Below are 144179 nucleotides of genomic sequence, written 5' to 3'. Positions count from 1 at the left end.
AATTACTTTATTATAGTGGCGGCAGTGTAGGGGGGGCAGGATAGGGGTTAATATGTATAATGTAGGTGGCGGTGGGCTCCGGGAGCGGCGGTTTAGGGGTTAAAAAATGTTATTAGTTGCGGCGGGGTCCGGGAGTGGCAGGATACGGGTTAATAACTTTATTTAGGTGGCGGCGGTATAGGGGCGGAAGATTAGGGGTTAATATGTATAATGTAGGTGGCGGCGGGGTCCGGGAGCGGCGGTTTAGGGGTTAATATATTTATTATAGTTGCGTCGGGGTCCAGGAGCGGCAGTTTAGGGGTTAATAACTTTATTTAGGTGCGGGGGGCTCCGTGAGTGGCGGTATAGGGGTTAAAACATTATAGTATAGTGTGGGTGCTTAGTGACAGGCTAGGCTAGTAAGAAAGCTGCAAATAAGCCGATGAGCAGCGAGATCGATGACTGTCAGTTAACAACAGTCCGCTGCTCATCGCACCATACTTGGTGCGCGGCATTTTGACAGCTTTCTTGATAAATTTGGCGAACGTATTCAGGTCTGCAGCGGCGATGTTAGGCGAGCGTAATGGGGCCGTCGAATGCAGGTAAGTAGACAGCTTGATAACTAGAGGCCAGTAGATGCAATGTCCTGTGCCTCTCTTGGCTAGAATGTATAACAGCTTTTAAAATGAATCTGATTCCTAAACTGACTTACTTTTTTAGTTTCTTACCAATGCCTATTTCAAAAACACTTCTAGCATGGTTCCAACAAGTATGCAATAAGATTACTTGGAAAAACAGCATACCTAGGGCAGTGATTAAGATATTACAGTTACCAGTTCCTAGTGGAGTGGCGGCAGCACTAAATCTTTTTCTATCACCTACAAAGATATTTTGAGACCACCTATATTCCTAAAGATGGCATATACGAACTCTTGAGAACAGGCACTAAATGTTACAGCTGAGATGAAAGGTTGGTCGCAAGCTGTTATGTACACTCGAATGACTCTCATTGTGCTACCCTGTATTAGCTATACCTAAAGATTGTTACTCAGTGGTAATAATTTTGCGTCTACCTATTTGTTGTGGTGAAACTAGTTATAGCTAAGGAAAGGAAAAAGTTGGATACACCCAGGTGTGAGAACATGAGAGGCAAAATTAACTTCTTAGAATCAATAGAGGCATATATCTCCCTAGTTCAACACAAAATCAACCTCCACTGTATAGTCTGGGATATATAGAGACAAGCCAAGGGGGGTCTCTGTGGGTGAGCTCTGTATGCTAATACGCTTCTGAAAAATAAATCCAAGATGGAATATCTATGAAATATCCATAATGCGGCAACACTACTTACTTGCCCTGTGTGCGATGGGATTTCTTTAATCTTTTTAATTTCTTTAACTTATTTCTTTGAATGTATATATATATATATATATATATATATATATATATACACAGTATATATCTATATCTATCTATAGCAGCAAAGTTCAGTACCTGCACTCTCACCAACCATCCACAACTGCCAGGGTGCTCTTAAGGGTATGTAACAGGCAAATGACTTCAAGCACTCTCTGGACTTTTGACATCAATAACAAAGATTTATTATAGTAACGTTTCGGGACCAAAACTGTCCTTTCTTCTGACAAACAAACATTGCAAAAATCAAACTTAAATAGGCCCACTAAACCCTCCCCTGTGTTGCCACCAATCACAAGTGGCCGTGTGCAAAATTCAGACCAAACCAAAACAATAAGGAATGGATAAATAATACAAAATTCAGCAAATTGATAGTGTAATAATAAATATATAACGTGTATCTGTATTATATGATCAAATGAGCACTGATCACGCAAATCATATTGCCGAATAAACATTATTATGGGTTATAAAATATCTCTGAGATTCACACCTCCAAAAAAACGTATAATGGATTCTACCGGAATGAAAAACGCCCCTAACTGCTGATAGGTTCTCCTACTATAACCACACAACACACTCAGGCGTGTACAAACCTATAATCAACACACATCATCTGCCAATCGTATTCCTAGTACTCCTCTAATTATATGTTGTCATCACCTTCATTAAAGAGATTACTTACCATAATTGACCATAACACAACCATAGGCTCAGATAGTAACAATATGTTTATACCGGTAAATAAACTAAAACCCCACCTCTCATATTCCATTAGGTCGAGCGTGGGGACGCCTCTCCCTTTATTTACATACCGTTGTGCTAGACAAACCCGTATCAAAAGTCACTAAATACACACCCTATGAGGTAGAACACTAAGTGTCTAGCAATAAGTACCAACTCCTCCGTGAACCGCATGTCTGTATCTTCAGACAGTGTTCCGATCGCCACAAGCTGCAGATAAACCCAGAGAGCCATCTACACGTCATACTCGTCAAACTCGATCTTGATTGGTGTTTACACCACACACCTCCACAAGCGCTCACATCATACTCGATCACGATTGGTGTTTAAGCGATACATCGCCACAGTATGCATAATAAGCAGGATTATCCAGTACTGTTGATATGCCAAACTGGGAGTAGTGTCATCCCTGTCAAACACACCCCCGTGTTAGAGAAATCCTAATACCCAATATTAAAAAAAAAAAGATTAAGCCATATTTCCATTCCATACTATTTAATATTAGTCTATCAGGGTACTGATTGTGATTATTTTGCTTGATCTTTTCTACTAGCGATTTGTGATATTGTTTGGATGTTCAGGGCCTGTAGCGCACCTAAAGGATGACATTACCTATATGAGACAGGGTTGATCTACACTATGAAACAGTATTCCATGTCAGTATGATTTGTGATATTGTTTGGATGTTCAGGGCCTGTAGCGCACCTAAAGGATGACATTACCTATATGAGACAGGGTTGATCTACACTATGAAAACAGTAATTACATGTCAGTATGATAGCCTAGGGATTTGTATGTTACTTATCGGGATGAGTTCTCTATTATACTGAATATTAAGATAGATCTATATATGTCTACCGGTGTAGGTTATACATAAACACATTATTTATCTGTGCAGGGACAATTAGATGTGATGATTACTGCATGTTTTGAAGGTGGTATTTTACCACAACATTAGCCTGTGAAGATCAGGCAGTGAGTGTGGGAGATCTCCGAATTTTTGTGATGGAAGCAGGGGTTGATTGTGCTCTGTGCACTATTTTGTCATGTTCGGGCATCATATGGTAGCAGTTGCGGTATTGAACAGTTTTTTTAATATTGGGTATTAGGATTTCTCTAACACGGGGTGTGTTTGACAGGGATGACACTACTCCCAGTTTGGCCTATCAACAGTACTGGATAATCCTGCTTCTTATGCATACTGTGGAGGTGTATCGCTTAAACACCAATCGTGATCGAGTTATGAATGTGAGCGCTTGTGGAGGTGTGTGGTGTAAACACCAATCAAGATCGAGTTTGACGAGTATGACGTGTAGGTGGCTCTCTGGGTTTATCTGCAGCTTGTGGCAATCGGAACACTGTCTGAAGATACAGACATGCGGTTCACGGAGGAGTTGGTACTTATTGATAGACACTTACGGCTAGATTTAGAGTTTTGTCGGTAACGACCCGCGTATCTAATGCTGGCTTTTTTCTGGCCGCACCTTTAAAATAACTCTGGTATTGAGAGTCGACAGAATGGCTGCGTTAGGCTCCAAAAAAGGAGCGTAGAGCATATTTAACGCCACTGCAACTCTCGATACCAGAGTTGCTTACGGACGCGGCCAGCCTCAAAAACGTGCTCGTGCACGATTCCCCCATAGGAAACAATGGGACTGTTTGAGCTGAAAAAAAACCTAACACCTGCAAAAAAGCTGCGTTCAGCTCCTAACGCAGCCCCATTGTTTGCTATGGGAAAACACTTCCTACGTCTGCACCTAACACTCTAACATGTACCCCGAGTCTAAACACCCCTAGCCTTACACTTATTAACCCCTAATCTGCCGCCCCCACTATCGCTGACACCTGCATATTATTATTAACCCCTAATCTGCCGCTCCGTAAACCGTCGCTACTTACATTATCCCTATGTACCCCTAATCTGCTTCCCCTAACACCGCCGACCCCTATATTATATTTATTAACCCTAATCTGCCCCCCACAATGTCGCCTCCACCTGCCTACACTTATTAACCCCTAATCTGCCGAGCCGGAACGCACCGCTATTATTATAAAGTTATTACACCCCTAATCCGCCTCACTAACCCTATAATAAATAGTATTAACCCCTAATCTGCCCTCCCTAACATCGCCCGACACCTAACTTCAATTAGTAACCCCTAATCTGCTGACTGGAGCTCACCGCTATTCTAATAAATGTATTACCCCTAAAGCTAAGTCTAACACTAACACCCCCCTAAATTAAATATAATTTTAATCTAACGACATTAATGAAACTCTTCTTAAATAAATTATTCCTATTTAAAGCTAAATACTTACCTGTAAAATAAATCCTAATATAGATACAATATAAATTATAATGATATTATAGCTATTTTAGGATTAATATTTATTTTACAGGTAACTTTGTATTTATTTTAACCAGGTACAATAGCTATTAAATAGTTAAGAACTATTTAATAGCTAAAATAGTTAAAATAATTACAAATTTACCTGTAAAATAATCCTAACCTAAGTTACAATTAAACCTAACACTACACTATCAATAAATAAATTAAATTAAATACCTATAATTATCTACAATTAACCTAACACTACACTATCAATAAATAAATTAAATACAATTCCTACAAATAAATACAATGGAAATAAACTAACTAAAGTACAAAAAATAAAAAAGAACTAAGTTACAAAAAATAAAAAAATATTTACAAACATTAGAAATATATTACAACAATTTTAAACTAATTACACCCTACTCTAAGCCCCCCTAATAAAATAACAAAGCCCCCCCAAAATAAAAAAATGCCCTACCCTATTCTAAATTACTAAAGTTCAAAGCTCTTTTACACTTACCAGCCCTGAACAGGGCCCTTTGCGGGGCATGCCCCAAGAAGTTCAGCTCTTTTGCCTGTTAAAAAAAAACATACAATACCCCCCCCCCCAACATTACAACCCACCACCCACATACCCCTAATCTAACCCCAAACCCCCCTTAAATAAACCTAACACTAAGCCCTGAAGATCTCCCTACCTTGAGTCGTCTTCACCCAGCCGAGCCAAATTCTTCATCCAAGCGGAGCACGAAGAGGTCCTCCATCCGGTAGAAGTCTTCATCCAAGCGGGGCAGAAGAGGTCTTCCATCCGATTGAGGTCTTCATCCAAGAGGCATCTTCTATCGTCATCCATCCGGAGCGGAGCGGCAGCATCCTGAAGACCTCCGACGCGGAACATCCATCCTGGCCGACGACTGAACGACGAATGACGGTTCCTTAAATGACGTCATCCAAGATGGCGTCCCTCGAATTCCGATTGGCTGATAGGATTCTATCAGCCAATCGGAATTAAGGTAGGACTATTCTGATTGGCTGATGGAATCAGCCAATCAGAATCAAGTTCAATCCGATTGGCTGATCCAATCAGCCAATCAGATTGAGCTTGTATTCTATTGGCTGTTCCGCAGCAGATTAGGGGTACATAAGTATAACGTAGGTGGCGGTCGGCCAGATTAGGGTTTAAAAATTTTATTCGAGTGTCAGTGATGTGGGGGGGCCTCGGTTTAGGGGTACATAGGTAGTTTATGGGGTGTTAGTGTACTTTAGAGCACAGTAGTTAAGAGCTTTATGAACCGGCGTTAGCCAGAAAGCTCTTAACTACTGACTTTTTTCTGCGGCTGGAGTTTTGTCGTTAGATTTCTAACGCTCACTTCAGACACGACTCTAAATACCGGAGTTAGGAGATCCCATTGAAAAGATAGGATACGCAATTGACGTAAGGGGATCTGCGGTATGAAAAGTCGCGGGCCTGAAAAGTGAGCGTTAGACCCTTTTTTGACTGACTCCAATACCGGCGGTAGCCTAAAATCAGCGTTAGGAGCCTCTAACGCTGGTTTTCACGGCTACCGCCAAACTCCAAATCTAGGCCTATGTGTTCTACCTCATAGGGTGTGTATTTAGTTACTTTTGATACGGGTTTGTCTAGCCCAACGGTATGTAAATAAGGGGAGAGGCGTCCCCACACTCGGACCTATTGGGAATATGAGAGGTGGGGTTTAGTTTGTTTACCGGTATAAACATATTGTGGCGATCTGAGCCTATGGTTGTGTTATGGTCAATTACGGTAAGTAATCTTGTTAATGAAGGTGATTACAACATATAATTAGAGGAGTACTAGGAATACGATTGGCAGATGATGTGTGTTGATTATAGGTTTGTACACGCCTGAGTGTGTTGTGTGGTTATAGTAGGAGAACCTATCAGCAGTTAGGGGCGTTTTTCATTTCGGTAGAATCCATTATACGTTTTTTTGGAGGTGTGAATCTCAGAGGTATTTTATAACCCATAATAATTTTATATTCGGCAATATGATTTGCGTGATCAGTGCTCATTTGATCATATAATACAGATACACGTTTATATATTTATTATTACACTATCAATTTGCTGAATTTTGTATTATTTATCCATTCCTTATTGTTTTGGTTTGGTCTGAATTTTGCACATGGCCACTTGTGATTGGTGGCAACACAGGGGAGGGTTTAGTGGGCCTAAAGTAATTTGCCTATATCTATCTATCTATCTATCTATCTATATATTTATATATATATATATATATATATATATATATATATATATATATACTATATATATACACACAGTATCTCACAAAAGTGAGTACACCTCTCACATTTTTGTAAATATTTTATTATATCTTTTTATGTGACAACACTGAAGAAAATGACACTTTGCTACAATGTAAGTAGTGAGTGTACAGCCTGTATAACAGTGTAAATTTGCTGTACCCTCAAAATAACTCAACACACAGCCATAAATGTCTAAACCTGTTGGCACCAAAAGTGAGTACACCCCTAAGTGGAAATGTCCAAATTGCGCCCAAAGTGTCAATATTTTGTGTGGCCACCATATTTTCTCAGCACTGCCTTAACCCTATTGGGCATGGAGTTCACCAGAGCTTCACAGGTTGCCACTGGAGTCCTCTTCACTCCTCCCATGACAACATCACGGAGCTGGTGGATGTTGGAGAACCTTGTGCTATTCCACTGTCGTTTAAGGATGCCCCACAGATGCTCAATAGGGTTTAGGTCTGGAGAAATGCTTGGCCAGTCCATCACCTTTACCCTCAGCTTCTTTAGCAAGGCTGTGGTCGTCTTGGAGGTGTGTTTGGGGTCGTTATCATGTTGGAAAACTCTCCGTGCAGCCCAGTCTCTGAAGGGAGGGGATCATGCTCTGCTTCAGCATGCCACAGTGCATGTTGGCATTCATGGTTCCCTCAATGAACTGTAGCTCCCCAGTAATGGCAGCACTCATGCAGGCCCAGACCATGACACTCCCACCACCATGCTTGACTGTAGGCAAGACACACTTGTCTTTGTTCTCTTCACCTGGTTGCCGCCAACACACCCCTTGACACCATCTGAATCAAATAAGTGTACTCTGGTCTCATCGGACCTTTATCATCGGATCCTTTAGAGAGTTCCTTTGCCATGAGGTGCCATGTTGAACTTCCAGTGACCAGTATGAGAAAGTGTGAGAGCGATAAAACCAAATTTAACATGCCCTGCACCCCATTCACACTGAGACCTTGTAACACTCAAATGAGTCACATGACAACGGGGAGGGAAAATGGCTAATTGGGCCCAATTGGACATTTCCACTTAGGGGTGTACTCACTTTTGTTGCAAAGGTTTAGACATTAATGACTGTGTGTTGAGTTATTTTAAGGGGACAGCAAATGTACACTGCTATACAGGCTGTACACTCACTACTTTACATTGTAGCAAAGGGTCATTTCTTCAGTGTTTTCACATGAAAAGATATAATAAAATATTTTAACAAAATGTGAGGGTGTACTCATCTTTTATGAGATACTGTATATATATATAGTATATATATATATATATATATATATATATATATATATATATATATATACACACACACAAACGTATATATATATATATATATTTATTTTTTATTTTTATTTTATTTTTATTATTTTTTTAGACTTTGGATTTTTAAGACTTGGTGATGATATTTTATTTTGGGAGTAAAATGGTGTTTACTAAAGTATCATGGAAAAACAAACAACAAATTTAGCATAGCTATCACATGTCAAATGCCATCGGGATATTAGAGTATGTAAGTACAAATACTTGTATAGAATACTGGGATAGTTATGGTAAATCAAATGTCATCCAAATGGAATCTTTCAAAAATGTGTGTAACCATAGAAAATAGGATATCTAATGTGACAGACGGTATACCGCCTTTATCTTGGAACAGCTTTATCTATCCCAATTGTAGAGCTGAATATCAATGATTATAATGTAATCACCAGTATGAGTCCCAACTATGTGAAAGAGTAGTCAGTACTTTTTTGATCCTGTTTGCGATTTGAGCTGTCCGCCTTTAAGGCAAAGTCTGCCCTTATAGTCACTTGTATCATTTTCAATAACGTATGCATAACTCTGCATAATGACACAAACAGAAACACAACCTTTGTAAGTGTTCAGGTAAGAAAAGTATCTCATGATCTTCGGCCCTGGCCTAAAGTGTTAATTTACTTTCAATTATTTTTATGCTTATCATAAATAAACCATGAAGACATGATTGAAAAATATTGGCAATATGTGCTTGTATGCATTAGGGTTCACTAATTCTTACATTATAATGAGGGTAGGGGCAAATTTGTTTCTCTCATTTCCATACAGTATCACTGAAGAAAATCAGAGCAGTTTTAAACTATTCTTATGCCTCATTATAAAAAAGACATTCTTGTGCATTGGAGAGGCTTGTTATCTATATCATTATTAACTTCCATAGTTTGCGTTTGATTCAAGATGTCTCATTTAACAAAAAGATATGAACTGACAGTAATTGTTCGAACCGAGAAACATTAATGGAATTCGACTAATCGCTTATATCTCACAGATTACTCACTCTAATGTTATTTGACTATTCCTCTTAAGGGTGAGTATTATATCATTTGCAAAGGAAAGACATACATGAGTTTTATAGATTTATAATGTGACACTAACTGTCTAGTCAACAATAAAGTAAATGATAAAAGGTTATGAATGGTAAAAAGTTATCAAAATGTAGGTTTATTAGTAATGTACAAGTTACCACCCTATGATTACATAATCTGCAAAACAAAAATAAATGTGAAAAGGTTGTGTGTAATTGACATTTTTATATTGATGTAGGTTTGTGGATGTAAACTAAGCTCCAACTAAAAGAACAATTCAACAATTCTATAAAAAAAAAAAACTCCTCTCATCTGAAACAACAGAAAAAAGACCAGGGAAACAGTTTACTAGTGATATACGTTTAGAGATCTGTTAGCACATGGTATGTTGTAACCAAGCAAACAGGTGTAAATAACCAGCAAAATAAACATATCAGTAATATTGGTACACACCACAAATCCTTTTTTCTCTTAGTAGAAGTGACCTGTACTTGGTACACTCAAATATAGCCAAACAGCTTCTGAACAGTCCCAGTGTCATGAATGTTATAAAAAAAACATAAAATGGTCCTAATTTTACTATTTGGTCAACTTTATGATCCCTTTGTAACATCTATGTTACTGTACTGCAATATTGTAATAACAAAGGCTAAACTATTGTATTAATTGAGATGTTTGCTACCCATAGTGTATTTTGAGATTTGGGAACTTTGTATAGACGGTTGTTCATCTCTCTACACCATACTATGGGTAATTTGTACCATCTGTTGTTCCTGATTCTTTGTTTTTTAACTAACAAAAAAGAATTTTGAAAAAAATAAATGGTGCTAATTTGTATACTCCAAATGAACAAGTCCTAATCGCCATATTCCAAATGAACAAGCCTTAAGAATGTTAAAGCCAAAGAAAACAGAATTTATGTTTACCTGATAAATTACTTTCTCCAACGGTGTGTCGGTCACGGCGTCATCCTACTTGTGGGATATTCTCTTCCCAACAGGAAATGGCAAAGAGCCCAGCAAAGCTGGTCACATGATCCCTCCTAGGCTCGCCTACCCCAGTCATTCGACCGACGTAAAGGAGGAATATTTGCATAGGAGAAACCATATGAATACCGTGGTGACTGTAAGTTAAAGAAAATAAATTATCAGACCTGATTAAAACACCAGGGCGGGCCGTGGAGCCGGACAACACCGTTGGAGAAAGTAATTTATCAGGGTAAACATAAATTCTGTTTTCCTCCAACATAGGTGTGTCCGGTCCACGGCGTCATCCTTACTTGTGGGAACCAATACCAAAGCTTTAGGACACGGAATGAAGGAGGGAGCAAATCTAGGTCACCTAAATGGAACGGCACCCACGGTTTGCAAAACCTTTCTCCCAAAAATAGGCCTCAGAAGAAGCAAAAGTATCAACTTGTAAAATTCGGTAAAAGTTGTGCAGTGAAGACCAAGTCGCTGCCCCTACATATCTGATCAACAGAAGCCTCGTTCATGAAGGCCCATGTTGGAAGCCACAGCCCTAGTGGAATGAGCTGTGATTCTTTCAGGAGGCTGCCGTCCGGCAGTCTCATAAGCCAATCTGATGATGCTTTTAATCCAAAAAGAGAGAGAGGTAAGAAGTTGCTTTTTGACCTCTCCTTTTACCAGAATAAACAACAAACAAGGAAGATGTTTGTCTAAAATCCTTTGTAGCATCTAAATAGAATTTTAGAGCGCGAACAACATCCAAATTGTGCAACAAACGTTCCTTCTTTGAAACTGGATTCGGTGAATCTGAAATTTCTCCCTCAGACAAAACCTCCCTGGCCCCCTCAGACTGGTGTAGGGGCATATCAGAACCATTATCATCAGCGTCCTCATGCTCTTCAGTATCTAAAACAGAGCAGTCGCGCTTACGCTGATAAGTGGGCATTTTGGCTAAAATGTTTTTGATAGAATTATCCATTACAGCCGTTAATTGTTGCATAGTAAGGAGTATTGGCGCGCTAGATGTACTAGGGGCCTCCTGAGTGGGCAAGACTGGTGTAGACGAAGGAGGGAATGATGCAGTACCATGCTTACCTCCCCTCACTTGAGGAATCCATCTTGGGCATCATTTTCAGTGTCACATAAATCACATCTATTTAAATGAGAAGGAACCTTGGCTTCCCCACATTCAGAACACAGTCTATCTGGTAGTTCAGACATGTTAAACAGGCATAAACTTGATAACAAAATACAAAAAACGTTTTAAAATAAAACCGTTACTGTCACTTTAAATTTTAAACTGAACACACTTTATTACTGCAATTGCGAAAAAATATGAAGGAATTGTTCAAAATTCACCAAAATTTCACCACAGTGTCTTAAAGCCTTAAAAGTATTGCACACCAAATTTGGAAGCTTTAACCCTTAAAATAACGGAACCGGAGCCGTTTTTATCTTTCACCCCTTTACAGTCCCTGGTATCTGCTTTGCTGAGACCCAACCAAGCCCAAAGGGGAATACGATACCAAATGACGCCTTCAGAAAGTCTTTTTTATGTATCAGAGCTCCTCACACATGCGACTGCATGTCATGCTTCTCAAAAACAAGTGCGCAATACCGGCGCGAAAATGAGGCTCTGCCTATGATTAGGGAAAGCCCCTAGAGAATAAGGTGTCTAAAACAGTGCCTGCCGATATTATTTTACAAAAATACCCATATTAAATGATTCCTCAAGGCTAAATATGTTATATATGAATCGATTTAGCCCAGAAAATGTCTACAGTCTTAACAAGCCCTTGTGAAGCCCTTATTTACTCTGTAATAAAAAAGGGCTTACCGGATCCCATAGGGAAAATGACAGCTTCCAGCATTACATCGTCTTGTTAGAATGTGTCATACCTCAAGCAGCAAAAGTCTGCTCACTGTTCCCCCAACTGAAGTTAATTCCTCCTCAACAGTCCTGTGTGGAACAGCCATCGATTTTAGTAACGGTTGCTAAAATCATTTTCCTCTTACAAACAGAAATCTTCATCTCTTTTCTGTTTCAGAGTAAATAGTACATACCAGCACTATTTTAAAATAACAAACTCTTGATTGAATAATAAAAACTACAGTTAAACACTAAAAAACTCTAAGCCATCTCCGTGGAGATGTTGCCTGTACAACGGCAAAGAGAATGACTGGGGTAGGCGGGAGCCTAGGAGGGATCATGTGACCAGCTTTGCTGGGCTCTTTGCCATTTCCTGTTGGGAAGAGAATATCCCACAAGTAAGGATGACGCCGTGGACCGGGACACACCTATGTTGGAGAAATAGATCATAATGAAAGACTTCATAGGTCAAACATCCAGGCTATTATTAAAGGGACCAAACCACAAAATATATACCATGTACCTCCCTCTAATCATGGGTGATGCATTATGGAACTAGTTTACATTACAGGTATCTGAAGGACAGCTGCCGCACATGTGCAAATTGGTCAGCACTGGAAAGTAGTGAAAGCTAGATTTCAACATGGCAGCACCCATGCCTTTTTTTGTCTTTCTTTATTTATATACTATGACAAAGTACAATTCTGAAGTAGTTAAAGCAATAACACAAGTGGTAACAGCAAAGAAATGACAAATAGTAAATAATAACCTGTATAGACTTTCACAATTGTCTTATATACGTTACATAATCAGCTATACAACATATTTCTCTATAATGTCTCAAATTAAACCCTGTAAATAAGGGGAGAAATCTAGAAAGGTATATATAGACTAAACATATCTTATATTTTCATAATAAATTTCCTTTACGCCTTATAACCACTTAAATACTTGTATGGTAATTTTCAACACAGAATAAAATAAAAACTAGAATTGAGCGAACGAAAAAAAAACACCCCCTCCTCGCGTCCATCCATCCCCCCTTACTTATCACGCAGGATATTCATTATTTGCTATAGCCATTTCAAGGTAAATAGTACCCCTAAAGGGTGCAATTAATTGTATCTGAATTTCCTCAAGGAAATTTAGGATTATATTTTTCCATTTATAGAAAAAACGTTTATCTTGGGTTTCAGAGCTTACTGTGGTGTCAAGTTGTTCCAGTATAATTTGATTTTTAAGTTTCTGTATAAATTCTCTCAAACTGGGGGTTTTACTGGATTTCCAATACCTTAAAATCAGAAGTCTGCCTGTTATAATTATAATATTTAATTGCCGAGTATTTTTAAAGACATTTTCTTTTTGGCCAACAAAAAAAAAACATGTTTATCGGTTATTTGGATATTACTCTGATTGATTTTATTTACCCAGTTATTTATCTTCTGCCAAATCTTTTTAATTTTAACAAATTCCAGAAACAATGATATAAGTCCGCTTTTAAAGTCTTGCATCTTGGACAGCATACCCCTGTTTTAACCCATCTGGCCTTCACCTCTGGTGTAATATAAGATTTATTTATTAATTTAGTATGGGTTTCTCTCCATGAAGAGGAAATTGACGCTGCATCTAAAAGTTTAAAGCTTTCTTAAATTCTTTCTGGGGGGATCTGCCAAATATCAGTTAGACTTTGTAAGTTACTTTGACCACAGGAGGTTATAATTATCTTATATATAACTGAAATAGTATGTTTACCCCGCATTGAAAGCTTCAAAGCGGGTTCCAAAGTATGCCATGTTTTCTCCCCAACATTGTTATTCACAAAATCCTGAACATAATGACAGGCCTGTAAGAAAGCAAAAAAAAATCTCTATTCGGTATGTCGAATTCTTGTTTAAGTTTAATGAAGGCTTTACATGTCCTTAAAGGGACAGTCAAGTAAAAAAAAACTTTCATGATTTAAATAGGGCATGCAAAATTTAAACAACTTTCCAATTTACTTTTATTACCAATTTTGCTTTGTTCTCTTGGTATTCTTAGTTGAAAGCTAAACCTAGGAGGTTCATGTGCTAATTTCTTAGACCTTGGAGGGCCGCCTCTAATCTGAAAGCATTTTGGACAGTTTTTTACCACTAGAGGGCGTTAGTTCATGTTTTTCACATAGATAACATTGAGCTCAGGCACGTGAAGCTCCTAGGAGTCAGCACCTGATTGGCTAAAACTGCAAGCCTGTCAAAAAAACTGAAATAAAGGGGCAATTTGCAGAGTTGCCTAATTTTAGTGGGACATTTATCCGGGGCGGGTATTGAGGAGAGCAGCAAGAGAATAAGGTTGTGTTAAAATTTCCTCCAACTGAGACACTGCATAATAATCCGCTCCCACTAGCCAATCCATTGCAATCTTTCCAATACATACTAAATTATATATTTCAATATCTGGCATTGTGAGTCCCCCTTCAGTTCTGAAAAGAGAGTTTTTTAAATGCAAGAGCTTTCCGTTTCCCTCCCCACAGGAATTATAATGATGCCTGTTTAAACGCAATTAGATAATTTTAAAAAAAAATCATAATTAGGAGATTTTTGCATAAATAAAGCAGTTTAGGAATTAACAGCATTTTATTAGAATTATTTTACCCCGACAGTGATAACTTAAATGTTGCCCATTTTTCCATATCATGCTTTATTTTTAGAAAAATTGGAGGGTAGTTAAAGTCATACCACTCATTAATTTTTTTGGATAGTTTGATTCCTAAATATGTGAATGATTCCTTAGCGTCTTTAAAAGGCATAGTTTGAGAATAATCTCTATTTTGGTTTACCAATAAATTTCTGTTTTCAGTGTATTAACTTTATAACCTGAAAAGGCACCAAAATCCTGTAAAATTTGGGTGAATATTGGTATGTTTTTTTTGGTGTTTATTGTTAAAACTAAAAGATCATTGGCGTATAGTAATGTCGTCATCTTTCTTTTACCTATTTTAATCCCTTCTAGATCTTTCCTTAATTGTATAGCTAGAGGCTCAAGGGCCAAATTAAATAAGTAGAGGGAAAGTGGGCACCCCTGCCTTGATCCCTTTTGAAATTAGAAGTAATCTGAGGGGGGTGTCATTAATAATAATAGAGGCCGATGATGAGTTGTAAATTAAACGAGTAAGCTGCAGAAAAGGTCCTTCAACACCATACTTCTTTAAAGTTTTAAACAAATGATCCCAAGTAATGGAGTCAAAGGCCTCCTCTGCATCTATTGAGATTATCGCTGCATCTAAACCTGATGTATAAATTCTTTTTTTCCCTTTCTTTTCTAGTTGAACTTGAAAGATATTCAATAATAATTGAAGTTTACGGAGATTACGGGAGGGAATTTCTCCAGGGCATAAAGCGTTAGTTCATGTTTTTCACATAGATAACATTGAGCTCAGGCACGTGAAGCTCCTAGGAGTCAGCACTGATTGGCTAAAACTGCAACCCTGTCAAAAAACTGAAATAAAGGGGCAATTTGCAGAGGCTTAGATACAAGGTAATCACAGAGGTAAAAAGTATATTATTATAACTGTGTTGGTTATGCAAAACTGGGGAATGGGTAATAAAGAGATTATCTACATTTTTAAACAACAAAAATTCTGGAGTTTACTGTCCCTTTAAGTCTTTGTCTATAAATTGGTAAACAAACTTTATTCCTTTCAGTGCCCAATTTTTTAACATTTTAGAGTCTAATGCTGGTATAAAGTTGGGGTTGCCAGTAATAGGCAAATATTTAGGGAATGAAGGATTAATATGTAGGATTTTAAGTATTTTCCGCCATGCCACTATCACGTTTTGTATAACCATAAGTTGCCTAATTTTAGTGGGACATTTATCCGGGGCGGTATTGAGGAAAGCAGCAAGAGAATAAGGTTGTGTTAAAATTTCCTCCAACTGAGACACTGCATAATAATCCGCTCCCACTAGCCAATCCATTGCAATCTTTCCAATACATACTAAATTATATATTTCAATATCTGGCATTGTGAGTCCCCCTTCAGTTCTGAAAAGAGAGTTTTTTAAATGCAAGAGCCTTCCGTTTCCCTCCCCACAGGAATTATAATGATGCCTGTTTAAACGCAATTAGATCATTTTTAAAAAAAAATCATAATTAGGAGATTTTGCATAAAATAAAGCAGTTTAGGAATTAACAGCATTTTTATTAGAATTATTTTACCCGACATGCTTTATTTTTAGAAAAATTGGAGGGTAGTTAAAGTCATACCACTCATTAATTTTTTTGGATAATTTGATTCCTAAATATGTGAATGATTCCTTAGCGTCTTTAAAAGGCATAGTTTGAGAATAATCTCTATTTTGGTTTACCAATAAATTTCTGTTTTCAGTTTATTAACTTTATAACCTGAAAAGGCACCAAAATCCTGGAATCCCTGAATATCCCTTGACATGTATATATTTTTTTTTAGTCGACAACCCAAAATATTGATCTAGGCCCATTTTGGTTTATTTCATGCCACCATTTCCCCGCTAAATGCGATCAAATAAAAAAAAATTGTTCACTTTTTCACAAACTTTAGGTTTCTCACTGAAATTATTTACAAACTTGTGCAATTATGGCACAAATGGTTGTAAATGCTTCTCTGGGATTCCCTTTGTTTAGAAATAGCAGACATATATGGCTTTGGCATTGCTTTTTGGTAATTAGAAGGCCGCTAAATGCCGCTGCGCACCATTTCACCGCCAAATTCGATCAAATAAAAAAAAACGTTCACTTGTTTACTAACTTTGGGTTTCTCGCTGAAATTATTTACAAACAGCTTGTGCAATTATGGCACAAATGGTTGTAAATGCTTCTCTGGGATCCCCTTTGTTCAGAAATAGCAGACATATATGGCTTTGGCATTGCTTTTTGGTAATTAGTAGGCAGCTAAATGCTGCTGTGCACCACACTTGTATTATGCCCAGCAGTGATGGGGAGCTTGAAGGGTTAATTTTAGCTTTAGTGTAGAGATCAGCCTCCCACCTGACACATCCCACCCCCTGATCCCTGCCAGTACTAAAATAAAAGTTTTTTATTATTATTTTTTTAATATCTGTTCAGCTGTGATGGACCCCCCTTAGGCCCCAACCTCCCTGTTTCCCCCCAAAACAGCTCTCTAACCCTCCCCCCGCTACCTATTTGCTGACATCTTGGGTACTGGCAGCTGTCTGCAAGTACCCAGTTTGCTTCCCTAACATCTTTCTGTAGTGTAGTTGCCCCCCTCAATACCCCCTCCCTCTCCCCCTCCCAGATAAATTGATAATTATTTCCCCCCCCCCCTCCCTCTACCTCCTTCCCATTCAATTACATTGGTGGCAGTGGTTGCTGCACGCGCACACACACATGCATGTGCGCGCCCCCTGCAGCCCCCCCCGCATGCTCCCGGCCTGCACATTGTACATACAGGAACAGGATGCCGGGTAGCGATGGGCCGCCCACCCACCTCCCTACAGCTGCTCCCACCCACCAACAATCGGCACCATCGCTACCGGTGCAGAGAGGGCCACAGAGTGGCTCTCTCTGCATCGGTCTTGGGAAAAACGTATTACAGTGATGCCTAAATATCGAGGCATCACGGCAATACCTTGAAAGTGGCTGGAAGCGATCAGGATCGCTTCCAGCTGCTTTAAAACCCTAGCGAAGTACAGGGTACGTCGCTGGTCTTTAAAGACCAGTTTGTGTGTGAGATACCCTGTACGACGTGTGTCGTTAAGGGGATAAGAGACCCAATAACCAGTTTAATTCTAGTTGCTATGATACACATAAGAATTTTGCAGTCACAATTTAATAACGAGATTGGCCTGTACGAGTCGATCTCTTCTGGGCCTTTATTTTTTTAAGGGTCAAAGCTATTAAGGATACAGCAAATTATTTTTACATGGTGTACTATTAAGAAAGTATTGATTAAATAATGTTACTAATAAAGGTGCAATATCTTCAGAAAAAAAAATATACAATTCAGCTGGGATCTGATCTGGCCCTGTAGCTTTGTTAGCGGCTGTTTTCTTAATGGCATTTATTACTTCCATAAGTGTTATAGGGCTATTCAGCTCATCTAATCTAGCTTTATCCAGTTTTGGAACCTGGATTTTCTCCCAAAAATCTACCTTAGTTTGCATATTTATTTCAGTTTCTGAGCATAGTTCTGGGAAGAAATACAAAATGTATTTATTTATTTAATATTTGAAATTCTACCTATTGGAGTCTTCAGGGCTTCAATCATATATCTCATTTTTAGATTATCCAGCTTTACCCCTGTGTCTATAGCAGAAAAACCTTGTCCTAAATTCTTGTTCCACTTTTTGTGCTAGGAAGACTTCTCTTTCCCTTTTTATTCTATAGTATGAGTCCCATAAATTTCTAGATGGATCACTGATATAGGAGTTATATACAATACGCAGCTGGCTTGAAAGCTGTATATCTCTGGCTAGACTTTTGCACTTTTGGATTACCAAATATGCTTTGATCCCCCCCCCCCCTTATTACTGCTTTAAAGGTTTCCCACAGAGTTTCAGAATTAATTTCTGGAGAGGAGTTCAGTTAAATAAAGTCAGCCCATTTTATTCATAGCCATGCTTTAAACTGTACATTTGCTGTAAGGTATCTTGGAAAGAAAAACTTATTAAAGTTTCTTTCTTGTAGGCTTCTAGTTCTAATATTCAGCGTAAGAATAGCATGATCTGATATTATTATTTCTTGTATATCAGTCGTCAACTCCAATCCCAGCATTTTTTAGCTTACTAAGAAATAGTCTATTCTTGACATAGTTTGATGTGATTGGGATTTACATGAAAATTTCTTTCAATCTGGATTTTGTATCCACCTTTACGTGTAATAAGTTACAGAAGCTCTTAAACAATTTGTTTCTTGTTTACTATTCCTGTTCAAGGAGGGCTTCAATCTATCCAATGCTGGGTACCCTGTCAGGTTGAAATCTCCTGCAATGATTAGATTTTCTGAAAAAAAGGGTAAAAGTTTTCATTGTAAATTTGCCCAAAAGGTTTTATCTATTTTATTGGATCCGTAAACATTGCATAATGTTAAAAGCATTCCCTCTACTTCAACCTGTAGAATTAGGTATCTTTCGTCTAGATCCATCTCAGTTCTCATCATTTTATACTGAAGATTTTTATTAAAAAGATATACTATTCCGTTTTTCCTATTTATACATGGAGTACCCACCACTTCTCCAACCCATACAGTTTTGAGCAACTAAACTGCCAATAGCCCTTAAAAGGGCCTTTTACGGGGCATTGCCCCAAAGAAATCAGCTCTTTTACCTGTAAAAAAAAAATACAAACAACCCCACAACAGTAAAACCCACCACCCACACAACCAAGCCCCCTAAATAAAATCCTATTTAAAAAAACTAAGTTCCCCATTGCCCTGAAAAGGGCATTTGGATGGGCCTTGCCCTTAAAAGGGCATTTAGCTCTTTTTCGTTGCCCAAACCTCTAATCTAAAAATAAAACCCACCCAATAAACCCTTAATAAAACCTAACACTAACCTGCGAAGATCCACTTACAGTTTTTGAAGACTGGACATCCATCATCATCAAGTCGGGAGAAGTCTTCATCCAAGCGGGCAGAAGACCTCAACAAAGCCAGGAGAAGTCTTCATCCAAGCGGCAAGACGTCGTCCTCCAGGTGGGCAGAAGTCTTCATCCAGATGGCATCTTCTATCTTCATCCTTCCGACGTGGAGCAGCTTCATCTTCAAGACATCCGGGACGGAGAATCCTCTTCTTTTGAATCCTCTTGAAGAATGAAGGTTCCTTTAAATGACACCATCCAAGATGCCGTCCCTTGAATTTCGATTGGCTGATAGAATTCAGCCAATTGGAATTAAAGGGTAAAAAATCCTATTGGCTGATCCAATCAGCCAATAGGATTGAGCTCGCATTCAATTGGCTGATTGGAACAGCCAAAGGAATGCAAGCTCAATCCTATTGGCTGATTTATTCAGCCAATAGGATTGAAGCTCAATCCTATTGGCTGATTGCATCAGCCAATAGGATTTATTACCCTTTAATTTCGATTGGCTGATAAAATCTAAAAATAACAAAATAAATTCTATCAGCCAATCGGAATTCAAGGGACGCCATCTTGGATGACGTCATTTAAAGGAACCTTAATTTTTCAAGAGGATTCGAAAGAAGAGGATACTCCACGCCGGATGTCTTGAAGATGGAGCTGCTCCGCGTCGGAAGGATGAAGATAGAAGATGCCGTCTGGATGAAGACTTCTGCCTGCCTGGAGGACGACTTCTTGCCGCTTGGATGAAGACTTCTCCTGGCTTCATTGAGCACTTCTGCCCGCTTGGATGAAGCCTTATCCCGGCTTGATGAGGATGGATGTCCGGTCTTAAAAAACTGTAAGTGGATCTTCAGGGGATAGTGTTAGGTTTTATTAAGGGTTTATTGGGTGGATTTTATTTTTAGATTAGGGGTTTGGGCAATGAAAAAGAACTAAATGCCATTTTAAGGGCAAGGCCCATCCAAATGCCCTTTTCAGGGCAATGGGGAGCTTAGGTTTTTTAGATATGATTTTATTTGGGGGGTTTGGTTGTGTGGGTGGTGAGTTTTACTGTTGGGGGTTGTTTGTATATTTTTTTCAGGTAAAAGAGCTGATTTCTTTGCGGCAATGCCCCGCAAAGGCCCTTTTAAGGGCTATTGGCAGTTTAGTTTAGGCTAGGGTTTTTTTTTTTGGGGGGGGGGGGGGCTTTTTATTTTGATAGGGCTATTAGATTAGGTGTAATTAGTTTAAATATTTGATAATTTCTTTTTTATTTTGTGTAATTTAGTGTTTATTCTTTTTTGTAATTTAGTTAATTGTATTTAATTAATGTAATTTATTTAAATTTAGTGTAATGTTAGGTGTTAGTGTAAGACAGGTTAGGTTTTATTTTACAGGTAAATTTGTATTTATCTTAACTAAATAGTTAGTAAATAGTTAATAATACCTAGTTAAAACAAATACAAACTTAGCTGTGAAATAAGTTATATTGTAGCTAGCTTAGGGTTTATTTACAGGTAAGTATTTAGTTTTAAATTGTAATTATTTAATTAATGATAGTAATTTGTATTTAGATTTATTTTAATTGTATTAAAGTTAGGGGGGTTAGGGTTAGACTTAGGTTTAGGGGTTAATATATTTATTTAGTGTTAATGATGTGGGAGGCCAGAGGTTTAGGGGTTAATAACTTTAGTATAGTGGCGGCAGCGACATTGGGGGCGGCAGATTAGCGGTTAATACATTTATGTAGGTGGCGGCGACATTGGGGGCGGCAGATTCGGGGTTAATAAGTGTAGGTAGGTGGGGGCGATGTCGGGGGCGGCAGATTAGGGGTTAATAAGTGTAATGTTGGTGTCAGCGATGTCAGGGGTGGTAGATTAGGGGTTAATAAGTGTAATGTAGGTGTCGGCGATGTCAGGGGCAGCAGATTAGGGGTGTTTAGACTCAGGGTTTATGTTAGGGTGTTAGGTGTAAACATAAATTTTCTTTTTCCATAGGAATCAATGGGGCTGCGTTATGGAGCTTTACGTTCCTATATTGCAGGTGTTAGGCTTTTTTTTAGCTGGCTCTCCCCATTGATGTCTATGGGGAAATCCTGCACGAGCATGTAAAACCAGCTCAAAGCAGCGCTGGTATTTGTGTGCGATATGGAGTTCAACGCTGCCATATTGCCCGCTAACGCAAAGTTATTACCGAGCCGCTCATAACGCAAAACTTATAATCTGGCCGTATATGAAAATAAGAATTTAGTATGATAGAGACCAGAGCAAGAATATTGTTACTTTGCGTTTGTTACACCTTTTTAGGCCTATTTTATCATTAGGCATCGTTTTCTTTAGATTTCAGTTATATTAATATAGGTAATATCTCTTGAAGAAAACAGCATAGGTAAATAAAGGGAACTTTAAATTCAACATGCATTTATACCATATTTAAAGTCCTCTTTAGTGCTGAGATGATATATGTTTGAAAGTAATGTTCCCTGAACAAATTCTCCCCAATTCCAACGTCTCTAGATTATACAACTGTGTCTAGTTCTTAAAGACTATATAGCTTTTTAAGAGTACCTTGCTCAAAGCAGAGTGAGTACTGTATGTAGTTACTGTAGATATGAGTCCAGTCCCAAACTGCCCCAGACTGAGGTTCTTAAAATAGCTTTCAATCTTGTAACTTTACATGCATTCAGAATACTTGGTTACACAATAAATATTTACAACACACTTAGCTGTAGTAAATCACCTCTTAGCAGCCTTTCACCATGATCACCTTTGTGTATTATACGATCTAAATTTTTCCAGCTGAAATTTTTAACGTTGCCTGTTAAATTGAACAAGCCAGGAACCCACCAGAGTGTAATAAATTAATACTCCATGTGATATGGGATTTTATATATCACTTCCAACCCTGTGGGCATCAGGTTAGTACTCCTTGTACTTTGCTTTGATGTAGTAAGTGGGTAGTAGCTATAGATGGAATTCAGGTCCCGAAATTTCCGCACTGGGGACCTTGATGTGACTTTCAAATCACCTTTCAGGAACCTTTTCTCGCAGCCATTAAAAAAAATGTGTGAACCAACTGCTCTGGCACTTGCAGACCTTTGCAGAAGCTGATACACTGTGCTGACCAGAAACCCACTTGTTAATATTAAATGCACTATACAGCTCTTGATATTACTTCCGGATCTCTAAATATCAATGGAGCCCTCCGAATTTCCCCTCAATTCGGGAGACTAAGAAGAACCAAGTCGCGTACCAATGATCGTCCTGTTCCAGCAATCTGTGGGGGCCTTCACTGCTCTGCCACCGACAGGTAATCAAGTCAGAGCTGCTGAAACTTATTTGGAGCAATCCTCCACCTCCCGGAGTTATCCCCTGATTGTCGGGGACCTCCGCCGGGTCCGTCTTGCTCCCGCTACTCTGGGCTTTTAAATAGTTACCACCCTGTAATGCAGTAGCGTCCCGGTGTCAGAGCCAGTATTGGCTAGGTAGGCCTGGGAAAGGAGGCCTTCAATCTCCTGCACAGGGACCGGATCTGCAGCCGCTCCTGTTTTGTATAAGGCGCATGGCATACAAGCTGCTCAATACTTGAGCTAAGAAATCCGCTGGCCGCAATAATAAACGCCCCCAAGGATATGCTTGTCGGAGTAAACAAGAGGCTGAACTCTATCCCACTTGAGTTACCACATGTGCGCCCGCACGTGTCTTCGCCCCTTCCAGTCTCAAATTATTTCCTGGCAGCACCCATGCCTAGAGGGAGGCGGGGAATAACCTCAATACTATGATGATAAAATGTATTTAGTGTTTAATGTTCCCTTAAATCTAAAAATAACAAAATGAATAAATGAGCAATTTTATAGAAGGTACATGTCTTATACCAGCAAATGAAATGCACGCATATATGTTGCCTAGCAACATACTGCATGACATATAAATGAGCCTGGAAATATCCACTAGTTCACTAAAACCTACAAGTTATGCTTTTTTAAATTATTTGGTGGACTAGAAACTTTTTGTTTTCTTGTGACTACTATTTCTTCTTGCTGGTAACCTACACCCAATCTATATTTACTGTATACATAGTGTATACAAAAGCTGCAACCAATTATTTATTTTATTTGACATTGCATATCTCCTTTAGGTTGCTATAGAGATTACAAACAACTGATTTATCAAGCCCTTCGCCTCACTACGACTGCAGATTCTCACAAGAGAACCTGCAGTCAGTATTTATCAAGCAGTGGTCATAAGACCTGTCCGCCATGGCTTGATAAATCGAGACCATAGTGTGGGTCTGGGGAAGGCATCAGCATTTATTAACTAAACCATAAAAGAAGACTGTAAAATAAATATTTAAAGGGACAGTTAACTAAAATGCGCTTGAAAGAGCATTATTTAATCATTCTAAAAGTATGTTTGCATGAAAATGTTAAAACTTTATTTTGCAACCAAAAGCAAGTTTAACTCTCACAACCTTAATAAACAAAGCCATTGAATTTATTTTTTATTTTCAGCACAGGATCATCCATTCTTAAAAAAAAAATAATTCTATTTTACATTTTTAAATTCCTTCTTTTAGAAAGAACAAACAAAAAATACACTATTATGTTACTTTATATAAACAAATAACCAAACTGGTTTATAGCTTTATAATACAGATAAAATCCACAATATACTTAATCTGAGCATATTTCTTCATCATTAACCCCCCACCCTCCCGCCACACACACAGATCTCTTTAAACAAATACTTAGATTTATTTTGCAATTAGAGCATACAACATGGCCGGCATTTCCAATATCAGACACAAGGGAAGTGATCTTGGCTCTTCTTGCTGGCGCCAGAGCTGGCTTCTTGACCATGTTTATTTATTTAGATTTGTAGAAAGATTTCCCAGTCTTCTTCTCTGAACAGCAGTATAACTCACTTAACAACAAATAAAGCTGTCTCCAATTCTTGGTGCTGTAGCAATATAGCAATAATATTTTCCATCAGGGATTTTAAGCATTTTTGACAACTGAATTCAAGCCATGGTAGCTTAAGGTACACTTTTAGTATAACATTCAGTTATTTTTGTTCACTGCTTATTCCATCTATCTATCTATCTATCTATCTATCTATCAATCAATCATCTATCTAGATATATCAACAGTTCCAAGGGGAGGATCTCACGCCACTGCCAGGATATCAGGATTTATTTCTTAGATTTTAATGCATGCAAGGCACCCCGATTCACAGGGCTTGTAGCAAGTGGACAAGTTTATTCAAAAGACATGTGACATTTTGGGTTATCCGTTCCTTTAGGGATTTGTCTGAGGAAGGGACAGTTGTCCCAAAAATCAGATGTGTGTATGTGTATATATTACTTTTTATTTGTAATCTCCCTTGGTTCTTGCACCCATTCCGGACTGGGGTTAACTGCCTGTGGCTCTGGTGACATCACAGCTTTTTTGGAGTGCTATTTAGCACCCAGGGCTGGATGTTACTGAGTCACAGGATGTGTACCTGATCCGGTCTTGGAGTGCAGTTCCCTTCCATGTTTTGTATTTTCTATGGGTGATTACAGCCACCTGTGCACCCCTTCTTTGTTCTCAGTTTGTTTAGCTTTGTGAGCTCGCATGATGGTGTGCCTGTGTTAGGGACTCAGGCTAAGGAAAGGACCTTGACGTGGTGCCTGAGCTTTCCCATTTGGCCAGATGCGGTGACTAACCTTTCCAGTTGTGATTTTATCTTAGCTGTGAGCTAGCTGGTGAGTGCTGGGTGTTTCTATGTGTTGTATTACTTTTTATTTGTAATCTCCCTTGGTTCTTGCACCCATTCCGGACTGGGGTTAACTGCCTGTGGCTCTGGTGACATCACAGCTTTTTTGGAGTGCTATTTAGCACCCAGGGCTGGATGTTACTGAGTCACAGGATGTGTACCTGATCCGGTCTTGGAGTGCAGTTCCCTTCCATGTTTTGTATTTTCTATGGGTGATTACAGCCACCTGTGCACCCCTTCTTTGTTCTCAGTTTGTTTAGCTTTGTGAGCTCGCATGATGGTGTGCCTGTGTTAGGGACTCAGGCTAAGGAAAGGACCTTGACGTGGTGCCTGAGCTTTCCCATTTGGCCAGATGCGGTGACTAACCTTTCCAGTTGTGATTTTATCTTAGCTGTGAGCTAGCTGGTGAGTGCTGGGTGTTTCTATGTGTTGTATTACTTTTTATTTGTAATCTCCCTTGGTTCTTGCACCCATTCTGGACTGGGGTTAACTGCCTGTGGCTCTGGTGACATCACAGCTTTTTTGGAGTGCTATTTAGCACCCAGGGCTGGATGTTACTGAGTCACAGGATGTGTACCTGATCCGGTCTTGGAGTGCAGTTCCCTTCCATGTTTTATATATATATATATATATATATATATATATATATATATATACTGTACCTTCATGTATATAAAATAATGCAAATAAGTATAACTATATCTTATACACAGCAGCATATATAAAAACCCAGAAGAAATTAATAGAATGTCCCTTCCTTTAATTAAATTCATAATAAACCGTTACTGCTTATGATATCACACAATACACACTAACAGTAAAATAATAAATACAATCAAAATGACAAATTATAACTAAACAATTTACACATCAGATCAAATCGACAAAAGTACATTCTGAAGAACTATACATTTTAAAAACTGTCATTGTCTCTAGGTAAAATAATCTCATGAAAAAAAACACTATGGCCTAGATTTAGAGTTCGGCGGTAGCCGTCAAAACCAGCGTTAGAGGCTCCTAACGCTGGTTTTGGGCGCCCGCTGGTATTTGGAGTCAGTGATTAAAGGGTCTAACGCTCACTTTTCAGCCGCGACTTTTCCATACCGCAGATCCCCCTACGCCATTTGCGTAGCCTATCTTTTCAATGGGATCTTTCTAACGCTGGTATTTAGAGTCGTTTCTGCAGTGAGCGTTAGAGCTCTAACGACAAGATTCCAGCCGCCTGAAAATAGCAGGAGTTAAGAGCTTTCTGGCTAACGCCGGTTTATAAAGCTCTTAACTACTGTACCCTAAAGTACACTAACACCCATAAACTACCTATGTACCCCTAAACCGAGGTCCCCCCCACATCGCCGCCACTCGATTAAAATTTTTAACCCCTAATCTGCCGACCGCCACCTACGTTATCCCTATGTACCCCTAATCTGCTACCCCTAACATCGCCGACCCCTATGTTATATTTATTAACCCCTAATCTGCCCCCCACAACGTCGCCGACACCTACCTACACTTATTAACCCCTAATCTGCCGAGCGGACCTGAGCGCTATTATAATAAAGTTATTAACCCCTAATCCGCCTCACTAACCCTATCATAAATAGTATTAACCCCTAATCTGCCCTCCCTAACATCGCCGACACCTACCTTCAATTATTAACCCCTAATCTGCCGACCGGAGCTCACCGCTATTCTAATAAATGTATTAACCCCTAAAGCTAAGTCTAACCCTAACACTAACACCCCCCCTAAGTTAAATATAATTTTTATCTAACGAAATAAATTAACTCTTATTAAATAAATAATTCCTATTTAAAGCTAAATACTTACCTGTAAAATAAATCCTAATATAGCTACAATATAAATTATAATTATATTATACCTATTTTAGGATTAATATTTATTTTACAGGCAACTTTGTAATTATTTTAACCAGGTACAATAGCTATTAAATAGTTAAGAACTATTTAATAGTTACCTAGTTAAAATAATTACAAATTTACCTGTAAAATAAATCCTAACCTAAGATATAATTAAACCTAACACTACCCTATCAATAAAATAATTAAATAAACTACCTACAATTACCTACAATTAACCTAACACTTCACTATCAATAAATTAATTAAACACAATTGCTACAAATAAATAAAATTAAATAAACTATCTAAAGTACAAAAAATAAAAAAGAACTAAGTTACAGAAAATAATAAAATATTTACAAACATAAGAAAAATATTACAACAATTTTAAACTAATTACACCTACTCTAAGCCCCCTAATAAAATAACAAAGCCCCCCAAAATAAAAAATTCCCTACCCTATTCTAAAATACAAATATTACAAGCTCTTTTACCTTACCAGCCCTGAACAGGGCCCTTTGCGGGGCATGCCCCAAGAATTTCAGCTCTTTTGCCTGTAAAAAAAAACATACTATACCCCCCCCCCAACATTACAACCCACCACCCACATACCCCTAATCTAACCCAAACCCCCCTTAAATAAACCTAACACTACCCCCCTGATGATCTTCCTACCTTGTCTTCACCATGCCAGGTTCACCGATCCGTCCTGGCTCCAAGATCTTCATCCAACCCAAGCGGGGGCTAGACATCCACTGAAGAAGTCCAGAAGAGGGTCCAAAGTCTTCCTCCTATCCGGCAAGAAGAGGACATCCGGACCGGCAAACATCTTCTCCAAGCGGCATCTTCTATCTTCTTCCATCCGATGACGACCGGCTCCATCTTGAAGACCTCCAGCGCGGATCCATCCTCTTCTTCCGACGACTAGACGACGAATGACGGTTCCTTTAAGGGACGTCATCCAAGATGGCGTCCCTCGAATTCCGATTGGCTGATAGGATTCTATCAGCCAATCGGAATTAAGGTAGGAATTTTCTGATTGGCTGATGGAATCAGCCAATCAGAATATAGTTCAATCCGATTGGCTGATCCAATCAGCCAATCAGATTGAGCTCGCATTCTATTGGCTGTTCCGATCAGCCAATAGAATGCGAGCTCAATCTGATTGGCTGATTGGATCAGCCAATCGGATTGAACTATATTCTGATTGGCTGATTCCATCAGCCAATCAGAAAATTCCTACCTTAATTCCGATTGGCTGATAGAATCCTATCAGCCAATCGGAATTCGAGGGACGCCATCTTGGATGACGTCCCTTAAAGGAACCGTCATTCGTCGTCTAGTCGTCGGAAGAAGAGGATGGATCCGCGCTGGAGGTCTTCAAGATGGAGCCGGTCGTCATCGGATGGAAGAAGATAGAAGATGCCGCTTGGAGAAGATGTTTGCCGGTCCGGATGTCCTCTTCTTGCCGGATAGGAGGAAGACTTTGGACCCTCTTCTGGACTTCTTCAGTGGATGTCTAGCCCCCGCTTGGGTTGGATGAAGATCTTGGAGCCAGGACGGATCGGTGAACCTGGCATGGTGAAGACAAGGTAGGAAGATCATCAGGGGGGTAGTGTTAGGTTTATTTAAGGGGGGTTTGGGTTAGATTAGGGGTATGTGGGTGGTGGGTTGTAATGTTGGGGGGGGGGGTATAGTATGTTTTTTTTTACAGGCAAAAGAGCTGAAATTCTTGGGGCATGCCCCGCAAAGGGCCCTGTTCAGGGCTGGTAAGGTAAAAGAGCTTGTAATATTTGTATTTTAGAATAGGGTAGGGAATTTTTTATTTTTGGGGGCTTTGTTATTTTATTAGGGGGCTTAGAGTAGGTGTAATTAGTTTAAAATTGTTGTAATATTTTTCTTATGTTTGTAAATATTTTATTATTTTCTGTAACTTAGTTCTTTTTTATTTTTTGTACTTTAGATAGTTTATTTAATTTTATTTATTTGTAGCAATTGTGTTTAATTAATTTATTGATAGTGAAGTGTTAGGTTAATTGTAGGTAATTGTAGGTAGTTTATTTAATTATTTTATTGATAGGGTAGTGTTAGGTTTAATTATATCTTAGGTTAGGATTTATTTTACAGGTAAATTTGTAATTATTTTAACTAGGTAACTATTAAATAGTTCTTAACTATTTAATAGCTATTGTACCTGGTTAAAATAATTACAAAGTTGCCTGTAAAATAAATATTAATCCTAAAATAGGTATAATATAATTATAATTTATATTGTAGCTATATTAGGATTTATTTTACAGGTAAGTATTTAGCTTTAAATAGGAATTATTTATTTAATAAGAGTTAATTTATTTCGTTAGATAAAAATTATATTTAACTTAGGGGGGTGTTAGTGTTAGGGTTAGACTTAGCTTTAGGGGTTAATACATTTATTAGAATAGCGGTGAGCTCCGGTCGGCAGATTAGGGGTTAATAATTGAAGGTAGGTGTCGGCGATGTTAGGGAGGGCAGATTAGGGGTTAATACTATTTATGATAGGGTTAGTGAGGCGGATTAGGGGTTAATAACTTTATTATAGTAGCGCTCAGGTCCGCTCGGCAGATTAGGGGTTAATAAGTGTAGGTAGGTGTCGGCGACGTTGTGGGGGGCAGATTAGGGGTTAATAAATATAACATAGGGGTCGGCGATGTTAGGGCAGCAGATTAGGGGTACATAGGGATAACGTAGGTGGCGGCGGTTTACGGAGCGGCAGATTAGGGGTTAAAAGTGTAATGCAGGGGGTCAGCGATAGCGGGGGCGGCAGATTAGGGGTTAATAAGTGTAAGGTTAGGGGTGTTTAGACTCGGGGTACATGTTAGGGTGTTAGGTGCAGACTTAGGAGGTGTTTCCCCATAGGAAACAATGGGGCTGCGTTAGGAGCTGAACGCTGCTTTTTTGCAGGTGTTAGGTTTTTTTTCAGCTCAAACAGCCCCATTGTTTCCTATGGGAGAATCGTGCACGAGCACGTTTTTGATGCCGGCCGCGTCCGTAAGCAACTCTGGTATCGAGAGTTGCATTTGCGGTAAAAATGCTCTACGCTCCTTTTTTGGAGCCTAACGCAGCATTTGTTTGAACTCTCGATACCAGAGTTAAATTTATGGTGCGGCCAGAAAAAAAACCCGCGGAGCGTTAACAGCCCTTTTACCGCCGAACTCTAAATCTAGGCCTATGTTTCCTGCAAATTGCCCTGTATAGATCACAGCTAAAAAGTCTTGCAAAATGTGTTCAGCAAGTCTACAAAGTGAAAAACAACATTTTCAAAACATTTTTGGAATCAATATATTTGGCAAAACAAAAGCAGGTGCAATATAAATAAATGTTAGATTTGTTTGAATGGTCACACTTATTTTAAACATCCCATTTATTCTTAAAATCTGTTTTTTGTAACCTCAGTTATAGGCCTCTAGTGATGAAAGTCTGGCGGACCTGATCCGCCAGTGCGGATCAGGTCCGCCAGACTTCGCTGAATACGGCGAGCAATACGCTCGCCGTATTCAGCATTGCACCAGCAGCTCACAAGAGCTGCTGGTGCAAAGCCACCCCCTGCAGACTTGCGGCCAATAGGGGGTGTCAATCAACCCGATCGTACTCGATCGGGTTGTATTGTTGCGATGTCTGTCCGCCTGCTCAGAGCAGGTGGACAAGTTATGGAGCAGCGGTCTTTGTGACCGCTGCTTCATAACTGCTGTTTCTGGCGAGCCTGCAGGCACCTTTTTTTTGGCTTCTTGGAAAAAAGTGTTTACATAGAATGTTGATACATAAACAGTCTCTGGGGACATTTATGCCTAAAACAATAAAATAAAGTTGATTTGAACCTTCAAAATCCTTCCCATGAAAGCAAAATTTCTAAGACTCCAGATTGAAAGTATTGCCTATATATTGGGATATAATATTATTAGTCTCACTATGTTTCTAGGGTAGAGAAGAATTAATATGAGTAATGGAAATTTGTATAGAAAAATATGACATCATGACGGCATTATGTATTTGTTAGAATTTCTCTCTTATGTGCAAGCAAAATTGTTTTCGGACACTTTCATGTTCAGTTTATAGATGGATCTGTCATGTATTAAAGTTGTTTTAGTACTGTTAATGATTATTATTATCGGTTATTTGTAGAGCGCCAACAGCTTCCGCAGCGCTAATTTATTAAACTATTTAAATAATAACCTACATAAACTTATATATCAGACTTCCAACAGGCAGCATTCTGAGATGGCTACAACACTTGCTCTGTGTAACATTTTGCTCTTTACAGCAGTGTGTGATCATCCTTCTTTCCCTTAGCAGAATAGCTGTTCAAGAGTTTTGCGGGATCAAGAAAGACACCACTTGGCCGCCAAGAAGCTGAAACAATTGGATAATACCACATTGTGGGCAAGATTAAGTCACGCAGCAAATCTGTTTTTTGCAATTGCAAAAACACCGAGCACGTTATGTTTTTTTCACATTTGTGGTTGCACAGGTATCACAAGATGTAAAATAACTTATTTTGCGCACACGTTAATCTGCATAATCCATAAATGCGCATTCACGTATTACCCCATAGAAGTCAATGGAGAAGACAAATAGAAAAAAAAACAAAACCCCAATCTGTTTTGCAAAGCCCATGACGTATTCTCTTTTCGAAAAGGAGTATGTTCTATTTATTTCTAAATATATATTTCTGTATATATGTGATGATTTTTGGACAGATATATCTATGTATAGCGAGATATGTATATGAATATAATACATACATTGGGGAAAAAAGTATTTAGTCAGCCCACCAATTGTGTAAGTTCTCCCACTTAAGAAGATGAGAGAGGCCTGTAATTTTCATCATAGGTATACCTCAACTATGAGAGACAAAATGTGGAAACAAATCCAGACAATCACATTGTCTGATTTGGAAAGAATTTATTTGCATATTATGGTGGAAAATAAGTATTTGGTCACCTACAAACAAGCAAGATTTCTGGCTTTCACAGTCCTGTATCTTCTTCTTTAAGAGGCTCCTCTGTCCTCCACTCATTACCTGTATTAATGGCACCTGTTTGAACTTGTTATCAGTATAAAATACCGTGGCCGGACTGTTATCCGACTGACGCTTGTCCGACGGACATTTGTCCGACGGACAATATTCCGAAAGACATTTATCCGGCTGCTGGGTGGGAATGAAGCTTAAAAATCACGGTTTTATAACATTTTTAATAGTGGACTGACAAAAGACAATTAAATCAACTTATATATAACATTTATAACATTTTTAATAGTGGACTGACAAAAGACAATTAAATCAACTTATATATAACATTTTAATTATAATATATAATATTATAATTATAATAATTATATTATGTGTTAAAAGTACATTGTGAGGGTAGGGACCCATGGATAGGTTCCCAGAGGCGGTTGCGGCGCCCGAGTCACTGATTGTAACAGAAAATTTTGGATCGTATCTGCCCTCGGCCGAATGTATCTTGATTTATTTAAGTAAATGTTATATATTATGTGCTATTGCCTTTAAAAAGTCTAATCTTGAGTATTGACTGTATTTTTCTAAAACTTTCATAATCCTGTTGTTTATGATTTCATATTTTTTTTTTGTTTTCTCAGTTCAACTCCAGAATCAATTTTTTCAATTGTTAACTCCCATTCTGCTTGTTCTTTTCTTATTTTTGAAACTAGTCTGCAAATGCTTGGGTGGGTTATAGACATTAGTTGGTCAAATGCTCTGTGCCATCCTTCTAGAGAGTTGTTTGTTCTAGGTAACCCTAGTTTTGTTCTTTCAAAAGTGTTCCACATCGTAATATTGAAAGTAGGTTTTCTTCTTGTACCTTGTTGTAGTTCGCCAATCCAGGTTTTTTCAAAATAATTTAAAAATTCAGATAAAATGTTACTGTTTTGTTTTTCTATTGATTTTACAAAGTCATTAAATGTTTCAACTACATCTTCCACTGGCATAAATGCTAATGCTTCTAAGCATTTTATGATCAGAGCATTTTTTTCATTATTATACCATATTTTTAAGCCCAAAGATTGTATTTTTCTCCACAGGCATTGGGAAAAATGGAAAAAGCATCCATAAATTATTGTATTTTGTAAAATATTTGTCATGCAATTTATTGCTGCTCTTTCAAAATCTACTGTAATTGATATAGGATTGATATCTGGATTTTTTTCTTTTATAATACTAAAAATTAAATTATAAGTTTCCTGATTTTTATTTTTTGAAATGCAGTATACTAATGGTATGGTATGGTTATCTTCTATTAAAACATGTATTGTATACAACTGAAAGCCTAAAGGAGCTGAGTCAAATGTTCCGTCACAGAGCCAGTGTTGTTTTTTTGAAAGAAGATCTACATGTTTTTTAGTAGACAGAATGATTAAATTTTCACTTTCGTACATGATGAAATCTTCTCCTCTGGTTATTTTTCTTAAATCATCATTTAAAATGTTTCCATTTGGTGTTGTTCGATGTCGACGTACCATTCTGGCAAGAGTTTCTTTTTTAGGTAGAGCTCCTGCTGCTTCAAGGGGGAAATTAGATGTGCAATTTTGTATTATGCTTGATGTTACTTCTGAATTTTTAGCAACTTCTTTTATTTTTTCAATTGTTTTCATAGATAAAATTCTTGCTGCATTAGGTGGATGTGAATGATTTGATGCATCTTTTTCAATTATATCATTAATGGTTTTTAGCCTTCCTCCACAAAAACCTTTTTTTTCACATCGCCAATATGTTACATTTTCTTTTTTTTTGTCTACAATGTATGCATAACCTTCATATAACATTTTTCTTCCTCCTTTACACGTCTTTATGAACTCCGTTTTTTTAATTTGATGTTTTTTTTAAATTTATTTATTTAAGTGTTTGTGTTGTTTTTTTACCTCAGTAGCCACAATATATATTTAAATTCTCCACTTTTTTACTGATGACAATTACGCAATTACGTGATTGCGCTGTTCGGCGTGCAGTCGGAAGCAGTGTATCTCAGACATATGTCTGACGGACGAATGTGCTTCGGCATTTTGTCCGTCGGAATTTTGTCCGAGCACCATAAAATACACCTGTCCACAACCTCAAACAGTCACACTCCAAACTCCACTATGGTAAAGACCAAAGAGCTGTCGAAGGACACCAGAAACAAAATTGTAGACCTGCACCAGGCTGGGAAGACTGAATCTGCAATAGGCGAGCAGCTTGGTGTGAAGAAATCAACTGTGGGAGCAATAATTAGAAAATGGAAGACATACAAGACCACTGATAATCTCCCTCAATCTGGGGCTCCACGGAAGATCTCACCCGTGGGGTTAAAATTATCACAAGAATGGTGAGCAAACATCCCAGAACCACAAGGGGGGACCTAGTGAATGACCTTCAGAGAACTGGGACCAACGTAACAAAGGCTACCATCAGTAACACACTACGCCGCCAGGGACTCAGATCCTGCAGTGCCAGATGTGTCCCCCTGCTTAAGCCAGTACATGTCCGGGCCCGTCTGAAGTATGCTAGAGAGCATTTGGATGATCCAGAAGCGGATTGGGAGAATGTCATATGGTCAGATGAAACCAAAGTAGAACTGTTTGGTAGAAACACAACTCGTCGTGTTTGGAGGAGAGAGAATGCTGAGTTGCAACCAAAGAAACCCAATTCCTACTGTGAAGCATGGGGGTGGCAACATCATGCTTTGGGGCTGTTGCTCTGTAAAGGGAACAGGACAACTGATCCGTGTACATGAAAGAATGAATGGGGCCATGTATCATGAGATTTTGAGTGCAAACCTCCTTCCATCAGCAATGGCATTGAAGATGAAACGTGGCTGGGTCTTTCAGCATGACAATGATCCCAAACACACTGCCCAGGCAACAAAGGAGTGGCTTTGTAAGAAGCATTTCAAGGTCCTGGAGTGACCTAGCCATCTCCAGATCTCAACCCCATAGAAAACCTTTGGAGGGAGTTGAGAGTCTGTGTTGCAAAGGGACAGCCCCAAAACATCACTGCTCTAGAGGAGATCTGCATGCAGGAATGGGCCAACATACCAGCAACAGTGTGTGACAACCTTGTGAAGACTTACAGAAAACATTTGACCTCTGTCATTGCCAACAAAGGATATATAGCAAAGTATTGAGATTAACTTTTGATATTGACCAAATACTTATTTTCCACCATAATATGCAAATAAATTCTTTCCAAATCAGACAATGTGATTGTCTGGATTTGTTTCCACATTTTGTCTCTCATAGTTGAGGTATACCTATTATAACAATTACAGGCCTCTCTCATCTTCTTAAGTGGGAGAACTTGCACAATTGGTGGCTGACTAAATACTTTTTTGCCCATCCGGTATGTCTAGATATCTCGAGATCTATATGTGAATATCTTTTTGAAAACCATCTGAGATATTATTTAATCTGCATAAGATTGTAATGTGAAATATTTTCATTATCTCCATATTTAAACATATCTCTATACATATAAATCCATGTTTCCCTGTGCATGTGTATGTATGTCACTGTAAAATCCCTTTGTGTGCAATATATTTGTAGAATAATTTTTCAAATATCAAAATCTTTATCAAGTTTAGCAAATACGGTTTTAAGTCTTCATTTATTTTCCTATAGCTGTGTCCCTTTCCTTTTATACATTTTGGCAATTAGTTGCATTTGATACTATTTGACATTGTTTCACAGATAGAAGCAACTTTATTTGAGCTTCCATAATTACTTATTGTTTTCTTCTGAGAGTTTATTGTATATTTTATCCAAGCGCTAGTCATTTTATATTTTATTTATTTGAGGAATTGGTTGAACCTACCTGATTTTTGCTTGGTAGTGTGGTGTTTAGCTTTACGTTACTCATATACTAGATAACGTTATTGGAAAACAACACTGCTGAAATAGCTAATAAAATGGTCCCAATCTAATACTGTGGCTGCATGGAGATAAGGTACTAACTTACCTCTCCAGTCAGTGTGGGAGATAGGCTCATGTGTAGCTACAGTTCAGAGTTTTATTATTATTATTATTATTTTTATTAGTTGCTAATTTATCAATAGCATTATATTTGCAATGCAAGAATACATGTTCACGCTTTATGTGTGTGTCAGCATCTTGATTCTTAAGAACAAAGTTTTCCTTAAATGTTCCTCACTGCACAAGCAGGTAAAAAGGTCAGTCAAATTATGTGAGACCAATCTAGAGGGCTGAATGTTCAGATACAATATGCTGGGGGAATTATATTGAGAGTTCGGAATTTATATAAATAGTGAGGAAAAAGAGGACAGAGAGTATTTTGGTTTGTTTGCATCTTAATTTTCAGGCACTGAGCCTGCATATACATTTAGGCACACTGGGCACATCTATAAATATTTCATAATAAAGTATCGGCTAAATTCAGGGTCAGGAACTCACTGTGAAGACAAAGTCAGTCATGCAGCATTCAGAATTTATAAAATGTATTAAAAGCCGACAACATAATAAAATCAAGGGAACATATATTAACTCTTGAGCGTATCCTGAGGAAACAGCAAATTAGCTGAGAAACACGTTGCGGTTCTGCTGTTCAAGCGTATAATATACCTAGAACAAGAGTTAATGAATTCTACTCATTTTTGTTATTATAGGAGCAATAATATTGCATATGTTCTTTATCTGATTTATATTTGATGCAAATTGTATACGACAAATCTTTTGCATACAATAATAATGCTTGCTCACAGTCAGTCGGGATTTGAAACATTGATCTCTTTCAGAGTTTCTGTTTTTATAGTTCTTGCTGTGAACATCAATGGCTGGTTCACTACTATGTAATTTTAATTTCTATCTCCTCAATAAAAACAAGTTAAAATAGACTTATATTAGTCACTTTATTGCATCAAAGATGAGAAGCAAGATGGAGGCCGATTGGTTCTAAGCTTGTTAGAAAAAGAAGGCAGGCATCTTCATTGTACAATGGCTGATCAACTGGCCGCTCTAAACCAGGGTTTTCTCAACCCTATCCTCAGGCCTCCCTAACAAGCCAGATATTCAGGATATCTGAACTGGAGCACAGGTGAAATAATAAGCTGATCAGTAAACATGGTTACCCTCCTTTCACCCAAAATCTTGCCTGTTAATGAGGCCAGAGGACAAGTTTGAAAACTCCTGCTCTAAACTGACGACAGCATATTCCACAATAATACACACAATGGATCAAGACTATTCACTTCTATCTACATATAATTAATGCTGTATTATTTGGAAAAATTCAGATTTTGCTATAATGAGCAACTTAAAAATCAGAACTGGATGATTTAACTTAAACTATAGCTGATTAAATGAATTACTATTAAATAAATAAACTACCAATACCCCAGTTGTCTGAAAAAAATAATGCTGCAACAGCATATTATGAAATTGAAGTTGTGCTTCACACTGCAGTTCCTAAATAGTAACATAAATGTGTTTGTCTGAAAGCATATAAACAACCATACTTTGCTCCTGCAGTTTGGAATACGACTTCTGAAGAGCCTCTATTTTGTCCACCACAACATGTCTATGTGTTCCTTTGATTAAAGAATGGGTTTCCCCTTAAATAAATAAATATGGAATATCCTGCAACACATAGAGCAGCAAGAGTGGGCTCATTTGAAAGAATAAGAATTGTGTGGAAAAGGTAAAAACCAACACTACTAGACATGAAGTGTAATGCAGGCCTTTTTGTAATCCCTGTCTTACCCTGTTGTAACTTAGATGGATATAAACACATGCCCCTCTTATGGTAGGTCTTATAAAACCAATCACTACCTAATATAAGGAGGATACATTTTGTGTGGAGGAACAGGGTCTGTGTATGTTACTAAACTTTAAAACATAACACACCCCTACAATACCTCTCTTATTAAAGTGCAGCCATGAGGCTCTAGGTAACAGATTGCCATGGAAGTGGCAGTCATCTGTACTCTGGCTCTGAAATAGACACCTGTAATCAACAACAAAATGGGAGAAGTAATTCTGCTTTTGAAAGAGAAGAGCCTTTCTTTTATTTGAGGAGCCAAAAAACCCAGGGCTGCCTAGTAACGAAAATGGCTACGACTTGACAAAGCAATAAGCACATGGGATATAATCATGGTGGTAAATGAGCCCTCATCTTTTCTTCCACATGCATAATGATGTTTTTTTCCCCCCATATACACAGTCATATGTCTTGTTAAATCTTAATAAATTGTGCTAGGAACAGTGAACACATTACAGAATTGGCATTATTTTGGTAGTAAGAAGTCAAAGGAAACTTAAAGCACCCAAAATAAAAACATAATTTATGCTTACCAGATAAATTCCTTTCCTTACGGATAGGGAGAGTCCACGGCTTAATTCCCTACTGTTGGGAAATACAACACCTGGCCACCAGGAGGAGGCAAAGATACCCCAGTCAAAGGCTTAAATATCCCTCCCATTTCCTTATTACCCTAGTCATTCTGCCAAGGGAACAAGGAAAAGTAGGATAAACATTAGGGTATAACTAGTGCCAGAAGAATAAAATAAATAATAGGTGACCGCTCATAGACAAGAAAAAAGGGTGGTGGCCGTGGACGATTGTCTAAACTCCTTAGTAGCCTGAAGATAGAACTTTAAGGCGTGAACCACATCCAAATTGTGAAGTAAGCGTTCCTTCGATGAAGAAGGATTAAGACACAAAGAAGGAACCACAATCTCCTGATTGATGTTGCGATCTGACACAACCTTAGGAAGAAAACCTAATTTAGTATGTAAAACTATCTTATCTGCATGACAAATTAGATAAGGGGGCTCACACTACAAAGCAGAGATCTCAGAAACTATGTGCACAGAGGCAATAGCCAATTAAAAGAGAACCTTCCAAGATAACAATTTAATGTCAACGGAATGCAGAGGCTCAAACAGAACCTGTTGCAAAACCCGAAGAACAAGATTTAGGCTCCAAGGAGGAGCCCCAGATCTAAACACAGGTCTGATCCTAATCAGAGCCTTAACAAAGGACTGCACATCTGGAAGCTCAGCCAGTCTTTTGTGCAATAAAACCGACAGGGCCAAAATCTGTCCCCTCAGGGAACTAGCAGAAAGGCCTTTCTCCAGCCCATCCTGGAGAAAAGATAAGATCCTGACAACTTTAACCTTACCTGATTTTTGCTTGGTAGTGTGGTGTGCAGCTTTACGGTACTCATACACTAGATAACTTCACTGGAAAACAACACTGCTGAAATAGCTAATAAAATGGTCCCAATCTAATACTGTGGCTGCTTGGGCATAAGGTACTAACTTACCTCTCCAGTCAGTGTGGGAGAAAGGCTCATGTCCAGCTACAGTTCATAGTTTTATTATTATGATTATTATTTTTATTAGGAATACATATTTCACGCTTTATGTGTGTGTCAGCATCTTGATTCTTAAGAATAAAGTTTTCTTTAAATGTTCCTCACTGCACAATTCTTTAGAAACTTTTGAGCAGGTAAAATGCTCAGTCAAATTATGTGATACCAATCAATAGGGCTGAATGTTCAGATACATTATGCTAGCAGAATTATATTGAGAGTTCAGAATTTATATAAATAGTGAGAAAAAGAGGACATAGAGTATTTTGGTTTGTTTGCATCTTAATTTTCAGGCACTGAGCCAGCATATACAGTTAGGCATAGTGGGCACATCTATAAATATTTCATAATAAAGTATCAGCTAAAGGGGGGGGGGGCGTGTCTAAGAGGCAGCCATGATAAGTTGCACTATCTGAAGCTCCAGGAGAAATCCCAATTAGCATTGAAATATCTATGAAACTATGCAGAATCACTCATTTTTGAAACTGTTTCCAGCTTTGTAGAGCACAGCTGTTTGCTTATATACAGATATTAAGCCCGTGGGACATCTTAACACAGAGCTACGCCACAGAGTAAATAGGCCTCGGCCTTCTACAAATTTCATCACCCCCCCCATGAGCATTGGGGTTAACAGGCTCATTATGACCACTCTCAAGGGGGAGTCGTTACTACAGGAGCTATGCACCATACTCGCTAGATTTGAGCAACAAATACATCGTAGCTTTGGGGACCTGATCTCACTTGTACAGCAAGGAGCCTCAGAGGAACTCCCACAAAAAGCTGTGATCTGTGTTAAATTAAGCGAGACTAGAGCGATGCAGTTCACCTAGCCTGCAGAATGTCCTCATTTAGGTGCTATGTCTTCAATGGAGGGGAAAGAAGATAAGGAGATCCCCATTGAGGCATTTGACTTATCTACTCCTGCACACCATCAGGAAATGCCATTGGCTGATACTGAGGTCCAAGATGGCTGAAGATGGCTGACAACAACCGGAGTAGCGATTAACATGGAGTTGAAGGGCACCAAATCTGATCATCGCAATGTAGTGGAGCAGAGGGGCTCTTCTTTGTTGGTTCTTGGGGGAGATACAGCCGACCCTTTGGAATGCCACCCATGTACCCCCCCCATCACAGTGCCCCTGAGGCACCTCCTAGGGAAATGTGCCATGAAGAAGGTACTAGACAGTCCGGAGCTGATAGCAATGATGCCTCTATGTACAATCATGGGCCCGTGACTCATGTACTGGGGGTATTATGTCTGGGGGATTTTCCACCTGTAACAATGGAGGACACCCTACAAATAGGGGAACTGTTAGCTATGACTGGGACAGATACCCTTGTTATATCACAATCAGAGTTATGTTATACGAGGGCAGGAGTTGGATAGTTGATTTGATAATTGCTTAGCCCAACTGCAGGAGACCAGAGTAAACTCCCCTAAGATGTTCTGTACCTTTTCCTTCTCTCTTATGACTATGTTGAAATATATGATGATTGTTTATTATTGTGTACCGTATGTATCTGTATTTGTTATCTGAGCTTCAATATGGCCTATTAATTGGTTACATTTCTAACTATGCTAAGTCTAGTGATGCCCATGAGATAATACGGTTGATCAGTTACTGTTATATTCACATACATGGAACTTTGTGCCCATATATGAGAAGCCCCTCTGGCACCATGTGTACCATGACCTAAATTGACAACATGGATTCCTCCCTAATATGAGACTATCGTATTGTATATGAGAGGCTGCCTGCGGTCGGGGTGGCATCATGCAGTATATATGTCTTGGTTTCACGGGGGGGGGGGGAGTCCTCATCCTTTAAGATCACACTAAGAAGGTACTCTAAGTTACTTAGAACTAGTCATTTACCATTATAAAACAAGAGTTAATTTTGTGTTCGCTGCAGCTTACATAGGGTGTATCGCTAATCCTCTTAGATGGGGATACAAAACAGACTAACATATTGAACCTTATATCTTTAATGTCATACATAACTAAATTGTATTGGTCAAGGAGCTCTAAGTTTTTGCTACTATGCCTAACAGGTCGCGGTTTATCTTATTTATATGATCTAAATAACAGCTATTACAGTTTAGTTATTAAGATGTGATGGGTTTATTGTCTTTTAGTTTGCACAAAGATTCCTTTCCTTCAAGGTTATTGAGCAAGGTTTGCTTAATTGTTAGTAAAATAGAAAAATGAGGTTCCTCATCACACTACACTCCAGCATATATTACGCATTGCTCTTATTATTTCCATAGCATATGTTCATCAATGCGTCCCCCCTTGCCCCACCTCAATGCCAAACGGTGCTTACCCGCTGACAAACCAACTTCTATGTAAGCTTATATACTATTTTAACTACTATGCTTTGTTTTATTGATTACACATTATTATTTTTATTAGGATTATATTCTCTTAACTTTTATGTGACATTGGACCTGATAAGGTCCCTGGTATGGCTAACTTGCTCCACCAGTATTAGCTATACCAAAGAGTCCATAAGTGACCAGCTAATTAGCCACTCATGAAAGCTAAAAGTATTTAAACAATGGAGGTTTCTGTAGCTCACATTTTTTTCTAACATTTTATTCTCAATGTGTATCATTGTATTGTATGCCATGGATATTTTGCCTGTTATGCTAAAAGATTTTATTTTATGTGTTATTTTTGCGCATAACCTCAATAAAAGATTATAGAAACAAAAAAAAAAGTATCAGCTAAATTCAGGGTTAGGAACCCCCTGATTCCCTGGCTTCTGAAGACAAAGCCAGTCATGCAGCATTCAGAATTTATAAAATGTATTAAAAGCCGACAACATAATAAAATCAAGGGAACTTTTTTTTACTCTTGAGCGTATCAGCAAATTAGCTGAGAAACACGTTGTGGTTCTGCTGCTCAAGTGTATAATATACCTAGAACAAGAGTTAATGAATTCTACTTGTTTTTGTTGTTATAGAGACGTATTGAGACGGGATGCCATGATATCTATCTCCAGTGTCCCCCACTTGCTGCATATCTCTGCAAACACCTCGGGATGGAGAGACCATTCCCCTGGATGGAAGGATTAGCTGCTGAGAAAATCCAACTCCCAGTTGTCCTCACCCAGAATGTGGATCACTGACAGCAAACAGCTGTGGGCCTCTGCCCACTCTAGAATCTGAGATACTTCATTCATCACCAAGGAACTTCTCATTCCCCCCTGATGGTTGATGTAAGCCACCAAGGTTATATTGTTTAATTGGAATCTGATAAACTGGGACGAACCCAGAAGTGGCCAAGCCTTCAAGGCCTTGAAGATTGCCCGTAATTCCAAAATATTGATCGGGAGGGAGGACGACTCCTGAGTCCGCAACCCCTGTGCCTTCCACCCCAAACAGCTCCCCATCTGGATAGGCTTGCATCCATAGTTACAATCTCCCAGGATGATCTTAAGAAGCATGTCTCTCGGGACAATGATCTGGACAGAGCCACTAAGAGAGTGATTCTCTCGACCGGCTGTCTAATACAATCTGTTGAGACAGATCTAAATGATTGCCGTTCCACTGCCTCAGCATGCACAGTTGCAAAGGTCTGAGACGGAACCTGGCAAAAGGAATGATGTCCATGCAGGACACCATGAGACCAATCACCTCCATACACTGAGCCACAGAGGGACTCAAGGAGGTCCGGAGGGCAAGACATGCCGAAGTTAGCTTGCAACATCTCTGGTCTGTTAGAGATATCCTCATGGATAGGAAGTCTATTATAGTACCAAGGAATTCCACTCTGGTACTTGGGATAAGAGAACTCTTTTCCAAATTTATCTTCCATCCATGTGATCGAAGAAGACTAAGAAGGGACTCCAAGAATTCTACCGCAATACGAAAGTATGATGCTTGTACCAGAATATCGTCCAAGTATGGGGCTACTGCAATACCATAAGTTCTGGCAACGGCTAGAAGAGCCCCCAGACCCTTCGTAAAGAGCAGTAGCTAGGCCAAACGGAAAGGCAATGATCTGGAAGTGCTGGTCCAGGAATGCAAACCTCAGCGTCCTTCAGATCTATAGTGGTCATAAACTGGGCTTCCTGAATTAAAGGAAGGATGGACCTTATGGTCTCCATCTTAAAGGAAGGGACGCTGAGGAATTTGTTTAAGCACTTTAGGTCCAGAATTGGGCGGAAAGTTCCCTCCTTCTTTGGGACCACAAAAATGTTTGAATAAAACCCCAAACCTCTTTCTTCGATAGGCACCGGGACAACAACCCCTAAGGAGGATAGATCCCGAACGCACCCTAGAAAGGCATCCCTATTTTCTGGTTGGGTAGACAGATTCGAGAGAAGGAATCTGCCCCTTGGTGGATGAGATTTGAAGCCTATCTTGTATCCCTGAGATACCACCTCCAGGACCCACGGATCCTGTATGTCCTTGAACCAGGCGTCTGAAAAAAGACAGTCTGCCCCCTACATGATCCGATCCTGGATCAGGGGCCGCCCCTTCATGCCGATTGATTTTCGGTGGGCTTCTTATTCTTGCCGGCTTCCAAGCACTTTTGGGTTGCTCGGGCTTGCAGGAGGATTGTTGTCATTGGGATTTGTCAGAACGAAAGGAACGAAAATGAGAAGATTGTCGTCCCTTAGACTTGTTCTTCTTATCTTGTGGTAGGAAGGCACCCTTGCCTCCGGTAACCGTAGAAATAATGAAGCCCAGGCCTGGACCAAATAAAATCTTTCCCTTGAAGGGAAGAGAAAGGAGTCTAGACTTAGAAGTCATATCCGCAGACCAAGACTTCAACCAGAGCGCCCGGTGGGCTATGACCGCAAAGCCAGAGGCCTTTGCATTTAAGCGAATAATTTCGCTGCATCTCCAGACTCTAACTTTCATTAATACTTTCACTGAGAGGTTGACATGACTACTTAAAACTCCAGTCCTATCTCGAAGGGCAGATACCCTTTTTCAGCACTCTCCAAATCTTCTGACATGTCTCTGCCACCTCTTAACGTGAAGAAAGGCAAAGAATGACTGGGGTAATGAGGAAGTGGGAGGGATATTTAAGCCTTTGGCTGGGGTGTCTTTGCCTCCTCCTGGTGGCCAGGTGTTGTATTTCCCAACAGTAATGAATGAAGCTGTGGACTCTCCCTATCTTAGAGAAACGCCCCTATTTCCGTAATGTAATCATTTAATCTTGGTAACAATAATAGCTAGTACTTACAGAAATATACCAATGTTTCTACCCATGGCATTTTAATGACTTAATCACTTCCGCAAAGCACAGACAGCGTCACACCTGGAAGGGTGTGATGAGGTTTAGAGTTTCTAAGTGCACTATCCGCTGCCTTAGAGATAAAGTTTAAAACATAAATGTTATTATAATTTGTATTAAAATGGATACTGTTACACAAACTGATCATCGAAAACACAAAGGACCCTGCAAAAGCACACACAGAAAAAAAATGAGTGTTTCTCCGATAACAGGTCACATCAGCATCAGTTGGGGATATGCTAAAAAGCAGGATTCCACAAAAAAGGAAATGCTACGCGTTTTGGCAGATACACAAGCCTTTTAAGCATATAACATCAAAAGAGTCTTTTTTTTTTACTGGCAAGTCCCTAATATTACTCAGTGCCACAATTAACTTTATCTATTATTAATCATACCTGCACCATAAGAAGCACTTCAATTACCTTGTTTGTAAAAATTATAAACATGTTTACATTTTTATACACACACACACACACATATATATATATATATATATATACTGTATACATAAAAAATCTAAGTCCCAATATGAATCCACCCTCCTGTAGTCAACCACCTAGCTGTTCAGCTTGTATTTAATAGGCATCCAAAAAAACAGCAGGAAACCAGGATTTTCCTCAAAGCATGTGGTCAAATTTATTGATGTTTTGGGGATATGTTTCCCCTTCTTCAGAACAAATTATTACACACAAACATCGTACTTAAAAAGTGTACAAACACACACATTACCTCCCGTCTCCTGTGTAAAAAAGTAGCAAAATGTACATCATATCCGGTTTTCATTACTTCCTACAAACCAATGAACCGGAAGTTATCATCTTTCACTTCCGGTTTCTATAATGTCAACATATTTACATGGTTATCCATCCTTTGCACTTCATAAACATTTAAGTACTCCATACTCTAAGAATGTGTATTCCTCTTGTGCATATAAAAAACCAAAAACATGTGCCGCTGCTAACTACAGCATTATCGTGTAACTGGATGTTGTCAAATTACATCACATCTGGTTTCGTAGATACAGGAACTTCCGCTTACGTACTATTTCCGGTCAGTGCTGTGTATCATAAACCATCCAACAAATACAAACAAAGTTACCAATACCGAACAGGTATGTATTGAATGTGAACAAATGTATCCAATACTTTAAGGTCATTTCTAACAACCGGAATGATTTGGCAATATAAAAAAAAGTGTGCATAAGTGATGTGAAAAAAAACCTTCAAACATATTCACACTTAGTGATCATACATGGTTATCACATTATATACAAATGATGGTTCAGAAAGTGAATTAACTGATTCAATCACTGTATCATATTAATTAGTTATATCATATGTACACAATATGCTATATTACTAATTACAATATACCATTCCCATTAACATTTTATATCTTAATATCTCCAGCCCTATAGTTTCAAAAAGAAATCGATGCATTATGATTGAGTGGCTGTATACAGAGTATCTGGTCTAGGGAGTTACCGTGTGAATGTACAGACTCATCCAGTCCGCTATCGCAAACGTATTAACCAAAGACATAGATCAAGGATTCACCTCCAGTTCATAGACAGAAAGGAACTCCCATCCTGTCCTCATAAGCGATCACTCTTCCTTCCCTCATACACATATTATGCATTACTAATACTTTTTATATTAGAGAACCAAAATCGGGCATAGAGTTAAGTCCCTTAGGGTAGATAGTGTCCAGCCTGAACATCTATTTTGCTTCTCTTCTCAGGAGCAGCTTGTTCCTGTCTCCACCACATGCTGGTTTGGGAATATGGTCAATCAGGATCACCCTGACTGATGCTACCGGATGTTTAGCCTCCATCCAATGGCGTGCTATGGGCTGTTCATATTCGCCCATCTTGATTGCTTGTCTCATTGCCATCATATGGTTGGCAATACATTCCCGGATAGTCCCTTGGGTTTTTCCTATGCGATGCATACCGCATGGACAGATCAAAATGAATACCACATGTGTGGTAGTGCATGTGATAGAATGGTTTATAGTGTATTTCTTGTTGTTATGAGGATGATTGAATTTCTTAGTAGCGATCAGTCCATGCAGGTGGTACAATTTGAGCATTTATAGCATCCCTTACGTAGCCCCATTTGTGCATCCTCTTTCATGTAGCATCTAGTTAAGTCTGAGATGACCAATAAGTCCCTCATATTGGTGTTACATCTGTAACCAACAATAGGGGTGATATATTTGGTGAATTTCAGTTTTGTGTCTGATAACATAATATGCCAGAATTTTCTAATCGAGTGTCCTACTCTGGATGTGTTGGGAGCAAATGTGGTAGTGAAGATGATACTATCCATTTCACGATTCCTCACTTCCTTCTGTAAAAATAGTGGCTTTGTTGTATCCTCTTTTAAGGAATTTGTTCTGCATCTCCTCTACCTGTGAGACCCCCTTCTCAATGTTAGGATTGTTCCTAATTGCTCTTATGAACTGGGATTTGATAATACCCTTTGGACAGAGATGGGGCATGGCAGCTGTCTTCCATCAACAGTGAGTTACGGTCAGTCGGTTTAGTATACAGTGTGGTTTCCAGTCAAGACTGTCCCTTAGTTATTAATAGATCCAAAAATTCTATGGAATTCTCATTATTGGACATTTTTTTTTTATTATAATTTTTATTGAGGCAATAAAGAAATACAGACATTCAATATAATACGATTTGTAAGCATAACATAATTCACTTTGGACAAATGTTATGGAACAACATATATAAGATACAGTGTTCTGTAAGACTAAATATAGAATAATAGAATAAACTACAGTAATGTCTCAATATATCATATTCTGTATGAAGAAGCTAACTTACCAGTACAGTGCCTCATTTTTGAAAATATTTTTTAACAATATATATATTCATATATATCCCTGTAACATATAATAAAACAACTAGCAAACTGTTGTCCCCAAAAAGAAGATATAGGCCTCTCATTGACCTCTAAGAAGATATCATTAGCTAAGGGGGGATTTGGGGGGGAATGAAAAAAGGTCGGGTTTTCAAGGGATGCATTTTGCTATGCTTAACTTGTAAGAAATATGTCTGGGGGGAGGGTAACGTTAGCTGAAAAGTGCTATTTGAACTATACTGCCTATATAGGGTATTGCCTGGAATATATTGTGCAAAGTCAGCATTTGGGGTGTGGTAAATATTACTATTGGGGGTAAGTAGGTAGGCTAGTGAGAGCAATGTTAGTAAGGCTTAGTTAACTCAGAGCCGAATGGTATAGCAAGATAGATATAAGGGCTAATAACTAACTATGAAACATATGAACTACCCTTCTTATCATAATAGGCATTTACAATGTATAATATGCAAACATATAGATTATAACATATCTAAAATTATTACAAATGGGTGGATCTATGCATAATAACTATATGGGATAAGAGCTATGAGTGTTACATAAGGTCGTAAGCATATTATTGTCATATTGTCTCACATTCAGCATCATACAGTACATATCCTTTAAGCAAACTACGCACTGCAAGTAGTGTAAAACTGAACTACAACACCAGCAAATATTAAGACCTCTAGAGCAGGAGCTTATAAGCCGGGTGGACTGGTGGATTCCACCAGTATATATTTATATGTTCAACATGTAGGTATACACTAACCCAGAGGCTCAGGTTTATGACCTTAGTAAAGATTAGCCTATTTGTTGATGTGCGTATTCTCAGCTATGACATGTATAGAACTGTGTCGTTGAGACGTGCTAAAGGAGCAAGTCTCTAAGTATAAACAAAGGTCAGTCTTTTACACAACTTAGGAAGTAGGACATAAGGCCAATGTTTAAAATATATAACAACAAAAGTACATAAGAGGTAAGGTGACTTCCGCCTTGCGTTAGCCTTAAAAAGCAGCGTTGAGAGGTCCCAACGCTGCTTTTTAACGCCCGCTGGTATTACGAGTCTTGCAGGTACAGGTGTACCACTCACTTTTTTTCCACGACTCGAGCATACCGCAAATCCACTTACGTCAATTGCGTATTCTATCTTTTTAATGGGATTTGCCTAATGCAGGTATTACGAGTCTTGGAAAAAGTGAGTGGTACAGCCTCTCCTGTCAAGACTGATACCGCATTTAAAAGTCAGTAGTTAACCCCTTAATGACAACTGACGTACCAGGTACGTCAAGCAAAAACCAACTGTTAATGACAATAGACGTACCTGGTACGTCAGTTGTCTTACAGAGTGCTGGAAGCGATCGCAATCGCTTCCAGCAGCTCTCAGGGTATTGCAGTGATGCCTCGATATGGAGGCATCCTGCAATACCTTTTAACAAGCCTCCGATGCAGAGAGAGCCACTCTGTGGCCCTCTCTGCACTGGTAACAAGGGTGCTGTTTTCCGGGGGGAGTGTAGCAAGGAGGCGGCAGCGTGCGGGCGTGCGCGCGTGTGCACGGGGGCGCGTGCGTGTGTACGAGGGCGCACGCGTGTGCATGGGGCGCACGCGTGTGCACGGGGGGGGGGCGCGCGCGTTGTGCATGGGGGGCGCGCACGCATATTAACCACTGACACCAATGGAAAAAAGTAACAAAATAAAAAGTTCAAAATAAAAAGTTCAAAACATTAAAAAAATATATATATAAAAGGATCTGGGGGGGGTTGGGGGTATTGAGGGGGGGCTGCTACACTACAGAAAAGTTTGAAAATACTGTTTTTGGGGGCAAATTGGGTACTGGCAGACAGCTGCCAGTACCCAAGATGGCGGCAATTAAGTAGCAGGGAGGGTTATAGAGCTGTTTGGTGGGGGATCAGGGAGGTTGGGGGCTAAGGCAGGGCTCCATTACAGCTGAATACATTTTAAAAAAAAATAAAATAAAAAAAACTCCTTTTATTTAATACTGGCAGACTTTCTGCCAGTACTTAAGATGGCGGGGACAATTGTGGGGTGGGGGAGGGAAGAGAGCTGTTTGGGAGGGATCAGGGGGTGGGATGTGTCAGGTGGGAGGCTGATCTCTACACTAATGCTAAAATTAACCCTGCCAGCGCCCTACAAGCTACCTAATTAACTCCTTCACTGCTGGGCATAATTCATGTGTTGTGCGCAGCAGCATTTAGCGGCCTTCTAATTAAAAAAAAGCAACGCCAAAGCCATACATGTCTGCTATTTCTGAACAAAGGGGATCCCAGAGAAGCTTTTACAACCATTTGTGCCATAATTGCACAAACTGTTTGTAAATAATTTCAGTGAGAAACCTAAAATTGTGAAAAATTTAAAGGTTTTTTTTATTTGCTCGCATTTGGCGGTGAAATGGTGGCATGAAATATACCAAAATTGGCCTAGATCAATACTTGGGGTTGTCTACTACACTAAACTAAAGCTAAAATTAACCCTACAAGCTTCCTACATGCTCCCTAATTAACCCCTTCACTGCTGGGCATAAAACACGTGTGGTGCGCAGCGGCATTTAGCGGCCTTCTAATTACCAAAAAGCAACGCCAAAGCCATATAAGTCTGCTATTTCTGAACAAAGGCGATCCCAGAAAAGCATTTACAACCATTTGTGCCATAATTGCAGAAGCTGTTTGTAAATAATTTCAGTGGGAAACCTAAAGTTTGTGACAAAATGTGTGAAAAAGTGAACATTTTTTTTAATTTGATCGCATTTGGCGGTGAAACGGTGGCATGAAATATACCAAAATGGGCCTAGATCAATACTTTGGGATGTCTTCTAAAAAAAATATATATACATGTCAATGGATATTCAGGTATTCCTGACAGATATCAGTGTTCCAATGTAACTAGCGCTAATTTTGAAAAAAAAAGTGGTTTAGAAATAGCAAAGTGCTACTTGTATTTATTGCCCTATAACTTGCAAAAAAGCAAAAGAACATGTAAACATTGGGTATTTCTAAACTCAAAATTTAGAAACTATTTAGCATGGGTGTTTTTTGGTGGTTGTAGATGTGTAACAGATTTTGGGGGTCAAAGTTAGAAAAAGTGTGTTTTTTCCATTTTTTCCTCATATTTTATCATTTTTTTATAGTAAATTATAAGTTATAATGAAAATAAGGATATATTTAGAAAGTCCATTTAATGGCGAGAAAAACGGTATATAATATGTGTGGGTACAGTAAATGAGTAAGAGGAAAATTACAGCTGAACACAAACACCACAGAAATGTAAAAATAGCCATTGTCATTAAGGGTAAAAAAATTGAAAAATGTTCCAGTCATTAAGGGGTTAAAGGGACACTGTACCCAAATTTTTTCTTTTGTGATTCAGATTAAGCATGACATTTTAAGCATCTTTCTAATTTACTCCTTTTATCAAATTTTCTTCATTCTCTTGGTATCTTTATTTGAAATGCAAGAATGTAAGTTTAGATGCCGGCCCATTTTTGTTGAACAACCTGGGTTGTCCTTGCTGATTGGTGGATAAATTTATTCACCAATAAAAAAGTGCTGTCCAGAGTACTGAACCCAAAACAAGCTTAGATGCCTTCTTTTTCAAATAAAGATAGCAAGAGAATGAAGACAAATTGATAATAGGAGTAAAATAGAAAGTTGCTTAAAATTGCCTGCTCTTTCTGAATTACAAAAGAAAAAATTTGGGTACAGTGTCCTTTTAAGAGTTGTATGGGCTAACGCCGTAACATAAAGCTCTTAACTAAAGTGCTAAAAAGTACACTAACACCCATCAACTACCTATTATTAACCCCTAAACCGAGCCCCCCCCCACCACATCGCAAACACTTAAATACATTTTTTAACCCCTAATCTGCCGACCGGACATCGCGGCCACTTCAATAAATATATTAACCCCTAAACCGCCGCACTCCCGCCTCGCAAACACTAGTTAAATTTTATTAACCCCTAATCTGCCGTCCCTAACATCGCCGACACCTACCTACAATTATTAACCCCTAATCTGCCGCCACCAACGTCTCCGCAACTATATTAAATTTATTAACCCCAAAATCTAAGTCTAACCCTAACCCTAACTTAAACATAATTTAAATAAATCAAAATAAAATGACTACAATTAAATAAATTATTCCTATTTAAAACTAAATACTTACCTATAAAATAAACCCTAAAATAGCTACAATATAACTAATAGTTACTTTGTAGCCATCTTAGGATTTATTTTTATTTCACAGGCAAGTTTGTATTTATTTTAACTAGGTACAATAGTTATTAAATAGTTATTAATATTTAATAAATTCCTAGTTAAAATAATTACAAATTTACCTGTAAAATAAACCCTAACCTAAGTTACAATTACACCTAACACTACACTATAATTAAATTAATTACCTAAACTAACTAACTAGGTCCTCTTCTGCCCGGATCGGATGAAGACTTCTGCCCGTCTGGAGGACCACTTCTGCCCGGTTGGGTGAAGACGTCACAAGGTAGGGTGATCTTCAAGTGGTTAGTGTTAGGTTTTTTTAAGAGGGGATTGGGTGGGTTTTAGAGTAGAGTTGGGTGTGTGGGTTGTGGGTTTTAATGTTGGGGGGGTATTGTATTTTTTTTTTTTAGAGGTAAAAGAGCTGATTACTTTGGGGCAATGCCCAGCTAAAGGCCCTTTTAAGGGCTATTTGTAATTTAGTATAGGGTAAGGATTTTTATTATTTTGGGGGGATTAGATTAGGTGTAATTAGTTTAAAATTCTAGTAATTATTTTATTATTTTCTGTAATTTAGTGGGGGTTTTTTTGTACTTTAGTTTATTTAATTTAATTGTAATTAATTGTAGTTAGTTTAGGTAATTAATTTAATTATAGTGTAGTGTTAGGTGTAATTGTAACTTAGGTTAGGGTTTATTTTACAGATACATTTGTAATTATTTTAACTAGGAAGTTATAAAATAGTTAATAACTATTAAATAACTATTGTACCTAGTTAAAATAAATACAAACTTGCCTGTAAAATAAAAATAAATCCTAAAATGGCTACAATGTAACTATTAGTTATATTATAGCTAGCTTAGGGTTTATTTTACAGGTAAGTATTTAGTTTTAAATAGGAATAATTTAGTTAATAATAGTAATTTTATTTAGATGTATTTAAATTATATTTAAGTTAGGGGGGTGTTAGGGTTAGACTTAGGTTTAGGGGTTAATAACTTTATTATAGTGGTGGCGACGTTGGCAGCGGCGGCAGATTAGGGATTAATAAGTGTAGTTAGGTGGCGGTGACATTGGGGGCGGCAGAGTAGGGGTTAATAAATAAAAAGTAGGTGTCGGCAATGTTGGGGGCAGCAGATTAGGGGTTAATAAGTATAATGTAGGTGGCAGCGGTGTCGGAGCGGCAGATTAGGGGTTACTAATATAATGTAGGTGTCGGCGATGTTGGGGGCGGCAGATTACGGGTTAATAAGTGTAAAATTAGGGGTATTTAGACTTGGGGTTCATGTTAGGGTGTTAGGTGTAGACATAAAATGTATTTCCCCATAGGAATCGAGCACGTTTAGCCAGCTTACCACTACCGTAAGCAGCGCTGGTATTGAGGTGAGATGTAGAGTTAAATACTGCTCTACGCTCACCTTTTTGCGGCTAACGCCGGGTTTAAAAAAAAACGTAATACCAGCGTTACTTTAGGTGAGCGGTGAGGGAAAACTGTGCGTTAGTCACGCACACCATTACCGACAAAAACTCGTAATCTAGCCGATAGTAAGGAAAATATCTGTAACAGTTGAAATGAGCTGAATGATGTAGGCTACCAATCTCAAGAGGAAATGTTTATCACTTATTGTTAGTGGTCACACATATATACTGAACAAAAATGATGCACTCTGTACATACATAATCAAATAGGATCATTTAGGTATCAGGTGAGGTAATATGGACAACTTCAGATAAATAAGAAACATATTGTATGCTATTTATATCCAATTAATAGATCTAAACACCTTGTGTGAGCTAACTTTAAGTGGAGCCAAGAGTCTTATAGTTTTCAGGATACCTAGGTTTAAAGACCACCTTGTAACAGTGTAGTGATCGTCTTAGACCCTTGATCTTGTAATCTGGAGGATCATAAAAATGTAAAAGTAATACTGCTAAATACTCAGATAAAATATATTAACTATAGAAACTTAGCAAGTGCCTTAACTATAGGTTTAGTCCATATACTAGCAAACATATTTATTGGGCAACCAGAATCATGTAGGAACCAAAACCTTAATGTCCAAAAAGCGGTATAATGTCTCTATGCTATCATCACCCCGCGTCGGTACGAATATTAGGAATCCATCTTCCAATTTCTGAGCTGAACTCTATTACCTAGTGGGGGTAAAGTGGGGTAAGTGCAGACCTTTGATCAGCAGTCTCTGTAGGCAAAAGCTTACAGCCTAGTGAGACTGCTTCTCCCTCCATTGTTTTCCGGAGCAGTTTTCTTGAAGTCTCCGGTCTCTGTGTATAACTGTCAACATGCTCGTCTGTTACAGACTTGTCCACTGATCCCCCAGTGATTGGCCGCCTCACTGCGGGATTCAGCATTGCAGCGCCTGTATCTTCCATTGTATACTGTTGCTGCTTCTGTTTAGGAAGGGCCGTGATAGGAAGTACACGCTCCAATGTTGTAGTTGTCCGCTCTTCGAAGCTTGCTACATCAGCTGTGTCTGGTCTCCAAATTAGAAGGGTTGTTGCTGATTTCTGTGTGGTTCTTTCTAGGCCCATCATCTGTACTATAAGGGTCTCATGTGGATAATGGTATAGTGCTTCTATTATCTCCTCCTCAATCCGAGTGAGGTGCACAGATAGAAGTTTCTCAATTGTCTTATAGAAGTGGTTGGCCATTATTGCCTTGTCTGGAAAGCATTCCTCTGGTAGCTGAACTCAATGTGTATGGGCACTCAAGGTTTCAGAAATCTCAGCTGATAGCAACTTCTCTAAGAATGGTGTCCATAGTCAGCAACCTTGTGGTCTTGTTAAAGATCTAAGGTCCGTTGTCAAGCACACAATAGGTGTAATGCTCGTGGGATATTCCACTATCAGACCAAACTTGGCCAGTAGTCTTGTTATCCCGGGCGTCAAGCTGGAATGATATGGAATATCCCAGAGGAGAGAAAGTTCGCAAAATGAGGTAAGCGGTACTCACAATAGGCAGGGTAGTCTTTGACGGCAACAAGTAGGGAATCAGCGGTTAGGCAGTTCAAAGGTAAATCACATAAAGGACTGGAGACAAACAGGATAGCCTTTGATGGCAACAGGTAAAGAAACCAGCGGTAAGGCAGTTCAAGGTTAAATAACTTGAAGGACTGGAGACAAAAAGGATAGCCTTTAACTGCAACAGGTAAAGAAACCAGTGGTAAGGCAGTTCAAGGGTAAAACACTAGAATGTTCAGGCAGGCAGAGTTCGGCAACAGTAAGGCAGTCCAAAGTTTCAAGGGATAAACAGGCAGAGTGGTCAGACAGGCAATGTTCAGCAACTGTATGACAATCCAGTAGTTTAGGGGTTAAGCAAGCAGAGTAGTCAGACAGGAAGAGTTTGTTAACAATTAAGTAATCCAGTGCTTTAGGGGTTAAGAAAGCAGAGTAGTCGGACAGGCATAGTTCAATAACGATATGGCAATCCAGAATACAATAATAACGATCACACCCGGGAGCACACAAAGTAACACCTATTCTTGGGCAGTGATAGGCAGAAAGTGAGCAACTTACATAGGCGCAGGATTCGCATCACAGGAGATCCTGACCAGCTTCATAGTTATAGGAGAGTGCGGCAATGACGTTACCGCTGCACGTAACAGGAGCCGACTCAGCCCTAGGCAATGAGCAGAGTAGCAGGCACGTGTCCCTAGCAACAGCTAGAGCGGCGCAGCAATAGGCTCCAAAATTGCTCCTAAGCATTAATAGGTAGAGCTGTCGCTATATATATATATATATATATATATATATATATATATATATATATATATGCATAAATCATAAACCTTGGTGTTGTTAAAGTCCCCTTATAGCTTTTAAAAGATGATCTAAGCCAGGAGATCTAGATTTTCATGACCTGCTATATAGGCAGCTGTCTCCCATCCCCCCCCCATTATAGGACATTTTAAATCTGACCGTAGTGTTGGTATTATTATACTGATGAAACCACTGTTGTAAACTTTCTGTGCTTCCCCTCCAAATCAAAAAAATGTCATCGATGTACCTCTTGTAAAAAATTACCTGAGCTACATCTCTTGACCATAAAAAATCCTTTTCAGCTCCAGACATGAAAAGATTGGCATAAAATTGGGCCATATTAGACCCCATCGCTGTGCCAGCTGTCTGTAGATAGAAGGATCTTTCAAATTTGAAATAATTTTTTGTGAGACAAAACTCAACTAGTTGCAAGACAAATTCTATTGGTGGACCTACATATTTCCCAGAAGAGAGTAGTGCAGTAAGGCAGTTCAAGGTTAAATAACTTGAAGGACTGGAGACAAAAAGGATAGCCTTTGACTGCAACAGGTAAAGAAACCAGTGGTAAGGCAGTTCAAGGGTAAAACACTAGAATGTTCAGGCAGGCAGAGTTTGGCAACAGTAAGGCAGTCCAAAGATTCAAGGGATAAACAGGCAGAGTGGTCAGACAGGCAATGTTCAGCAACTGTATGACAATCCAGTAGTTTAGGGGTTAAGCAAGCAGAGTAGTCAGACAGGAAGAGTTTGTTAACAATTAAGTAATCCAGTGCTTTAGGGGTTAAGAAAGCAGAGTAGTCGGACAGGCATAGTTCAATAACGATATGGCAATCCAGAATACAATAATAACGATCACACCCGGGAGCACATAAAGTAACACCTATTCTTGGGCAGTGATAGGCGGAAAGTGAGCAACTTACATAGGCGCAGGATTCGCATCACAGGAGATCCTGACCAGCTTCAGAGTTATAGGAGAGTGCGGCAATGACGTTACCGCTGCACGTAACAGGAGCCGACTCAGCCCTAGGCAACGAGCAGAGTAGCAGGCACGTGTCCCTAGCAACAGCTAGAGCGGCGCAGCAATAGGCTCCAAAATTGCTCCTAAGCATTAATAGGTAGAGCTGTCGCTATATATATATATATATATATATATATGCATAAATCATAAACCTTGGTGTCGTTAAAGTCCCCTTTTTAGCTTTTAAAAGATGATCTGAGCCAGGAGCTCTAGATTTTCATGACCTGCCATATTGGCAGCTGTCTCCCCCCCCCCCCCCATTATAGGACATTTTAAATCTGACCGTAGTGTTGGTATTATTATACTGATGAAACCACTGTTGTAAACTTTCTGTGCTTCCCCTCCAAATCAAAAAAATGTCATCGATGTACCTCTTGTAAAAAATTACCTGAGCTACATCTCTTGACCATAAAAAATCCTTTTCAGCTCCAGACATGAAAAGATTGGCATACAATTGGGCCATATTAGACCCCATTGCTGTGCCAGCTGTCTGTAGATAGAAGGATCTTTCAAATTTGAAATAATTTTTTGTGAGACAAAACTCAACTAGTTGCAAGACAAATTCTATTGGTGGACCTACATATTTCCCAGAAGAGAGTAGTGCTTCCTTAACCCTATCCAAACCTACCATGTGAGGGAGAATAGTATACAAACTATTTACGTCTAATGTAACCAGTAAATCCTGTTAATTTATTTCCACCCCCTTCAGGAGTCTGAGTAATTCATTAGAGTCAACTAAAAAAGCCTTGTTCTCTTGAACCACTGGTTGTAGCAAAAAGTCTATATACTGAGCTATAGGTTGTATTAGCGAATCTCTAGATACTATGGGGTGTCCCGGGGGTTTCACTAATGAGTTGTGAATTTTGGGGATAGTATAGAGAATGGATACTTTAGGACATTCTGTTATCATATACTTCTTAAGTGATTCTGTCAAATAGCCCTGGTTCAATCCCAAATCTATCAATGTTTCTAGTTGTTTTTTTAATTTCTTGGTAGGGTCAAAGGTAAGTTTTTTGTAAGTATTTATGTCATTCAGCTGTGACATGATATCCTCATGCTAATCTATATAATCTAGTAAAACAATAGCGCCCCCTTTATCCGCCCATCGAATGACAATGGTGTTGTCATTTTGTAATATTTTGATGGCCTCACATTGGCCCCTAGTTAATGTCTTTCCATGTTTGTGTGGGAAACCTATCTATTCCTGGTCTTGTACCATTCTAATTAATGTTTTTATACTGTCACTAAAATTTACGGGGTCAAATTTACTTTCTTTACCAGAAATGTGAAATCCCTTCATGGACAATTTTTCTTTATACTGGAAATATTCTTTCACTTTTAATTGTCTCTGGAATCTATACATGTCTATCATAAATCCAATTTCTGTCACTCTCGTATTAGGAACAAAGGAAAGTCCTTTGTTCAACACACTAGTTTACAAATCAGTAAGAGTGTGAGAGCTTAAATTGATGACAATACTATTTTCTTCCATTACCTGCCCCTGCGTGGGGGTCTATGTGTGACCCTTCTGCATCCTGAGAAATGGTAGCCTGTACCCCCCTCCCCTTTGGGAACGTGTTTGAACCCATAAAAAAGTTCTGTCATCTGTTGGATTGATAAATATCTGGACTATCTAGAGCTCCACTTCTGTTATCTCTGTGTCTGAGGAGTCTCCCCCACTTGAATCAGTAGTATCAAATTTAATATGTCTGGGTCGTTGCCTCCTTTGTGGTCTTCCTTCACTAGAATTAGTCAGCCATCTGTAGACTCTCCCTTTTACATAGTCTGTTTTTACTGTGTCAAGTTTCCTGTTTTTGAACACTTAACTCATTTTTATATGTATCTACCTGCTGTCCTAGTTTATGCAACCAGCCCTCCATAGTGTCTGTGTTTGTCTTACTGTGCTTAACAAGGTGGTAACCTCTTCTATAACCAGTAATACTAAGTCTAATGAACATTTGTTTAAGATGTTACACCATCTCCTCTTGAATTCAGGATTTTCTCTACCAAATGTTGGAATATTACGTATCCTGAACCCTCTAGGGATCTGGTTTAAGCGATGATACTCTGATAATTAGTCTCTAATTATTATTGTTAAGCATGATATATCATACGTACACAAGATGCTATATTACTTATTACTATATACCATCTCGATTAACATATAGCATCTTGTGTGTGTATGATATAACAATACGATACAGTGATTGAATCAGTTAATCCACTTTCTGAACCATGATTTCTATATAATGTGATAACCATGTATGATCACTAAGTGTGAATATGTATAAAGGTTTTTTCACATCACTTATGTACAATTTTTTTTATATTGCCAAATCATTCCGGTTGTTAGAAATGACCTTAAAGTGTTGGGATATATTTGTTCACATTCAATACTTACCTGTTGGGTATTGGTAACTTTGTTTATATTTGTTGGATGGTTTATGATACACGGCACTGACCGGAAATAGTATGTAAGTGGAAGTTTCGGTATCTACGAAACCGGATGTGACGTAATTTGACAACATCTGGTTACATGATAATGCTGTAGTTAGCAGCGGCATGTTTTTGTTTTTTTATATGCACTAGAGAAATACACATCCTTAGAGTATGGATTACTTAAATGTTTATGCAAAGGATGGATAACCATGTAAATATGCGGCACTATAGAAACCGGTAGTGAAAGATGATAACTTCCAGTTCATTGGTTTGTAGGAAGTAATGAACACCGGATATAATGTACATTTTGGCACTTTTTTACACAGGAAGTGGGAGGTAATGTGTGTATTTGTACACTATTTAAGCACGTTTGTGTGTAATAATTGTTCCGAAGAAGAGGAAACATATCCCTGAAACGTCAATAAATTTGACCACATGCTTTGATGAAAATCCTGGTCTGTTGCTGTTTTTTATGGATATATATATATATATATATATATATATATATACATACATACACAAACATATATACACAAATGCATACTTACACAAACACACACATTTAAGCACATACAGGGAACAATATTGTTTGATAGCAATGAATCAGAGATTCTAAAAGGAGTTATAGCCCATGTAGTTCAAGATTTTTATTGTTTAACAGTAACGCAAAGCTTTGACAAATTTGATTTAACTTTGTTAAGTCAGCATAAAATCTTAGGAATCTTAAGAAGTTAACATATTGTATTTTAATATAGCTTCAAATATTTAATGATGAAGAGTGGTGTTTTCATGCTTTCATCATTTCCAGAGCTTAGCTACACTCCTTCAGCAGATTTCAAAGTCTCCTAATTGAACCTCTAAATTCAGATCTACGGTTCTAAAACCATTGTTTCTGAAACAGAATTTGTGAAGGGATTTTCTCTAGCCTATTTTTTCCCTTAGTTTCAGGAGTCCACAACACAAAATTTTCATTCAACCATTCTGGTTTATAGATCTGATCATGCTTTCTGTGGGATCTTTTACAAGTCTTCTACAGTGTACAGACCTCTGGTATCAGGGTCCATTTATCTACCCCTATTTGTCAGTTGTTGTTCTTACATCCTTATTACAGAATTTATTTCACCTGTCATTAACAAGCTCAAGACTGCACAAAAGCGAAACACTGCTAAGGGCTATTTCCAGTCGGGATCCTATACAGCACTTGTGTCAATCCCATAGGTGTGTTTCTTTTCCTCAAATCTTGAATTTCTTCCATGTCATTTTTTGCCAGGAGATTTTCTTAAAACTATGAAGGTACACATGTCTTCTATATCTTGGCACTTTCATTCTGTCCTCGCTCTTGATCCAGATACCCAGGTTTCTTCTTTAAACACAAGACTGGCTTTTCCCTTTCTTCTGAGCTCAGATCTTTCCTTTCTATCTCAGTTTTGTTATATAAGCAATAAAATGGCAGCCTTTAAGCTCATCCGTCACAACTTGTAAACTGTTCATCTGTAACACACATTATCAACAGAAGCAGCACATCAATTTTTTTATTGCTGTTCTTTTGTAGTTTTGTCCTAATTCTTCAATTTACTAGGAAGACTCTTACACACTTTAGATATGGTCAGAGCTCTGGAATATTACCTAATAGCTATGACACCTTTTCACAAGACAGATATATGTCTTCTACTATAGTGAGCAGAAGTGTCTTCAGGTCTGAAAACATTCTCTTCCGGTTATCAATCACTGTTTTGGCATATCAGGTAGTGAAGCGAAGCCCAGCTATCTCAATTACTGTACATGCTAATGATTTAGATGCAATGTTGTGGTAGCTTGCCCTGAGGTAGTTTTTGTGTAAAGCAGCCACTTGGACCTCTTAAACTTCACAAAATATTCACACTTCAACATTTATTCTTTTGCATAGGCTGCCTTCAGGAGAAAGTTAGAAAGAGCTTTTTACGCTTTTTCTTTGGGTGAGCGGTTTGGATTGTTTATTGCCAGACTAATATGCTCACCAATATGATTATCATTTTGTGCAGACCTAACAGTTTAGAATCATCTCCATCATGTTCTGTCACAGAATTTTTATATTTATCTATTATAGGGCCATTGCAGTAAAAAAAAAAAAAAGGGTTAAACACACAGTAGAAATACTCATGCAACTAGCTCTGCTGATTGGATATGCAGTGTTTTCCGCTCTGGGAATCAGTGCTCAGCAAATCCTGGTTGTTATTTCTACTGTGTGTTTAATCCTTTGCAGAGTTTGAACACACAGTAGTCTAGGGTCTATGGTTTTAAAAGCATGCACTTTTTTTACTATACTGGCCCTTTAATCATTTTGAACACTAAGTGAAAGCACAATAAGCTATAATCTTCCTGGTTTGTTTGTTTTTGCTCTTCCAGCTTCTCTCTCTCTACATTTGTTCTTTGCAACTTTCTCTCTTCACTTAGACAAATGGTAAAAGGAAGATGGTGGAAGAGGGGTTTCCTGCTGGACAGTTTGTTTGAAGCTTTTTCCAAAGTCAAAGTGAATGGGTTACTATTAACTCAAGTTTAAAAAAAAAAAAATCTCTTTCGTGTGTCACCCCTTTAAAAGGGATATTCCAGTCAAAATTTAAATGCACATAAATGAATTGAATCTTTGAATAGAAACATATTTGTAATCTAAATGTTTTGGCAAAAATGCTTCTAGTTAAAGTTATCAGTTTTTGTGTCAACATTTTTCTCTGCACATTCATGTGAAGCATAGCTAGATATTCTCAGCATTTTAAATACTACAGCTGTTCAGAGCACCAGTGGGGCTTGTATCATGTAAGCAATTAACAAATTGCTTCCAACAAAAGCTATAGCTTTTGTTAGAAGCATTTTAGCTAATAGATGTATATTACAAAAATGCTTCTATTGAAAACTGAAATGCATCCAGGAGGATTGTAGTTTTGGCTGGAATGTCCCTTTATTTTCCATTTAAACTCAAAACACTTCTATGGCACATATAAAAGGACACTTGTCATATAGGTTCAAATATTTTTGCATGAAAAAGTTCAAACAGTTTAAACTTATTATGAAATTAGCAGGAACATGTTTTTGCTCAACTTATTTTTAGAGATAGATTGCAGTCTGCAGAGGCTTAGATACAAGGTAATCATAGAGGTAAAAAGTATATTAATGGAACCATGTTGGTTATGCAAAATTGGGAAATGGGTAATAAAGGGATTATCTGTCTTTTTTTTAAAAAAACCCACAATTTATGCTTACCTGATAAATTTATTTCTCTTGTGGTGTGTCCAGTCCACGGATCATCCATTACTTGTGGGATATTCTCATTCCCAACAGGAAGTTGCAAGAGGACACCCACAGCAGAGCTGTTATATAGCTCCTCCCCTAACTGTCATAGCCAGTCATTCGACCGAAAACAAGCCGAGAAAGGAGGAACCATAGGGTGCAGTGGTTACTGTAGTTTAAATTTAAAAATTACCTGCCTTAAAATGACAGGGCGGGCCGTGGACTGGATACACCACAAGAGAAATAAATTTATCAGGTAAGCATAAATTGTGTTTTCTCTTGTAAGGTGTATCCAGTCCACGGATCATCCATTACTTGTGGGATACCAATACCAAAGCTAAAGTACACGGATGAAGGGAGGGACAAGGCAGGAACTTAAATGGAAGGAACCACTGCCCGTAAAACCTTTCTCCCAAATATAGCCTCAGAAGAAGCAAAAGTATCACATTTGTAAAATTTTGAAAAAATATGAAGCGAAGACCAAGTCGTCGCCTTGCAAATCTGATCAAAAGAAGCCTCATTTTTAAAGGCCCAAGTGGAAGCCACAGCTCTAGTGGAATGAGCTGTAATCCTTTCAGGAGGTTGCTGTCCAGCAGTCTCATAGGCTAAGCGGATTAAGCTTCTTAGTCAAAAAGAAAAAGAGGTTGCCGAAGCCTTTTGACCTCTCCTCTGTCCAGAGTAGACAACAAACAAAGCAGATGTTTGACGAAAATCTTTAGTAGCTTGTAAGTAAAACTTTAAAGCACGGACCACGTCCAAATTGTGTAACACAAGGATGGAACAACAATCTCTTGATTGATAGTCTTGTTAGATACCACCTTAGGTAAGAACCCAGGTTTGGTACGCAAGACTACCTTATCCGTATGAAAAATCAGATAAGGAGAATCACATTGTAAGGCAGATAGCTCAGAGACTCTACGAGCCGAGGAAATAGCTACCAAAAAAAAAAAAGAGAACTTTCCAAGATAAAAGCTTGATATCTATGGAATGAAGAGGTTCAAACGGAACTCCTTGAAGAACCTTAAGAACCAAGTTTAAACTCCATGGTGGAGCAACAGGTTTAAACACAGGCTTGATTCTAACTAAAGCCTGACAAAATGCCTGAACGTCTGGAACATCTGCCAGACGCTTAACTTGCTGACAATCCTTTTTCCAAACCTTCTTGGAGAAAAGATAATATCCTAGCAATCCTGACCTTACTCCATGAGTAACCCTTGGATTCCCACCAATAAAGATATCTACGCCATACCTTATGGTAAATTTTCCTGGTGACAGGCTTTCGTGCCTGTCTTAAGGTATCAATAACTGACTCGGAGAAGCCACGCTTTGATAAAATCAAGCGTTCAATCTCCAGGCAGTCAGCCTCAGAGAAATTAGATTTGGATGGTTGAAAGGACCCTGAAATAGAAGGTCCTGTTTCAGAGGCAGAGACCCTGGTGGAAAGGATGACATGTCCACTAGATCTGCATACCAGGTCCTGCGTGGCCACGCAGGTGCTATCAGAATCACTGATGCTCTCTCCTGCTTGATCTTGGCAAACAGTCGAGGGAGCAGAGGAAACGGTGGAAACACATAAGCCAGGTTGAAAGAACAGGGCGCTGCTAGAGCATCTATCAGTGTCGCCTTGGGATCCCTGGACCTGGATCCGTAACACGGAAGCTTGGCGTTCTGGCGAGATGCCATGAGATCCAGTTCTGGTTTGCCCCAACGATGAATCAGTTGTGCAAATGCCTCCGGATGGAGTTCCCACTCTCCCGGATGAAAAGTCTGACGACTTAGAAAATCCGCCTCCCAGTGCTCTACACCTGGGATATGGATAGCTGATAGTTGACAAGAGTGAATCTCTGCCCAGCGAATTATTTTTTAAACTTCTAACATCTCTAGGGAACTTCTCGTTCCCCCTTGATGGTTGATGTAAGCTACAGTCGTGATGTTGTCCGACTGAAATCTGATGTACCTCAGAGTTGCTAACTGAGGCCAAGCCTGAAGAGCCTTGAATATCGCTCTTAGTTCCAGAATATTTAATGGAAGGAGAGACTCCTCCTGAGTCCACGATCCCTGAGCCTTCAGGGAGTTCCAGACTGCACCCCAACCTAGAAGGCTGGCATCTGTCGTAACAATTGTCCAATCTGGCCTGCGAAAGGTCATACCTTTGGACAGATGGACCCGAGATAGCCACCAGAGAAGAGAATCCCTGGTCTCTTGGTCCAGATTCAGTTGAGGGGACAAATCTGTGTAATCCCCGCTCCACTGACTGAGCATGCATAGTTGCAGCGGTCTGAGATGTAAGCGTGCAAACGGCACTATGTCCATTGCTGCTACCATTAAGCCGATTACTTCCATACACTGAACCACCGAAGGGCGCGGAATGGAATGAAGAACCCGGCAGGAATTTAGAAGCTTTGATAACCTGGACTCCGTCAGGTGAATTTTCATTTCTACAGAATCTATCAGAGTCCCTAGAAAGGAACTCTTGTGAGTGGGGATAGAGAACTCTTTTCCTCGTTCACTTTCCACCCATGCGACCACAGAAATGCCAGTACTACGTCCGTATGAGACTTGGCAATTTGGAAGTTTGACGCCTGTATCAGGATGTCGTCTAAATAAGGGGCTACTGCTATGCCCCGCAGCCTTAGGACCACCATAAGTGACCCTAGAACCTTTGTAAAGATTCTTGGGGCTGTAGCTAATCCCAAGGGAAGAGCTACAACTGGTAATGCCTGTCTTAAAAGGCAAACCTGAGAAACCGATGATGATCTTTGTGTATCGGAATGTGAAGATAAGCATCCTTTAGATCCACTGTAGTCATATATTGACCCTCCTGGATCAGTGGTAGGATGGTACGAAGAGTTTCCATCTTGAACGACGGAACTTTGAGGAATTTGTTTAAGATCTTTAGATCCAAAATTGGTCTGAAGGTTCCCTCTTTTTTGGGAACCACAAACAGATTTGAGTAAAAACCCTGTCCCTGTTCCTCCTTTGGAACTGGATGGATCACTCCCATAACTAGGAGGACTCGTACACAGTGTAAGAATGCCTCTCTCTTTATCTGGTGTGCAGATAATTGTGAAAGGTGAAATCTCCCTTTTGGGGGGGAAGCTTTGAAGTCCAGAAGATATCCCTGGGATATAATTTCCAACGCCCAGGGATCCTGAACATCTCTTGCCCACGCCTGGGCAAATAGTGAAAGTCTGCCCCCTACTAGAACCGTTCCCGGATAGGGGGCCGTTCCTTCATGCTGTCTTAGAGGCAGCAGCAGGCTTTTTTACCTGCTTACCTTTTTTCCATGTCAGGTTTGGTCTCCAGACCGTCTTGGATTGAGCAAAAGTTCCCTCTTGTTTATTATTAGAGGAAGTTGATGCCGCACCTGCCTTGAAGTTTTGAAAGGCACGAAAATTAGACTGTTTGGCCCTAGATTTGGACCTGTCCTGAGGAAGGGCATGACCTTTTCCTCCAGTGATATCAGCAATAATCTCCTTCAACCAGGCCCGAATAGGGTCTGCCCCTTGAAGGGAATGTTAAGTAGCTTAGATTTTGAAGTCACGTCAGCTGACCATGATCTAAGCCATAGCGCTCTGCGCGCCTGTATAGCAAAACCAGAATTCTTAGCCGTTAGTTTAGTCAAATGAACAATGGCATCAGAATAAAAGAATTGGCTAGCTTAAGTGCTCTAAGTTTGCCAAGTATGTCATCCAATGGAGTCGCTACCTGTAAAGCCTCTTCTAGAGACTCAAACCAGTACGCCGCAGCAGCAGTGACAGGGGCAATGCATGCAAGGGGCTGTAGGATAAAACCTTGTTGAATAAATATTTTCTTAAGGTAACCTCTAATTTTTTATCCATTGGATCTAAAAAAAAAAAGCACAACTGTCCTCGACAAGGATAGTAGTACGCTTTACTAGAGTAGAAACTGCTCCCTCCACCTTAGGGACTGTCTGCCATAAGTCCCATGTGGTGGCGTCTATTGGAAACATTTTTCTAAAAATAGGAGGGGAAGAGAACGGCACACCTGGTCTATCCCATTCCTTATTAATAATTTCTGTAAACCTTTTAGGTATTTGGAAAAACATCAGTACACACTGGCACTGCAAAGAATTTATACAGTCTTCACAATTTCTCTGGCACTGCAATGGTATCACAGTCATTCAGAGCAGCTAAAACCTCCCTAAGCAACACGCGGAGGTGTTCAAGCTTAAATTTAAATGTAGAAATATTAGAATCAGGTATCTTTGCTGAGTCATTAACATCACCCACTGACTGAAGCTCTCTTTCCTCAGCTTCTGCATATTGTGAGGCAGTATCAGACATGGTTCTTAAAGCGTCAGTATGCTCTGCATTTTGTCTCACCCCAGAGCTATCTCGCTTACCTCTAAGTTCAGGTAGTCTGGCTAATACCGCTGACAGTGTATTATCCATGACTGCCGCCATGTCTTGTAAAGTAAACGCTATGGGCGCCCTAGATGTACTTGGCGCCATTTGAGCGTGAGTCCTTTAAGCGGGAGTCAAAGGGTCTGACACGTGGGGAAAGTTAGTCGGCATAACTTCCCCCTCGTCAGATTCCTCTGGTGATACATTTTTTAAAGACAGAAAAACATAATTTATGTAAGAACTTACCTGATAAATTCATTTCTTTCATATTAGCAAGAGTCCATGAGCTAGTGACGTATGGGATATACATTCCTACCAGGAGGGGCAAAGTTTCCCAAACCTCAAAATGCCTATAAATACACCCCTCACCACACCCACAAATCAGTTTAACGAATAGCCAAGAAGTGGGGTGATAAGAAAAAAGTGCAAAAGCATAAAAAATAAGGAATTGGAATAATTGTGCTTTATACAAAAAAATCATAACCACCACAAAAAGGGTGGGCCTCATGGACTCTTGCTAATATGAAAGAAATTAATTTATCAGGTAAGTTCTTACATAAATTATGTTTTCTTTCATGTAATTAGTAAGAGTCCATGAGCTAGTGACGTATGGGATAATGACTACCCAAGATGTGGATCTTTCCACGCAAGAGTCACTAGAGAGGGAGGGATAAAATAAAGACAGCCAATTCCGCTGAAAAATAATCCACACCCAAAATAAAGTTTAAATTATAAGCAGAAGATTCAAACTGAAACAGCTGCCTGAAGTACTTTTCTACCAAAAACAGATTCAGAAGAAGAAAACACATCAAAATGGTAGAATTTAGTAAAAGTATGCAAAGAAGACCAAGTTGCTGCTTTGCAAATCTGATCAACCGAAGCTTCATTCCTAAACGCCCAGGAAGTAGAAACTGACCTAGTAGAATGAGCTGTAATCCTTTGAGGCGGAGTTTTACCCGACTCGACATAAGCATGATGAATTAAAGATTTCAACCAAGATGCCAAAGAAATGGCAGAGGCCTTCTGACCTTTCCTAGAACCGGAAAAGATAACAAATAGACTAGAAGTCTTTCGGAAATTCTTAGTAGCGTCAACATAATATTTCAAAGCTCTAACAACATCCAAAGAATGCAATGATCTCTCCTTAGAATTCTTAGGATTAGGACACAATGAAGGAACCACAATTTCTCTACTAATGTTGTTAGAATTCACAACCTTAGGTAAAAATTTAAAAGAAGTTCGCAACACCGCCTTATCCTGATGAAAAATCAGAAAAGGAGACTCACAAGAAAGAGCAGATAATTCAGAAACTCGTCTGGCAGAAGAGATAGCCAAAAGGAACAAAACTTTTCAAGAAAGTAATTTGATGTCCAACGAATGCATAGGTTCAAACGGAGGAGCTTGAAGAGCCCCCAGAACCAAATTCAAACTCCAAGGAGGAGAAATTGACTTAATGACAGGTTTTATACGAACCAAAGCTTGTACAAAACAATGAATATCAGGAAGATTAGCAATCTTTCTGTGAAAAAGAACAGAAAGAGCAGAGATTTGTCCTTTCAAGGAACTTGCAGACAAACCTTTATCCAAACCATCCTGAAGAAATTGTAAAATTCTCGGAATTCTAAAAGAATGCCAGAAAAAATGATGAGAAAGACACCAAGAAATATAAGTCTTCCAGACTCTATAATATATCTCCCTAGATACAGATTTAGGAGCCTGCAACATAGTATTAATCACAGAGTCATAGAAACCTCTTTGACTGAGAATCAAGCGTTCAATCTCCATACCTTTAAATTTAAGGATTTGAGATCCTGATGGAAAAAAGGACCTTGCGACAAAAGGTCTGGTCTTAACGGAAGAGTCCACGGATGGCAAGAGGCCATCCGGACAAGATCCGCATACCAAAACCTGTGAGGCCATGCTGGAGCTACCAGCAGAACAAACGAGCATTCCTTCAGAATCTTGGAGATTACTCTTGGAAGAAGAACTAAAGGCGGAAAGATATAGGCAGAATGATACTTCCAAGGAAGTGACAATGCATCCACTGCTTCCGCTTGAGGATCCCTGGATCTGGACAGATACCTGGGAAGTTTCTTGTTTAGATGAGAGGCCATCAGATCTATTTCTGGAAGTCCCCACATTTGAACAATCTGAAGAAATACCTCTGGGTGAAGAGACCATTCGCCCGGATGTAACGTTTGGCGGCTGAGATAATCCGCTTCCCAATTGTCTATACCTGGGATATGAACCGCAGAAACTGGACAGGAGCTGGATTCCGCCCATACCAGAATTCGAGATACTTCCTTCATAGCCAGAGGACTGGGAGTCCCTCCTTGATGATTGATGTATGCCACAGTTGTGACATTGTCTGTCTGAAAACAAATTAACGATTCTCTCTTTAGAAGAGGCCATGACTGAAGAGCTCTGAAAATTGCACGGAGTTCCAAAATATTGATCGGTAATCTCACCTCCTGAGATTCCCAAACCCCTTGTGCTGTCAGAGACCCCCAAACAGCTCCCCAACCTGTCAGACTTGCATCTGTTGAAAATACAGTCCAGGTCGGAAGAACAAAAGAAGCCCTAAACGATGGTGATCTGTCCACCACCTCAGAGAGTGTCGTACAATCGGTGTTAAAGATATTAATTGAGATATCTTTGTGTAATCCCTGCACCACTGGTTCAGCATACAGAGCTGAAGAGGTCGCATGTGAAAACGAGCAAAGGGGATCGCGTCCGATGCTGCAGTCATAAGACCTAGAATTTCCATGCATAAAGCTACCGAAGGGAATGATTGTGACTGAAGGTTTCGACAAGCTGATATCAACTTTAGACGTCTCTTGTCTGTCAAAGACAGAGTCATGGACACTGAATCTATCTGAAAACCTAAAAAGGTTACCCTTGTCTGAGGAATCAATGAACTTTTTGGTAAATTGATCCTCCAACCATGATCTTGAAGAAACAACACAAGTCGATTCGTATGAGATTCTGCTAAATGTGAAGACTGAGAAAGTACCAAGATATCGTCCAAATAAGGAAATACCACAATACCCTGTTCTCTGATTACAGACAGAAGGGCACCGAGAACCTTTGTAAAAATTCTTGGAGCTGTAGCTAGGCCAAACGGTAGAGCCACAAACTGGTAATGCTTGTCTAGAAAAGAGAATCTCAGAAACTGATAGTGATCTGGATGAGTCGGATATGCACCCTGTAAATCTATTGTGGACATATAATGCTCTTGCTGAACAAAAGGCAGGATAGTCCTTACAGTTACCATTTGAATGTTGGTATCCTTACATAACGATTCAATATTTTTAGATCCAGAACTGGTCTGAAGGAATTCTCCTTCTTTGGTACAATGAAGAGATTTGAATAAAACCCCAGCCCCTGTTCCAGAACTGGAACTGGTATAATTACTCCAGCCAACTCTAGATCTGAAACACATTTCAGAAATGCTTGAGCCTTCGCTAGGTTTACTGGGACACGGGAAAGAAAAAATCTCTTTGCAGGAGGCCTTATCTTGAAGCCAATTCTGAACCCTTTTGAAACAATGTTCTGAATCCAGAGATTGTGAACGGAATTGAACCAAATTTCTTTGAAAAAACGTAATCTGCCCCCTACCAGCTGAGCTGGAATGAGGGCCGCACCTTCATGTGGACTTGGGAGCTGGCTTTGGTTTTCTAAAAGGCTTGGATTTATTCCAGACTGGAGATGGTTTCCAAACTGATACCGCTCCTGAGGATGAAGGATCAGGCTTTTGTTCCTTGATGTGACGAAAGGAACGAAAACGATTATTAGACCTAAATTTACCTTTAGATTTTTTATCCTGTGGTAAAAAAGCTCCTTTCCCTCCTGTAACAGTTGAGATAATAGAATCCAACTGAGAACCAAATAATTTATTACCCTGGAAAGAAAGGGAAAGCAGAGTAGACTTAGAAGACATATCAGCATTCCAAGTTTTAAGCCATAAAGCTCTTCTAGCTAAAATAGCTAGAGACATATACCTGACATCAACTCTAATGATATCAAAGATGGCATCACAAATAAAATTATTAGCATGATGTAGAATAATAATGCTATGAGAATTATGATCTGTTACTTGTTGCGCTAAAGCTTCTAACCAAAAAGTTGAAGCTGCAGCAACATCCGCTAAAGATATAGCAGGTCTAAGAAGATTACCTGAACACAAGTAAGCTTTTCTTAGAAAGGATTCAATTTTCCTATCTAAAGGATCCTTAAAGGAAGTACCATCTGCCGTAGGAATAGTAGTACGCTTAGCAAGAGTAGAGACAGCCCCATCAACCTTAGGGATTTTGTCCCAGAATTCTAATCTTTCAGATGGCACAGGATATAATCGCTTAAAACGTTTAGAAGGAGTAAAAGAATTACCCAAATTATTCCATTCCCTGGAAATTACAGCACCAGGGACAGGAAAAAACTTCTGGAATAACTACAGGAGATTTAAAAACCTTATCTAAACGTTTAGATTTAGTATCAAGAGGACTAGAATCCTAATGCAATTAGGACTTCTTTAAGTAAAGAACAAATAAATTCCATTTTAAATAAATATGAAGATTTATCAGCATCAACCTCTGAGACAGAATCTTCTGAATCAGAAGAACCAATATCAGTATCAGAATGATGATGTTCAGTTAAAAATTCATCTGAAAAATGAGCAGTTTTAAAAGACTTTTTACGTTTACTAGAAGGAGGAATAACAGACATAGCCTTCTTAATGGATTTAGAAACAAAATCTCTTATGTTATCAGGAACACTCTGAGTATTAGATGTTGACGGAACAGCAACAGGTAATGTAACAGTACTAAAGGAAATATTATCTGCATTAGCAAGTTTGTCATGACAAACAGTACAAACAACAGCTGGAGGAAAAGATACCAAAAGTTTACAGCAGATATACTTAGCTTTGGTAGCTCCAGCACCAGGCAGGGATTTTCCAGAAGTATCTTCTGACTCAGCTTCAACGTGGGACATCTTGCAATATGTAATAGAAAAAACAACATATAAAGCAAAATTGATCAAATTCCTTAAATGACAGTTTCAGGAATGGGAAAAAAATGCCATAGAACAAGCTTCTAGCAACCAGAAGCACAAAATAATGAGACTTAAATAACGTGGAGACAATAGTGACGCCCATATTTTTTTAGCGCCAAAAAAGACGCCCACATTATTTGGCGCCAAAATGACGCCACATCCGGAACGCCGACACCTTTGGCGCAAAAAAACGTCAAAAATGACGCAACTTCCGGCGACACGTATGACGGCGGAAACAGAAAAAAATTTTGCGACAAAAAAGTCCGCGCCAAGAATGACGCAATAAAATGAAGCATTTTCAGCCCCCGCAAGCCTAACAGCCCACAGGGAAAAGTCAAATTTTTAAGGTAAGAAAAAATTATTAATTCATATGCATTATCCCAAATATGAAACTGACTGTCTGAAATAAGGAACGTTGAACATCCTGAGTCAAGGCAAATAAATGTTTGAATACATATATTTAGAACTTTATATAAAAGTGCCCAACCATAGCTTAGAGTGTCACAGAAAATAAGACTTACTTACCCCAGGACACTCATCTACATGTAGTAGAAAGCCAAACCAGTACTGAAACGAGAATCAGTAGAGGAAATGGTATATATAAGAGTATATCGTCGATCTGAAAAGGGAGGTAAGAGATGAATCTCTACGACCGATAACAGAGAACCTATGAAATAGACCCCGTAGAAGGAGATCACTGCATTCAAATAGGCAATACTCTCCTCACATCCCTCTGACATTCACTGCACGCTGAGAGGAAAACCGGGCTCCAACCTGCTGCGGAGCGCATATCAACGTAGAATCTAGCACAAACTTACTTCACCACCTCCATAGGAGGCAAAGTTTGTAAAACTGATTTGTGGGTGTGGTGAGGGGTGTATTTATAGGCATTTTGAGGTTTGGGAAACTTTGCCCCTCCTGGTAGGAATGTATATCCCATACGTCACTAGCTCATGGACTCTTGCTAATTACATGAAAGAAATTATCTTTATTGCATAAAATGAAATCAGTACATTTGGTACACATTCTAAGAGGGGGTTCCACCATGGCTTTTAAACATAATAAACAAGGAGTTTCTTCTATGTCAGACATGTTTATACAGAATAGCAATAAGACTAGCAAGCTTGGAAAACACTTTAAATCAAGTTAACAAGCAAATATAAAAAACGGTACTGTGCCTTTAAGAGAAACAAATTTTGGCAGAATTTGAAAAACAGTGAAAAAATGCAGTAAATCAAACGAAATTTTTACAGTGTGTATAATAGGCTAACAGAGCATTGCACCCACTTGCAAATGAATGATTAACCCCTTAGTTCAAAAAACGGATCAAAAAAACGAAATAGACGTTTTTTAACAGTCACAACCAACTGCCACAGCAAGCTGTGGCCCTACCTTCCCCAATAAACGACTTTGGAAAGCCTTTGGGCCCTTTAGAGATGTCCTATAGCATTCAGAGGGCCTTTGAGGGAAGCTGGATGTCACAGGTTGTAATTTTAACTGCACCAACTGTAACTTTTATACTACAACAGTGGAAATTGTTTCTAGTCAAAATTTAAGCCAGCCATGTGGAAAAAACTAGGCCCCAATAAAGTTTTATCACCAAAGCATATATAAAAACGATTAAACATGCCAGCAAACGTTTTATATTGTAAATATCATAAGGGTATTACCCCTGGGAGTAAGCATGATACCAGTCGTTATTATGATACCAGTCGTTATTAAATCACTGTATTCAGGCTTAACTTACATTAATCTGGTATCAGCAGCATTTTCTAGTGTTTTCCATCTCTAGAAAAAATTATAACTGCACATACCTGATAGCAGAATAAACTGCACGCCATTCTCTCGCTGAAGTTACCTCATCTGTGTAATCCCCTCAGACATATGTGAGAATAGCAATGGATCTTAGTTACAACCTGCTAAGATCATAGAAACCTCAGGCAGATTCTTCTTCTATTTACTGCCTGAGATAAAATAGCACAACTCCGGTACTATTTAAAAAACATAATTTATGCTTACCTGATAAATTCCTTTCTTCTGTAGTGTGATCAGTCCACGGGTCATCATTACTTCTGGGATATTACTCCTCCCCAACAGGAAGTGCAAGAGGATTCACCCAGCAGAGCTGCATATAGCTCCTCCCCTCTACGTCACTCCCAGTCATTCGACCAAGGACCAACGAGAAAGGAAAAGCCAAGGGTGAAGTGGTGACTGGAGTATAAATTAAAAAATATTTACCTGCCTTAAAAACAGGGCGGGCCGTGGACTGATCACACTACAGAAGAAAGGAATTTATCAGGTAAGCATAAATTATGTTTTCTTTTGTTAAGTGTGATCAGTCCACGGGTCATCATTACTTCTGGGATACCAATACCAAAGCAAAAGTACACGGATGACGGGAGGGATAGGCAGGCTCTTTATACAGAAGGAACCACTGCCTGAAGAACCTTTCTCCCAAAAATAGCCTCCGATGAAGCAAAAGTGTCAAATTTGTAAAATTTGGAAAAAGTATGAAGCGAAGACCAAGTTGCAGCCTTGCAAATCTGTTCAACAGAGGCCTCATTCTTGAAGGCCCAAGTGGAAGCCACAGCTCTAGTAGAATGAGCTGTAATTCTTTCAGGAGGCTGCTGTCCAGCAGTCTCATAAGCTAAACGAATTATGCTACGAAGCCAAAAAGAAAGAGAGGTAGCGGAAGCTTTTTGACCTCTCCTCTGCCCAGAGTAAATGACAAACAGAGAAGACGTTTGTCGAAATTCCTTAGTTGCCTGTAAGTAAAATTTTAGAGCACGGACTACATCCAGGTTGTGCAGTAGACGTTCCTTCTTTGAAGAAGGATTTGGGCATAAAGAAGGAACAACAATCTCTTGATTGATATTCCTGTTAGTAACTACCTTAGGTAAGAACCCAGGTTTAGTACGCAGGACTACCTTATCCGAATGAAAAATCAAATAAGGAGAATCACAATGTAAGGCTGATAATTCAGAGACTCTTCGAGCCGAGGAAATAGCCATTAAAAATAGAACTTTCCAAGATAATAACTTTACATCAATGGAATGAAGGGGTTCAAACGGAACGCCCTGTAAAACATTAAGAACAAGGTTTAAACTCCATGGTGGAGCAACAGTTTTAAACACAGGCTTAATCCTGGCCAAAGCCTGACAAAAAGCCTGGACGTCAGGAACTTCTGACAGACGTTTGTGTAACAGAATGGACAGAGCTGAGATCTGTCCCTTTAATGAACTAGCAGATAAACCCTTTTCTAAACCTTCTTGTAGAAAAGACAATATCCTAGGAATCCTAACCTTACTCCAAGAGTAACCTTTGGATTCACACCAATATAGGTATTTACGCCATATCTTATGGTAAATCTTTCTGGTAACAGGTTTCCTAGCCTGTATTAAGGTATCAATAACTGACTCAGAAAACCCACGTCTTGATAAAATCAAGCGTTCAATTTCCAAGCAGTCAGCTTCAGAGAAGTTAGATTTTGATGTTTGAAGGGACCCTGTATCAGAAGGTCCTGTTTCAGAGGTAGAGACCAAGGTGGACAGGATGACATGTCCACCAGGTCTGCATACCAAGTCCTGCGTGGCCACGCAGGTGCTATTAGAATCACTGATGCTCTCTCTTGTTTGATTCTGGCAATCAATCGAGGAAGCATCGGGAAGGGTGGAAACACATAAGCCATCCCGAAGGTCCAAGGTGCTGTCAAAGCATCTATCAGAACCGCTCCCGGATCCCTGGATCTGGACCCGTAGCGAGGAAGCTTGGCGTTCTGACGAGACGCCATGAGATCTATCTCTGGTTTGCCCCAACGTCGAAGTATTTGGGCAAAGACCTCCGGATGAAGTTCCCACTCCCCCGGATGAAAAGTCTGACGACTTAAGAAATCCGCCTCCCAGTTCTCCACTCCCGGGATGTGGATTGCTGACAGGTGGCAAGAGTGAGACTCTGCCCAGCGAATTATCTTTGATACTTCCATCATAGCTAGGGAGCTTCTTGTCCCTCCCTGATGGTTGATGTAAGCTACAGTCGTGATGTTGTCCGACTGAAACCTGATGAAGCCCCGAGTTGTCAACTGGGGCCAAGCCAGGAGGGCATTGAGAACTGCTCTCAATTCCAGAATGTTTATTGGCAGGAGACTCTCCTCCTGACTCCATTGTCCCTGAGCCTTCAGAGAATTCCAGACGGCACCCCAACCTAGAAGGCTGGCGTCTGTTGTTACAATTGTCCAGTCTGGTCTGCTGAATGGCATCCCCCTGGACAGATGTGGCCGAGAAAGCCACCATAGAAGAGAATTTCTGGTCTCTTGATCCAGATTCAGAGAAGGGGATAAGTCTGAGTAATCCCCATTCCACTGACTTAGCATGCACAGTTGCAGTGGTCTGAGGTGTAAGCGTGCAAAGGGTACTATGTCCATTGCCGCTACCATTAAGCCGATTACCTCCATGCATTGAGCCACTGACGGGTGTTGAATGGAATGAAGGGTGCGGCAAGCACTTTGAAGTCTTGTTAGCCTGTCCTCTGTCAGGTAAATCTTCATTTCTACAGAATCTATAAGAGTCCCCAGGAAGGGAACTCTTGTGAGTGGAACGAGTGAACTTTTCTTTTCGTTCACCTTCCATCCATGTGACCTTAGAAATGCCAGCACTAACTCTGTATGAGACTTGGCAGTTTGAAAGCTTGAAGCTTGTATCAGAATGTCGTCTAGGTATGGAGCTACCGAGATTCCCCGCGGTCTTAGTACCGCCAGAAGAGCACCCAGAACCTTTGTGAAGATTCTTGAAGCTGTAGCCAATCCGAATGGAAGAGCCACAAACTGGTAATGCCTGTCTAGGAAGGCAAACCTTAGGTACCGATAATGATCTTTGTGAATCGGTATGTGAAGGTAAGCATCTTTTAAATCTACAGTGGTCATGTACTGACCCTCTTGGATCATAGGTAAAATTGTCCGAATAGTCTCCATCTTGAACGATGGAACTCTTAGGAATTTGTTTAGGATCTTTAATTCCAGGATTGGTCTGAAAGTTCCCTCTTTTTTGGGAACCACAAACAGATTTGAGTAAAACCCCTGTCCCTGTTCCGATCGTGGAACTGGATGGATTACTCCCATTAACAAGAGCTCTTGTACGCAGCGTAGAAACGCCTCTTTCTTTGTCTGGATTGTTGACAATCTTGACAGATGAAATCTCTCTCTTGGAGGAGAGTATTTGAAGTCCAGTAGGTATCCCTGAGATATTATCTCTAGCGCCCAGGGATCCTGAACATCTCTTGCCCAAGCCTGGGCGAAGAGAGAAAGTCTGCCCCCCACTAGATCCGATCCCGGATCGGGGGCCCTCAATTCATGCTGTTTTAGGGGCAGCAGCAGGTTTCCTAGTCTGCTTGCCCTTGTTCCAGGACTGGTTAGGTTTCCAGCCTTGTCTGTAGCGAGCAACAGCTCCTTCCTGTTTTGGTGCAGAGGAAGTTGATGCTGCTCCTGCTTTGAAATTACGAAAGGAACGAAAATTAGACTGTCTAGTCTTGGCTTTGTCCTGAGGCAGGGCATGGCCTTTACCTCCTGTAATGTCAGCGATAATCTCTTTCAACCCGGGCCCGAATAAGGTCTGCCCTTTGAAAGGTATATTAAGCAATTTAGACTTAGAAGTAACATCAGCTGACCAGGATTTTAGCCACAGCGCCCTGCGTGCCTGAATGGCGAATCCTGAATTTTTCGCCGTAAGTTTAGTAAGATGTACTACGGCCTCCGAAATGAATGAATTAGCTAGTTTAAGGACTCTAAGCCTGTCCGTAATGTCGTCCAGAGTAGCTGAACCAATGTTCTCTTCCAGAGACTCAATCCAGAATGCCGCTGCAGCCGTGATCGGCGCAATGCATGCAAGGGGTTGCAATATAAAACCTTGTTGAACAAACATTTTCTTAAGGTAACCCTCTAACTTTTTATCCATTGGATCTGAAAAAGCACAGCTATCCTCCACCGGGATAGTGGTACGCTTAGCTAAGGTAGAAACTGCTCCCTCCACCTTAGGGACCGTTTGCCATAAGTCCCTTGTGGTGGCGTCTATTGGAAACATTTTTCTAAATATCGGAGGGGGTGAGAACGGCACACCGGGTCTATCCCACTCCTTAGTAACAATTTCAGTAAGTCTCTTAGGTATAGGAAAAACCTCAGTACTCGTCGGTACCGCAAAATATTTATCCAACCTACACATTTTCTCTGGTATTGCAACTGTGTTACAATCATTCAGAGCCGCTAACACCTCCCCTAGTAATACACGGAGGTTTTCCAGTTTAAATTTAAAATTTGAAATATCTGAATCCAGTCTGTTTGGATCAGAACCGTCACCCACAGAATGAAGTTCTCCGTCCTCATGTTCTGCCACCTGTGACGCAGTGTCTGACATGGCCCTAATATTATCAGCGCACTCTGTTCTCACCCCAGAGTGATCACGCTTACCTCTTAGTTCTGGTAATTTAGCCAAAACCTCAGTCATAACAGTAGCCATATCCTGTAATGTGATTTGTAATGGCCGCCCAGATGTACTCGGCGCTACAATATCACGCACCTCCCTCTGAGCGGGAGATGTAGGTACTGACACGTGAGGCGAGTTAGTCGGCATAACTCTCCCCTCGTTGTTTGGTGAAATTTGTTCAATTTGTACAGATTGACTTTTATTTAAAGTAGCATCAATACAGTTAGTACATAAATTTCTATTGGGCTCCACTTTGGCATTGCAACAAATGACACAGGTATCATCCTCTGAATCAGACATGTTTAACACACTAGCAAATAAACTTGCAACTTGGAAATACAATTCAATTAGAATAATATTAAAACGTACTGTGCCTTTAAGAAGCACAGAAGATTTATGACAGTTGAAAATTAATAAATTGAAACAGTTATAGCCTCAATCCTTGTAAACAACACAACTTTAGCAAAGGTTTAATCCCATTAGCAAAGATAACAAATTCTGAAAGCAGGAAACAAATTACAGAATAAACGTTTTTTATCCCAGTCAAACTATAATTCTCACAGCTCTGCTGAGAGAAATTACCTCCCTCAAAATAAGTTTTGAAGACCCCTGAGCTCTGTAGAGATGAACCGGATCATGCAGGGAATACAATGAGTTGCTGACTGAAATATTTGATGCGTAGTGAAAGCGCCAAAAAACGGCCCCTCCCCCTCACACACAGCAGTGAGGGAGAACAGAAACTGTCAGAAAACAGATTAAGCAACTGCCAAGTGGAAAAATAGTGCCCAAACATTTATTCACTCAGTACCTCAGCAAATGAAAACGATTTTACATTCCAGCAAAAACGTTAAACATAATCTCTAGTTATTAAACAGCTTTATGTATTTCATACAGTGTAATTCTAGTGAAGTACCATTCCCCAGAATACTGAAGTGTAAAGTATACATACATGACATTATATCGGTATGGCAGGATTTTCTCATCAATTCCATTGTCAGAAAATAAAAACTGCTACATACCTCTATGCAGATTCATCTGCCCGCTGTCCCCTGATCTGAAGTTTACCTCTCCTCAGATGGCCGAGAAACAGCAATATGATCTTAACTACTCCGGCTAAAATCATAACAAAAACTCTGGTAGATTCTTCTTCAAACTCTGCCAGAGAGATAATAACACACTCCGGTGCTATTTTAAAATAACAAACTTTTGATTGAAGATATAAAACTAAGTATAATCACCATAGTCCTCTCACACATCCTATCTAGTCGTTGGGTGCAAGAGAATGACTGGGAGTGATGTAGAGGGGAGGAGCTATATGCAGCTCTGCTGGGTGAATCCTCTTGCACTTCCTGTTGGGGAGGAGTAATATCCCAGAAGTAATGATGACCCGTGGACTGATCACACTTAACAGAAGAAATAACAAACTTTTGATTGAAGAAAATAAACTAGCTATATTTAACCACTCTCTCCTACAACGTCCTAGCTTGTTGAGAGTTGTAAGAGAATGACTGGCTATGACAGTTAGGGGAGGAGCTATATAACAGCTCTGCTGTGGGTGTCCTCTTGCAACTTCCTGTTGGGAATGAGAATATCCCACAAGTAATGGATGATCCGTGGACTGGATACACCTTACAAGAGAAAAAAAAAATTATGGAGATGAAAATAATATTTTTTTAACACTCCATTAAAGCAATCATCAAAATGGGTATATCAAACAAAATAATCCTGTAAATTCAAGTACAAATGTGTTTATATTTATTAAAATCCCTTTAAGGTAATTCAGTATTAATATCTGGAGCTGATATTTTATATCCTTACCATGCATACTATATATATATGAGACGTAGGAACTATAGGTTTGAATTGATTTGCCCTATTTTTCACTCAAAGGAATGCATTTGTAAAGCTTATTAGAAAAAATTATTAACGGAATTTAACGGTTTCATTTGCATACTGATAAGTAATTTTGGACTGAAAGTGGATGAGTAAAAAGCTATTTTCAAGTGGAAAAATGAAGGCTGCTGAGAACAATTGTATTTCTGAAATTTGCAGAGTAAAGTCACCTACAGAAGGGAATTGTCAGTTTGTCTAATTTACTGAAGCAAAAAGCAGGTAAATCAAAAGACTACAGTAGACTGTAATTTATTACCAGATCAGACAAATAAATCACACTGAAGAAGAAAACATTACATATTGCATCAAGCTACACACACCAGGAACTGATTTATAGCAGTTTATTTGGGTTTCCTCATTAACATATGGAGGTTAAAATAAATACAAAGCTTCCAAGAACACCTACATTACATGCTAACCAGCTAAGTTTTTTAACATAAAAAAATTGTCTGAGAAATAGCAGATTATAGAAAATGTTCTTATGGAGGAACAAGAGAAACAAATAAAGTATTTACATTTAAAAAGGTGTGCACATTTTGACAAAGATTTTTAAACGTGTTCTTAAAATTGTAAAAATGTATTTTTGGTCTTTCAGGAGGACAATTGTGTTCCTTTCACCATCGTCCTCCTGAAAGACCAAAAATACATTTTTACAATTTTAAGAACACGTTTAAAAATCTTTTGTCAAAATGTGCACACCTTTTTAAATGTAAATACTTTTTTTGTTATTTTCTTTTATCAAAATCTTCATGACATATCTCCAATCTTAAAAATGCAGGATATTTTGAGAGATCTTTCCAAAAACAATAATTAGCAATATTATTCTTTAGTTGCTGCTACATTGAGTTTTGCAGCGTCAGTAAAAAAAAAAAAAGAAGCAATCTCGCCCTCTGCAGGTTTGTTATGTGAAATGCAATTGTCTGTAAAAAGTAAATGCATACAGTAATATAGATTAAAAAAAAAAATTGTAGAATTAATGTTCACTGACTTGCAACATTTATAGTATGTCCACGTTTGAGATGAATATTATGGAGAGTCTAAACCACTAATGTTAAGAAACCATGCACAGACCATCTGTGAAATCTGGGTGCACAATTTAGACATGTACAGCACTGCATCATTTGTTTCAGAAGAGTCATTCCGAACAAATATTCTGAAAAATTAGTTTATCAGAACATTCATGTGCTGCACTAAGTCAAAATGAATATTAGTTAACATTTACATTTGTTTTCATTAAAATTAATGTGTGGCACAGTGTCACCTTTAGGTACTTACCTATGCACAGTGGGGAGCCGCGCTAATCCAACCTTTCTTCAGTGTGCCATGGACCCCAGAGCTTCTCCTTTAGCGCAGGTCCTGTGAAGAAAGCTCGGATTAGCGTGGCCAATCACCGCGCTATAGGTAATTTAAACTTGAAGACCTAATTTTAAGCATAACGTATATATGTTAATATGTTTGTTATTCTTTAAATTAGTTTTGTTAACTTTTTGTGAGGATTGTGCATTTGTGACAAACTGAATGCACATCTGTATTGCACATTTCTTTTATTAAAACTTTCTGGTAGGGGTATGTTTTTGTTTGAAATGTGTCCATTTACAAAACTGGTTCCATTTCTTTATAAGCAGCATATTCCAGATATAACTATTTTATTTTCGGCTTTAGATCTGGTAGAACACGCAACAGTCCCATGTCTTTAATACAAGCCTCCAGTAGCCTGTCTGTCTCATTCTGGGTTTGGGATCTTGAAGATGCAAGTCCAGATGACTGTTTTTGCAGCGCTAGCAACTCATCATCCACTGCAGGAGAGGAAATCATTGACAACATTGTTAAAGTGGAACAAAAAAACAATAGATATTCCTAGTATCACACAGAAAGAACAAAGTACTAAAGGGTAGATACAATTCCAATAGAAACATTTATCAGCAAAACTTTATCAAAAAGCTATTTGTAGACAAAATGTTAATAAGCTTTTTCAGATGAAAACATAATTTATGCTTACCTGATAAATTCCTTTCTTCTGTAGTGTGATCAGTCCACGGGTCATCATTACTTCTGGGATATTACTCCTCCCCAACAGGAAGTGCAAGAGGATTCACCCAGCAGAGCTGCATATAGCTCCTCCCCTCTACGTCACTCCCAGTCATTCGACCAAGGACCAACGAGAAAGGAAAAGCCAAGGGTGAAGTGGTGACTGGAGTATAAATTAAAAAATATTTACCTGCCTTAAAAACAGGGCGGGCCGTGGACTGATCACACTACAGAACAAAGGAATTTATCAGGTAAGCATAAATTATGTTTTCTTCTGTTAAGTGTGATCAGTCCACGGGTCATCATTACTTCTGGGATACCAATACCAAAGCAAAAGTACACGGATGACGGGAGGGATAGGCAGGCTCTTTATACAGAAGGAACCACTGCCTGAAGAACCTTTCTCCCAAAAATAGCCTCCGATGAAGCAAAAGTGTCAAATTTGTAAAATTTGGAAAAAGTATGAAGCGAAGACCAAGTTGCAGCCTTGCAAATCTGTTCAACAGAGGCCTCATTCTTGAAGGCCCAAGTGGAAGCCACAGCTCTAGTAGAATGAGCTGTAATTCTTTCAGGAGGCTGCTGTCCAGCAGTCTCATAAGCTAAACGAATTATGCTACGAAGCCAAAAAGAAAGAGAGGTAGCGGAAGCTTTTTGACCTCTCCTCTGCCCAGAGTAAATGACAAACAGAGAAGACGTTTGTCGAAATTCCTTAGTTGCCTGTAAGTAAAATTTTAGAGCACGGACTACATCCAGGTTGTGCAGTAGACGTTCCTTCTTTGAAGAAGGATTTGGGCATAAAGAAGGAACAACAATCTCTTGATTGATATTCCTGTTAGTAACTACCTTAGGTAAGAACCCAGGTTTAGTACGCAGGACTACCTTATCCGAATGAAAAATCAAATAAGGAGAATCACAATGTAAGGCTGATAATTCAGAGACTCTTCGAGCCGAGGAAATAGCCATTAAAAATAGAACTTTCCAAGATAACAACTTTATATCAATGGAATGAAGGGGTTCAAACGGAACGCCCTGTAAAACATTAAGAACAAGGTTTAAACTCCATGGTGGAGCAACAGTTTTAAACACAGGCTTAATTCTGGCCAAAGCCTGACAAAAAGCCTGGACGTCAGGAACTTCTGACAGACGTTTGTGTAACAGAATGGACAGAGCTGAGATCTGTCCCTTTAATGAACTAGCAGATAAACCCTTTTCTAAACCTTCTTGTAGAAAAGACAATATCCTAGGAATCCTAACCTTACTCCAAGAGTAACCTTTGGATTCACACCAATATAGGTATTTACGCCATATCTTATGGTTTCCTAGCCTGTATTAAGGTATCAATAACTGACTCAGAAAATCCACGTCTTGATAAAATCAAGCGTTCAATTTCCAAGCAGTCAGCTTCAGAGAAGTTAGATTTTGATGTTTGAAGGGACCCTGTATCAGAAGGTCCTGTTTCAGAGGTAGAGACCAAGGTGGACAGGATGACATGTCCACCAGGTCTGCATACCAAGTCCTGCGTGGCCACGCAGGTGCTATTAGAATCACTGATGCTCTCTCTTGTTTGATTCTGGCAATCAATCGAGGAAGCAACGGGAAGGGTGGAAACACGTAAGCCATCCTGAAGTCCCAAGGTGCTGTCAGAGCATCTATCAGGACTGCTCCTGGATCCCTGGATCTGGACCCGTAACGAGGAAGCTTGGCGTTCTGTCGAGACGCCATGAGATCTATCTCTGGTTTGCCCCAACGTCGAAGTATTTGGGCAAAGACCTCCGGATGAAGTTCCCACTCCCCCGGATGAAAAGTCTGACGACTTAAGAAATCCGCCTCCCAGTTCTCCACTCCCGGGATGTGGATTGCTGACAGGTGGCAAGAGTGAGACTCTGCCCAGCAAATTATCTTTGATACTTCCATCATAGCTAGGGAGCTTCTTGTCCCTCCCTGATGGTTGATGTAAGCTACAGTCGTGATGTTGTCCGACTGAAACCTGATGAACCCCCGAGTTGTCAACTGGGGCCAAGCCAGGAGGGCATTGAGAACTGCTCTCAATTCCAGAATGTTTATTGGCAGGAGACTCTCCTCCTGACTCCATTGTCCCTGAGCCTTCAGAGAATTCCAGACGGCACCCCAACCTAGAAGGCTGGCGTCGGTTGTTACAATTGTCCAGTCTGGTCTGCTGAATGGCATCCCCCTGGACAGATGTGGCCGAGAAAGCCACCATAGAAGAGAATTTCTGGTCTCTTGATCCAGATTCAGAGAAGGGGATAAGTCTGAGTAATCCCCATTCCACTGACTTAGCATGCACAGTTGCAGTGGTCTGAGGTGTAAGCGTGCAAAGGGTACTATGTCCATTGCCGCTACCATTAAGCCGATTACCTCCATGCATTGAGCCACTGACGGGTGTTGAATGGAATGAAGGGTGCGGCAAGCACTTTGAAGTCTTGTTAGCCTGTCCTCTGTCAGGTAAATCTTCATTTCTACAGAATCTATAAGAGTCCCCAGGAAGGGAACTCTTGTGAGTGGAACGAGTGAACTTTTCTTTTCGTTCACCTTCCATCCATGTGACCTTAGAAATGCCAGCACTAACTCTGTATGAGACTTGGCAGTTTGAAAGCTTGAAGCTTGTATCAGAATGTCGTCTAGGTATGGAGCTACCGAGATTCCCCGCGGTCTTAGTACCGCCAGAAGAGCACCCAGAACCTTTGTGAAGATTCTTGGAGCTGTAGCCAATCCGAATGGAAGAGCCACAAACTGGTAATGCCTGTCTAGGAAGGCAAACCTTAGGTACCGATAATGATCTTTGTGAATCGGTATGTGAAGGTAAGCATCTTTTAAATCTACAGTGGTCATGTATTGACCCTCTTGGATCATAGGTAAAATTGTCCGAATAGTCTCCATCTTGAACGATGGAACTCTTAGGAATTTGTTTAGGATCTTTAAGTCCAGGATTGGTCTGAAAGTTCCCTCTTTTTTGGGAACCACAAACAGATTTGAGTAAAACCCCTGTCCCTGTTCCGATCGTGGAACTGGATGGATTACTCCCATTAACAAGAGCTCTTGTACGCAGCGTAGAAACGCCTCTTTCTTTGTCTGGATTGTTGACAATCTTGACAGATGAAATCTCTCTCTTGGAGGAGAGTATTTGAAGTCCAGAAGGTATCCCTGAGATATTATCTCTAGCGCCCAGGGATCCTGAACATCTCTTGCCCAAGCCTGGGTGAAGAGAGAAAGTCTGCCCCCCACTAGATCCGATCCCGGATCGGGGGCCCTCAATTCATGCTGTTTTAGGGGCAGCAGCAGGTTTCCTAGTCTGCTTGCCCTTGTTCCAGGACTGGTTAGGTTTCCAGCCTTGTCTGTAGCGAGCAACAGCTCCTTCCTGTTTTGGTGCAGAGGAAGTTGATGCTGCTCCTGCTTTGAAATTACGAAAGGAACGAAAATTAGACCGTCTAGTCTTGGCTTTGGCTTTGTCCTGAGGCAGGGCATGGCCTTTACCTCCTGTAATGTCAGCGATAATCTCTTTCAACCCGGGCCCGAATAAGGTCTGCCCTTTGAAAGGTATATTAAGCAATTTAGACTTAGAAGTAACATCAGCTGACCAGGATTTTAACGACAGCGCCCTGCGTGCCTGAATGGCGAATCCTGAATTCTTCGCCGTAAGTTTAGTAAGATGTACTACGGCCTCCGAAATGAATGAATTAGCTAGTTTAAGGACTCTAAGCCTGTCCGTAATGTCGTCCAGAGTAGCTGAACCAATGTTCTCTTCCAGAGACTCAATCCAGAATGCCGCTGCAGCCGTGATCGGCGCAATGCATGCAAGGGGTTGCAATATAAAACCTTGTTGAACAAACATTTTCTTAAGGTAACCCTCTAACTTTTTATCCATTGGATCTGAAAAAGCACAGCTATCCTCCACCGGGATAGTGGTACGCTTAGCTAAGGTAGAAACTGCTCCCTCCACCTTAGGGACCGTTTGCCATAAGTCCCTTGTGGTGGCGTCTATTGGAAACATTTTTCTAAATATCGGAGGGGGTGAGAACGGCACACCGGGTCTATCCCACTCCTTAGTAACAATTTCAGTAAGTCTCTTAGGTATAGGAAAAACCTCAGTACTCGTCGGTACCGCAAAATATTTATCCAACCTACACATTTTCTCTGGTATTGCAACTGTGTTACAATCATTCAGAGCCGCTAACACCTCCCCTAGTAATACACGGAGGTTTTCCAGTTTAAATTTAAAATTTGAAATATCTGAATCCAGTCTGTTTGGATCAGAACCGTCACCCACAGAATGAAGTTCTCCGTCCTCATGTTCTGCCACCTGTGACGCAGTGTCTGACATGGCCCTAATATTATCAGCGCACTCTGTTCTCACCCCAGAGTGATCACGCTTACCTCTTAGTTCTGGTAATTTAGCCAAAACCTCAGTCATAACAGTAGCCATATCCTGTAATGTGATTTGTAATGGCCGCCCAGATGTACTAGGCGCTACAATATCACGCACCTCCCTCTGAGCGGGAGATGTAGGTACTGACACGTGAGGCGAGTTAGTCGGCATAACTCTCCCCTCGTTGTTTGGTGAAATTTGTTCAATTTGTACAGACTGACTTTTATTTAAAGTAGCATCAATACAGTTAGTACATAAATTTCTATTGGGCTCCACTTTGGCATTGCAACAAATGACACAGGTATCATCCTCTGAATCAGACATGTTTAACACACTAGCAAATAAACTTGCAACTTGGAAATACAATTCAATTAGAATAATATTAAAACGTACTGTGCCTTTAAGAAGCACAGAAGATCTATGACAGTTGAAAATTAATAAATTGAAACAGTTATAGCCTCAATCCTTGTAAACAACACAACTTTAGCAAAGGTTTAATCCCATTAGCAAAGATAACAAATTCTGAAAGCAGGAAACAAATTACAGAATAAACGTTTTTTATCTCAGGCAAACTATAATTCTCACAGCTCTGCTGAGAGAAATTACCTCCCTCAAAATAAGTTTTGAAGACCCCTGAGCTCTGTAGAGATGAACCGGATCATGCAGGGAATACAATGAGTTGCTGACTGAAATATTTGATGCATAGTAAAAGCGCCAAAAAACGGCCCCTCCCCCTCACACACAGCAGTGAGGGAGAACAGAAACTGTCAGAAAAACAGATTAAGCAACTGCCAAGTGGAAAAATAGTGCCCAAACATTTATTCACACAGTACCTCAGCAAATGAAAACGATTTTACATTCCAGCAAAAACGTTAAACATAATCTCTAGTTATTAAACAGCTTTATGTATTTCTTACAGTGTAATTCTAGTGAAGTACCATTCCCCAGAATACTGAAGTGTAAAGTATACATACATGACATTATATCGGTATGGCAGGATTTTCTCATCAATTCCATTGTCAGAAAATAAAAACTGCTACATACCTCTATGCAGATTCATCTGCCCGCTGTCCCCTGATCTGAAGTTTACCTCACTCCTCAGATGGCCGAGAACAGCAATATGATCTTAACTACTCCGGCTAAAATCATAGCAAAACTCTGGTAGATTCTTCTTCAAACTCTGCCAGAGAGGTAATAACACACTCCGGTGCTATTTTAAAATAACAAACTTTTGATTGAAGATATAAAACTAAGTATAATCACCATAGTCCTCTCACACATCCTATCTAGTCGTTGGGTGCAAGAGAATGACTGGGAGTGACGTAGAGGGGAGGAGCTATATGCAGCTCTGCTGGGTGAATCCTCTTGCACTTCCTGTTGGGGAGGAGTAATATCCCAGAAGTAATGATGACCCGTGGACTGATCACACTTAACAGAAGAAATATATAATTCCTTAACCAATAGCTGTGCTGAGCTATTTTTAGTTTTTACATGCTGGTCACATTTAAAGGGACAGTCTACACCAGAATTGTTATTGTTTTAAAAGTATAGATAATCCCTTTTTTACCCATTCCCTAGTTTTGCATAACCAACACAGTTATATTTATATATTTTTTTTTACCTCTGTGACTATCTTGTATCTAAGCCTCTGCAGACTGCCCCTTTATTTCAGTTCTTTTGACAGACTTGCAGTTTAGCCAATCAGTGATGGCTCCCAGGTAACTTCACGTGCATGAGCACAGTGTTATCTATATGAAAAACATGAACTAACACCCTCTAGTGGTGAAAAACCTGTTAAAATGCATTCTTAAGAGGCGGCCTTCAAGGTCTAAGAAATTAGCATATGAAGCTCCTAGGTTAAGCTTTCAACTAAGAATACCAAGAGAACAAAGAAAAATTGGTGATAAAAGTAAATTGGAAAATTGTTTAAAATTTACATGCCCTATTTGAATCATGAAAGTTTTTTTTGGACTAGACTGTCCCTTTAGCCCCTATAGCCATATGACATAGATCTAGGTTGTGCGGCACAAAGCCCATTGTACTGCATAACATATATCTATGTTGCAGCTTCAGGAAGCTCCAGCAGTCTCAGCTGTCAAGTAAGAACCAAGAGCTGCTGTTCCTGAGCTGCAGGCATCTTTTTTCATATGGTAACGTAGCACTATCGAATTTCTATTTTCTTAAAAATTTTGTGTCATGATTGCACAAGTGTTATGTAAATAATTTCAGTGATACATTTGTGGAAAAATTAAAGATTTAAAAGGGTGGCATGAAATATACGAAAATGGGCCTACATCAAAAAAATGTAGTTTTGATAGGTAAATAAAAAGACAAGGCTCTAGTTCTGTTTAAATGGAGTGATAGCAAAAATGCTAAAAATTCTCTGGTATTTTGGGCAAGTTCCTGGCCAGGTGATCACTATTATCACAGTGATCACCTATTAAAATTTATATAGGGGGCTTTATTTTAAAGTGGGGATTCTGGGCTCTAAAACAATGGGTGCTGGGGGTCTCTATGCCTCTTATTAAAAAATGTATTAAAAACTTTAAATAAACAATGCTGTTTGTTTTTTTTCTAAACTCTATAGTGAAAAGGGGGTTATCATCATATAAATTAGGGCCTTTTGACTATATATAATATTATATATATATATATACACATACACACATACATATACATACACGCACACATACAGTACATATATATAACATTTTGATTTCTGTGTAGGGTCTACCATGAGCCGCTGCTAAAATTAAAGCACATTTATTCACACCAGGTGATCATAGGCCCGTGTCACCCTTGTTTGTATCTCATTGTGTTTCATTGTGTGGCTGTAGGCTAGGGACCAAGGAAGAGACCTTGATGTAGGGTCCTAGGCATATCATCATTTGGAAAGATGCTGTATCTAACTTCAATTTTACATTTAATCTAGCTGTGTGCTTGCAATAGAGTGCCAGACTTTCTATGTGATGTGTTAACAAATTTGTTTTGTTATTTTTCCTATGGGCTTTGCACCTAGGCTTGTCTGGGGTTACCTAACCGAGTCACTGAAAGCACTGCAGCTGTCTGTGAGTGCTGGAGAGCACCCAGAGCTGTGAGTTTTGCAGGGTCATGGGATGGGTACCTATTACAGTTTGCGAGTGTAGTCCATTTCCATGTTTTGTATATGTCTAAGGAAATTACAAAAGGGTCTGTGTAACTGTTGTTGGTTGAACGCATGCATTGTGGGGCTGTAGGTTAGGGTCTCAGGGAGGAAGAGACCTTGATGTGGTTCTATCACCATTTGGCTAAAGGCTGTAACTAACACTTCCATGTTGCTTTTAATCTAGCTGTGTGCTTGCAAGAGAGTACCAGACATTCTATTATGTTGTGCGTGGACCTTCTGCTCAAATAAATGAACATTTATGAACGCCAGGTGATCACTATTAACCACAGTGATTACCTAGCTATTAAAACTTAAATAGAGGCTTTATTTAAAGAGGGGCTTCTGGACGTTAAAATAAGGGGGCATGGGAGTCTTGTAGGCATTTTTGATTATTATAATGCGATATATAGTGCTTAAACATGTTTATTTTATTTCTTTTTAAAATGTACTTGTACTTTATACCCCCAAGACACATACTGTTTGAAATACCTTTCAAACTGTGAGTTTTAGGGGTCTCTATGATTTAAGGGAGCTGAGATTAGGGGGATTACACACAACCCCCCCCCCCCATGCAGCTCCCTTAAGTCTTGTACATCTATTGTGCACTTCCTGGTTTCCAGGACTTGGTGAGTAGCCTGTTAAGCGGTTAAAGTAAGCAAAAAAGTTGCAAGATATATATTTTTTTTTAATAATTAAAAAATCAGATTTTTAAATAAGGAATCTGTTGTTTTTATAGTGACAGCAAACATGGAATAACGTATTACTGATATTTATCTTCACACACTCATACAAACATAACATTTCAAGTGCTGTGGTCCTTCCCTACTATGGTTGACCTAAACAATGTTTGGAGAAACTATAAAGAAGTAAAAAAGGGCAAAAAAAACAAACAACTGATAGAATAATATTATAAAGGGGCACAAAAGTGCCATAATAGTCTAAAAATTACATGCTCTTATTCGGAATTTTATGACTATTTACCCTGCACTACTGCTTGCCCCGAGCAGAAACCAACATTGATCCAATCAGCAGCACTTTTTCTCTGTAACTTGCCTCTTTCTTTTTCCATTTGAGCCTTTGCAAGGGCTGCCTGTGTTTTTTGCAAAATTTCCCATAGTTTCTCTCTTTCACTTAAGAGTTGTTTTTCTTTCTGATGAGTAGAGGGAATCAAGTCTGGCTTCCCCATTGTAATGTCAGCTTCACTGTGAACAGTAACAGAGAAATTATCATAATCAATTCTTTACTTTTTCTTACACTTTATAAGAGTTAATAGCAAAAACTGATCTGGAAGTATTTCGACATAAAGGGATGTTGGAAATAGGTGATACAATCTTAAAAGGGATAGTCTAGTGAAAACGAAACTTTCATGATTCAGATCAGGCATGCAATTTTAAACAACTCTCCAATTCACTTTTATCATCAAATGTGCTTTGTTCTCTTGGTATTCTTAGTTGAAGGCTAAACCTAGGTAGGCTCATATGCTAATTTTTGAAGGCGGCCTTTTATCTGGATGCATTTGACATGTTTTTCACAGCTTGATGGCGTTGGTTCATGTGTGCCATATAGATAACATTGTGCTCAAGCCCATGGAGTTATTTATGAGAGGGCACTGATTGGCTAAAATGTAAGTCTGTCAAAAGAACTGAAATAAGGTGGCAGTCTGCAGGGGCTTAGATACAAGGTAATCACAGAGGTAAAACGTGCATTAATATAACTGTATTGATTATGCAAAACTGGGAAATGGATAATAAAGGGATTATCTATATTTTTAAACAATACAAATTCTGGAGTAGACTGTCTCTTTAAAGACCCATTAGAGAGAAGAAAATGACATACTGTCGTTCATTAAAGCACGTCATTTCATCACTATCAACCTGCTTTTCCCAAGTGTAAACGGACGCTCATCCAATAAGCAGTGCTAGTCGCACATCTAGACTGCATATGTGCGTAATCATCAGCTAGTTCCCAGTAGTGCATTGCTGATTGTGAAAAAAAAGTCTCTTAAAACTGCAGCCTCTATCTGAACAATGAAAGCTGTTTAAATAGCACTACTGATTGGTTCAGTGGCAGTTTCCACTCAGGACCAGCATCACCCAGAGCAGTACTCTACAAGTGTGTTTAACCCCTCTGAGGGGGTTAAACACATAGATGGTCAATGGTAATAAAGTTACATGTTCTTATACATATAATTTTTTTCACTATAGTGGCAATTATTTTACTGGTCCTGGTTACCTAGACTCAGGAAGGTTTGTCATTCTTTCCAGTTCTAGTGATGCAGCATGCAGCTCTTCCCATGTCTTGGCTTCCTCGGAGAGTACGGAATCCAGATCCCCAGTTTCAGTCAATAATGAAACAAACTTCTCTCGTTCTGAACTTCTAAAAAGAACCAAATCATATAATATAATTGGTTTCTACTGAATGACTTCTTGATCATAGTTTTGTTTTTTCAGTAACAGTGATTGCCATGTAAGTAATAGCAAATAGTTCATAATCTAAGTACATCAAATACTTCTAAAAAACCAAAAAAGTATTTAAATTATATAAGATACAGATAGGTATAAATTGTAAAATCCCTGTCTGCAGCTATTGCCTAGGATTTTATACAAAAACATTCCCCAGAGATTGTCAAGCTTCTGTTCAACTTAGGAGCCAGACAGAAAAGTGATGGACCAGCTAAACGAGTTATAGATAGTGTGTTATAAAGAGACATAAGCAAAATTCTACTCTGCCATGGCTTAGCAAACCTTTTTCTATTAAGCCCCACTGCAGGCAATTTATCAGTGAGAAGCCCACATATTTGTTTTGTTTTTATTTCCAGCAAATTCAAACTATACCATTATTTTATGTATATATCATGATATGTAACTGTACATCAAAATGTGTGAAAACAATGTACATATAATAAACAAGGTTGTAAACAGGCGTGTGCTTCTCTCTAAAAACTATAGTCACAAGAAGGGGCTATCCTTATATAAGTAAGTGCCTTTGGGTATAATAATATAATTTTGATGACCACATGAACCTCTACTCAGATGCACATTTATTCACACCAGGTGATCACTATTACAATGGTTATCATTTGGCTATTAACCCATTAAGCCAAATGGATATAGGTACTACGTCACACAGTACTTTGTCCAGAGTTCAAAGTTGACGTAGTACCTACGTCCAACACAGGGGCGCATGCTGTGTCCCCACTGTCAGCTTAGACAGAGAAGACTGCTGCTGGGGACAGAAGCATCTTGTCTTCATATGGTAAGGGAGCGCTGATCATGCTACTTTACTATATGAAGGCAGATCACTGATAAAGACTGTGAAACTCTATCACTTTCTGTATCAGCTGCGGTGGTGCCATGGGAGGTATGGGAGGGAGGCGGAGTGGGTTCCCTACGCTACAAAAACATTTTTGGAAGGGGAAAGGAAGGGATCGGTCCACTACCCTACAGAAAAGGGGACAATTAGAGGGGTAAGTAGGTCCCTACAGTGAGATCGCTTGAAGGGGGAGGTGGGGATAGTGAGGGGGGATCCCTACACTACAGAAAAAAAACAACAATAGAAAAACCCCATTAAAAAAACCCTCCCCGCTCAGACCAGCATATTGCCAGTAACAAACAAATCTATCTGCTACTGATGAGCTCTAAAAAGAACGAAACAGGCTGTCTAATTGTGGTTTCTAGATAATAGATCTTGTGGTAATAGACCTCACAAACAATTCAATTCAGCTACAAACGATAGAGTATTTTAAAATGTTTGTGTTTACCCATCTTCTTAATAAAGCAAATTAAAAGTTATATTTTAACCCAATCTTTGCCTCTACAAGTCAGTCTGGGCAAAGAGTGCTATAAAAGCATTTCTTTCCAGGGACTCTAATCCCTATTGTTTGTACTAATGTTGTATTAAATGCTAGCACCACTTCTCATCAGCAACTATACATTGATACCAATACAATAGGTATCACAAGTAACAAAAATAACTGAGAAGCTTGCCTTCATAGTGCCCTTGCTAAATTTTGTGTAGCGTAACATTTAAATGGTACCTTTACCCAACAAGATCTAACAAACTCGAGATAGCAAACACTCAACTATGTTACAGAGGCGGCCCACATAGAGGCACATACATGCATATATGGTGGCATTGTGAAAATATTAAGGACATTTGGGACCAAACGTCTACACTAATCAGCATCATATTTCATACCCAGATTAAGTTGTCCCCTGAGCAGGCCTTATTACACTTTCCAGTAACACAGATTCACAATAGACATAGAAAACTCATTATGATCATTTGCACCGTGGTTAGAATTGAAATAGCGAGATTATGGAAAACAGTTCCTCCTAATTTCACACATATCACAAAGAGAATAGAGTATCATTATGATATGGATAGCTTAAAGGGACACCAAACCCAAATTTTTTCTTTCGTGATTCAAATAGAGCATGCAATTTTAAACAACTTTCTAATTTACACCTATTATCAAATTTTCTTCATTCTTTTGGTATGTTTGTTTGAAAAGCAAGAATGTAAGTTTAGATGCCGGCCCATTTTTGGTGAACAAACTGTGTTGTCCTTGCTGATTGGACAGCAATATACAAGTGCTGTCCATGGTTCTGAACAAACAATTTGCTGGCTCCTTAGCTTAGATACCTTCTTTTTCAAATAAAGATAGCAAGAGAACAAAGAAAAATTGATAATAGGAGAAAAACATAATTTATGCTTACCTGATAAATGTATTTCTCTTGTAGTGTATCCAGTCCACGGATCATCCATTACTTGTGGGATATTCTCCTTCCCAACAGGAAGTTGCAAGAGGATCACCCACAGCAGAGCTGCTATATAGCTCCTCCCCTCACTGCCATATCCAGTCATTCGACCGAAACAAGACGAGAAAGGAGAAACCATAGGGTGCAGTGGTAACTGTAGTTCAATTAAAATTTAGACCTGCCTTAAAAGGACAGGGCGGGCTGTGGACTGGATACACTACAAGAGAAATAAATTTATCAGGTAAGCATAAATTATGTTTCCTCTTGTTAAGTGTATCCAGTCCACGGATCATCCATTACTTGTGGGATACCAATACCAAAGCTAAAGTACACGGATGATGGGAGGGACAAGGCAGGAACTTAAACGGAAGGAACCACTGCCTGTAGAACCTTTCTCCCAAAAACAGCCTCCGAAGAAGCAAAAGTGTCAAATTTGTAAAATTTTGAAAAGGTGTGAAGCGAAGACCAAGTCGCAGCCTTGCAAATCTGTTCAACAGAGGCCTCATTTTTAAAGGCCCAGGTGGGAGCCACAGCTCTAGTAGAATGAGCTGTAATCCTTTCAGGGGGCTGCTGTCCAGCAGTCTCATAGGCTAAGCGTATTATGCTCCAAAGCCAAAAGGAGAGAGAGGTTGCCGAAGCTTTTTGACCTCTCCTCTGTCCAGAGTAAACGACAAACAGGGCAGATGTTTGACGAAAATCTTTAGTAGCCTGTAAGTAAAACTTCAAGGCACGGACTACGTCCAGATTATGCAAAAAAGACGTTCCTTCTTTGAAGACGGATTAGGACACAATGATGGAACAACAATCTCTTGATTGATATTCCTGTTAGAAACCACCTTAGGTAAAAATCCAGGTTTGGTACGCAGAACTACCTTGTCTGAATGAAAAATCAGATAAGGAGAATCACAATGTAAGGCAGATAACTCAGAAACTCTTCGAGCCGAGGAAATAGCCATCAAAAACAGAACTTTCCAAGATAAAAGTTTAATATCAATGGAATGAAGGGGTTCAAACGGAACTCCCTGAAGAACTTTAAGAACCAAGTTTAAGCTCCACAGGGAACAACAGTTTTAAACACAGGCTTAATCCTAACCAAAGCCTGACAAAATGCCTGGACGTCTGGAACTTCTGCCAGACGCTTGTGCAAAAGAATAGACAGAGCAGAGATCTGTCCTTTTAAAGAACTAGCTGATAAGCCTTTGTCCAAACCCTCTTGGAGAAAGGACAATATCCTAGGAATCCTAACCTTACTCCATGAGTAACTCTTGGATTCACACCAATAAAGATATTTACGTCATATCTTATGGTAGATTTTCCTGGTGACAGGCTTCCGAGCCTGTATTAAGGTATCAATGACTGACTCGGAGAAGCCACGCCTTGATAAAATCAAGCGTTCAATCTCCATGCAGTCAGTCTCAGAGAAATTAGATTTGGATGATTGAAAGGACCTTGTATTAGGTCCTGCCTCAGAGGCAGAGTTCATGGTGGAAGAGATGACATGTCCACTAGGTCTGCATACCAGGTCCTGCGTGGCCACGCAGGCGCTATCAGAATCACTGATGCTCTCTCCTGTTTGATTTTGGCAATCAGTCGAGGGAGCAGAGGAAACGGTGGAAAAACATAGGTCAGGTTGAAGAACCAAGGAGCTGCTAGAGCATCTATCAGCGTTGCTCCCGGGTCCCTGGATCCGTAACAAGGAAGCTTGGCGTTCTGGCGAGACGCCATAAGATCCAGTTCTGGTTTGCCCCAACGATGGACCAGTTGAGCAAACACCTCCGGATGGAGTTCCCACTCCCCCGGATGAAAAGTCTGACGACTTAGAAAATCCACCTCCCAGTTCTCTACGCCTGGGATGTGGATCGCTGACAGGTGGCAAAAGTGAGACTCTGCCCAGCGAATTATCTTTGAGACTTCTAACATCGCTAGGGAACTCTTGGTTCCCCCTTGATGGTTGATGTAAGCCACAGTCGTGATGTTGTCCGACTGAAATCTGATGAACCTCAGTGTTGCTAACTGAGGCCAAGCTAGAAGAGCCTTGAATATTGCTCTTAACTCCAGAATATTTATTGGGAGGAGTTTCTCCTCCTGAGTCCACGATCCCTGAGCCTTCAGGGAGTTCCAGACTGTGCCCCAACCTAGAAGGCTGGCATCTGTTGTTACAATCGTCCAATCTGGCCTGCGAAAGGTTATACCCTTGGACAGATGGACCCGAGAAAGCCACCAGAGAAGAGAATCTCTGGTCTCTTGATCCAGATTTAGTAGAGGGGACAAATCTGAGTAATCCCCATTCCACTGACTTAGCATGCATAATTGCAGCGGTCTGAGATGCAGGCGCACAAATGGCACTATGTCCATTGCCGCTACCATTAAGCCGATTACTTCCATGCACTGAGCCACTGACGGGCGTGGAATGGAATGAAGGACACGGCAAGCATTTAATAGTTTTGATAACCTGGACTCCGTCAGGTAAATTTTCATCTCTGCAGAATCTATAAGAGTCCCTAGGAAGGAGACTCTTGTGAGTGGTGATAGAGAACTCTTTTCCACGTTCACTTTCCACCCATGCGACCTCAGAAATGCCAGAACTATCTCTGTATGAGACTTGGCAATTTGAAAGCTTGACGCCTGTATCAGGATGTCGTCTAGATACGGAGCCACCGCTATGCCTCGCAGTCTTAGAACCTCCAGAAGTGAGCCCAGAACCTTTGTAAAAATTCTCGGGGCAGTGGCCAACCCGAAGGGAAGAGCTACAAATTGGTAATGCCTGTCTAGAAAGGCAAACCTTAGGAACCGATGATGATCTTTGTAAATCGGTATGTGAAGGTAGGCATCCTTAAGTCCACTGTGGTCATGTACTGACCCTCTTGGATCATGGGTAGGATGGTCCGAATAGTTTCCATTTTGAATGATGGAACTCTGAGGAATTTGTTTAAGATCTTTAGATCCAAGATTGGTCTGAAGGTTCCCTCTTTCTTGGGAACCACAAACAGATTTGAATAAAATCCCTGTCCTTGTTCCGTCCATGGAACTGGATGGATCACTCCCATTACTAGGAGGTCTTGCACACAGCTTAGGAATGCCTCTTTCTTTATCTGGTTTGCTGATAACCTTGAAAGATGAAATCTCCCTTGTGGAGGAGAAGCTTTGAAGTCCAGAAGATATCCCTGAGATATGATCTCCAACGCCCAGGGATCCTGAACATCTCTTGCCCACGCCTGGGCGAAGAGAGAAAGTCTGCCCCCCACTAGATCCGTTTCCGGATAGGGGGCCGTTCCTTCATGCTGTCTTGGGGGCAGCAGCAGGCTTTCTGGCCTGCTTGCCCTTGTTCCAGGACTGGTTAGGTTTCCAGGCCTGTGTGGAATGAGCAACAGTTCCCTCTTGTTTTGAAGCGGAGGAAGTTGATGCTGCTCCTGCCTTGAAATTTCGAAAGGCACGAAAATTAGACTGTTTGGCCTTTGATTTGGCCCTGTCCTGAGGAAGGGTATGACCCTTGCCTCCAGTAATGTCAGCAATAATTTCCTTCAAGCCAGGCCCGAATAAGGTCTGCCCCTTGAAAGGAATGTTGAGTAATTTAGAAGTCACGTCAGCTGACCAGGATTTAAGCCATAGCGCCCTACGCGCCTGGATGGCGAATCCAGAATTCTTAGCCGTTAGTTTAGTCAAATGAACAAAGGCATCAGAAACAAATGAGTTAGCTAGCTTAAGCGTTCTAAGCTTGTCAATTTCATTCAATGGAGCTGTCTGGATGGCCTCTTCCAGGGCCTCAAACCAGAAGGCTGCCGCAGCAGTGACAGGCGCAATGCATGCAAGGGGCTGTAAAATAAAACCTTGTTGAATAAACATTTTCTTAAGGTAACCCTCCAATTTTTTATCCATTGGATCTGAAAAAGCACAACTGTCCTCAACCGGGATAGTGGTACGCTTTGCTAAAGTAGAAACTGCTCCCTCCACCTTAGGGACCGTCTGCCATAAGTCCCGTGTAGTGGTGTCTATTGGAAAATTTTTTCTAAATATAGGAGGTGGGGAAAAGGGCACACCGGGTCTATCCCACTCCTTGCTAATAATTTCTGTAAGCCTTTTAGGTATAGGAAAAACGTCAGTACACACCGGTACCGCATAGTATCTATCCAGCCTACACAATTTCTCTGGAATTGCAACTGTGTTACAGTCATTCAGAGCAGCTAATACCTCCCCAAGCAATACGTGGAGGTTCTCAAGCTTAAATTTAAAATTAGAAATCTCTGAATCAGGTTTCCCCGAGTCAGAGATGTCACCCACAGACTGAAGCTCTCCGTCCTCATGTTCTGCATACTGTGACGCAGTATCAGACATGGCTCTAACAGTATTTGCGCGCTCTGTATCTCTCCTAACCCCAGAGCTATCGCGCTTGCCTCTTAATTCAGGCAATCTAGATAATACCTCTGACAGGGTATTATTCATGATTGCAGCCATGTCCTGCAAGGTAATCGCTATGGGCGTCCCTGATGTAATTGGCGCCATATTAGCGTGCGTCCCCTGAGCGGGAGGCGAAGGGTCTGACACGTGGGGAAAGTTAGTCGGCATAACTTCCGCCTCGACAGAACCCTCTGGTGATAATTCTTTTATAGATAAAGACTGATCTTTACTGTTTAAGGTGAAATCAATACATTTAGTACACATTCTCCTATGGAGCTCCACCATGGCTTTCAAACATAATGAACAAGTAGGTTCCTCTGTGTCAGACATGTTTAAACAGACTAGCAATGAGACTAGCAAGCTTGGAAAACACTTTAAAACAAGTTTACAAGCAATATAAAAAACGTTACTGCGCCTTTAAGAAACACAAATTTTCCCAAATTTTGAAATAACAGTGAAAAAATGCAGTTACACTAACGAAATTTTTACAGTGTATGTAATAAGTTAGCAGAGCATTGCACCCACTTGCAAATGGATGATTAACCCCTTAATACCAAAAACGTAATAACAAATGACAAAAACGTTTTTTAAACAGTCACAACAACTGCCACAGCTCTACTGTGGCTTTTTACCTCCCTCAATACGACTTTTGAAGCCTTTTGAGCCCTTCAGAGAAGTCCTGGATCATGCAGGAAGAAGCTGGATCTCTGTGTCTGTAATTTTTGCTGTGCAAACAAAACGCTAAAATAGGCCCCTCCCACTCATATTACAACAGTGGGAAGCCACAGGGAACTGTTTCTAGGCAAAATTCAAGCCAGCCATGTGGAAAAAACTAGGCCCCAATAAGTTTTATCACCAAACATATGTAAAAAACGATTAAACATGCCAGCAAACGTTTTAAAATACACTTTTATAAGAGTGAATCTCTATTAATAAGCCTGATACCAGTCGCTATCACTGCATTTAAGGCTTTACTTACATTACTTCGGTATCAGCAGCATTTTCTAGCAAATTCCAGCCCTAGAAAAATATTTGAGCTGCACATACCTTATTACAGGAAAACCTGCACGCTATTCCCCCTCTGAAGTTACCTCACTCCTCAGAATATGTGAGAACAGCAAAGGATCTTAGTTACTTCTGCTAAGATCATAGAAAACACAGGCAGATTCTTCTTCTAAATACTGCCTGAGATAAACAGTACACTCCGGTACCATTTAAAAATAACAAACTTTTGATTGAAGAAATAAACTAAGTATAAAACACCACAGTCCTCTTACGACCTCCATCTTAGTTGAGAGTTGCAAGAGAATGACTGGATATGGCAATGAGGGGAGGAGCTATATAGCAGCTCTGCTGTGGGTGATCCTCTTGCAACTTCCTGTTGGGAAGGAGAATATCCCACAAGTAATGGATGATCCGTGGACTGGATACACTTAACAAGAGAAATTAGAAAATTGCAAATGGTAATTTGAAATATTGAAGATTAAGTCATTTTTCGATAATAAAAAAACATAATTTATGCTTACCTGATAAATTCCTTTCTTCTGTTGTGTGATCAGTCCACGGGTCATCATTACTTCTGGGATATAACTCCTCCCCAACAGGAAATGCAAGAGGATTCACCCAGCAGAGCTGCATATAGCTCCTCCCCTCTACGTCAGTCCCAGTCATTCGACCAAGAATCAACGAGAAAGGAGTAACCAAGGGTGAAGTGGTGACTGGAGTATAATTTAAAAGATATTTACCTGCCTTAAAACAGGGCGGGCCGTGGACTGATCACACAACAGAAGAAAGGAATTTATCAGGTAAGCATAAATTATGTTTTCTTCTGTTATGTGTGATCAGTCCACGGGTCATCATTACTTCTGGGATACCAATACCAAAGCAAAAGTACACGGATGACGGGAGGGATAGGCAGGCTCATTATAGAGAAGGAACCACTGCCTGAAGAACCTTTCTCCCAAAAATAGCCTCCGAAGAAGCAAAAGTGTCAAATTTGTAAAATTTGGAAAAAGTATGAAGCGAAGACCAAGTTGCAGCCTTGCAAATCTGTTCAACAGAGGCCTCATTCTTAAAGGCCCAAGTGGAAGCCACAGCTCTAGTGGAGTGAGCTGTAATTCTTTCAGGAGGCTGCTGACCAGCAGTCTCATAGGCTAAACGTATTATGCTACGAAGCCAAAAAGAGAGAGAGGTAGCAGAAGCTTTTTGACCTCTCCTCTGTCCAGAATAAACGACAAACAGGGAAGAAGTTTGGCGAAAATCTTTAGTTGCCTGCAAGTAGAACTTGAGGGCACGAACTACATCCAGATTGTGTAGAAGACGTTCCTTCTTTGAAGAAGGATTTGGACACAAGGATGGAACAACAATCTCTTGATTGATATTCCTGTTAGTGACCACCTTAGGTAAGAACCCAGGTTTAGTACGCAGAACTACCTTGTCTGAGTGAAAAATCAGATAAGGAGAATCACAATGTAAGGCTGATAACTCAGAGACTCTTCGAGCCGAGGAAATAGCCATTAAAAACAGAACTTTCCAAGATAACAATTTTATATCAATGGAATGAAGGGGTTCAAATGGAACACCCTGTAAAACGTTAAGAACTAAGTTTAAACTCCATGGCGGAGCAACAGCTTTAAACACAGGCTTGATCCTAGCTAAAGCCTGACAAAAAGCCTGGACGTCTGGATTTTCTGACAGACGCCTGTGTAACAAGATGGACAGAGCTGAAATCTGTCCCTTTAATGAACTAGCTGATAAACCCTTTTCTAACCCTTCTTGTAGAAAGGACAATATCCTAGAGATCCTAACCTTACTCCATGAGTAATGTTTGGATTCGCACCAGTATAGGTATTTACGCCATATTTTATGGTAAATCTTTCTGGTAACAGGCTTCCTAGCCTGTATCAGGGTATCAATAACCGACTCAGAAAAACCACGTTTTGATAAAATCAAACGTTCAATTTCCAAGCAGTCAGCTTCAGAGAAGTTAGATTTTGATGTTTGAATGGACCCTGTATCAGAAGGTCCTGTCTTAGAGGTAGAGACCAAGGCGGACAGGATGACATGTCCACTAGATCTGCATACCAAGTCCTGCGTGGCCATGCAGGCGCTATTAGAATCACTGATGCTCTCTCCTGCTTGATTTTGGCAATCAATCGAGGAAGCAGCGGAAAGGGTGGAAACACATAAGCCATCCCGAAGTTCCAAGGTGCTGTCAAAGCATCTATCAGAACCGCTCCCGGATCCCTGGATCTGGACCCGTAGCGAGGAAGTTTGGCGTTCTGGCGAGACGCCATGAGATCTATCTCTGGTTTGCCCCAACGTCGAAGTATTTGGGCAAAGACCTCCGGATGAAGTTCCCACTCCCCCGGATGAAAAGTCTGGCGACTCAAGAAATCCGCCTCCCAGTTCTCCACTCCCGGGATGTGGATTGCTGACAGGTGGCAAGAGTGAAACTCTGCCCAGCGAATTATCTTTGATACTTCCACCATTGCTAGGGAGCTTCTTGTCCCTCCCTGATGGTTGATGTAAGCTACAGTCGTGATGTTGTCCGACTGAAACCTGATGAACCCCCGAGTTGTTAATTGGGGCCAAGCTAGAAGGGCATTGAGAACTGCTCTCAATTCCAGAATGTTTATTGGAAGGAGACTCTCCTCCTGATTCCATAGTCCCTGAGCCTTCAGAGAATTCCAGACAGCGCCCCAACCTAGTAGGCTGGCGTCTGTTGTTACAATTGTCCAGTCTGGCCTGCTGAATGGCATCCCCCTGGACAGGTGTGGCCGATGAAGCCACCATAGAAGAGAATTTCTGGTCTCTTGATTCAGATTCAGAGTAGGGGACAAATCTGAGTAATCCCCATTCCACTGACTTAGCATGCATAATTGCAGAGGTCTGAGGTGTAGGCGTGCAAAAGGTACTATGTCCATTGCCGCTACCATTAAGCCGATCACCTCCATGCATTGAGCTACTGACGGGTGTTGAATGGAATGAAGGACACGGCATGCATTTTGAAGCTTTGTTAACCTGTCCTCTGTCAGGTAAATCTTCATTTCTACAGAATCTATAAGAGTCCCCAAGAATGGAACTCTTGTGAGAGGAAAAAGAGAACTCTTCTTTTCGTTCACTTTCCATCCATGCGACCTTAGAAATGCCAGAACTAACTCTGTATGAGACTTGGCAGTTTGAAAGCTTGAAGCTTGTATTAGAATGTCGTCTAGGTATGGAGCTACCGAAATCCCTCGCGGTCTTAGTACCGCCAGAAGGGCACCCAGAACCTTTGTGAAGATTCTTGGAGCCGTAGCCAATCCGAATGGAAGAGCTACAAACTGGTAGTGCCTGTCTAAGAAGGCAAACCTTAGATACCGGTGATGATCTTTGTGGATCGGTATGTGAAGGTAAGCATCCTTTAAATCCACTGTGGTCATGTACTGACCCTCTTGGATCATGGGTAAGATTGTCCGAATAGTTTCCATTTTGAACGATGGAACTCTTAGGAATTTGTTTAGAATCTTTAAATCTAAGATTGGCCTGAAAGTTCCCTCTTTTTTGGGAACCACAAACAGGTTTGAGTAGAACCCTTGTCCTTGTTCCGACCGCGGAACCGGATGGATCACTCCCATTATTAACAGATCTTGTACGCAGCGTAGAAACGCTTCTTTCTTTATCTGGTTTGTTGACAACCTTGACAGATGAAATCTCCCTCTTGGGGGAGATAATTTGAAGTCTAGAAGGTATCCCTGAGATATGATCTCTAGTGCCCAGGGATCCTGAACATCTCTTGCCCAGGCCTGGGCGAAGAGAGAGAGTCTGCCCCCCACTAGATCCGGTCCCGGATCGGGGGCTCTCGGTTCATGCTGTCTTTGGGGCAGCAGCAGGTTTCCTGGCCTGCTTGCTCTTGTTCCAGGACTGGTTAGGCTTCCAGCCTTGCCTGTAACGAGCAACAGCTCCTTCCTGTTTTGGTGCAGTGGAGGTTGATGCTGCTCCTGTTTTGAAGTTCCGAAAGGGACGAAAATTAGACTGTCTAGCCTTAGCTTTGGCTTTGTCTTGAGGTAGGGCGTGGCCCTTACCTCCTGTAATGTCAGCGATAATCTCTTTCAAACCGGGCCCAAATAAAGACTGCCCCTTGAAAGGTATATTAAGTAATTTGGACTTAGAAGTAACATCAGCTGACCAGGATTTTAGCCACAGCGCCCTACGTGCCTGTATGGCGAATCCTGAGTTCTTAGCCGTAAGTTTGGTTAAATGTACTACGGCCTCCGAAATGAAGGAATTAGCTAGTTTAAGGACTCTAAGCCTGTCCGTAATGTCGTCTAGCGTAGATGAACTAAGGTTCTCTTCAAGCGACTCAATCCAAAATGCTGCCGCAGCCGTAATCGGCGCGATACATGCAAGGGGTTGTAATATAAAACCTTGTTGAACAAACATTTTCTTAAGGTAACCCTCTAATTTTTTATCCATTGGATCTGAGAAAGCACAGCTATCCTCCACCGGGATAGTGGTACGCTTAGCTAAAGTAGAAACTGCTCCCTCCACCTTGGGGACCGTTTGCCATAAGTCCCGAGTGGTGGTGTCTATTGGAAACATCTTTCTAAATATTGGAGGGGGTGAGAACGGCACACCGGGTCTATCCCACTCCTTAGTAACAATTTCAGTTAGTCTCTTAGGTATAGGAAAAACGTCAGTACTCGCCGGTACCGCAAAGTATTTATCCAACCTACACAGTTTCTCTGGTATTGCAACGGTGTTACAATCGTTGAGAGCTGCTAAGACCTCCCCTAGTAATACACGGAGGTTCTCCAATTTAAATTTAAAATTTGAAATATCTGAGTCCAATCTGTTTGGATCAGAACCGTCACCCACAGAATGAAGCTCTCCGTCCTCATGCTCTGCGAGCTGTGACGCAGTATCAGACATGGCCCTAGCATTGTCAGCGCACTCTGTTCTCACCCCAGAGTGATCACGCTTGCCTCTTAGTTCTGGTAATTTAGACAAAACTTCAGTCATAACAGTAGCCATATCTTGTAATGTTATCTGTAATGGCCGCCCAGATGTACTAGGCGCCAAAATATCACGCACCTCCCGGGCGGGAGATGCAGGTACTGCCGCGTGAGGCGAGTTAGTCGGCATAACTCTCCCCTCGCTGTTTGGTGAAATTTGTTCACATTGTACAGATTGACTTTTATTTAAAGTAGCATCAATACAGTTAGTACATAAATTTCTATTGGGCTCCACCTTGGCATTGGAACAAATGACACAGATATCTTCCTCTGAGTCAGACATGTTTAACACACTAGCAAAAAAAAAAAAAACTTACAACTTGGTTATAATCTTTTTTAGCAAAAAAACGTACTGTGCCTCAAAGAGGTACTAACGATTAAATGACAGTTGAAATAATGAACTGAAAAACAGTTATAGCATCAAACTTTAAAATAACAAAACTTTTAGCAAAGGTTTGTTCCCATTAGTAAAATAACAATAATTAAATTTGACATAAAAAATACAAAGCAACGTTTTTATTCACAGTCACTATAAGAATTCTCACAGCTCTGCTGAGAGAATTTACCTCCCTTCAAAGAAGTTTGAAGACCCCTGAGATCTATCAGAGATGAACCGGATCATGCAGGAAAAATAAAAGTAACTGACTGGTATTTTTTGATGCGTAGCAAAGAGCGCCAAAAACGGCCCCTCCCTCTCCCACACAGCAGTGAAGAGAAACGAAACTGTCACAATTAAAGCAAAAAAACTGCCAAGTGGAAAATAATGCCCAAATATTTATTCACACAGTACCTCAGCAATGTAAACGATTCTACATTCCAGCAAAAACGTTTAACATGATAAATAGTTATTAAAAAGGATTAGTGACCTTTAACAGAGTAGTTCCGGTGAAATACCATCCCCAGAATACTGAAGTGTATACATACATGTCATTTTAACGGTATGGCAGGATTTTCTCATCAATTCCATTCAGAAAATAAAAACTGCTACATACCTCAATGCAGATTCATCTGCCCGCTGTCCCCTGATCTGAAGCCTTTACCTCCCTCAGATGGCCGAGAACAGCAATATGATCTTAACTACTCCGGTTAAAATCATAGTAAAAAACTCTGACAGATTCTTCCTCAAACTCTGCCAGAGAAGTAATAACACGCTCCGGTGCTATTTTAAAATAACAAACTTTTGATTGAAGTCATAAAAACTAAGAATAATCACCATAGTCCTCTCACACATCCTATCTAGTCGTTGGGTGCAAGAGAATGACTGGGACTGACGTAGAGGGGAGGAGCTATATGCAGCTCTGCTGGGTGAATCCTCTTGCATTTCCTGTTGGGGAGGAGTTATATCCCAGAAGTAATGATGACCCGTGGACTGATCACACATAACAGAAGAAATGGTTGTTGCCATGGTTGGGGAATCTTAATAGATATGCGGGGTACTCAACCACCTGTCGCTATATTGTTTGTAACATTTTGACATGTCAAGTTTATGCTCATATTATTGTTGTACACATTTGTTATAAAATAACAATAAAATACTTTCCACATAATATGGAAGATCTGCTGGTATCTCAGCCTGATGTAGTAAGGTAGTTCTCCTTCCCAGACCCAGAAGTCAGCTCCCTTTACTAGCCTATGCAGCAAGGGAGAAGTGTTAAAATAGGATCTGCGTCTGTGATCAATATAGTTCCTTTTGAGGTAGGCCAAAGGGTCAGGGAGCTGTTATCAGTATAGAATACAAGAGTGTAGGTATTTCTCAATTGTTGTCCCATGTTTAGTGTTTAATGCTGAGCTAGCATCTGTCTTGTATTTGCTTAAGTCCAGAATGTCTGGGTAGGAGCTAGGGACAATAAAAACTCTGTCTGGTTGCGTGCAAGCTTTAGCTTTAAATTTCAACTCACGTTCAGCCCGAGCTTGATGTTCCCCAGCGATCGGCCACATCGCCGGGGATCAGTTTCTCAGAGTCCATAAAATAACTAGAGCTAGTACTCAACAGTGGAATGCTACCCATCTCACATTATTTGCTCCTCTGGATCGGCCACAGATTCTCATGAGGGAGTCAAAATGTCTCTCCATCTAGTAAGCCATCAGTTGTAGTAAGGACACTGCAATGATCTCCATCATGGAATGTTAGTAACTTTGCTGGTATCTATAAGCATTTCACTCATTGGTGATAGTCGGTAGTTTAGCCAGTATCGTATATTCCTTGCAGCTGGCTTAACTCAGTTTCCTTCTCAATTGATATTCACCACTTTTTGTGTAGGAAGGCACTTTTTGAATAAGATATTCAGTATAATAGTCTTGGATTCAGCAGAGCTTACTATTTCAGCGTCTTAACATGGCTGTGGTTCATACACGCCCCCAGCCTTTTTTTTTTTTTTTATATATTTAGTATATTTCATGCCACCATTTCACCGCCAACTGAGATCAAATAAAACAAAAAATTTTAACTTTCTCACTGAAATTATTTACAAAAAGCCTGTGCAATCATGGCACAAATGGTTATAAATGTTTCTCTGGGATCCCCTTTGTTCAGAATATGGCTTTGGCATTGCTTTTTGGTAATTAGAAGGCCGCTAAATGCAGCTGCACACCACACTTGTATTATGCCCACCAGTGAAGGGGTTAATTAGGTAGCTTGTAGGGTTAATTTTAGCTTTAGTGTATAGGTTACCCTCCCACCTGAAACAGCTCTCTTCCCTCCCCCACAATGGTCGCCCCCATCTTAAGTACTGGCAGACTTTCTAAAATAAAAAAGGCTTTTTTTTATATATTTTTTTTTTAAATATATTTTTTGCAATGTAGGATCTCCCCTTAACCCTCAACCTCCCTGATCCCCCCCTCAAACAGCTATCTAAACCTCCCCCCTTTACCTATTAGCCGCCATCTTAGGTACTGGCAGCTGTCTGTCAGTACCCAGTTTGCTATAATTTTATTTGGCAAATGAAAACTTTTTTTCTGTAGTGTAGCTGCCCCCCCCTCATTACCACACCCCCCTCATAGATCACTTTCCCACCCTCTACCCCACTTTCCACTATAGTAACCTACTTTCCCCTCCTCCCCCCCTTCCCACTCACTGCCGCTCTACACTTTTTTTTCTGTAGCGTAGTGGTCCAACCACTCCCACCTACCTCCAGCGATGGGCCGCCCACCCGCCTCCCTCCTTACGCTCCATCCCACCCACCAACAATTGGCACCACCGCTGTTGGAAGTGGCCCTCTTTGCATCGGTAACTCTGCAGCTCTATTTCTGCAGTGCCCCACTCATGGGGCATGCAGAAATAGAGCAATCTCGCTATGTTTAGCGAGATCGCGACAGAGAGAAGTCCAGGGTATGGCGTTGGTCGTTAATTGGATAAAGCATAGCAACACACTATTGTGGAAGGTCCACTTTTTACACTGTAAACTAAATTAGCTGTATATGGATGACGGTTAATTTAGTTTACAGCTGCCCTTGAAAAAGTCTGTGATAGAGCAGATGAAACACGTAGGAATTCAGCTACGGACATTCTGTTATCTTTTACCATCCTACCACTGTGAAACACTAAGAACTTACGGACCAACGGATACCCGCAGGGGATTGGGGACACGATTGCAACATATCGTACGACAGCTGCCAAGGAGACTGTGAATTTCCACAATAGTGTTTTTATGCTTTAGAGAAGTTTCATCTTGTAAGTGCAACATAGTTGTGTGTGTGTTTTAACATAATAAATTGTACTACTCTTGAGTCGGGATGCGCTTGTGTAATTATAGCTTTAAAAAAACAACCACACAACTGCCTGTTTACTCTCAGACTGGCAGCCAGTTTCTAAGATGGTAAAAGATTATGACGACCATTGGGAAGGGTGAGGGAAAAGAGCTGTTTGGGAGGGATCAGGGTGGTGGTAGTTGGGAGGATAATCACTGCACTCCAATACATTTTACAATTAACAGCTAACTGATTGACCCCTTCACTGCTGGGAATTTCAGAGGTATAGGGCTTTTTTTCATTGAAAGAGGGGATTATAGGCTTTATAACAAGGGGTCATAAGGGGTCTCTAGGTCATTTTGATGGACTACTTTAAGTGTTAACGTATTTAAATGTAAACAGCTTTTTTCTTGTCCAGTTAGCGGTTTTCTTGTATGATAGTTTAGCAGTGCAGGTTTAATATTTTCAGTTAGCAATTTCAAATTGCCCATGCACAAATCAGCATGTGAGAGTAGGAAAACATATTTAAGAGTCTATCATGATTGGAGAAACTTAACATATCAAAATTCATGCAAAAGGTGGGCGAAGCTTGGTGGCCATTTTCAGCTCCTAACAATAAATAATGAAATGTTTAATGTACTTCTTACAAGCCTATATAAGTGGGACCCAGTTGCAGGATGCTTCTATGGTATGTAACAATAAGTAATCAAAATTATGTATTGGGTCTAGACTGTCCCTTTAACAAAATACAGGCCCAAGACACAAATGCCCTTCAAATGGTGCCTCTTATTACTTTGTGGGCGTTAAAAACACAGTAGTATAGAGCCTAAAGTATATTATGGTCCTTTAAAAATGTCATGCTCTAATGGATTAGATTTTTTTTTTTTTTTACTATAATAGCATTAAAGTGACATGAAACCCAAAATGTTTCTTTTATTATTCAGATAGAGCATGCATTTTTAAATAACTTTCCAATTTACTTATTTTGTCAATTTTGCTTCATTCTCGTGATATCCTTTATTGAAGAAGTATCAATGCACTACTGGGAGCTAGCTGAGCATATCTGTAAGTCAATAACAGAAGGCATATATGTGCAGCCATTAACTAGCAGCAACAAGAAGCAAATTCTATACTAAAAGTAAATTGGAAAAGTTGCTTTTTCTGAATCATGAAAGAAAAAGTTTGGGTATCATATCCCTTAAAGTCTTGGACCCTCTTCTGCTCTCCTCCTACAACATATTCTATTGGTATATTTTCTTCCTTTCTATATCACGTCAGCACCTGCATTTTCTAGCATCTCTTAATGGCAGCCTAAACATCTTAAAGACATAGTTATTACTGTTATCACTAGATATTGACTATCCTTTAAGTCACTTAAAATTGAGATCACACACAGATTGTTTCCTGAAATATCTTATGCTGTTAATCAAACCTTTCTGTTGCCTCTCTCTGCAGATTGAGCACCTCAGATTTCACTTGTTCAAGATGGTCTTTTTCTGCTTGTACTTTATCAGACAACAAACGTACACATTTCTAGATGCCAAAAAAAGAAGAATATAATTACCAAAAAAGAAAAAAATAGAAAAGCACCATTATCCCCAATTATCTGTGATAGCCTGGATGAAAACCCTGCTCTAATAAAAACAAATGCTGACATTTAAGATTTAATTATCCCATTAAATTCAAAGTACATAATTAAACACTGGTAATTTAAAGGGATGTTCATTTCAGTATTTTCAGAAGCAGGTTTGCAATATATTTGTAGTAGCAAAAATGATTCTAGTAAAAGTTAAGAGTTTCAGCAGCATATGTGCACATATCTAGTGCATACCCTATGTACCCTAATTCAAACTCTGCCTGCTCAAGGAGTCTGACTAATGCAAGCATATTGCAAAACTGTATTCCTTTAAAATGGAAAAACTCTCATGCACATTTTGGGTTTTTTCCCTACTATATCATTTTATTTCTTCATTCATAAAACAAATATGTCAGTTAGTGAAAGTTACTGAATTACCTAATGCCATAATGCCACAAATAAGTGAAAGAACAGACCTCGAGTTCTGAACTAGTGAAGGAAAGAAGATCATCTTCATGCCCAGTGAGAAAGTTCTCTAAAACATCCATCTGATAAAAAACATAAGTAGGATATACGATATTTAATACCATACCAAATCATTTTATTTTTCAAAATCTAATAGTGACACAGTCTCCTAATTCAACAGTTTGTAGCACAACATAATGTCTCATTGTTAAAGAAATTATTTGCAGACAAAGCAGAAGTTACTCAGGTAACTTAAAAACTTAAATTATGCTTACCTGATAATTTTATTTTCTTCAGATGGAAAGAGTCCACATCTGCATTCATTACTTTTGGGAAATAAGAACCTGGCCACCAGGAGGAGGCAAAGACACCCCAGCCAAAGGCTTAAATACTCCTCCCACTCCCCTCATCCTCCAGTCATTCTACCGAGGAACAAGGAACAGAAGAAGAAATATCATGGTAAAAAGTTACTAGAAGAATAAAAATACAGACCCCCACAAAAAAAAAATGGGTGGGGAGCTGTGGACTCTTTCCACCAGAAGAAAATAAAATTATCAGGTAAGCATAATTTAAGTTTTTCTTCATAAATGGAAAGAGTCCACAGCTGTATTCATTACTTTTGCGAAAACAATACTCAAGCTATAGAGGGCACTGAATGCCAAGACGGGAGGGTACAAGAGGCAGCCCATTCTGAAGGCACCAGGCCTGAAACCACTACCCAACAAAACCCCGCTTTGTCCGAAGCCAAGAAAAATTGAAAGAAAAGGCCCCAAGGACCCACATATAGCCCGGAAGCCCAGCTAGAGACCGCAAAATCAGACTCAACTGAGCCAACAGTACTCCAGGAGATACTGTCGTCCAGCAGTCGGTCCCCAACCACACACCCCTCACTAGTGAAGGCAACACCAGCCCAAAAACTCCCAAAGGATTAGGGCAAGAAAGAACCAAAGGGAAACCGAAAGGTCACCACAAATTCCAAAAAAAAGAAGACCTTCCAGAACGAGCTTAGCTCACAAAGACCCAAATGGGTCCCGACAAACAAGGGGAGGCAATGCCCAGACCAAACAAAAACCACAAGATTTAGGACCGGGTATCAGAACAGAGAAAATTTTCCTCTCAACATAGTGTGACAGCACTTAAAAAGACAACTGAAGTCAGAGTCCTCAAAACATCAAAACTTAGAATACAGAAGTATTCAACACCTAATGCATGTAGCAGACCTAGACGAGGTAAACACCTGAGTCAAGAACACCCAGTCATCTTCAGGATGACACAGAAGGAAAATACTTGCTGAAAAGTAAAAAGCAGCCAAACAAGATATCAGATTGCAAAAAACTCTAAGACAGAGAGCACTCAGCGCCTCAACCGGCCCAGCCACACAGAACAGGCGCCAGGTGTCTGAACAAACCACGAGACAGAAGAACTAAACCCAAGCAGGACCAGCCTACAGACAGAGTCATAAATGTCAAGCTGCCTAAATCCTCCCTCAAAAGGGGAAGAGAAAAACAGACAAACATAGGACTAACATGTCCCGTAACTAATTTCCGCAGAAGTAAACAGCGAGGATCGATCCCAGAGAAAGTTCCTGAAGGAAACATAATAAAAAAATAAAAGATATCCTAACCGGATAAAAGAAAATATAAGGCAACCTGTAGGTTAAAAAAAGCAGGCATACCCGCAGGACTAGCCAAACGGAACCCTGATCTTCCAACAAAACTAGGAAGGATCTCAATAAACCGACAATCAGGAGATTATGTCATCCCCTCATGTCTAATTAGGTGAGCCATTCGAAGTAGAATATTGCGGATTCCTATATCCGTAGGATAGGGTCTTCTAATAACTCAAAAACGTGTCTGAGTAAAACGTGAAGACGCACTATCCTGTAACGAAAGGCACAACACTAAGGGACAGCTACACCCGCAGGGAACTGTATAGGCCTACCCAAGGTCGAGAGACCCGGTACAATAGGGAACGAGCACAAACGCAAATAAACAGCTGGACTTTGCAGACGCATAATCGCCAAAAATATGTGAAAGCGAAAACATGCTGCAACCTCCGGGGGGAACAAGCAGCCCTGCAAGGAGGGATAAACATAATCTGGGTTACCCGCACGTGTAGTAGTAGCGAGCAGTAGGGAACTCGCCTCTCAGAGGACAGAACCGCCAGAAGCGGATGGCTCAGCGGTCCCTTGATTCCCCGAGCCCGAGGAACAGGGCGCTCTAATACGGCATATAGAACATAACTGATTGACCTGTGTCAACGGGGCCAATTCGCATTCTTCACAAGTCAAAGAATCTGAAATTTGAACAGTCTCAGCATCAGAATCCTCCATAACTGGATAGAGAATATAATAATATGGACTTTAAGAAAACAAAATCTAAACGGCACCGGACACCCACAATGGCCGGGGAACTCACCACCTCCTATGAACCAGATACTGGCAGACCAGAATTTTTCCGTCGCCACATGGTCAGGAATGCGGAAATGGAAGACCAGATTGTAACAAGCCCAGTCACAAGGTGAACCATATAGTCCAAAAAAAGCGCGCCCAACCATAAGGTTGCGTCACTTCCAAAGGCCCTTATGTTCCAAGCCAGGAGCCCAGTAACACTACACATAAGCAGATTGAATAACATAACAAACATGATTAAAAAAAACCCTGTTCAATAATCCCCCTCAGGAGATATTAACCCTCGATTCCAAGATACTAAAGGAGCCTCACTGAGACCCAATAAATTATTTTATAAGTTCCGCAAGATAGCACTTTACAGGAAACAAATGAGTTACAGTACATTATGATTAAGTAAACCGTGGAACAGGAACACGGCCCTTCAAGTGTGACTAATAGTAGCAGCGTCTCCGCCTTGGTCTTGAGAGAAAAAACATAATTTATGTAAGAACTTACCTGATAAATTAATTTCTTTCATATTGGCAAGAGTCCATGAGCTAGTGACGTATGGGATATACAATTCTACCAGGAGGGGCAAAGTTTCCCAAACCTCAAAATGCCTATAAACAAACCCCTCACCACACCCACAATTCAGTTTAACGAATAGCCAAGAAGTGGGGTGATAAAGAAAGGAGTAAAAAGCATCAACAAAGGAATTTGGAAATAATTGTGCTTTATACAAAAAATCATAACCACGACAAAAAGGGTGGGCCTCATGGACTCTTGCCAATATGAAAGAAATAAATTTATCAGGTAAGTTCTTACATAAATTATGTTTTCTTTCATGTAATTGGCAAGAGTCCATGAGCTAGTGACGTATGGGATAGCAATACCCAAGATGTGGAACTCCACGCAAGAGTCAATAGAGAGGGAGGGATAAAAAATAAAAACAGCCATTTTTCGCTAAAAAAAATAATAATCCACAACCCAAAATATAAGTTAATTCTCATTAAATGAAAAGAAAAAAACTTAAAAAACATAAGCAGAAGAATCAAACTGAAACTTCTGCCTGAAGAACTTTACCAAAAACTGCTTTCGAAGAAGCGAATACATCAAAACGGTAGAATTTAGTAAATGTATGCAAAGAAGACCAGGTTGATACTTAAAGCCCACAAAGTGGAGACTGATCTAATAAAATGAGCTATAATTCTCTAAGGCGGGGCTTGACCCTACCCCAAATAAGCTTGATGAATCAAAAGCTTTAACCACGAAGCCAAGGAAACGGCAGAAGCCTTCTGACCTTTCATAGAACCAGAAAAGATAACAAATAGACTAGAAGTCTTCCTGAAAAGAAAACCATGAAAATAAGTCTTCCAAATTCGATAAATCTTTCTAGAAACAGATTTACAAGCCTGTAACATAGTATTAATCACTGAGTCAGAGAAACCTCTATGACTAAGCACTAGGCGTTCAATTTCCATACCTTCAAATTTAATTTAATGATTTGAAATCCTGATGGAAAAACGGACCTTGAGACAGAAGATCCAACCTTAATGGGTTGGCAACTGGACATCCAAACAAGATCCGCATACTAAAACCTGTGAGGCCATGCTGGAGCTATCAGCAATACAAACGACTGTTCCATGATGATTTTGGATATCACTCGTGGAAGAACTAGAGGCGGGAAAATATAAGCAGGTTGGTAACACCAAGGAAGTGTCAACGCATCCACTGCTTCCGCCTGAAGATCCCTGGACCTGGACAGGTACCTGGGAAGTTTCTTGTTTAGATGAGAAGCCATCAGATCTATTTCTGGAAGATCCCACATCTGAACAATCTGAGAAAACACCTCTGGATGGAGAGACCACTCCCCCGGATGTAAAGTCTGATGGCTGAGATAATCCGCTTCCCAATTGTCTACACCTGGGATATGTACCACAGAAATAAGACAAGAGCTGGATTCCACCCAAGAAAGTATTCAAGATACTTCTTTCATAGCTAGGGGACTGTGAGTCCCACCCTGATGATTGGCATATACCACAGCTGTGATATTGTCTGTCTGAAAGCAAATGAATGGTTCTCTCTTCAACAGAGGTCAAGCCTGAAGAGCCCTAACAATTGCACGGAGTTCCAAAATATTGATTGGTATTCTCGCCTCTTGAGATTTCCAAACCCCTTGTGCTCCCAGAGATCCCCAAACAGCTCCCCAACCTGAAAAGACTTGCATTTGTTGTGATCACAGTTCAGGCTAGATGAACCAAAGAGGCCCCTAGAACTATACGATGGTGATCTAACCACCAAGTCAGAGATAGTCGAACTTTGGGATTTAAGGATATTAATTGTGATATCCATGTATAATCCCAGCACGGTCTTATATGAAAATGAGCAAAGAGAATCGCGTCCAATGCTGCAGTCATGAGACCTAAAACTTCCATGCACATAGCTACTGAAGTGAATAATAGAGACTGAAGGTTCCGACAAGCTGAAACCAATTTAAATTGTCTCTTGTCTGTTAGAGTCATGGATACTGATTCTATCTGGAAACCTAAAAAGGTGACCCTTGTCTGAGGAATCAAGGAACTTTTTGGTAAATTGATCCTCCAACCATGTCTATGAAGAAACAACAATAGTTGATTCATGTGAGATTCTGCAGAACGTAAAGACTGAGCAAGTACCAAGATATCGTCCAAATAAGTAAACACTGCAACACCCCGCTCTCTGATAACAGAGAGGACACCGAGAACCTTTGAAACGATTCCTAGAGCTGTCGCTAGGCCAAAAAGGAAGAGCAACAAATTGGTAATGCTTGTCTAAAAAAGAGAATCTCAGAAACTGATAGCAATCTGGATGAATCGGAATATGAAGATAAGCATCCTGGAAGTCTATTGTGGGCATATAATGCTGAACAAAAGGCAGAATAGACCTTATAGTCACCATTTTGAAAGTTGGTACTCTTACATATCGATTAAAAAATTTTAGATCCAAAACTGGTCTGAATGAATTTTCTTCCTTTGGGACAATGAATAGTTTTGAAAAAAAACCCAGACCCTGTTCCTGAAACGGAACTGGCATAATTACCCCAGATAACTCCAGGTCTGAAACACACTTCAGGAAAGCCTGAGCCTTTACTGGGTTTGCTGGAATGCGTGAGAGAGAAAAAAATCTTCTCACAGGTGGTCTTACTGTGAATCCTATTCTGTACCCCTGAGAGACAATATTCTGAATCCAATGATTTTGGACCGAATTGATTCAAACATCTTAGAAAAATCTTAATCTGCCCCCTACCAGATGAGCTGGAATAAGAGCCGCACCTTCATGTGGACTTGGGGGCTGTCTTTGATCTCTTAAATGGCTTGGATTTATTCCAATTTGAAGAAGGCTTCCAATTGGAAACAGATTCCTTGGGGAAGAATTAGATTTCTGTTCCTTATTTAAGAACGAAAACGGTTAGAAGTTTAGATTTACCCTTAGATCTTTATCTTGAGGCAAAAAAACTCCCTCCCCCTCAGTGACAGTTGAAATTATTGAATCCAACTGTGATAGCAATCTGGACTTAGAAGTCATATCAGCATTCCAAGATTTAAGCCACAAAGCTCTTCTAGCTAAAATAGCTAAAGACATAGATTTAACATCAATTTTGATAATATCCAAAAATGGCATCACAAATGAAATTATTAGCATGTTGAATCAAGTTAACAATGCTAGACAAATCATGATCCGATACTTGTTGCGCTAAAGTTTCCAACCAAAAGGTTGAAGCAGCTGCAACAACAGCCAAAGAAATTGCAGGCCTAAGAAAAAGACCTGAAAATAAATAAACTTTCATTAGATAAGATACAAGTTTCCAATCTAAAGGATCTTAAAAGAAATACTATCTTCCATAGGAATAGTAGTACGTTTAGCAAGAGTAGAGATAGCCCCATCAACTTTAGGGATCTTTTCCCAAAACTCCAATCTAACTGCTGGCAAAGAATACAATTTTTAAAACCTTAAAGAAGGAATAAAAGAAGTACCAGGCCTATTCCATTCCTTAGAAAACATATCAGAAATAGCATCAGGAAAAACCACAGGAGGTTTATAAACAAAATTTAAACAAATATCAAGAGGACTAGTCTCTTCAATATCCAATATAATCAACACTTCTTTAACAAAGAACGAATGTAGTCCATTTAAAATAAATAAGTAGATTTGTCAGTGTCAATATCTGAGGGAGGATCTTCTGAATCAGATAGATCCTCATCAGAGGAGGATAATTCACTAATTCAGGTCATTCGAAATTTCATCAACTTTATGAGAAGTTTTAAAAGACCTTTACATTTATTACAAGGCGGAATGGCAGACAAAGCCTTCTGAATAGAATCAGCAATAAATTCTTATAAATTCACAGGTATATCTAGTACATTAGATGTTAAAAGAACAGCAACAGATAATGTACTATTACTGATGGACACATTCTCTGCATGTAAAAGTTTATCATGACAAATTATTACAAACCACAGCTGGAGATATAATCTCAACAAGATTACAACAAATGTATTTCGCTTTGGTAGAACTGTTATCAGTCAGCAGGATTCCAGCAGTGATTTCTGAGACAGGATCAGATTGAGACATCTTGCAAATGTAAGAGAAAAAAAAACAACATATAAAGCAAAATTATCAATTTCCTTACATGGCAGTTTCAGGAATGGGAAAAAAATGCAAACAGCATAGCCCTCTGATAGAGAAAAAAGGCAAGAGGCATATAGGAATGGGGTTTAAAATAATGAAAATATTTGGCGCCAAGTATGACGCACAAACAGAGAATTTTTTTTTTGGCACTAACAACATCCGGAAATGACACACTCGCGTCATTGAAGACGCAACCTTGTGAAAGGACTCAGCGTCGACAAAGACGCCAGAAATGACGAATTTGCGTCATCGAACGTAACTTCGCACCAAAAAAATCTTGCGCCAAAAATGACGCAATATAGTTTGGCATTTTGCGCCCTTGCGAGCCTAATTCTGCCCGCTAATTTAAAAAACATAATTTATGCTTACCTGATAAATTCCTTTCTTCTGTAGTGTGATCAGTCCACGGGTCATCATTACTTCTGGGATATTACTCCTCCCCAACAGGAAGTGCAAGAGGATTCACCCAGCAGAGCTGCATATAGCTCCTCCCCTCTACGTCACTCCCAGTCATTCGACCAAGGACCAACGAGAAAGGAAAAGCCAAGGGTGAAGTGGTGACTGGAGTATAAATTAAAAAATATTTACCTGCCTTAAAAACAGGGCGGCCCGTGGACTGATCACACTACAGAAGAAAGGAATTTATCAGGTAAGCATAAATTATGTTTTCTTCTGTTAAGTGTGATCAGTCCACGGGTCATCATTACTTCTGGGATACCAATACCAAAGCAAAAGTACACGGATGACGGGAGGGATAGGCAGGCTCTTTATACAGAAGGAACCACTGCCTGAAGAACCTTTCTCCCAAAAATAGCCTCAGATGAAGCAAAAGTGTCAAATTTGTAAAATTTGGAAAAAGTATGAAGCGAAGACCAAGTTGCAGCCTTGCAAATCTGTTCAACAGAGGCCTCATTCTTGAAGGCCCAAGTGGAAGCCACAGCTCTAGTAGAATGAGCTGTAATTCTTTCAGGAGGCTGCTGTCCAGCAGTCTCATAAGCTAAACGAATTATGCTACGAAGCCAAAAAGAAAGAGAGGTAGCGGAAGCTTTTTGACCTCTCCTCTGCCCAGAGTAAATGACAAACAGAGAAGACGTTTGTCGAAATTCCTTAGTTGCCTGTAAGTAAAATTTTAGAGCACGGACTACATCCAGGTTGTGCAGTAGACGTTCCTTCTTTGAAGAAGTATTTGGGCATAAAGAAGGAACAACAATCTCTTGATTGATATTCCTGTTAGTAACTACCTTAGGTAAGAACCCAGGTTTAGTACGCAGGACTACCTTATCCGAATGAAAAATCAAATAAGGAGAATCACAATGTAAGGCTGATAATTCAGAGACTCTTCGAGCCGAGGAAATAGCCATTAAAAATAGAACTTTCCAAGATAACAACTTTATATCAATGGAATGAAGGGGTTCAAACGGAACGCCCTGTAAAACATTAAGAACAAGGTTTAAACTCCATGGTGGAGCAACAGTTTTAAACACAGGCTTAATCCTGGCCAAAGCCTGACAAAAAGCCTGGACGTCAGGAACTTCTGACAGACGTTTGTGTAACAGAATGGACAGAGCTGAGATCTGTCCCTTTAATGAACTAGCAGATAAACCCTTTTCTAAACCTTCTTGTAGAAAAGACAATATCCTAGGAATCCTAACCTTACTCCAAGAGTAACCTTTGGATTCACACCAATATAGGTATTTACGCCATATCTTATGGTAAATCTTTCTGGTAACAGGTTTCCTAGCCTGTATTAAGGTATCAATAACTGACTCAGAAAACCCACGTCTTGATAAAATCAAGCGTTCAATTTCCAAGCAGTCAGCTTCAGAGAAGTTAGATTTTGATGTTTGAAGGGACCCTGTATCAGAAGGTCCTGTTTCAGAGGTAGAGACCAAGGTGGACAGGATGACATGTCCACCAGGTCTGCATACCAAGTCCTGCGTGGCCACGCAGGTGCTATTAGAATCACTGATGCTCTCTCTTGTTTGATTCTGGCAATCAATCGAGGAAGCAACGGGAAGGGTGGAAACACGTAAGCCATCCTGAAGTCCCAAGGTGCTGTCAGAGCATCTATCAGGACTGCTCCTGGATCCCTGGATCTGGACCCGTAACAAGGAAGCTTGGCGTTCTGTCGAGACGCCATGAGATCTATCTCTGGTTTGCCCCAACGTCGAAGTATTTGGGCAAAGACCTCCGGATGAAGTTCCCACTCCCCCGGATGAAAAGTCTGACGACTTAAGAAATCCGCCTCCCAGTTCTCCACTCCCGGGATGTGGATTGCTGACAGGTGGCAAGAGTGAGACTCTGCCCAGCGAATTATCTTTGATACTTCCATCATAGCTAGGGAGCTTCTTGTCCCTCCCTGATGGTTGATGTAAGCTACAGTCGTGATGTTGTCCGACTGAAACCTGATGAACCCCCGAGTTGTCAACTGGGGCCAAGCCAGGAGGGCATTGAGAACTGCTCTCAATTCCAGAATGTTTATTGGCAGGAGACTCTCCTCCTGACTCCATTGTCCCTGAGCCTTCAGAGAATTCCAGACGGCACCCCAACCTAGAAGGCTGGCGTCTGTTGTTACAATTGTCCAGTCTGGTCTGCTGAATGGCATCCCCCTGGACAGATGTGGCCGAGAAAGCCACCATAGAAGAGAATTTCTGGTCTCTTGATCCAGATTCAGAGAAGGGGATAAGTCTGAGTAATCCCCATTCCACTGACTTAGCATGCACAGTTGCAGTGGTCTGAGGTGTAAGCGTGCAAAGGGTACTATGTCCATTGCCGCTACCATTAAGCCGATTACCTCCATGCATTGAGCCACTGACGGGTGTTGAATGGAATGAAGGGTGCGGCAAGCACTTTGAAGTCTTGTTAGCCTGTCCTCTGTCAGGTAAATCTTCATTTCTACAGAATCTATAAGAGTCCCCAGGAAGGGAACTCTTGTGAGTGGAACGAGTGAACTTTTCTTTTCGTTCACCTTCCATCCATGTGACCTTAGAAATGCCAGCACTAACTCTGTATGAGACTTGGCAGTTTGAAAGCTTGAAGCTTGTATCAGAATGTCGTCTAGGTATGGAGCTACCGAGATTCCCCGCGGTCTTAGTACCGCCAGAAGAGCACCCAGAACCTTTGTGAAGATTCTTGGAGCTGTAGCCAATCCGAATGGAAGAGCCACAAACTGGTAATGCCTGTCTAGGAAGGCAAACCTTAGGTACCGATAATGATCTTTGTGAATCGGTATGTGAAGGTAAGCATCTTTTAAATCTACAGTGGTCATGTACTGACCCTCTTGGATCATAGGTAAAATTGTCCGAATAGTCTCCATCTTAAACGATGGAACTCTTAGGAATTTGTTTAGGATCTTTAAGTCCAGGATTGGTCTGAAAGTTCCCTCTTTTTTGGGAACCACAAACAGATTTGAGTAAAACCCCTGTCCCTGTTCCGATCGTGGAACTGGATGGATTACTCCCATTAACAAGAGCTCTTGTACGCAGCGTAGAAACGCCTCTTTCTTTGTCAGGATTGTTGACAATCTTGACAGATGAAATCGCTCTCTTGGAGGAGAGTATTTGAAGTCCAGAAGGTATCCCTGAGATATTATCTCTAGCGCCCAGGGATCCTGAACATCTCTTGCCCAAGCCTGGGCGAAGAGAGAAAGTCTGCCCCCCACTAGATCCGATCCCGGATCGGGGGCCCTCAATTCATGCTGTTTTAGGGGCAGCAGCAGGTTTCCTAGTCTGCTTGCCCTTGTTCCAGGACTGGTTAGGTTTCCAGCCTTGTCTGTAGCGAGCAACAGCTCCTTCCTGTTTTGGTGCAGAGGAAGTTGATGCTGCTCCTGCTTTGAAATTACGAAAGGAACGAAAATTAGACTGTCTAGTCTTGGCTTTGGCTTTGTCCTGAGGCAGGGCATGGCCTTTACCTCCTGTAATGTCAGCGATAATCTCTTTCAACCCGGGCCCGAATAAGGTCTGCCCTTTGAAAGGTATATTAAGCAATTTAGACTTAGAAGTAACATCAGCTGACCAGGATTTTAGCCACAGCGCCCTGCGTGCCTGAATGGCGAATCCTGAATTCTTCGCCGTAAGTTTAGTAAGATGTACTACGGCCTCCGAAATGAATGAATTAGCTAGTTTAAGGACTCTAAGCCTGTCCGTAATGTCGTCCAGAGTAGCTGAACCAATGTTCTCTTCCAGAGACTCAATCCAGAATGCCGCTGCAGCCGTGATCGGCGCAATGCATGCAAGGGGTTGCAATATAAAACCTTGTTGAACAAACATTTTCTTAAGGTAACCCTCTAATTTTTTATCCATTGGATCTGAAAAAGCACAGCTATCCTCCACCGGGATAGTGGTACGCTTAGCTAAGGTAGAAACTGCTCCCTCCACCTTAGGGACCGTTTGCCATAAGTCCCTTGTGGTGGCGTCTATTGGAAACATTTTTCTAAATATCGGAGGGGGTGAGAACGGCACACCGGGTCTATCCCACTCCTTAGTAACAATTTCAGTAAGTCTCTTAGGTATAGGAAAAACCTCAGTACTCGTCGGTACCGCAAAATATTTATCCAACCTACACATTTTCTCTGGTATTGCAACTGTGTTACAATCATTCAGAGCCGCTAACACCTCCCCTAGTAATACACGGAGGTTTTCCAGTTTAAATTTAAAATTTGAAATATCTGAATCCAGTCTGTTTGGATCAGAACCGTCACCCACAGAATGAAGTTCTCCGTCCTCATGTTCTGCCACCTGTGACGCAGTGTCTGACATGGCCCTAATATTATCAGCGCACTCTGTTCTCACCCCAGAGTGATCACGCTTACCTCTTAGTTCTGGTAATTTAGCCAAAACCTCAGTCATAACAGTAGCCATATCCTGTAATGTGATTTGTAATGGCCGCCCAGATGTACTCGGCGCTACAATATCACGCACCTCCCTCTGAGCGGGAGATGTAGGTACTGACACGTGAGGCGAGTTAGTCGGCATAACTCTCCCCTCGTTGTTTGGTGAAATTTGTTCAATTTGTACAGATTGACTTTTATTTAAAGTAGCATCAATACAGTTAGTACATAAATTTCTATTGGGCTCCACTTTGGCATTGCAACAAATGACACAGGTATCATCCTCTGAATCAGACATGTTTAACACACTAGCAAATAAACTTGTAACTTGGAAATACAATTCAATTAGAATAATATTAAAACGTACTGTGCCTTTAAGAAGCACATAAGATCTATGACAGTTGAAAATTAATAAATTGAAACAGTTATAGCCTCAATCCTTGTAAATAACACAACTTTAGCAAAGGTTTAATCCCATTAGCAAAGATAACAAATTCTGAAAGCAGGAAACAAATTACAGAATAAACGTTTTTTATCTCAGTCAAACTATAATTCTCACAGCTCTGCTGAGAGAAATTACCTCCCTCAAAATAAGTTTTGAAGACCCCTGAGCTCTGTAGAGATGAACCGGATCATGCAGGGAATACGAGTTGCTGACTGAAATATTTGATGCGTAGTAAAAGCGCCAAAAAACGGCCCCTCCCCCTCACACACAGCAGTGAGGGAGAACAGAAACTGTCAGAAAACAGATTAAGCAACTGCCAAGTGGAAAAATAGTGCCCAAACATTTATTCACTCAGTACCTCAGTAAATGAAAACGATTTTACATTCCAGCAAAAACGTTAAACATAATCTCTAGTTATTAAACAGCTTTATGTATTTCTTACAGTGTAATTCTAGTGAAGTACCATTCCCCAGAATACTGAAGTGTAAAGTATACATACATGACATTATATCGATATGGCAGGATTTTCTCATCAATTCCATTGTCAGAAAATAAAAACTGCTACATACCTCTATGCAGATTCATCTGCCCGCTGTCCCCTGATCTGAAGTTTACCTCTCCTCAGATGGCCGAGAAACAGCAATATGATCTTAACTACTCCGGCTAAAATCATAACAAAAACTCTGGTAGATTCTTCTTCAAACTCTGCCAGAGAGATAATAACACACTCCGGTGCTATTTTAAAATAACAAACTTTTGATTGAAGATATAAAACTAAGTATAATCACCATAGTCCTCTCACACATCCTATCTAGTCGTTGGGTGCAAGAGAATGACTGGGAGTGACGTAGAGGGGAGGAGCTATATGCAGCTCTGCTGGGTGAATCCTCTTGCACTTCCTGTTGGGGAGGAGTAATATCCCAGAAGTAATGATGACCCGTGGACTGATCACACTTAACAGAAGAAAGACAGTCAATTGAAAAAAGACTATACCCCAGGTAAGAAATACATTTTCCTAAAATATGCATTTCCCAGATTTGAAACTGACAGTCTGCAAAAGGAAATATACTAAAACCTGAATCATGGCAAATATAAGTACAATACATATATTTAGAACTTTATATAAATACATAAAGTGACAAACAATAGCTGGGAGTGTCTTAAGTAATGAAAACATACTTACCAAAAGACACCCATCCACATATAGCAGATAGCCAAACCAGTACTGAAACGGTTATCAGTAGAGGTAATGGAATATGAGAGTATATCGTCTATCTGAAAAGGGAGGATGAATCTCTACGACCGATAACAGAGAACCTATGAAATAGATCCCCGTGAGGAAAACCATTGCATTCAATAGGTGATACTCCCTTCACATCCCTCTGACATTCACTGTACTCTGAGAGGAATCGGGCTTCAAAATGCTGAGAAGCGCATATCAACGTATAAATCTTAGCACAAACTTACTTCACCACCTCCATAGGAGGCCAAGTTTGTAAAACTGAATTGTGGGTGTGGTGAGGGGTGTATTTATAGTCATTTTGAGGTTTGGGAAACTTTGAACCTCCTGGTAGGATTGTATATCACATACGTCACTAGCTCATGGACTCTTGCCAATTACATGAAAGAAAAAGCAGGCAGCGAAGCGAAGTTCGACAACGCTGTTTGCTTGTGGAGCTGTTAATATAAGTCGGGATGGTTTCGCAGAAAGACTTTCCCTGCATCTCCGGACTCTAACTTTCATCCAGGCCCTCACTGAGAGACTGATAGGATTACTTAAAACCCCCGTCCTATGTCGAAAAGTAATACCCTCCATAAGAGACAAACTTCTGACACTTCTCTGCCAACCTCCTGGGACGAAAAGCAAAGAATGACTGGGGGATGAGGGGAGTGGGAGGAGTATTTAAGCCTTTGGCTGGGGTGTCTTTGCCTCCTCCTGGTGGCCAGGTTCTTATTTCCCAAAAGTAATGAATGCAGATGTGGACTCTTTCCATTTATGAAGAAAATACATATAAAGAAAAAATCTTATAAATTATGTGTTAAAAACATCACAGCTTTTACAGTCTAAAATGTAAGTGCATGATAATCTTACTTATTTAGTCCTTTGTGGGACAAAAAAAAAAAAGACCAAAAAGTTTGCCTTAGGTAAATACACACACAAATATCTTATTTTTCAGGATTTATTTTTGTCACCTCATTTTGATTTGCATTCATATTTATGTTACTTTATGCCCTAGGCCTCCCTATATAGAGAGCAGTGGCACTTCATACTATCCAATAGAAGCAGCAGCTGACTGTCATTGTGGAATAAGGCAAAGGGTGGTAAGTAGGTGGAAAAGAGGCACTGAGGTAAAATTGCTGCGTTTGTCGTCTTGGTAAGTAACTTGTGTTTAACACAGGAGTAACAAAGTACAAGTTGAAACATGAGTGAAGTGCTCTTTAAGTTGAGCAGAATCAGCTCTTGAGAGCTGTATGTGAACCCTGGATCCGATGTTAATTCCCCAAATAAAAACTATAAATAAATATTACAATTTTCTTTAAACAGAGTGCTGTCTTGTAAATTTCGTCAGAGGGGAGGGCCCACCACCTAAGGCTTGTGTCAAGTCCCTATAGATATTTGTAATTGGATGTATAATATTGGGGGGAGGGGGTACTCACTTTATTTGCAAAATAAATTAAAAATTTTCTGATGAATTAGAGCATTTGTTTCTTTAATATTGAGGATAATATATAAATACAATCAATGTATATATAACTTGAATGAACAATGTCAATTCAGTTTTCACCAAAAAGTGCTGAAATCCTTAAGACATGATGCATATACTAAACTATAAAAACACGTGAAGATATATTTTTTTTACTTTAATCACCACTGTAAATTCAATTTTAAAGCTTTTCTGGTATTCAATTTATGCTGTGTTGCATAGTCAAAATCACCACCAAAAAGAGCTGAAATTCTCAAAATATGACGCATATTTTTTTTTTATAAGTCTTTCTGCATATGTGGACTTGCTCAGATTCTTTTATTTGATCACACAGCAGCTTGTTTTTCTAAGTACACTAAAAGTTATGGTAAACTTTTCCCTTTCTATAAACAGATCTGGAATGTTAGCAATATTTTAGATGGAGTTTAAAGGGGCAGTATACACAAATTTTTATTTTTTAAAAAGATAGATAATCCCTTTATTACCCATTCCCCGGTTTTGCATAACCAACAGTTACATTAATATACTTTTTACCTCTGTGATTACCTTATATCTAAACCACTGCAGACTGCAGCCTTATCTCAGTTGTTTTGACTGACATGCATTTTAGCCAATCAGTGCTGACTCAAATAACTCCACAGGAGTGAGCACGTTACCTATATGGCACCATAAACTAGCAGTGTCTAGATGTGAAAAACTGTGAAAAAGCAATGCTGAAATTCTAATACCCCACGCTCTGGCCGCCCACTTCAAAAGTAATTTTTTTGTGAGCTAACGGTTTGAACTGTTCTCCGATTGGAACTCTAGCTAAACAGCGCTCAATTTTTTTATTTTATTTTTTGTAGCTAGAGTGCCGATTAGAGAACGGTTTAAATCAATAGCTCACAAAAAATAAATACAAAAAAAATACTTTTGAAATAGGCGTTCTGAGCGCAGGGTATTTGAATTTCAGCACTGTATTAAAAAGTTAAAGTGTATCTTCATTACAACTGATGAATTTAACTCAATCTAAAATATTGCTAACATTCCGTATCTGTTTATACAAGTAGGAAAGTTAACCATAATCCCTTTATTACCCATTCCCCAGTTTTCCATAACCAACACTTATATTAATATATTTTTTACCCCTGGGATTACCTTGTATCTAAGCCTCAGCAGACTGCAACCTTATTTCAGTTTTTTGACAGACTTGCATTTTAGCCAATCAGTGGTAAATCCAAGGGGTGAGTATGTTCTCTTTATGGCACAGTCTAGCTGTGAAAAGCTAGTAAAATGCACTGAGATAAGAGGCGGCATTCAAGGGCTTAAAAATCAGCCTACCGAGGTTTAGCCTTCAACAAAGAATATTAAGAGGACAAAGCAAATTTGATGAAAAAAAGTAAAATGGAAATTTGCATGCCCTATCTGAATTATGAAACGTTAATTTTGACTTGACTTTTCCTTTAAAGTGATGGTAAACTCCCCCCTTTTTAAAATGAGATCTGGCATGCTTGTGATATTTTAAATGGCGTTTAATTCATCAGTTGTAATGAAGACGCACTATAACTTTTTGATATAGATATAAAATTCAAATACCCTGAGCTTCTCCGCCCACTTCAAAGGTGAATTTTTCTGTGAGCCAACGTTTTGAATAGTTGTCCAATCAGCGCTCTCCCCATATGGCACTTTTGTTGTCACTATAACATTGATTGGAGAACAATCCAAACTGTTAAGTCACTGTAAAATTGACTTTTGAAGTTGGGCGGCAGAGCAGGGTATTTGAATTTCATATCAATATTAAAAAGTTAAAGCAGATCTTCATTACAACTGATGAATTAAACTCAATCTAAATTATCACTAACATTCAGGATTTGATTTTAACCCCTTAATGACCGGACCATTTTTCAATTTTCTTACCCTTAATGACAATGGCTATTTTTACATTTCTGCCGTGTTTGTGTTTAGCTGTAATTTTCCTCTTACTCATTTACTGTACCCACACATATTATATACCGTTTTTCTCGCCATTAAATGGACTTTCTAAATATACCATTATTTTCATCATATCTTATAATTTACTATAAAAAAAAAATATAACATATGAGGAAAAAATAAAAAAAAACACTTTTTCTAACTTTGACCCCCAAAATCTGTTACACATCTACAACCACCAAATAACACCCATTCTAAATAGTTTCTAAATTTTGTCCCGAGTTTAGAAATACTCAATGTTTACATGTTCTTTGCTTTTTTTGCAAGTTATAGGGCAAAAAATACAAGTAGCACTTTGCTATTTCCAAACCACTTTTTTTAAAAATTAGCGCTAGTTACATTGGAACACTGATATCTTTCAGGAATCCCAGAATATCCCTTGACATGTATATATTTTTATTTAGAAGACATCCCAAAGTATTGATCTAGGCCCATTTTGGTATATTTCATGCCCCCATTTCACCGCCAAATGCGATCAAATAAAAAAAAAATTGTTGACTTTTTCCCAATTTTTTTCACAAACTTTAGGTTTCTCGCTGAATTTATTTACAAACAGCTTGTGCAATTATGGCATAAATGGTTGTAAATACTTCTCTGGGATCCCCTTTGTTCAGAAATAGCAGACATATATGGCTTTGGCGTTGCTTTTTGGTAATTAGAAGGCCGCTATATGCCGCTGCACACCACATGTGTATTATGCCCAGCAGTGAAGGGGTTAATTAGGGAGCTTGTAGGGAGCTTTTAGGTTTAATTTTAGCTTTAGTGTAGTGTAGTAGACAACCCAAATTATTGATCTAGGCCCATTTTGGTATATTTCATGCCACCATTTCACCGCCAAATACGATCAAATAAAAAAAAAACTGTTACATTTTTCACAATTTTAGGTTTCTCACTGAAATTATTTACAAACAGCTTGTGCAATTATGGCACACATGGTTGTAAATGCTTCTATGGGATCCCCTTTGTTCAGAAATAGCAGATATATATGGCTTTGGCGTTGCTTTTTGGTAATAAGGCCGTTAAATGCTGCTGCGCACCACACTTATAATATGCCCAGCAGTTAAGGGGTTAATTAGGTAGCTTGTAGGGTTAATTTTTAGCTTTAGTGTAGAGATCAGCCTCCCACCTGACACATGCCACCCCCTGATCCCCCCCCTGACCCCCCTCAAACAGCTCTCTTCCCTCCCCCACCTGACAATTGTCATCGCCATCTTAAGTACTGGCAGAAAGTCTGCCAGTACTGAAATAAAAATATTTATTTTTTATTTTTTTTCATACAGTCTGCAGTGATGGATCCCCCCTTACCCCACAACCTGCCTGATCCCCCCATACATCTCTCTAACCCTCCCCCTCTATTTGCTGCCATCTTGGGTTCTGGCAGCTGTTTACCAGTACCCAATTTGCCCCCCAAAATAGTTTTTTTTTTACTTTGTTATTTAAAACATTTGTTTTCTGTAGTGTAGCTGCCCCCCCCTAAATAATCTACTTCCCTCCCAGATCCCTTACTAAGCAACATAGATCCCCCTGCATCTGCCTTTATTTTATTTTTTCACTTGCGGGCATATTTTGCGTGCGCACACATGCACGCGCACCCGCCCCCAATCGCCGCACCGGACGAAAATACATTGCTACACTAGGATTGGAGATATAAAGAGCTTAAAACATACTGTGATCTTACAAGATGCTCGCTGACACCAACGAATATGTGACTTATCATTGCCGATGCAGAGAGGGCCACAGAGTGGCCCTTTCTGAATCGGTGTGTAAAATAAGGGATTGCAGTGATGCCTCAATATTGATCGCTTCCAGCACTTCTAACAACACAGGACGTACCAGGTACGTCAATTGTCATTAAGGGGAGTTTTTTCCATGACGTACCTGGTACGTCCTCTGTCATTAAGGGGTTAAAAAAAGGGGAGTTTACCATAACGTTAAAGCGACAGTTCACCCAAAAATGTTCTCCCATTTAAATTGTTCCTAATGATCCATTTTACCTGCTGGAGTGTATTAAATTGTTTAAAAGTAGATCTTTTACCCCTATTTTGGCCTTCAAAATAGCTGATTTAGCTTTTGGTTTCCCAACCTATACTGAAAGTTTTGATACTGGAGTCTCAGCTATTAAATAGCCTAAGTAAACACAGCCAGCAGAAGAAATTAAACTCACAGTGGGGTGCAGGATAGTTAAGTAATAAAATGATAATTTTCCATTGTTCTCTATGTATTGAGCTTTAGTTTTCCAGACAAATATAAGATAAGGAAGCAAGTGTGTGTACACAAAATGATAACATAATGAGATATGATATTACCTGAAGCTCAGCCCATTGTAAGAGGCTGTGGTTTAAAAGCACAACACCAGCTACTTCATATACACAAATAACCCTGAAAATGCAATTGCTCATGAATTTTATACTCTGCAGCTGGTATAACAGGTCATTGAAAATACATTAAAGGGACACTGAACCCAAATGTTTTCTTTCGTGATTCAGATAGAGCATGACATTTTAAGAAACTTTCTAATTTACTCCTATTATCAAATTTTCTTAATTCTCTCGGTATCTTTATTTGAAATGCAAGAATTTAAATTTAGATGCCGGCCCATTTTTGGTGAACAACCTGGGTTGTTCTTTCTGATTTTTGGATAAATTCATCCACCAATAAAAAAGTGCTGTCCAGGGTACTGAACCAAAAAAAAAAAAAGCTTAGATGCCTTCTTTTTCAAATTAAGACTGCAAGAGAATGAAGAAAAAATGATAATATGAGTAAATTAGAAAGTTGCTTAAAATTGCATGCTCTATCGGAAATATAAAAACAATGTTTCAGTGTACTTTGTTCTCTTGGTATTCTTAGTTTAAAGCTAAACCTAGGAAGGCTCATTTAATAATTTCCAAGCCCTTGAAGGCCGCCTCTTATTACATGCTTTTTTATTTGCTTTTACACAACAGGGGAGAGCTAGTTCATGTAAACCATAGAGATAACATTGTGATCACGCCTGTGGATTGCGGCAGACACTGCACTAATTGGCTAAAATGAAAGTCAATAGATAATAAATAAAATGTCATGTGATCAGGGGTTTGTCAGAAGATGCTTAGATACAAGTTAATCACAGAGGTAAAAGGTATATTACTGTAACAGTGTTGGTTATGCAAAACTGGGGAATGGGTAATAAAGGGATTATCTATCTTTTAAAACAACAAAAATTCTGGTGTTGACTGTCTCTTTAAGCTTGACAGACTACACAGCCCCTTTTGATGAAGGCCACATTTGGCAAGTTCTCAGAGCTAGCTGGGCACATCTGCTCCATCTATCACGTGGCGCTAGGAGATTGTGTACTCCATTATCGTGCGGTGCAGTAGATTTGTGCATGAGGTTTATTATAAGCTCCCTCACTTGAGAAAGTATTATTACATTTACTATATATATATATATATATATATATATATATATATATATATATATATATATATATATATATATATATATATATATGTGTGTGTGTGTGTTGCAGACGTAATAATACTTTCACAAATCGACAATTAACTTTTTACATTATTGTAAACATGACAGCCTCAACGAGCAACACGTGTATATAAATATATATACACACGTGTTGCTTGTGGCGGCTGCCATGTTTACACTTTGCTCTGAAAAGTCTCAGTTTTTTTTACCAGCACGCTGGAACCACCAATGGGGCTTGCGTCATCAGAGCATTGAGCAAACGTCCAGAGACTCGCTTTGAAGTCTTCACAAACGTTCCAAGCGGGCTCGAGTTGGCTTGGACAGCTTGCCAAACACGGTTTAGGACTCCTACCGATAACTGTAATATTTATTTCTACAATTCCCAGGTAACAAATTAGATAGCTACAATCTGACCGTTCATTTAAAAGAAAAAATAATTCGGCTCTAATTTGTCCTTAAATTATCACGTTACAGCCCCACACTTATTGACAGGAATAATTAGCAAATTACAGTACTCACACTCATCAACACTATATCAAGCTATAAAGCTTCCCTTATAATTGACTATGGCTCTTGCAAACAGAGCGAAACTCTGGTAAATTTATCTACTCAGTAACACAAAATAAATCTCACAAGTATCTGCACACTACTAATTCTATGACCAGCACACACCTTCATTTATGATAATCACCCGCGTACAGTTTAAAACAAGCCTGACGTCATATCCTGTTTTTGAATCATAGAGTCAACAGCCTGAGGAGCGGCCAGACATTTCCTAACTTTGGATTCGTAGGGACGACTTTGCTGGAGGACATTGCGTATCCATAGAAACCGGGCGCTTTTAAATTCATTATGAATACAAAATTGCGCTTTATGCATAATACGCCTTTTATGTAAAATATATTCATTTTAGCATTTTAAAAAAAAGAAGAAGTTATTTTATGATATTTGTGCTGCGCGAGGAACATTTAAAAAAAAATAAGAATTGTCTTTTCATTTTTCTTTGAAATAATTTGCCAACTTAAAATTAGGGAGACAGTCAAAATGTGTATGCAAATATGTTTCGTTATATTGAGGTTTAAATGGATATTAAACAGCTCCTTTATTAGAAAAAAGATCTTACATCAAAGGAAACATAAAATAAACTGTGTTAAAACAAGAAACAGCTCGTTTTCTTGCCAAAGTAGCACTTAGAAATTCTGATGTAGCCACTGCCTACAGCTAGACGAGCAAGCAGACATCAAATTGTCTTTTTTTTTGCAGCAAAAATCCTCTGCTTAAAGGGATAGTATACCCCAATTTTCCAAAGTAGTCTAGCTACAGACTAGAGCACCACTCTAAACAGGAAACGTGACCACTCAAAGTTTTTTTTTTAAATCAACTTTAATGTAACAAACAACATATAGACAATCATGAAAACTAAACATCTTGCAGCTTTCTTGTTGTCAACACAGCAGATTTGCATAATCAACAAATGATAACAAGACAATGCAATAGCAGTTAGTCTGAACTTCAAATGAGTAGATTTTTTTTTCTGACAATTTTAAAAGTTATGTCTTTTTCCACTCCCCCTGTACCATGTGACAGCCATCAGCCATTCACAAATGCATACACGTACCATGTGACAGCCATCAGCCATTCACAAATGCATACACACTTATTCTTGCACACGCTCAGTAGGAGCTGGTGACTCAAAAAGTTTAAATATAAATAGAATGTGCACATTTTGTTAATGGAAGTAAATTGAAAAGTTGTTTAAAATGGCTGCTCTATCTGAATAATGAAAGTTTAATTTTGATTGAGTGTCCCTTTAATGTTCACTCACAGTGGTTTATGCAGATTGTCATTTATAAGGTAACCACTGTGAATGAACATTAAGAACAAGAACGCTGCAAAATGTACAAGGCTGAAGTTGAATTCTTATTCAGTCAGCTTCTTATTCTGCAACTGATTACCATTTGCAAAATAAAAGATATCTAGCATTATTTTTTTGTTTAAATAAAATAATACACTTTCCAAAAATCTAAACAAACTTACATTTTATATAAAAAAAATCATCTTATATTGCAATAATCAGATGGCAAACATGGCATCATTTTTTTGATTGTTTCTAATAAGTAACTGATATTATAAAAGGGTTAAAATCTTTTGTGCCACTCTTCATGGGACAGACATGTTATCAGCCTTGTCCAGCGCTCTTTATGGCAAACAAATTAGTGTCAACCTTGCCACTTTATATATTTTACCTTTTCTAAATAAGTCACTGGTATTTAAAAAAGATAACATCCTTTGGGCCACTCATTTTATATGTGTATATATACACAAGGCGTGAACCCATCATAGGATAGACATGTTATCAAATTGGTGCCAACCTTGCCACTTCATATATTTTACCTTTTCTGAATAAGTAATTGGTATTTTAAAAGTGTTAAAGTGATTTGGGTCACTCATTTCTATGTAGATATATACAGGGCTTTAACCCCATTTATAGGACAGACATTTTATCAGCCTGTCCCAATGCTCTTTATGGCAAACAAATTGGTGCCATCCTTGCCACTTCATACATTTTACTTTTTCTGAATAAGTAACTGGTATTTTAAAAGGGTTACAATCCTTTGGGCCACTAATTTATGTGAGGATACATACACGGTATGAAGCCCTTCATAGGATAAGCATGTTTTTAGCCTGGCCCAATGCTTTTTATAGCAAACAAACTTGTGCCAAACTTGCCATCTCATATATTTTTCCTTTTCTGAATAAGTAACTGGTATATTGAAAGGGTTAAAATCCTTTGGGCCACTCATTTATGTGTGGAATATACAAGGCATGAACCCTTCATAGGACAGACATGTTGTCAGTCTGGCCCAACACTCTTTATGCCAAACAAATTGGTGACAACCATGCCACTTCATATATTTTACCTTTTCTGAATAAGTGGTATTTTAAAAGGTAAGGCCGCACTAATGCAAATTAATAAACCAATCTTGTATTTATTGTGAGAACAAAAGTAACACTTTCCACCATTTATTAAAACCAAGGGCCCCATCTGATATGCAGCGTCGCCTGCAAAAGCCGGCGATTCTGGTTTTTGTGCGGGTTTGGTATCCTATATACAGCTCCGCATATAAATGCGGCACGTATATTTCACCCGGCGGGCGTAGTTTTTCCCCCATAGACTAACATATAAAACCCGTGCAATTTGGTATCCAATATCCAGCGCAAGGCCTTACGTGGCAAAAATGGAGAAAACTTACTCCATTTTCACCTCGACATAAAAAGCAGCCGTAGCAGGCCTTGCGCTGAGTATGAGAGCACCGTAACTCCCTAAAATGCCTACAAAAAAACCCCTAACGCCTAACGCATGCGCAATGTCTATCTACCTGTCAACCGCAATCCCCCACCACAATACCTAATAAAGTGTTTAAACCCTAAACCGCCGCTCCCGGACCCCGCCGCCACTAAATAAAGTGTTTAATCCCTAAACCACCGCTCCCGGACCCCGCCGCCACCTACATTAAATATATCAACCCCTAATCTGACCCCCCTACACCGCCGCCACCTACATTAAATATATTAACCCCTAATCTGACCCCCCTACACCGCCGCCACCTACATTAAATATATTACCCCCTAAACCTAAGTCTAACCCTAACACCCCCTAACTTAATTATTATTTAAATAAATCTAAATAATATAACTATTATTAACTAAATTATTCCTATTTAAAAATAAATACCTATAAAATAAACCCTAAGATAGATACAATAAAATTAATAATTACATTGTAGCTATTTTAGGATTTATATTTATTTTACAGGTAACTTTGTATTTATTTTAACTAGGTACAATATCTATTAAATGGTTAATAACTATTTAATAGCTACCTAGTTAAAATAATTACAAAATTACCTGTAAAATAAATCCTAACCTAAGTTACAAATACACCTAACACGACACTATCAATAAATTAATTAAATAAATTAACTACAATTATCTATAATAAAATACAATTAAATAAACTAAACTATATTACAAAAAAACAAACTAAATTACAAAAAATAAAATATTACAAGAAGTTTAATCTAATTACACCTAATCTAAGCCCCCTAATAAAAATAAAAAAGCCCCCCAAAATAATAAAATTTCCCTACCCTAAACTACATTACAAATAGCCCTTAAAAGGGCCTTTTGCGGGGCATTGCCCCAAAGTAATCAGCTCTTTTACCAGCCCTTAAAAGGGCTTTTTGCGGGGCATTGCCGAGTAGGGGTGTGTGGGTGGTGGTGGGTTGAAATGTTGGGGGGGGGTATTGTATTTCTTTTTTTTTTTTACAGGTAAAAGAGCTGATTACTTTGGGGCAATGCCCCGCAAAAAGCCCTTTTAAGGGCTGGTAAAAGAGCTGATTACTTTGGGGCAATGCCCCACAAAAGGCCATTTTAAGGGCTATTTGTAATTTAGTTTAGGGTAGGGAAATTTTATTATTTTGGGGGGCTTTTTTATTTTATTAGGGGGCTTAGATTAGGTGTAATTAGATTAAACTTCTTGTAATATTTTATTTTTTGTAATTTAGTGTTTTTTTTTTTTGTAATATAGTTTAGTTTATTTAATTGTATTTTATTATAGATAATTGTAGTTAATTTATTTAATTAATTTATTGATAGTGTAGTGTTAGGTGTATTTGTATCTTAGGTTAGGATTTATTTTACAGGTAAATTTGTAATTATTTTAACTAGGTAGCTATTAAATAGTTATTAACTATTTAATAGCTATTGTACCTAGTTAAAATAAATACAAAGTTACCTGTAAAATAAATATAAATCCTAAAATAACTACAATGTAATTATTAATTATATTGTAGCTATCTTAGGCTTTATTTTATAGGTAAGTAGTTTTAAATAGGAATACTTTAGTTAATAATATTAATATTATTTAGATTTATTTAAATAATAATTAAGTTAGGGGGTGTTAGGGTTAGGCTTAGGGGGTAATACATTTAACGTAGGTGGCGGCGGTGTAGGATTTTAATGAAATTTTCACCACAGTGTCTTAATGCTTTGAAAAGATTGCACACAAATTTTCAGACCAATTAACCCCTTAATGCCCAAACCGGAGCTAATAACAGCAGTTAACCGGTTAACACACTACAGTACTATGCCACAGCTTCCACTGTGGCCTTTACCTTCCTTAGGGATTATTTAAGTAGGAAATAAGCCTCTCTGAAGTCCTTTCTGATGCCTCTGGACTCCCCACGTGAAGCTGCATGAACTGCTTAGTCAAAACAACTGCGCAATTAAGGCGCGAAAATGAGGCCTCCTCCCTCTGCATTCCAGAGTGGAGGGGCCTTTCTGACTAGATTAGGTGTCCAAATAAGTGCCAGGCGCAAATTAAACCCCAAAAGTGTTTTAAAGTCTGAAAAAACACCTTATTTATAGTGAAAAACTTGCTAAAAAGCAATCGATTAAGCCCACAATAGTGTCAACCAGCATAGAGCCCTTAATATAAGTCATCATTTTATACAGAGTCTAAGAAAAATGGCTTACCTATCCCAGAGGGAATTTCTGACAGTCTTCTAGCATTACATGGTCTTGTTAGAAAAATTACTGATCATACCTGAAGCAGTTAAGCCTGCAAACTGTTCCCCCCCAACTGATGTTCTCTGGTATTCAACGGTCCTGCGTGGGAACAGCAATGGATTTTAGTTACTGGTGCTAAAATCATATTCCTCTTAGCAGAAATCTTCATCACTTTCTGCTGCAGAGTAAATAGTACAAGCCGGCACTATTTTAAAATAACAAACTCTTGATAGAAGAAATAAAAAACTACAACTAACACCACATACTCTTTACCACCCCCGTGGAGATGCTACTAGTTAGAGCGGCAAAGAGAATGACTGGGGGGGCGGAGCCTGAGGGGAGCTATATGGACAGCTCTGCTGTGTGCTCTCTTTGCCATTTCCTGTAGGGATTGAGAATATCCCACAAGTAAGGATGAAGCCGTGGACCGGATACACCAATGTAGGAGAAAACATAATTTATGCTTACCTGATAAATTTATTTATTTCCGGATATGGTGCTAGTAGCAATGCTATACATTAGCAAGAGCACTAGATGGCAGCACTATTTCCTGCCAGGTAGGGCTTTGGGCATGTGCACGCTACCTACCTAGGTATCTTCAACAAAGAATAACATAAGAACTATAATGTTACTCTCAATTAATGTTTGTTATATGGAACACAACAGTAGTAAAAATTTGGTTGTTACACTTTATTTATTGAATCAACTACTGACAAGCAGATTCTGAAAAATAAAGTGTTTTATTATTTCAAAATATACACAGTCTATATCTTTATCTTATAAACACACACTGTATACCTTTTGACAGAATAATTAAAGTATTGGACAGGGAAATATAAGACCACCTTATGGTAAAAACAGGTTGTTAATAACAACTCTGATTCACAGGTTGTTAAATGAAGCAAGCAAGACTGGGCTATGGTAGAAGTAAGGTAAAGTTATTCAGAACACACTCTGGCTCAGCGTGCAGAAAAGTACACAGATCCTGGATTCACACTCAAAGAATAATTTCAGGATGGAGAGCGTAATACTACCTAAATATGTATAATCAAATACTGCAATATTTGTAAGTGGTAGCAAGCTAAGCAGTCAGTAGTAGTATTTGCAGAGAGTGTACCTGAAATGCTGCAGGAGCTGAGAAGTCTGATGTGGAGCAGGCAGGCAGCGTGTGAATGCTAAATGAGGAGGAAGTGAGCCTGTGAAGTCACTGGCAGAGCTGACAGCCTGGAATGTAGCAGCGGCTGCTGCTGAAGCAGAGAGACACTGAGAGAAGGTAATAAATCTTCCTTTACCCCACTGAGGAATCTTGCAGAGGCATCAAATGAGGAAGTAAGTGAGAGTAGGATCCGGTATTTAGGAAATCCAGCAGATATTTCAACCTGTTAGAAAATAAGGCAGAGAGGCTTAGACAACTTGTAATCCAGAGCATAATACAAGGAGTACTCAGTGGATACTGGAACACAATACCAAGCACTGATTGCAATGTGCTGTGTTGTTTTATAGGAGGAGCAATCAATTAGGAGAAACTTCAGAGTCTCTTAAAGAAACAGTGCTCAACCCTGACATGACCCCCCGCTCAAGGAAGCTGTTCCACAGCGGTAGGACGGGGTCGATCAGGATGCCTGCGATGAAATTGAGACGTAAGGCGAGGAGCATTCAAGTTGGTGATGGGTTCCCAGGTGTCCTCGTCAGGTGAATAATTTTTCCACCTAACCAGATATTGTAAGACCCCCTTATAAAATCTGGAATCCAAAATGGATTCAACTTCATATTCATCCTGACCGAGGGTGGTAGCAACAGGTGGTAGAAGAATTCGCTGATCCCTTGTGCGGGCATAAGGTTTTAGAAGGGAAACGTGAACTGTTGGATGAATCTTAATGTTGTTGGGAAGTTGTAATCGGATGGCATTCTTATTGATGATGCGTTCTATTGGGAATGGACCTATGAACAAGCTTGCCAATTTTTTAGAGGGTATTTGGAGTTTTAAGTTTTTTGTGGATAACCAGACCAAATCACCCACAACATAGTCAGGAGATGGTCTCCTTCTGAGGTCGTAGTAGTGTTTCTGTGTCTTCTGTGCTGAAAGAATATTGTCTTGAATGAATTTAAAGTTTTCTTGTATTGTATTGACAATATCATCAACCAATGGGGAATCAGAGGGGTTGTGTGAAGTAAAAGTGAAGTCAGGGTGATAGGCATAATTCGCATAGAAGGGCGTCATCTTTGTGGAGGCGTTCAAGGAATTATTGTATGCATATTCAGCCATTGATAGGAATTTCATCCAATCTGATTGGTGATAAGAACAATAACATCTTAAGTAATGTTCTAGCCACTGATTCAGTCTTTCTGCCTGCCCGTTTGTTTGGGGGTGATAAGCTGTAGTAAAGCGGTGATCGATCTGGGTTACTTCACATAGTTTGGTCCAAAATTTTGAGGTAAATTGTGTTCCTCTGTCACTAGTTAATATAGGAGGTATGCCATGTAACTTGACTATATTATCAATAAACAGAAGAGCTGTTTCAGAGGAAGTGGGGAGTTTGTGATAGGGGATGAAATGAGCCATCTTTGTGAATAAGTCAATGACTACAAATATTGTAGTTTGTTTGTTTGAAAGAGGCAAATCAACAATGAAATCCATGGAGACATGGTACCAGGGTCTTTCGGGAACAGGAAGAGGCATGAGTAATCCATAAGGAGCTTTGCGATCTGGTTTGGAGGTGGTACAAACCTTGCAGGTCTTTATGTACTCTTGAATAGTCTCCCTCATCTTTGGCCACCAAAAGGTTCGTGAGAGGCGTTCCATAGTCCTACGAATGCCAGGGTGTCCGGAAAGAGGGGTATCATGAGAGGCTTTTATCATCTGTAACTGCAAATGAGGAGGAAGATACAATTTACTCCTGTGGTAATATAATCCGGCAGACTTATGGAGTTCTGGTTTAGGAGGTATTGGAACATCTTTGCAGTAAGTTTTGAGTTCAGAGATGATTGGAGTTATCAGTCCAACAAAACAATCAGGAGGTATGATGCTGGATCTGAGTGGGAGCTCTTCAGATTTTATGAGTGAACGGGATAAGGCATCAGCCTTTCCGTTTTTATCTGCTGGTCTGTAAATGATGGAAAAGTTAAAGCGATCAAAATAGAGGCTCCAACGAACCTGTCGGGCTGAGAGAGTTTTGTTTCTTTGGAGATACTGCAAATTTTTATGATCAGTAAAGATGTTAATAGGTATGGTAGTTCCTTCGAGCAGATGTCTCCAATGTTCGAGGGATCGGCGGATTGCTAAGAGTTCTTTGTCTCCAATAGCGTAGTTTCTTTCAGCAGGTGACATTAATTTGGAGTAAAAGGAGATGGGATGTAGAGGTTGACTTAAAGAACTTTGCTGAGAGAGAACGGCTCCAATTGCATAATCCGAAGAATCGACTTCTAACGTGTACTGGTACTGAGGTTTGGGAAAATGCAAAATGGGAGCTGATGTGAATTTTCTTTTTAAAATTTGGAAAGCTTTCTCTGCCTGAGCATTCCAGATGAAAGGTGTTGTACTGCCAGTTAAAAGTGTTAAAGGCTTGACTATAGAAGAGAAGTTTTTGATGAATTTTCTATAGTAGTTTGAAAAACCCAAAAACCGCTGTACATCCTTCCTTGATTTAGGTTGAGGCCAATCGAGAACTGCGTTTACCTTTTCAGTCTGCATTTGAATACCTAAGGGGGAGATGTTATAGCCCAAGAAGGATACTTGATCTGTGTGGAACATGCATTTTTCAGGCTTTGCATATAGTCTATGCACTCTAAGCCGGGAAAGAACTTGACGAACATGTTTTACATGTTCTTCTCTGGTTCTAGAATAAATGAGAATGTCATCCAAATATATTACAAGACATACGTCCAACAGATCTCTGAACACATCGTTGATAAAGTGCTGGAACGTAGCGGGGGCATTACACAGGCCGAAAGGCATTACCAGGTATTCGAAAAGACCATACCTGGTCCTGAATGCCGTCAGCCACTCATGGCCCTCCTTTATCCTTATTAAATTATATGCCCCTCTTAAATCCAACTTGGTGAAGATGGTGGCATCAGAAAGTCTTTCGATCATTTCTGGAATTAAGGGTAATGGATAACGATTCTTAATTGTACATTTATTGAGTTCGCGGTAATCAATAATGGGTCTTAGACTGGAATCTTTATTTCGCACGAAGAATATCCCAGCTCCAGCTGGAGAAGTGGAAGCTCTAATAAATCCTTTCCTTAAGTTCTCCTCTAAATATTCTTTCAAATGCTCCAATTCAGGGGGGCTGAGAGGATAGAGATGACCGTAAGGGATCTTGGCACCAGGTTGAAGGTCTATCGGACAGTCATATATCCTATGAGGTGGTAAGTTCTCTGCCTCTGTCTTACTAAACACATCTTTAAAATCAGAATATTCATTGGGTAGGTTATCTATTGTTGTATGAGTTTGCATTAATAAATGACCAGTGAGACAAGTATTTCTGCAATAATCTGAATTAAACTTTATTTCAAAAGGGGACCAAACAATAGTTGGGTTATGAAGTTGCAACCACTTCATCCCAAGAACCAAAGTGAAATGAGGAGAGGGTAAGACATCTAAGGACATCAATTCTGTATGTCCACAGATATTCACAAAAACAGGAATGGTCTCATGGGTTATGGGACCAGAAACCATGGGTGATCCATCGATTACTTTGATGGGGACTGGTGTCTTCTTGCAGATCAAGGGGATACGATTCTGAAGACAATAGTGAAGATCTAAGTAGTTACCAGTAGCCCCTGAATCAATGATAGCGTCATCAATTTTCAGTAGACTTTGTTCCAGCTGTAGAGAAAGAGACAGCGTGCAATAAGATGTCTTTAACTGAGAATGTACAGATGAATTAATAAGTTTAAACTTACATTTCTTAGACTTTAACAAGACTGTGCAGTCTTGAACATTGTGAGTAGGACTGGCACAGTATAAACAAAGATTCTTCATCCTACGGCGTAATTTCTCTTCAGGACTGAGTGGTCCTCTGAGGATTCCTATCTCCATTGCCTCAGGCTGAGGTTTAGCGGAGGCGTAGTAAGGACTGGTAGTAGCAGAGTATGAAATTTTAGGTTTTAAATCTGTTGCAGATTTTTCCGCTTTTCTCTCACGGAGGCGGCGGTCAATTTGAGTAGCCATTCTCATAAAGGCGTCTAGAGTTTTTGGTTGTTCAATCCTAGCAAATTCGTCTTTCAAAGCCTCAGAGAGACCAATACGGAATTGGTTCCGCAAGGCTATGGGATTCCAAAGAGAATCAGCAGAAAACTGTTTAAAGTCTGTGATATACTCCTCCACGGGTCTTTTGCCTTGTTTGAGGCTTCTCATGGAGGATTCAGCTGTGAGCTGGATATCTGTATCTTGAAATAATGCATCCATGGATGCAAAGAAAGCTTCTAGTGATCCTAAAATTGGATCCTCTGTCTCAAAGAATTTGTCAGCCCAGTTTCTTGGTTCCCCTCTGAGGAATGATATGGTGGTCAGAACCTTCACTCTCTCAGTGGGGTAAGTCCTGGGTTTCATGGAAAAGAGTAAGTGGCAGGCATTTTTAAACTGCCTGTACATTTTTCTATTGCCTGAGAAATGCTCTGGTAAGGAAACCTGTGGTTCAAGCATAGTCTCAAATTGACTAGATTTCAGTGCAATGGATTCTTTTATAATATTTCTTAGTGCAACATTTTCAACTTGTAAGTCGTGTAAGCCCTGGGCTAACTGATCAACCCTTTGAGTGAGATTAAAAACAACCTGTGGAAGATCTACTGGTTCCATATTTTTTTTTTTTTTTTTTTGGGCTTGGTATTATATAATGTTACTCTCAATTAATGTTTGTTATATGGAACACAACAGTAGTAAAAATTTGGTTGTTACACTTTATTTATTGAATCAACTACTGACAAGCAGATTCTGAAAAATAAAGTGTTTTATTATTTCAAAATATACACAGTCTATATCTTTATCTTATAAACACACACTGTATACCTTTTGACAGAATAATTAAAGTATTGGACAGGGAAATATAAGACCACCTTATGGTAAAAACAGGTTGTTAATAACAACTCTGATTCACAGGTTGTTAAATGAAGCAAGCAAGACTGGGCTATGGTAGAAGTAAGGTAAAGTTATTCAGAACACACTCTGGCTCAGCGTGCAGAAAAGTACACAGATCCTGGATTCACACTCAAAGAATAATTTCAGGATGGAGAGCGTAATACTACCTAAATATGTATAATCAAATACTGCAATATTTGTAAGTGGTAGCAAGCTAAGCAGTCAGTAGTAGTATTTGCAGAGAGTGTACCTGAAATGCTGCAGGAGCTGAGAAGTCTGATGTGGAGCAGGCAGGCAGCGTGTGAATGCTAAATGAGGAGGAAGTGAGCCTGTGAAGTCACTGGCAGAGCTGACAGCCTGGAATGTAGCAGCGGCTGCTGCTGAAGCAGAGAGACACTGAGAGAAGGTAATAAATCTTCCTTTACCCCACTGAGGAATCTTGCAGAGGCATCAAATGAGGAAGTAAGTGAGAGTAGGATCCGGTATTTAGGAAATCCAGCAGATATTTCAACCTGTTATTAAATAAGGCAGAGAGGCTTAGACAACTTGTAATCCAGAGCATAATACAAGGAGTACTCAGTGGATACTGGAACACAATACCAAGCACTGATTGCAATGTGCTGTGTTGTTTTATAGGAGGAGCAATCAATTAGGAGAAACTTCAGAGTCTCTTAAAGAAACAGTGCTCAACCCTGACAAGAACAAAGCAAATTTGATAATAGACGTAAATTGGACATGTGTATTCTCTATCTGAATAATAAAATAAACATTTTGGGTTTCATGTCCCTTTACTGGGGAGGTATTAGCTTGCTTGCCTTCAGCTGTCTCATCAGGGACTTCCCTTAGGAGCGGCCATTCTGTTACCCATTTATGATAGGGGTGTCTCCGGCTCTAAAGACTCTTAGTCTGAGGATAATCTCTCTGAGTCTCAGGACCTTGCTGCTGTGCCATAGGATGTGTCCGTTCATTTCAGGCTTGAGCATATTCATTCGATATCGAGGCATCCTGCAATAAAAATTTTTAGCCATCTGATGCAGAGAGAGCCACTCTGTGGCCCTCTCTGCATCGGACATCGATGACCACGATCGTTGGTGGGTGGGAGCCGTTGCAAGGAGGCGGGTGGGCGGCCATTGATGAAAGAAGTTAATCGCAGGGGGCGGGATCAGGTGCGGGGGCAGGCGCGCGCACAGGGGACTCACGGGGGCACACGCATGCACAGGGGCGGGTGCGAAGCTACAATATGTGACAATGTATATGTAACAAGAAACATTAAAGATAGGTCAAGAAACCTATTCTTTAAAAAAAGACTACATATGCAGCACTCAGAGGGTTGAATATTCAATATTTGTTTGCTGCTGTTACGTCACAAACTTGCTAATAACTTGATTCCTATCTGGAGGACTTGACAGCAAAATGCATTGCTGAGGGATTGTGTTGGCTAAAACATAACTTTTATTACACACAAAATACAAAAGTTAAAATAAGAAAGAATAATTAAAATCACTCTTAGGTTTACTCCCCGGATGTATATAG

General features: G+C 39.6%; 1 protein-coding gene across 2 annotated transcripts; it reads right to left on the bottom strand.

Moving 5' to 3' along the window:
• Positions 1-81622: 81622 nt before the first annotated feature.
• Positions 81623-131711, bottom strand: LOC128645261 (uncharacterized). 2 transcript variants are annotated; one of them, XM_053698112.1, is made up of 6 exons: positions 131666-131711; positions 110543-110614; positions 109923-110023; positions 91885-92028; positions 90706-90854; positions 81623-81891 (listed from the first exon to the last, which is right to left on the bottom strand). In XM_053698112.1, the coding sequence occupies exons 1-6, from the start codon at positions 131669-131671 to the stop codon at positions 81737-81739; spliced, it is 627 nt and encodes a 208-aa protein (XP_053554087.1). In that variant the 5' UTR covers positions 131672-131711; the 3' UTR covers positions 81623-81736. The 2 variants fall into 2 exon arrangements, with proteins under 2 accessions (XP_053554087.1, XP_053554088.1); XM_053698113.1 differs by having other exon boundaries at positions 91885-92025.
• Between the last annotated feature and the right edge of the window lie 12468 nt (positions 131712-144179).

This window comes from Bombina bombina, chromosome 1 (genome assembly GCF_027579735.1).
Source record: "Bombina bombina isolate aBomBom1 chromosome 1, aBomBom1.pri, whole genome shotgun sequence".
Classification (NCBI taxonomy): Eukaryota; Metazoa; Chordata; class Amphibia; order Anura; family Bombinatoridae; genus Bombina; species Bombina bombina.
Note: the sequence above shows the minus strand (reverse complement) of the source record. Positions and strands in the feature narration are given on the sequence as shown.

Excerpts from the sequence above, each read along its gene's own strand:
- LOC128645261 (XM_053698112.1), bottom strand. Across the intron at positions 110,024-110,542 it reads TCACTAGTTCAGAACTCGAG|AAATGTGTACGTTTGTTGTC; the intron begins GTCTGTTCTTTC and ends TTTGGCATCTAG. Across the intron at positions 90,855-91,884 it reads ACAAACCTTCCTGAGTCTAG|TGAAGCTGACATTACAATGG; the intron begins GTAACCAGGACC and ends TACTGTTCACAG.